The 144,179-nt window shown below is 37.0% G+C and overlaps 2 protein-coding genes across 4 annotated transcripts; one reads left to right on the top strand and one right to left on the bottom strand.

Annotated features, from left to right (window-relative positions):
• Positions 1–25,678: 25,678 nt before the first annotated feature.
• RALGPS2 (Ral GEF with PH domain and SH3 binding motif 2) lies at positions 25,679–138,385 on the bottom strand. 3 transcript variants are annotated; one of them, XM_068985873.1, is made up of 19 exons: positions 138,329–138,385; positions 132,535–132,639; positions 131,228–131,278; positions 114,946–115,029; positions 106,066–106,155; positions 101,487–101,579; positions 96,571–96,697; positions 55,730–55,867; positions 54,437–54,527; positions 49,589–49,656; positions 47,872–48,007; positions 46,938–47,089; positions 43,667–43,721; positions 40,128–40,205; positions 38,517–38,622; positions 37,895–37,987; positions 31,533–31,638; positions 28,471–28,562; positions 25,679–25,708 (listed from the first exon to the last, which is right to left on the bottom strand). In XM_068985873.1, exons 1-19 carry the CDS (start codon positions 138,383–138,385, stop codon positions 25,679–25,681), a joined length of 1,752 nt encoding a protein of 583 aa, XP_068841974.1. The 3 variants fall into 3 exon arrangements, with proteins under 3 accessions (XP_068841974.1, XP_068841976.1, XP_068841975.1); XM_068985875.1 differs by lacking the exon at positions 40,128–40,205; XM_068985874.1 differs by lacking the exon at positions 28,471–28,562 and having other exon boundaries at positions 25,683–25,708.
• Positions 67,753–84,681, top strand: ANGPTL1 (angiopoietin like 1). Its single transcript, XM_068986473.1, has 4 exons — positions 67,753–68,575; positions 81,556–81,749; positions 82,918–83,188; positions 84,494–84,681. The coding sequence occupies exons 1-4, from the start codon at positions 67,753–67,755 to the stop codon at positions 84,679–84,681; spliced, it is 1,476 nt and encodes a 491-aa protein (XP_068842574.1).
• Positions 138,386–144,179: the final 5,794 nt, after the last annotated feature.

The raw sequence follows: 144,179 nt of genomic DNA, 5'->3' as shown, positions 1-144,179 counted from the left end.
TTCCAATGTCTGCTTGAGTAGACAGGGGACCAGAAGCTTTCTCTGGACCAGACTTAATGCAAAGACCAAGTGAGGATGACTCCAAGCGTGCCAGAGACAAGGCCCTCCTAATGTTATTCTCCCAAACCTGGCTTTATTCTCCCAACCCTGGCTTGATGGGCAAAACCATGAGTCATGGTTTTGGTCACTGTGTCCAGTCTTAGGACGTGCCACTGAGTCAGAAGACAGGTTGCTCTGCTCTTTCTCCCACTGACAACCCTCTGGAAAGGAATGCCTGGCAGCCCAGGCCTGGTTAAAGTGGAAGGGGTTAGTGAGTGTGTTATTTCCTCCTGAGGAGAAATCCGCACATACTGAGTCTGCTTTCTCTCCAGAGAAGGTGGATAGTGGTAGACTGCAGACCCTTGAGTAGCTCATCTTAAACTCAGCAGAGCTTCAGTTTCCACTTCGTTTCTCTTGGTTTCCCCTCTCTTCCTTTCTGAAAGCATGATTGGAAAATGGAGGAGGCAGGATTTTTTAAATGAATGATAATCTCCATTTCTCTGTGGGCAATCACCCAGGGCAGACTTGGGAGCCAGGCCAGTGGAGCCACGTGCTGAAGAAATAAGGTGAGGGCGAAAAACCCAGGCAGAGAGTCTGTCTCCTGGGTCTTCAACATGCCAGCCATATGGCCGTGGGCAGCAGCTCTCCCACCAGCCCCCCATTATCACATACCTCAACTATCAGAAAAAAGAGGAAGAATAAAAGGTTCCTCTCTTTCAAACTTGCCTGGAGGATAAATTAGAGTGCAGAGGATGCAGGTGGTACTTCTGAAGACAATTTGAGGTCACAACATCCACCCCCAAACAGATACAGAAATGCTTTGAAAAATCAGAGAGCTGTATAAATGTAAGGGATCGATATTATCCATCCACTCCTTACCTCATACATTGAACACCAGGGACCTGTCGGGCAATGTGAGCGGTGCTGGGGCACAAAGGTGAGAGGTCCTAACCCTCAAGGAGGTCAGAGAGCAGTGTGGGAGACAGACAGATGGACACACACACAAATAACCAACACTAGACTTGAAGACACAGGTATAGGCGGATGTGAAAAAGACTGGGTGTTGAGATCCAGTAAAGCAAAGACTCCTTGCAGAAGGTGGCCCCAGCAGAATGTTGAGGGGTAGGAGTTTACTAGGGGAAAATGGTTAGTGTGGGTGGGAAGGGCCTTCCAAGCACAGGAGTAGAAGCACAGGTGATGTTTGGAGGTCTCCAGTGCACACGGTTGGGGGGAAGGGTGCAGGTCCAGGGGCTCTGAGAGTGGGCAGGTCAGGTCACAGAGGGCCTGGTAAGCCATGTCAGGAACTGCAGCATGCTCTGGAAATAGAGGATGTCACTGAAGGCTTGAAGCAGGTGAGTGCTGGGACCAGGTGTGGGGTATAGGGCAAATGTGGCTGCAGTGTGCCCTGGGGGACTGCCACACTGCAGCCTCCAGGACAGAGCCTGCTGAGAAGCCAGTGCCATCAGCATGGAAGCGAGATCATGGGAGACCCACATCAAGGTAACAGAGGATGGGGGGCCTGTGTGGCCAGAGGCAGAGAAATGTCGGAAGTATGAAGGATGCTGAATGAAGATAAAGTGAGCGGAGCTGGGGAAGATAGGAGGCGGGCAGGAGCACTGAGTAAGGGTGGCGGTGCAGAGCAAGTGCCACTCTCAGAACTGGGGATGCAGGAGGGCATCAGCTTGTGGTGGGAGATGAAGAGTTCTGAGTATCTTGAGCTTCTTTCCTTTTAAGTGAGAAATAGCATTTCCCTTCTTTATACCAGTAATTTGTTTCATTGCATTTTGCTTTCTTGCAATAAAAATTCAGGTCATATAGAAAAATATATAAGTGAATAATATTTCCTCTCGATTCTACCACTCAGAGATAATCAACATATTGGCGAATATTCTTCCAATTTTTTCTGATATCTTTATTGTTATTGTTTAGTCATTTAGTCCTGTCTGACTCTCTGCAACCCCATGGACTGTAGCCTGCCAGGTTCCTCTGTCCATGGGGTTCTCCAGGCAAGAATACTGTAGTGGGTTGTCATTTCCTACTCTAGGAAATCTTCCCGACTCAGGGATTGAACCTGTCTCTTGTGTCTCCTGTATTGGCAGGCAGATTCTTTACCACTGTAATACATGATTATTTTTTAAATTTTGAAATAGAGTATATTAGTTTTTAAAACTTTTGATGCCCAGCTGTACCCTAGATCAATACAATCAGAGTCGCTGTGGGCTGGGGACTAGGCATCAGTGCTTTTTAAGGCTTCCTGATGATTCCAACGAGTAGCCAGTATTGAGAACAAGAGCCCTTAAAGATGAGATAGTACAAGACAGCAGAGCACAGGCAGCTTATTGATTCCATGCTGCTCCTAAAGGCTCCATAAAGAACCCCAAATCTGCGTACTAACAGAGGAGTCAGTGACCATAAGGTATCATAGACTTCTCCCTCATGCAATCAGACAGTCATGATTCAAAGAACTGAGGAAAAGCCTGTATTTTTAGATATCCTGCTCAAACTCAGTGAAGCTTCGCCCTGGTGTGGAGTCACTTCAGTGGTCCGATTAATACATTAACACCTCAAGATGGGGCTTCTAAAGCTGGTCAGTGGCAGTGAGGATGTCATCAATCACAGAGCAACATTAATTTCAGAATCTAATAAGGAAAGGGATTCTAAACTCTTGGAACAGGCCTTCACCCTCTTAGAAAAAGAAAAGAAGGTGAAGAGGGAAAAGAGAGCCTCCGGTTCACATTAGAGTTTCGAGTCCAAGAATTGTAAACATGAATACACTGCCAAATCTCACTCTAAATATATTCCAATGATCTCATGTTTTCATATGCAGTGGAATCAAAAGAGGCATTTTTATTCATCTTGGATGACAGCATCTTGAGCTTTTATGGGAGCGTCCTAGTGGGATTCGTTTAACCAAGAGGGGCCAGTCAATGCTCTAGCCATTTCAAATCACTGCAACCGTCGCGTTAAGTGCCCTGAATGACAATTCTTTATCTTCTTGCAGCTTGGACTCTCAAATGTAACCCCGAATATCAGCAGCAGACCCCCCCACCCCATAGGGGAAGAGTCTCCAATCAGAGATCCTCTGAGGAGAGCCAAGAGCAGTTTTGGAGGGAGCAGCGCATATTTTGAGGTGATTAACATTTCGGTTTTGGCCTCTTCATCTGTGTGAGCTTCATCTGTTACTCGTTTTCTCTTTGGCCAACAAGACCGCATCCAATGTCCTGCAGGAGAAGGGTGGAAATTTTTCTGAAAGCCCTTTTAGGTGAAGCCCAGTGAGAGGGCAAATGAAGCTTCATTCCTTTTATGGCCGTATCTCAACATGAGAGAGAGGGAGAGAGAGGGAATATCATCTCTGTTCCCCTGAGACAGAGCCTGTGTGCTCCTCAGCACTAACTGAAGTGAAGAGAGTCTACTGGCAACACCCTCAGTGACCCCTACCTAGGGTGACAGGACCCTTCAGTACCCCTGAACCCCCTGCCACCCCAGACCCTGCCTTCACCCCCCTGCCCCACCCCACTCTGGAGTCTTCCTTTCTGCCCTGTCAGAGCATAAATCAAGCAGCAGGGTAGCTTGGAAATATGACGAATACCTTGGCTGGCTCCAGCTTGAAAAGACAAGCGGGGAGGAGAGGGAATCTAAAGTAACCAGGCTTGGCTGCAAGTGTGGCCAGAATTCAGTGTTCCCGGAGCTGGCCCCAGTGGCTCGGAGGGCTGGGTGCTGCCAGAGGCGTCTTCCCTGGGGGCAGCCCCAGAGCTCCATGCTTGGAGGAGGAGGAGAGCGCTTTGGTGTCTGTCAAGAACGGTATTCAGGAATCCTGGGACACTCCCTGAGTCCTCACTGTGAGCACTGAGATGAGGCGGACGGGTGGGGAGAGCTTTTCGCCTCTGGGAGGGCCCTTGTCATGGCCCCAGGTTCGGATGTTGCTGTTTCCACAGGGAGCTTGCTCACAGTTGCTGTGTGATGCTCGTGTGTGTGGGTGTGCACGTCAGGGGCCGGTGAGGCGAGAGAGCCCATCGAGCCCTTCTGAGGACCTAGGTTGACGGTGCCTCCAGCCCTCAGGTGTGTGGGTTTGTCTCTGTTGTTGTGTCTGTTGGGTTGTCTGTGTCTCCCTGTCCCAATTTCCTAGTTTCATCCATTTAACCAGCTCCTCTCACTGGTTCATGACTCTCTGGTCCCTTCAGGTCATTCTCAGTGGGTTGGGACCTTGTTGGGATGACTCTAGCAGAGACTGCCCATAAGTAGAGCCAGGGTCCTCGGTGTCACCCTCCTGCCTGCCGAGCGGATGGTCATCACAGGGCCCCGCAGCGGGCAGCTCCTGAGTGTCCACAGAGTTGTGGCTGCACTTGACAGGGTTCAGGCTTCAAGAGCTTCAGTGAAGAGATTCTTTTTGATTTGGTTTGTTTTGTTCTTGAGACTTGTGATGAGATTCTTCCAGTGGCCAACAGACAAAAGAGATGTCTAGGCCCTTGCCCAGAGTGGCAGGTCCACAGTGACACCTCTCTGAGAAAAGCTGTGGCAGAGATCTGGTCCCAGTCTCTGAGCACATGGGTATCAGAAGGGCTGCTGCCCTCAAACTGGTAATCACGTTAAAATGAGTCACTCCTCTCTAAACCTCAGTACCTAAAAGCACTCCCCCCGCCCAGGCAATGCTTTATTGGGGTTCCTGCTGCAGCAGGGGTGAGGGAGAACAAACAACAGATTCCCTTGCTTGCTTGCTCACTGGGGGTGGGGCGAGCCTGTTCCTTATACGGGGTGAGGATAGGGGTGTGTCCAGGGGTCAGGCTGGAGGGGTGGGGTGGGTTCAGTGTTTTGCCCACTGCTTTGGTGGTGTTGAGTGCAGGGGGCATGCTCAGTTCCCTGCTTTTGAATTCTCGAGGCCACACTACTGGAGTGGGTAACCTTTCCCTTCTCCAGGGGATCTTCCTAACCCAGGGATTGAACCCAGGTCTCCCGCATTGCAGGCTGATTCTTTACCAGTGGAGCCACAAGGGAAGCCCAAGAATACTGGAGTGGGTAGCCTGTCCCTTCTCCAGCGGATCTTCCCAACCCAGGAAATGAACTGGGGTCTCCTGCATTGCAGGCGGATTCTTTACCAACTAAGCTATCAGGAAAGCCCTTGCTCCCAACACCCTGTTCTAAAAGCATCTTTTTAATGCCTTTTTTTGGGTTGTTTTTTAAGGGAAGAAGCCCCATGAGACCCTCCCTGCAAGAAGCTGGAACATTATCACCACCCCTCTCCTCTGTCCCCTCAAAGGCCCCTCCTGACCACAGTGTTAGTCCTCTGAGTTGGCTGGTAGAACAATTAGCTTTCCTCAGGGCATGGGCGGATCACCAAGTCAGGCCTCCAAGCAGGGGTTTCCTGTCACCAAAGCCACACTAATGCAAATCCATTTTTTATTAGGAGAAAATAAAACTCACAAGTGACATCAACTGAAAAATGTTCTTTGAGAGCAAATTATTCCCATTTAAAGCTAAGCACATGACAGCTGGTGACTTTTAATGGAAAGTAAAATTTGTTGGTCTGAATTACTATCAAACCACTTGAGAATTTGTGTTTTTTTCTTTTTGGAGAAAGGCAGTGCTTTGGCATCCAGAAGAGCAGAGGAGGAATGGAAAGGTCTAGTCTTGTCTCCAAGTGTGGCCTTAAAAGACCCTGGACAATCTTCGGCAAAATCATGGTACAACATCTCTAGGTACATTAATTTCCTTTACCTTTTACTTAAAGCTCATTTAAGAAGCTGGTTAGAAACAAACCTCTCTGTTCTAGAATTCATTTGGGCTCTGTACCAAAACAGTTTTATGTGTCCCAAAACCCATCTACCATTTCCCCATTTAATAGAAAATATCTGGTACAAAAGAACCCGGTGGTATTTGCTATGGACTGAATGTATGTGTCCTCCCCAAATTCATAGTTTGAAATCTTACTTACTAATATGATGGTGGTTGGAGGAGCAGCTTTAGGGACATAATTAGGTTTAGATGAGGTCATGAGGGAGGGGCCCTGTGATGGGATTAGTGCCTTTTTAAGAATGGGAAGAGACTAAAGCTCACCCCTCTCTCTCCAAGAAGCCCACTGTCTGCCAGCCAGGAGGAGAGCTCTCACTACAAATAGAATCTGTTGGCACCTTAATCTTGGACTTCTTAGCCTCAAGAACTGTAAGAAATAAATGACTGCTATTTAAGCCAGTCAAGCTGTTAGGAGCTCTGTTACCACAAATTCCAGGGGATCAGGTATCTGTGTACTTGAGCTGCATCAGACATAAAAGAATCATGTGAGATAGCCTCTGTATGACCAAATTTGTTTCAGGACAGTATAAACTCAGTTCCTCTTTCCCTCCAGTCTTCTAGCACTTTCAGATTCTAACACACATTTGCTATCTTTGTGGGCAGTATAGAGAGCACCTCCAGAATTCGGGGACATGGTCAGAAGGGGTCAGGAATTGAAGAAGAATGCTACTAGAACCCTCATAATACACCTGAGATTAACCACTTGCAGATGTGACCTGTCTCAGGTAGGTTTTGCATATGCATTGTTGAGGATTTCATGGTTTGCTACATTAAGGTTCAGTTCAGTTCAGTTCACTTCAGCCGCTCAGTCATGTCCGACTCTTTGTGACTCCATGAATCGCAGCACGCCAGGCCTCCCTGTCCATCACCAACTCCCGGAGTCTACCCAAACCCATGTCCATTGAGTCGGTGATGCCATCCAGCCATCTCATCCTCTGTCATCCCCTTTTCCTCCTGCCCCCAATCCCTCCCAGCATCAGAGTCTTTTCCAATGAGTCAACTCTTTGCATGAGGTGGCCAAAGTACTGGAGTTTCAGCTTTAGCATCATTCTTTCCAAAGAACACTCAGCACTGATCTCCTTTAGAATGGACTGGTTGGATCTCCTTGCAGTCCAAGGGACTCTCAAGAGTCTTCTCCAGCACCATAGTTCAAAAGTATCAATTCTTTGGCACTCAGCTTTCTTCACAGTCCAACTCTCGCATCCATACATGACCACTGGAAAAACCATAGCCTTGACTAGACGGAATATTAAGGTTAGATACTCAAAATTTATTGGAAAACTGAATTATATAAAGAAATGACAAACTAGATTGTAATAAGGTCATGTTATTTGAAGAGAATTAAGTGGGTAGACATGAATAGCCCTGTACTGAGCCTAGAAAAAGGGGGTTAAAGAATAACCACTTTGGTATTTATCCAGGAATGTTGAAAGAATGGTAGAGAGGGCATTCCAAACTTTTCCAGAATCTGAGACACATACTCCTTAACACCTTTTCCCTGATTTCTGCTTAACAAATACTTTTCATAAAGTCTGATGCTGTTAGATGTGTATACATTAGGATTGTTAGGTTTTCTTGGAGTAGTGACCCCTTGTTCATTATATTGTGTCCTTTATCCCTGATAACTTTCTTGCTTTGAAATCTGCTCTGATGAAAATTAATAATTAATGAAAATTAATTAATAATTCCTTTCTTTTGGTTAGTGTTAGAATGGTATAATCTGCTCTGTTCATGTATTTTTAATCTACATGTGTCTTTATACTTAGTGTGTTTCTTGTAGACAACCACTTGTTTGTTTGTCTTTTTATCTACTTTGGCAATCTTTGTCTTTTAATTAGTGCATGTAGACTATTGACATTCAAAGGGATTATTGATATGGTTGGATTAATATCTATTTTATTTGATACTGTTCTCAATTTGTTGCCCATGTTCCTTGAGGTTATTTGTCTTCCACTTTTTCTGCCTTTTGCAATTTCAACTGAGCATTTTATATGATTCCATTTTCTCTTTCTTGGGATATCAGTTATACTTTTCTTTTTTTAGTGGTTGCACTAAAGTCAGAATACACATTTACAACTAATACAAGCTCATTTTCAAATAACACTATACAATTTCTTGGGTCATGTGAATGACTAATAAGGAAATAATCCTAATTCCTCCCTGTCCCTTGTATCACTGATGTCACTCATTTCACATATTATATAAGCATATTACATATATAAGATGTATAGGGCTTCCCTGGTGGCTCAGATGGTAAAGTGTCTGCCTATAATGCGGGAGACCCAGGTTCGATCTCTGTGTTGGGAAGATCCCCTGGAGAAGGAAATGGCAACCCACTCCAGTATTCTTGCTTGGAGAATTCCATGGATTGAGGAGCCTGGTAGGCTACAGTCCATGGGGTTGCAAAGAGTTGGACACGACTGAGCGACTTCACTTCACTTCAAGATGTATATATATGATATATATATGTATATATATGATACATAAGCATTCATAATCAAATGTTGTTCCTATTATTTTGAACAAGCTATTAGATCACTTAAGAAAAATGAAAAGGTTTTATAAAAAGTTTTATCATTATTCCTTCTTTGATGCTATTTCTTTCTTTATGTAAAGCTGAGTTTCTGATCTATGTCAGTTTTCTTCTTCTCAAAGAACTTTTAACTTTTCTTCCAAGGCAGGTCTGCAGGCAACACATTCCCTCATCATTTTTGAAGGGTAGTTCTTCAGAGCACAGAATTCTAGGTTGGTAGTTTTTTCCTCTCAAGACTTTTAATGTTTAACTCCACTCTCTTCTTGCTTGCATGGTGTCTGTGAAGAAGTGAGATTGATTCTTCTCTCTGATCCTCCTTAGGTAAGCTGTTTTTCTTCTCTGTTTCTTTCAGTATTTTTTCTTTACCTTTGCTTTTCAACGATTTGAAAATATATGTTCAGCTGTAGTTTTTCTGAGACATTCATCTTGCTTGGTGTTCTCTGAGCTTCCTGGATCTGTGACTTGATATCTGGCATTTGGGGGAAATTCTGTTATTGTTTCAGAGATATTTTCTGTTCCTTTTTCTTTTCTCCTTCTGGCATTTGTGTAACTCAGTTATACCCTTTACAGCTGTCCAGAGACCTCAGATATTCTGTTCTGGGCTTTTTTTTTCCTTCAGTTTTTGTTCTCTTTGCTTTCCAGTTTTGGAGATTTCTATTGAAGCAGCCTCAAGCTCAAAGATTCTTTTCTCAGCTGTGTCCAGTCTACTAATAAGCCCATCAAAGGCATTCTTCATTTCCGTGTTTTCATTTCTAGAATTTCTTTAGAGTTCTCTCAGGATTCCCATCTCTCTGCTTACATTGTCTATCTGTTCTTGCATGCTATTTTATCCATTAGTGCCCTTATCATATTAATCTCACATACATATACGATTACATGTCCTAAGTCATATATACATATAATGTGTTTTAAATTTCTTGTCTGACACTCAATAAATCGACTGGCTTTATTAGCAAGATATTTGAAAAGATAAGTTCAAACAGAATTTATCTTCCTTGGAATCCAGCTGTAAAAAGCATAATCTAAAATGCTCTGTTGTTTGATTTTTAGTTTCTGTCTGAACTGACTCTCCATGTCAGCCTATTTTCTTTAGTGATGAGCAAGAAATTCCATTTACCATGGCTTTCCATACCCTGTCCTATGGCTTTTGTATTCATTCAACATGTTATTTACTTGTCATGAAATAACATGCTATTTGGGGCTGATTAGAGCCTGCAGTGTTTACATTTATCCCCATTTATATAAATTAGAGGGCTTCCCAGGTAGCTGTGTGGTAAAGAATCCTCCTGCCAATGCAGGACACGCAGGTTCAATCCCTGGGTTGGGAAGATCCCCTGGAGAAGGAAATGACAACCTGCCCCAGTATTCTTGCCTGGGAAATCACATGGACAGAGAAGCCAAGTGGGTTACAGTCCATGGGGTCACAAAGAGTCAGACACGACTTAGTGACTAAGAAACAATATACAGGTTAGAAGTATTATAGCAAATCACCATTATGGAACTATAAACCTCTTAAGCATCCTATAACAAAAAATGCTAAACTTAAAATCATAGTAACAACTGTACCAGGTTTACCAAGAGGCCTGGAGTGACAGCCTGAGGGAGGAGCATGTGCAGGAAAGAAGGGGCTTCAGCCAGACACACAAGAGAGGATTTCTGTTGCAGTGCTAGCTGGATGTGTGTGTGCAAGACCCTTCAACCAAGACTCTATTTCCTCATTTATAACAATGTTAACAATTCCTACCTCATGAGACTGGTGTAAGGATTATATAACATGATGTATGCCAAATGTATGGCACAGGGCCCTGGAGGATGAAATGAGTGAAGTCTTATTGAAGGGCCCATCTAGTATTCTCAGATCCTTCTAGTATTCTCAGGCCTTGACCTCTATGGGTGGGTCTAAAGCATCCCAGATTCCCACCCAGAGCTCCATTACAGTTTAGCTCAGGTACATTCCAGCATAAACACAAAGGGAGAAGAGGAGCCTGTATGGACAATAGTATAAAATAAGGAACAGGACAGGGGACTGTCAAAATGGAACAATTCTGAACTTCTTGTTAGAAAGCTGCTGCTGCTGCTAAGTTGCTTCAGTCGTGTCCGACTCTGTGCGACCCCATAGACAGCAGCCCACCAGGCTCCCCCGTCCCTGGGATTCTCCAGGCAAGAACACTGGAGTGGGTTGCCATTTCCTTCTCCAGTTAGAAAGCTACCTGTGTCCAAATTAACTTACAGGAAACTTGAGAGATATCACAATATACATTTGCTTGATTGCACCTTCAGCTATTTGCCAGTGTCTAATGCTTTTCCAGAGAGAGAGAGAGAGAGAGAGAGAGAGAGAGGGCCTAATAGCCACTTTCCCCAGCAGTAAGTCCTCATAAAGCATGCTCATGGCTCAGGAGGCTCTAGCTCAAGGGAGCAGATTGTCATGCTGGTGGCTCATCACTAGCAGTTATGAGCCTAGTGCCTGGCCTTGTACTTGGCATGCATTACCTCATTCAAACTCATAACAACCCCAGAAAAGACGAACCATTTCCTGCTGATTTTATAGATGAGGAAATAGGCTGGGAAGGTTAAGTACAATTGATAGGAGGAGGTGAGTGAAACTGGCAGTAGAATATGCTGGGAGGGTCTACTCTTTTCTAGGAAGGGTATCGTATTGCCAGTGGGGACCAACATAGCCTGCCACTGAGCAGTCAGTCATCATTCCAGTTAGTACTGGTTACCAGAGAGGAGGGTATCTGGGTGCCTGGGGCAGAGGAGCAGGCTTCCTTCAGTCTCGTCCCTCCCATGCTCCTACTTCGGTCAGACCCTCGTTCTCTCTCCCTTGGAGTGTTAACTACTCCCTGCCTGTTCTCCCAGCTTCCGCCCTCAATTCCTCATCCTGGCAAAGTCCTGACTGTTGGATTCCAACCTGCGTTTTCCACTTTATGCCCTGGTTCTTGTCAGTGTGATCTCTTCCCAGCCTCAACAGTGCACTTCTGAGACAGACTGGGACCTGTGAAGAAAAGGCCAAAACCCACCTGCCACTCTTGAGGTGCAGGGAGCGAAAGCAGGGGCTGAGCATGCACCCTGCACACAGCACCATCGAGCGGATGGGCAGACCACCTAAGCCAGCCCTGAAGCCTGAACCACCGATGGGCCCCTACGCTCACCCCATTTAAGAGACTGGCCCAAAGTGACCCCCCACCCGCCGCCACCCCTCATCAGGGAGCAAGCAAGGGAAACTGTTTCTTGTTCTCACGCCCTCCTGCTGTAATTGAGTCCCAATAAAGCCTAGTCTGAAGTCCTTGTCTGGACACCCCTGAGCAGCTTAACAGTAAGAGACCAAGAACCCAGGTCGGTTAACACGTCCAGTTCTTGCTTTCGATTCTCCTCTGGCCCTAAATCCTATCCACACAAAAACCTCATCTCTTCCACCCAGCCTTTCCAAGCTCTCTCTGAGGCCATATAGCATGGTGCTTTTCCTTCTGATTGGGCAGAACTTTTCTGGTGTAACATGTACACGTGACATTTAAGCAATTCGGGGTTGTTCGTGATAATTGTTTTAGTGTTTTGTATTTGTGGTGAGGTTGTTGAACTCAAGGGACCAGATTCAGCACAGTGCGTGCAAGACCCATAGGGAGGCTCTGGCCTGGCAGAGACATTGGAAAAAAAAAAAGATTACACTTACATGTTGACAGCACATGAATTTCTTTAGCTAGAAACTATCGTAAGCAAGAATAACTAAAACAGGAAGCTGCTGGTTGTTCTTTCTTTGAGTCACATAATAAATCACAACATTATTTGCTGAGCTTTCATGCTGCTAGCTCTGGGCACGGAAATTGCTAGGTTATGGCTCTGAAAGCCAAGGTCTACTGGGTTGAGAATGAGAGCGATCAGAGTCTGAGTCCTGGCTCCGCCCCTTACTGGGTGACTTCACCGAATTCCTTAACCTCTTTGACTCTTCCTGTTGTTATCTGGGAAGAAGTATCCATTCCTCCTAGAGGTTAAGGAATACTGAGAGATTGTGTATAACATGAGTAAGATTATAACCAAGCCATCAGAGATTGTGTGATGAATCAAATTGACAAGTTTCCATGAATACGCTGGGGACCTGGGACTGGGGTCTGTAGGGACACGGTGAGAAGACACAGAGCAGGACTAGAGTAGGCTGGACTGAGGCCAGGTGCTCAGCCACTTGGCCGAGAGTGGCTCTGGGGTCCAGGTGCGGGAACTGGGTGATGGGGAGCTGGTTGCCCCCAGACAGGGAAATGTGCCCCTTCTTCCCAGAGACCGCCCTTGTCTGACCTCAGCCGCAGGGTGAGACTGTACCTGTCTCACGCAGGTGATCACTGATCAGGCCCTCAGTCACTCCTGAGTGGCCTCTCCTCAGCCCTCATGTTCCCAACCGGGCAGCCCTGAGAGACAGCCTCTCATTGGCCAGAATCTGGCAGAGAGTAGGCATTCAGCACATACTGGCTTTTATTGGACATTTCCAAGTACATACTTTCCAAGAATAAAAGAAGAAAAGACTTCTTTCTAGACTGACTTGTTAACTAGCAAATGGACAATTAAGACGATGCAAGAAAGTCATTGGCAAAGGTCCAGGAAGCTGCTTTTCTTGAACTCCTCACAGAGGTACAGTGGGTTACATTTTTGGACAGCCATTACGTAGCTCAGGGCAGATGGAAGAACAACAAGTACAAAAGAGAACTTGATTTGAGCAAGACTTTTGACTTTGTTTAGCCACTGTTTACTGGATACCATAGTAGCGCGCCTTGTCCTGCTGTGGTGTGTGAGGTGCCTTGTTCGTTAGCCAGTAAGGGTGAACGGAAATATTTGAGAGTAAAAGCCTAATCATTTTAAGACACATCAAAACAAAAGCAAGGAGGGAAACAATCTGGCTCTCACAGTTGATGAGAATTCAGCATCTCTGATGAAGCTGGTGCTGTCAGCAGGGGGAGAGCAGGGCCCCGAGGGAGCAGAGGGCCTGTTGCCGACGCTGGACTGACCCCATGAGGAGGCAGCTGCTTGGTCGCTGGCCTCCCTGTTGATTGAAGCAGCAGCAGGGGCCTGTGTCTGGTTTAGCCAAGTAGAGGAACGGAGCGTTCCCTGTTGAGCAGAACAGCGGCTGACCTGGCTCCCAGCAGAGGCGGCTCAGGGCACTCTAGCTGTGGGCAAGGGCAGAGGCTGATGGGGCTCCACCACCCACCAGGGCGCCCAGTGTCAACATCTATATCCTCCCTTTAATAATAATACCACCACATAAGGAAGAGGTGTTTCTCTCCCTTATTTTGAGACCTGGTTGTACTTCTAAAAATTAATAAATTGTGGTGGCACAAGCAGAAACCTTGCAAGAAATCTATTATGTTTTTGCAGCTCCATCATTCCTTATCAGCACACAGAAGTCTTAAAAGTGGCCTGCCTTTTCCCCTCCTTCCTCCTTTTTTGTTTCCATCCCGTCTTTCTTTTCTCTATTCTTTTGTGTCTTCTTTCTTTTCTCCTCTCTTTCCCCTCTTTTCTTCTCTTAAAAATAAAAGATGATCACGATCTGTAAGGAGTTCAAAAGTTGGACTCTGCCAGGGTTGGGTTAATTCAGCAGCACAAGGAAATCACTAAGGATCTAGGTTCTTTCCATCTTTTCCCTCTGTTCTTGGAGACAGCTTTACTTCCAGGCCAGCTTCCTTCCTTGTCATAAAATGGGACCTTCTGTTTTAGGCTGCTAAAGAGATGAGTGGAGAAAATAGGCCAAGACTATGGGGATACTTCCCTGGTGGTCCAGTGGCTAAGAATCCGCCTGCTAATGCAGGGACATGGGTCTGATCCCTGGTCCGGAAAGATTACACATGCTGAGGGGCAACTAAAGCCCCTGAACCACAACTACTGAAACCCGTGCACCCTAGAGCCTAAGCTCTGACAAAAGAGAAGTCACTGCCACTTGATGCCCTCACACAGCAACGAAGAGCAGCCCCTGCTCACTGCAACTAGAGAAAGCCTGCACACAGCACACAGCAACAAAACCCCAGCACATCCAACAAATAAATAAATATTAAAAAAAAAAAAAAAAGACTATCGGGAGTGTAGGGACTATGGCACATTGGAGCAAATGACCTTGCCGAAGGCTTTCAAATACAGAACAATTTTCTTCCTGTTGCTTCAAAATACTTTGTTGTTAGAGGGAGGAAAAGGGTATCCTGGATGTTCTGAAGTAACTGCTTTGTGAGTAAATATATTGTCGCAAGCAGTCAAAACATTGCTATTGCTCCAGTTCTGCAGAGGTCAGCACTGAGCTGCAGGGACAGGAGATGAGCCAGAGATCAAATATGCGTGAAGCGTCCTCAGTCCTTGCCTCTCTGCCACGCCACAGCTGCTGGGAACCCTGTGGCTGCCCAGCTACAAGCTTGGCTTCCTCCCTCTCATCCCAAGCTTCCTCAGAGTTTCGGGGTGCTGTCTTCTCCTTTTGTGCCCTCTTACCACCTGGCACAGATGCTCACACTCTGGACAGCACCCCGTCCACCACATTCATAGCATGAAGTTGCACACTCACAGCCTAGTGTGCATCAAAGACAGATCCTCTCATCTTCCCCTCCTAACCCAGTTTCTCGTTTCCAGTGGTTCTCAACGTATGCCCTGCAAACCAGCAGCATCAGCAGCACCTGGGACCTTGTAAGAAATGTACATTTTTAGGTCCCACCCCAAAACTGCTGAATCAGAAACTCTGGGGGATGGGACCCAGCAATTTAAGTCTTAACCAGCCCTCCAGGAGATTCTTATGCCTTTGGATGTTTGAAAGCCACTGTCCTAAAGCCTCTGCAGTGTTTAGAGACCAACAACCTAAATGTTGGTTTTTAACCCTGGCTACACATTCGTGTCATCTGAGAGGCTTAGTGCCCTCCACCCTGACTGCCCCCATGCATATGGGATTGGTCTGGTGTGTAGCCCAGGCTTTGAAATTTTTAAAAGTTCCTTGGATGATTCTAAACTGCAGCCAAGGTTGAGAATCACTGATCTAAACAAATATGAAGGAAGACAACATACTGTAAATGAGTAGACATCCAAAAGTGAGACAACTGACAAAATATGTAAGGGGGAAAAAAGGTTAATATGAGAGGTTAAACTGTCATTCCAGACCCAAAGAAAGGCAATGCCAAAGAATGCTCAAACTACTGCACAATTGCACTCATCTCACACAGTAGTAAAGTAATGCACAAAATTCAAGCCAGGCTTCAGCAATACATGAACTGTGAACCTCCATATGTTCAAGCTGGTTTTAGAAAAGGCAGAGGAACCAGAGATCAAATTGCCAACATTCGCTGGATCACTGAAAAAGCAAGAGAGTTCCAGAAAAACATCTATTTCTGCTTTATTGACTATGCCAAAGCCTTTGACTGTGTGGATCACAATAAACTGTGGAAAATTCTGAAAGAGATGGGAATACCAGACCACCTGAGCTACCTCTTGAGAAACCTGTATACAGGTCAGGAAGCAACAGTTAGAACTGGACATGGAACAACAGACTGGTTCCAAATAGGAAAAGGAGTACGTCAAGGCTGTATATTGTCACTCTGCTTATTTAACTTACACGCAGAGTACATCATGAGAAATGCTGGGCTGGAGGAAGCACAAGCTGGAATCACAATTGCCGGGAGAAATATCAATAGCCTCAGATATGCAGATGACACCACCCTTTATGACAGAGAGTGAAGAAGAACTAAAGAGCTTCTTGATGAAAGTGAAAGAGCAGAGTAAAAAAGTTGGCTTAAAGCTCAACACTCAGAAAACAAAGATCATGGCACCCGGTCCCATCACTTCATGGGAAATAGATGGGGAAACAGTGGAAACAGTGGCTGACTTTATTTTTTTGGGCTCCAAAATGACTGCAGATGGTGATTGCAGCCATGAAATTAAAAGACGCTTACTCCTTGGAAGGAAAATTTTGACCAACCTAGACAGCATATTAAAAAGCAGAGACATTACTTTGCCAACAAAGGTCCATCTAGTCAAGGCTATGGCTTTTCCATTAGTCATGTATGGATGTGTGAATTGGACTATAAAGAAAGCTGAGTGCCGAAGAACTGATGCTTTTGAACTGTGGTGTTGGAGAAGACTCTTGAGAGTCCCTTGGACTGCAAGGAGATCCAACCAGTTCATCCTAAAGGAGATCAGTCCTGAGTGTTCATTGGAAGGAGTGATGCTGAAGCTGAAACTCCAATACTTTGGCCACTTGATGTGAAGAGCTGACTAATTTGAGAAGATTCTGATGCTGGGAAAGATTGAAGGCAGGAGGAGAAGGGGATGACAGAGGATGAGATGGTTGGATGGCATCACTGACTCAATGGACATGAGTTTGAGTAAATTCCGGGATTTGGTGATGGACAGGGAAGCCTGGTGTGCTGCAGCCCATGGGGTCGCAAAGAGTAGGACATGACTGAGTGATTGAACTGAACTGAGAAGTATAAAAACAGAGATGATCTGTTTTAGACACTATGACAGATAACCCACTCCTACGATTTAAATTAGGCTGAAAAGCTCATTACCTCTTTTGGGAATGAGTATATACTGATGGGTTTCTAACTTCATGTAGAACATGAAAAGCTCTCTTTACTGCTTCAAAACACACAGCTCACTATGTTATAAGACACTTCCATCATTTAATATGTTCTGTCACTGTCCTTTTCCTTTTTCATAGTTTGGATGGCGGGTACTTGAGCTTTAACTGCCAACAGAAAGCGTCAAGTTATCATCAGATGTCTGATGGCCCTCTGTGAGAGTCCCTTTAGAGCAGAAGGCCCTCCTGCTGGAAGTAAGCTCAAAGAACAAAAGGCATCCATGGATGATTTTAACCAAAGAGGAAACAGGAAAACAAGCCTCTTCTTAAAGGAGAAACATGGAACCAGAAATGAGTTTTCCTTTAAGAGTCTGGGAATTTTAATTTAGTAAACTAAGGAATCACAGAAAATTTGTCACCCAAGTTCGTTCATGAATTATCTTGATTTAGAATGAGACATAGAACGTAATTAGTTGTGTCACAGCAAGTTAGGCTAGAATCAAAGGTTTCAATTCAAACTGCATCAGGTCATACTCTCTCAACTTTTTTGTAGGCTGTCTATACCAAAGATCCAGGTAGATATGACCACAACCCAAAGTACAGTCATTTAATCTCTTTCAACATAGAAATCCCAATCCTGTATTTGTGCGGTTAAGATTTGCTAACACATCACCGAGGTTGCACAAGGTCATAAAACATGGCTACTGTAGAACTCAGTGGTCAATAGAGGTTCACTGATTGTACTTATTATTTGTACTTACTGATAATTGCTTAAGAAGTAAGAACTCACGGTGAATCTCCAGGTTTTTCTTCCATGCCTAATGTAAAAGGATTCCGTTTTCATGTTGAAATCTCAGAATAGTTTCTGTCAATAAAAAACAGCAACTTGTCTTTCTTCTGCAACAGCTCAATATAGATGTTAACAGTTTCCAAACCTTAACTGTATGAAAACTTGGTTTTGACAGTTATGCAATAACAAAGCAAATTCAATAACGGTTATTTTCGCTTGAGCCTGGGCTATGGGCAAATCAGACCAAAATGAATTCAAAGTTCAGTGTGCACCAGGCACTGTCCTCATATTCTGATTTAGGCAGTTTGGGGGGTGGTGTTCAGAAGTCATCATTGAACAAGCAACAGGTGGGTGAAATACAGATCTTAATAATCAACAATGATAAAGTAAGTTTCTTTTTTTAGGTGGCTTTCCTTCAGGTTTTTCTCTACTTGCCAGTTTGTCTATAATGAATATACCCGGTTTATTTCTTCATTTAGTTTACTAAAGTTTGTAAGATACTTCTCAGTTCACTATGTCTTAACTAGGCAAATACCTCCTCCTTATTCTCCCCTTCACCTCTAATCCCACTCTCCGTAAATGACTCCAACTCTCCCTAACACTGACAGTTCTTCCTAGTGCTGGCTCTGCTCATGGGGCTTTAGAGACATGAGCTAAGGTGAGCCGCACAACTCTCTGAGGTGGGCTTGTCGCTGGGATCATTTTACAGAAGAGGAAACTGAGGAAGATGGTTAAGTCACTTTCTCAAGATCACACAGCTAGTAAGTGGTCCAGTGCTGGAATTCTGAATTCTTATGCTCTGTATATGTACACAATCTCTTTAATACTGCCCAGATGCTCTTTGGCACTGCCTTACCAGTTTGATAGGTTTAATGAGACAGCTCTTCCATGATTTACTTTGAAATTCTCTACTAACTGAGGTTGAACATCTTTTCATCGATTAGCCACATAGGCCTCCTTCTATAAACTGTTTATCCATACCCTTTAGCACATTTCTCTACTGAATACATTTTCTTAATAATTTGCAAAAAAATCCAATCCATGTATATTCTTGATATGAATCCTTTGTTTTATAAACTCCAAATATTTTCTCACAGTCTATTACCTTATTTGCAGCTAACATGACAATGGAATCATACTGGACAAACTATTAGAATTAGATAAGGGATTTCAATAAGGTTGCTGGATGTTAAGTGTCAACATAAAAATAGCATTCCTACAGATAGATAACTCATAGCAGAAACAAAAACTAGTTTACCTAGGAATAAACTAATAAAAGAGGTATGAAACCAGGAGGGAGAAAACTATGAAACTTTATTGAGGGAAATTAAAAACCCTAAATAAAACAGAGAGACAATTCATATTCATAGATGAGATGAGTAAGCTTTTCAAACTGTTAATTCTCAAATTAATCTACAAATTCAAAGCAAATCCAATAAAAATATTAACAGTGTTTTCACTGAACCTGACGCACTGACTACAGAATTCATAGGGAGGATGAAAAAGTCACAAAGAGCCAAGGCGAATTTGAAGAACAATGCAATTACCTCACCAGACATGAAGACTTACACAGCTACCCAGGAATGAGGACAATGCGGTACTGGCTCAGGGAGCAACCAGTAACGAAACGAGGAGGGAACCCGGAAACTCAGCATGTACACACGGAGAACGAGGTGCTGTGTGACGCAGGGACAGGCTCACCCCAGAAGAGAACGGGCACTCTCTTTTGGTTCCAGCACAGTGTCAGTGAAAAATTTCAAAAGCCATCGAAAAAGTGAGAAAACAGTTGAAAATTGGGTTATGGTTTGCCCAAACACTGGGCATTCAGTCCCATCTGGAAGTTTCCCAAGCTTCTTAGAAGCAAACTCATGGAATTCTAAGAAAGGGCAGAGCAAACACCCCAGCTGATAACTTACAGGAGACTTCAACACATGTATTTCGGTACTTCTTCTAACTTAAGGCTCCCTAGGCTGGATGGCGGATTCTGTTCTCAGAAATGGTGAGAAGTGAAAGTGTCATGGTTTGGAATTTATGAAATACAATATTAGCAAAGAGAGCCTCTATGGAGACTGCTCATATAACATACTTGGGGTGGGGAGATAATGTCGGAAATATTATACCCTTGACCTCTTTTCCCCAAGGCCCCATCTGTCAGCATGCCGCACATCCTTGCTCTGAGATAGAGAAGAGCAACTGAAGTTTACCCAGACAGAAGCTTCCCTGTACCAACAAAATCCTAGTCAGCTATTCTAGAAAGAGTGGGAAAAAAAAAAATTAACTTTAAGCATTTCTTTAAAAGTTAATGATAAAAATGTAACTATAGAAACAAATTATTCCCACACAACCTGTATTTTTAAGTAATTTATTCCAATAGAAATATTTCAGAAAACTGTACTTAAATTCAAGTTAGCTTATGCAAACACACTTAAGATCTCACGCTCACATTTGCATATTAAACAGAAATCAAAAGTGAGAGAGGAACCAAGCTGCACGTCACTCCAGGAGGTCATAGTGCAAACGAGTACTTCATCTTTAGTACCTCAAGTTAACCGGGATGAAGGAGAGTAAAAATGGCTTGTGTTTTCCTGTATATTATCATTATTGGATATTCATCCCCACAGATGCCTTTATCTCCTTTAGATTACACTGTGAATGAGTTCCCCACCCCCTCCCCACACATACATACTTCGGTCAGCTGTAAAACAATGGATCTGTCAATAATCAAGGTGTAGAAACTCTTGAGTCTGGTGACTTATTATCAGCTACTCTGTCAGATTTAGTAAGTCAATAATTATTGGACTATCTTCTATGAATAGTTTTAATAGGTGATATCTTCATGGGAAAACTGATATTTGTTACCTGGTGTCTAAAGCATAGCTAATTCTGAAATTTTCTACTTGTCTATTTAAAAAAAAAAAGCTCAATCCCAAAGCATTCCTTTCATTATGTATTCCTTTAATCCCAGCACCACTTTGCAGTCCAAATGACTATAATCAAACTTTAAATCCTACTAATAACCTTCAAGGACCAGTTAATCCCTTCATTTGGCTTTAAAGACTAAATTTACTTGCCTCCTCTAGAACATACTAGCCCCTTACAAAACGTTTTGACTCAGCTGAACAACAGTATCTCCAGATCTTGCAGTAATCTCAGAGAAGCAAAATGCTTCTGCACTTTGTTTTCACTGAGAAAGCTAGCTTAATCTCTCAACTTCTCTTTAATTTATACCTTGTCGTCGTTTTCACTTTCCTGACAGTATCTTCAAGTAAACACTAACCAGTAGGTGAAGTGACCGCTTGTTGTTCTGAGTCCTGTTTAACTGTAAGAATGTACTGAACTAAATCTCACTTCTGGGCAAAGGAACTCTCATTTCAGGATTTTAGTAGCTTTTATAGAGCCCAAACAAATCTTTCTGGCTGTACTGTATTCTTTTAAGGATTTTCTGAAAGGACTGATAATTAAATCTATGCTCAAAACAACAATTTCAACAACACAAAATAAAAATAAACTCAGCTGGATGGATGTTCTTCAAAGTTGCTCTTAGGCGTGTTCATCTAAAGGCTGATTTGGAGGGTTTATTTTTAATCTTCTACCCTGGAAGGAGAGGAGCTGGGAAGGAACTTGTCTGAAAAGACTCAAAGCCAAGGAGGAATGCTACAATAACCTAGAGCGATCCACACGCATTTTCTTAGACTTGCTGTGAGCAAGAGCAAGCTGGTGGAGAGAGGAATAGCACACACTCCTGAAATAAGAGGAGTAAGAGGACAAATGATTATTGTCACACTCGATGCCCTAAAGTTGGTCTTCAAATTGATAAGGCACTGAGCAAATTTTCCCCGCACTACAACTGGAGATACCAGTGTAATGAAATAGCTTTCAGAAAGCTTAAAAGTTTGCTCACACAGATCTCTTTTGTTAGAATCCTCTAAATAGGGGGAGAAAAAACCAAAACAAGTCACCTTAGACACAAGCCATTTTTAAGGAAGCAAAACCAAAAAAGGTTAACTTCACACAGAAAATTATCATCATCAATGTGTTAAATAACAATGTTTGTTACAAGAAAACAGAATACTACTCTGGCTGTAAAATTATACATTTACTATGCTTGAAAGAAATAATATAAAAGAAGAGAGACAGAAAATAAAAGCAAACCCTAAAAGACCACTGAAGAAGTTAGACAAACCTTACCACTTGCTTTGTATCACCTATTCATGCACCAGCAGTACTATTGTTCCACCAGGACACAATCAAATTCATTTTCATTTTCAAAAAGGGATCCAATTATTTCAAAAGCCTTTGAGGCAGATGATTTTTTAAAAAACTGATATTATCCTCTGTTAACAATACTGGTACCTCTTGTTTGCAAAAAAAGATAATATGGTGGTTTAAAAGAACATTGAAAAGGACCGTGTCTCAGAAAATGGGAAGGAAATCAAGAGTGGATAGTTAATGGGTTAAATCTACTATTATTGATTTTTAAACTAATACCAAGTCTTGCAGTTTTGTTTTTAGCAGTAAAGTCATCTATAACTACAGATTTAACCTAAAAAAAAAAAAAAAAAGACTTCTGCTCAAATCATTTGGCCAAGTGAATTCTAGTAATCCTAAGAGAGCAATAGGCCAGACTGCTCTTGGCGGGCCCTGGTTTCAACTAACATTCAAGGTGTATACACTAGAGACTGTAAACATTTTTCCCTTCTGTAACAGTGCACATTGGGCTCCTTTATAAACCTTCTAGAAGAGGAATAAAGCCACTTACAGAAACTCTGCAGCTACAAACACCCTAAGTTCTTGACATACAGAAAGATACAATACCAAAACAGTCCATACAGAAGGCAGCACAACAGTCATATGGCATTTTCCATACAGGAAAACATTTATCACTGAAGCATATGCCTGGGGAGGAAAAAAAATACTCAGACTCAAATTGTTTGGATCCCTTTTCGTAATGTTTACACAAATAATATTTACACAGTGAAGAAAATGTAATAGGAAGGTGTGTTTGATTGGTTCTTTTTAATTTTTACAGTTTGGAGGTTATGGTAAAAATAATGTCTCTGAAAAAAATAAGCAGAACTCACACATAGAGGGGGCATGAGACCAAAATCAGAGCTCCTCAAGGTCATCATAGTTATTTTTATAGTTGCATTTTAAAAACTGTTAGAGGTTACTTTTGCATGAAAAATAAGCTTCCATGTGCAAACAGTTAAATGAGATGTGCCTCAAATTGTATTTTGGTTGGTATTATACTGCTGTACCAGGCTGGATAATATACCAATCACTATGCTTATCAAAAACTAGCTTAAATTTAAATTATAATGGAATTTCCAATGAGTTTTTCTTGACTCAGAGAGAAAAAAATGGGCTTAATATTGGTGAAAATTTCAAGCTTGTGAGGCGCTAGTTTACAAATTTATTAAGGGTAGGCCTAGTAAGAGGAGAAAAATTTCATTTCTCACTAACACGATGCCTAAATATTTAATATTGTAGTATTTATTTTTGCCTGAATTATTATTAGGTCTCATTTGGTGAATTATAAGATCAAAAATTCACCCACACTATTTTAATTCACTTCTCTCACTGGTCTTCTCTTTGCTTCAAATGCTAAAGTAGCCTTAAAAAGCAATGAGCAAGCTTTTGAATGGACAAATCTGAAGACAAGAAAACAATGGTGACTTCCATGGCATAGTTCAGAGTTTTAGTCAGTCAGAGGCCACAAATCTATGTGTGGTCTATCTAAACACTGTTCTCACTCTGCACAAGCAGCCTTGTGTTTAGCGCTGAAAATATCAAACACGTCTTCCAGTTGAGCTCTCTCTTTGGCAAAACTGTGCTTTCAGGCTCTGACTTCCAGCTGCCCATCTTCGGCAATACGGTTAGCCTACCACTTAATCTACTTTAGCTTATTTATGACAAACAGACAAGGTAATAAAAAATCCACAGGGTTCTCATCCACAATGTGTTTTAAAAAGCACATACACTGTTAAAAACACTTATTTCTGAAGAGAAATAAACAAGTTAAGAAAATTAAAACAAAAGTCAGATGTGCAAGGTCTCAGAGTAATACTGCTATGCTGGTTATGCAGACGGGGTCTTCTCCATGCCCAGCGTGGGCCGTGCTGGGAGGTCTCAGCCACATTCTTGTCCTCGCCAGCTCATGTCATTTTCCACAAAACCAGAAATAATGGTATTTCTAACTGTACTATGTAAGAAAAGTATTTGAACTCTTGATATACTTTTCAAATAGAAAACAAAATTTAAAAATTTAGCAATCTGGGAAAGCTCTTCTACTTTCCAAATGGATATACTTTTAGTTAATTATTCTAACAAGCAATATTTTCTATGTAAGTTTCATGGATTCAAGGATGAAATACTTATGATTAAAAAGGAAAAGGATAAAATTCCCCTAGAATACAATCTGAAAGTTTTTATGTGAGGCCCAAAGTAATAGAAATCTATTAGAAGTTATCAGTCAAAAAGAACTTCTTACTCTGGGCCATAGGCGAAATTCATGCTGCCTCATGAGTTTACAACATCCAACACACAGCTTTGTTCAAGTGCCTTTTTTTTTTTTTGGTTAAAACTCTAAGGCATTTCACCTTCAAACTTTTTTTTTCCCTCCTTTTTTAAAACTCAACATTTATTTTGGAAGTTAAATGTATTATTGCATAAAAGAACTCTCACAAAACTCTCTTGATCAACTCTTAACAAAATATGGTTTCATGGTAAGGACCTATAGTAAATTTTGAGAAAAATGTTTTGTGATAAAGGAAAGTTAAGTAGGAAGGAAAGTTCTGATACTCAAAATTTCCAGCCTCTCAATCTTTCACCTTTTTCCCTTTGAAAATTATTCTGTATCCCTTATAATAAAATACATACATGCATACAAACACATGTAAGTTCTCTTTTAAACAAATGTGATCCTGAATCTCATATTGAACAAAAATAATGAAAATAATAAAAAAATAACTGGCATTGTGCACATTTAACACTATAAAAGAAAATATCCTAATAAAATATTGATACATCACCCTTGATGATAAAAATCACCTGTGAGTGACAGAAGGGATAATCCACTTAAACTTGAAAACCGTAGTTATTGTAAAATCTTCTTAGAAAAGTTTAGGTTGGGATTACAGTTCTCTACTAAGCAGATCTGTGGTCCAACGATGAATTGATATAGAAGGCCAAACTTTAAACCCAGTTAAAAACAACCATGTTTTCTGGAGCCCACTTGAAAAAAGTGTCTGGCATGTGAACACTCAGCCTTTATACCTCCAGCAGGAAATAATGTACCCCATACAGTACCAAATTTCAGAAGTTTAGTGTTAAAAAAAAAAAATCTCCCCTATCCAAAACAAAACAACCCCCCAACCCACCCCAGTCCCAAACAAACCCCAACAACTCACATTATTAACATTTCTAATTCCTACACTCTTGCTGTGAGAAAGCGCTTTGAGGCCGCTGACTCATGGAGGCTTAAGCAAACCTTTTGGCGTGGCGGCTGGTAGAACCCTACTAAGCTGAAACATCTTCACACTTCAGTTCAAAACCAGCTCCTGATGTGACCCATAAGAAATATGTTTTCCCTTTTAAAGTGTATCTAAAAAAAGGCAATTCCCCCCTCCAAAATTAGTACAAAGTTAAAAGAAATGCAAATTGGCTACGATCTATTCCAAGCACAGCACCGCCAGGAGATTCACACGCACTATTTGGTGTTTCGTGGTGGTTTTCCTTTCATTCTATTAAGGCAGTGGTTTCCACAGGTCAGTTCAGAGATAAGAAGCATGGTCCACGGCAGTTTGTTTTACAGCTCTGATGTGTTCCCTGGGAATATCTCACTTCGTTCCCTGAAATTAGTGCTTTTTTGGTTCAGGACTCCAGAGGCTGAGATGGAGCCTCTGGGCTCTGCCTGGCACAGGATTGGTTTGTAGCTGGCACTCTTTCATCAGGTCCTCACTTTCACTTAGGGTAACAGTTCACTTTGTTCTTCATCACGTTTTTACTCAAAAGTCATCAAGTTTGTAGGAACCTAAAAAATATAAGCATTACAAACTGATAGTATTTGAAAGGTGTTCTTCAAAGTACTATTTCTTATCTTCCCTTGTCATTTTAAGTAAGCCCAAAGGAATTTGATAGAAGGTACTGTAATTGTTTACGAATAATGGATAAAATATACTAGAACATTTTTGAGAGAAAAACCACTGAGATAAGTTAATATCCTTTCCAGTAAATTGAAATGTGGATGGTAAAATGGGCAGAGACAATACCTTTCTTGTCTAACACAGGGGAGCTCAGCAGACATTCGCTGAGTGAATAAATGAATGAATGAGGAAAGAGTAAGTATGGCTCTAGTAGGTGTGAGATTCCAGACACACCTGTCATCATTTATTTTCTCATTATATGTATTACAATGAATTTCTATGTGTAAATTTTAAAATCAGCTTAATTTTATAACAGACATTACTAACAATATCTTTGTGAAATCATCATGAAATGAGTAAAAAAGAATAAAACTCATCACTAGATAAATTCTAATCTGACACTTTGTGACTCTGAAAAATCGACAGGTTATATAACAGTTGGATGCTAATAGACTGGATCAAATTCAATTTGATTTCAAGTCTAAAATTCAACAATAATTCTTAGAAATATAAATATATTTTGTTTTTAAAAATTAGTTGATGGGTCATCTAGTTAAGGACTAAAGAGGGTTTTGCCATGTTAAAAAAAATGCTCTTAACTTTTACTACCAGTTTTCCAAAGCTGTGCTGGTAGAGATATTCATGTATCAGTAGTCACTGTTGTGTCCTTTGAAAGAGTTTAACAGTTCTATCTCTCTTTTTTCAGTTGTGGCATGCAGACTCTTAGCTGAGGCATATGGAATCTGGTTCCCTGACTAGGGTTCAAACCCGGGTCCCCTGTACTGGGAGCATGGAGTCTTAACCACTGGCCCACAAGGGAAGTTAAAAAGAGGTTAACAGTTCTTTAACAACCTTTTCCTGAAAACCTAGGACACTAAAAAAAAGATTAATCTCTTACACATGTCAGCTTCTGAATGAAAAATTATTTGATTATATAATCATAAGTGAATTATAAATAAAATACAGTATGAATGGACAAGTACTTAAAGTATAAATTTTTGGGTCTGGTTATAACAAATCCATATTTAAATAATGTAAAATTTTCATTTCCTCCTAAGTTGCCTGACAATGGTTTAAGATGTTGTATTTGAGTTACAGTCTTCTACTGAAAGTTTTCAAATTTCATGGCTTCAATTTATAAATTTGCTACTTCTCTCGTTCCTCTAAGTATAGCAACAAACTGAAAAAACAAAACAAAACCATTTATACACATCTGGTTAACCTTTTCAGCAGGAAGACCCACTAATACAGTAACTGAATCTCTATGCTGGTATGCATACACTCTCTAGATTAATCTTGAAATCTTCAGATTAAAAAAAATGATACAATACTTTAAGGCCACATTTAAAGAAAATGTATGCATGCAACTGAATCCTGAAGAACTTGGTTTAGGCAAAAGAAGGACTGTTTCCTTCATCCTGTCCCAGACACTAATTTGACAAGGGCAAGGATGTAATTTTTGCTCTATTATTTTTAAAACAAAAATTATAAGAGAACAAAGCCCATTCCAACAATATTTAAGAAGAATGCGTCTACAGAATGAAGACAGACTTTGTGTCTTAGGTCCACCATTTAAAAATTTTGTTTGTTTTACTTTTTTTATTTGTTTGACCCTGTCGAGGTCATTTATTAGCATTTTTAAGCCTTAGTTTCTTCCTATACCAAAAAAGTGGTTATAACTTAGGTCCTGATAGCACATGGTAAAAAACACATTTATAAGCTTTATAAACTTCTACAATGTATTGTATAATTCAAAATTAGCTACTGTTAATATTTACCTTATACTTCTGTATTTCAGTACCTACAGGCAATAAACTTTTCAACTAAAATCTGGCCAAAAAGAGTATAGAAACTTTTAACTCCAGTTATATTTACTGCCCTACCAATTCATTGTTCAACTTTAAATCGGCAGCAGGATTTGGGGAAAACACCACTATGGATTCATTCCTCTTTGCAGCCGAGTTAGACCATCATAGACCTCTTTGAGTTAGACCATCTTTGTTTCAGTAAAATAAAAACAAGGAAAAAGTCCAAATTGTTTTGGGTTTCACTGCAAGCATAGGAACCCACATAAAATTGTCAACAGAACAAATAGAGATGCATCAGAATAATTTTTGGCAAGGTACCATCAAATTCTTAACCTCTGAAGCTACGTTTCCTTGCCTCTCATTCCCATTCTTCTGACACAGGCTACATCTCCCTATTTTGAACACCTTAAAGCTTGTTTCACCTTCAGGGTCTTTGCACTTCCCTTCCTTTCACCAGAACTCTGTTCTCCCTTATCTTCACGAGGCCCTTCCTTCCTGTCATTCACATCACTGTCATTTCCTTAGGGACACGTCCGCTGTTCGCTCTTAATTTATTTAAAGTTGACTTTACTCCTATCCCTCCATATCACCTAATTCTATTTTGCTGCCTTCATAGAGTTTTTACTTTTTAAAATGCTGTTATTTGTTCACTTGTTTACTGCCCATCTCCCTCACTAAAGTGTGGACCTCACGTCTTGCTGACTGTGGTCAACAAACAAAGAACATAAACAGTACAGTTTTTCTACTTCATTCCAAAAATTAGTCCACGTTCTTCTCTTTGCAGCTCTTTTAAATACCTTCCCAGTTTATGGACTCTTCTGAGGATGAAGAGAAATGCTTACCTGTTGTTTGTTGCTTTGGCAGGCTGCACTCAAATGCTTAAACCACAGCATTGCATTCATCCTACTGCCTGCTTGAAACTTGTACGAATTTCCTAAAATTATTAAAAACAAGGAGAAAACAACAAAAATGGATGAGAGTTTCAGTTTTGGTCTCAGTTTATTTCTCTATCACCTGATTTTCTAATACAGAGTTCCATATGCTACATTCACAAGCTATAATTTATTCAGAAAGTCATTGCTTTGCTATTCATCAACTGGAAGAGAAGTATTTTGTTTTCTTACATGATCTTTGCTGCTCCTGCTAAGTTGCTTCAGTTGTGCCCGACTCTGTGCGACCCTACAGACGGCAGCCCACCAGGCTCCACCATCCCTGGGATTCTCCAGGCAAGAACACTGGAGTGGGTTGCCATTTCCTTCTCTAATGCATGAAAGTGAAAAGTGGAAGTGAAGTCACTCAGTCGTGTCCAACTCTTAGCAACCCCATGGACTGCAGCCTACCAGGCTCCTCCATCCATGGGATTTTCCAGGCAAGAGTGCTGGAGTGGGTTGCCATTGCCTTCTCCGTACACGATCTTTAAAGTATACCTAAATAAAACAATTGTTTGGCTCCTCTAAATTTGTATGCATGGATGAGAGCACAGAATATCAGTTCTCAGCACTATTTAGATGACTTGAATACTAATAGATGCTAAGACTAAATTTTTATAGGCCAAAATGTTCTAACATGTTTAACACTTAAACATTAGCTATTTAATGTGATTAAGGATTAATCAGCTAACATCAATATAACCTATGCTTTTAGTTTTTACTTGCATTTGTCAAAATTATTAGAGAAGTTCCTAGGTCTAGTAAGGGCTTATGTGAAAAATCTGAGAAAGCACCCTTTTCTCTTTTAGAAAATTAGAAATTCATTTGTTTCATTTGTGGTATATGTATTTAGACCTTGAAAGTGAAAGGGTTAGTCATTCAGTCTCATACGACTCTGCGACCCCAAGGACCGTAGCCTACCAGGCTCCTCTATCCATGGAATTCTCCAGGCAAGAATATTGGAGTGGGTTGTTATTCCCTTTCTCCAGGGGATCTTCCTGATCCAGGGATCAAACCTGGGTCTCCCGCATTGGCAGGCAGATTCTTTACCATCTGAGTTACTAGGAAAAACCATTTAGACCTTACGTTGACTAATCAAAAACTGACACACGATAAGAGTATTTTTTATACATTTATATGTTTTAAGGTAATAAATTGAGAAAAGAAGGGATTCATGTAGTATAGGCTGCCCTAAGTTGGGCTTAGTTCTCCTTCTCAATGACCTGAGTTGTTCTTATTTCCCAGTTCTTACTGACTTCTACTCTTTCCTTTCTAACTGCATCCAATGATTCAAGAGCCTTATCTGATCTATATGTAGGCTTTATTCAGCTCTTTGAGATTTTAACAATCAAAAGACTTACTCATTTTCAGAAGCAAAAGTTCTCTTCACCATACGTTTAATTATTCAAATAACATTTTTTGCCTGTTGAACCCAGATCAAACATGAGATCAACCTAAATAGCAGGAGTATCTGACAAGCTGGCCACAGTGGCCATTTATCTACTCTTCTTCCTGAAAAAGGCTGTCAGTATAGATTTCATAAAAACCTTGTACTCAGAAGTAGTTCTATCATGTACACTAAGGAATCAACGATTCCCTTGGAGAAGGAAACGGCTACCCACTCCACTATTCTTGCTGGAGAATTTCATGGACAGAGGAGCCTGGCAGGCTATAGTCTATGGGGTTGCAGAGTCGGACACGACTGAGTGACTAATATACACAAGGAATCAAAGGAAAACAGAATTTGTTAACTAAATCCTATGAAAATTATATCCTTTTAAAATGTACTTTTATAAATAATGAATGTCTTTGGGGTTGGCAGGGTAGAGGCTGAATTGAGAATGTTGAGTACAAACTCCTTACTCTGTAAATCAGTCTATTTCACCTCAAAATGTGACATCATGCTGTTATTTTTTCTGCATGTTTTCTTAAATTTTTACTCTAAATACCACAATATCCTAAAAGCAGAATATCTGTTGATATACATTCTAAAGAAAAAGAAGTCAAGAATATAACTTTATAGTCAATAAAAGGTAATATAGTATCATTTTAGTAGTGAGTTGCCGAAGTGGAAGGTTCCGGGCAGATGTTATAAAGCAAGAGCTACAATCATGTGAGGATCTGTTCTGATGACCACTGAGGTCCCCACGACACACACAAGCAGGGTAAGGAGACACATGACTTGATTCTGCACGGCCCACCCTCCAACCTCTCTCATCCATTCTAAAAACTCCTGTGGTTAACAGCCAATAATGTTACTCATAAATGACTCTACATATTATACAGCTAAGTCGCTTCAGTCGTGTCCAACTCTGTGCGACCCCACAGATGGCAGCCCACCAGGCTCCTCCATTCCTGGTTATTTCCTTCTCCAGCACATGCATGCATGCTAAGTTGCTTCAGTGGTGTACGACTCTGTGCGACCCTATGGACAGCAGCCCACCAGGCTCCTCTGTCTAGGCAAGAATACTGGAGTGGGTTGCCATTTCCTTCTCTAATACATATTATAATGAAAGCATTATAATTGAAATTATACTTATCTGGAAAGTGGTTTGAGTCAAATAACCAATTAATTTAATTAAAAATAATGGAACACAAACCACTTAAAGGAAAACTTTTGCCACATTCAGAACTTAACAATTTATTCAAGATATAAATGAAGGGGTATTGCATATTGTAAATCTGAGATTTTAAAGTAACAGTGGTTTATAGATTCCCAGATTCCCTCCTTCCTTTCTTGATTATTAGCTCTTCAAGCTTATGCCCCTGTAGCAAAGAAAATAAGCTTATTAAAGAAGCAATTAATAGATACTGATATCTAAAAATATTGGCATAATTAGTATACATCACATGACAGAAATATTTCCCAAGAGGTGAAACAATATAAGCGATGCCCCCAGTTGAGGATTCCAGTTAAACTAAAATTTGGGTTATCTAAAGCTGTATAGTAACCCCTAGTTATTTCAATGATTCACCTTTCTCAGAGTCAGTAAGCAAGAAGAGATCCGGATGTTCTGGGTCATCAGCCATCATCACCATCCATCCTACTACAGACACGTTCTTATTTGATGTTGATTTAAACTGAGAGACAAAAAACATAATAAAAACATAAAATTTATGGCTTATCCTAAGTAAAAACTTAAAGTGTATTTTCAGCTTCTCCTCGGGACAGGATTTCCTGCTGGTTAGCTCTGCTCCTGGCCTCTTACTACTAAATTCCATGTAGGCATACCCTCTTCAGATCATCTCCTACTTTCCAGATCTTTCCCAGCTTCAACTCTTTATCAAAAGCTTAACTGTTGGGCTTCCCTGGTGGCTCAGTGGTAAAGAATCCACCTGTTAAGGCAGGAGACACAGGTTCGATCCCTGATTCAGGAAGATTCCACATGCTGTGGTGCAACTAGGCCCGTGTGCTAGAACTACTGAGCCTGTACTTTGGAGCCCGGGAGCCACAACTCAAATATTATCAACTCAGTTGATGTAAAATAAAAGCATTTGTTAAAATATAATGCATATTTGTGGTAGACTTGGAATGGAATTTATTTTTTTGTTTGGTAGATACTGTTATTGAATTAGGAAATTCCCTTCCAAGGAATTCAACAGTACCTACCAAACAAACAAAGAAATAAATGACACTCCTCCTCCTCCCCCCACTGACTAAAAAAAAAAAAACCTGAACAAAGTATACAGGAAAGAAAAACACAAAATAAAATAAAACCCAACCCAAACTAACATTCTGCAATATACGCTCAAGGGTAAAATACATAAAACATTTCAAAATCAGTTTCAAGACAAGGATGCCTACCATTGTTACTTTCATCCAATACTGAATTGGAAGATCTAGTCAGCATAATAAGATAACAACAACAACAAAAAGAAATAAAAGGTATAAGGATGAGGAAGAAATAAAACTGCCATTACTTGCAGATAGTATTATCCATTCAGAAAATCCACCAAACTAATAAGAAAAATGAGCAAGGATGCTTGGAAAAGATCACTATAAAAGTCATCTGCAATTTTATACACTAGAACTATAAAAGTCACTTCTAAGAAAGGTACCTAGGAATATATGTAACGAAAGACATAGAGGAAAGTATAACAGTCAAAAGACATTCAAGAAGACCTAAATCAAGAGAAAAATACCATGAGATGAAGAAAAAGGTTCAGTGTTGCAAAGATGTCAATTCACCCTTAATTGATCTACAGATTCAGTGTCATTTCAATAAAAAATTGAGTAGGGTTTTATGTGGAACTTGAGAAGCTGATTCTAAAATTTGTGTGTAAGACAAAGGACCAGAAGCAGCCAAGATGCTCCTGAACAATTAGGCAGGACTTGCCTTGCTACACAACAAGACTTACAAATCTATAGTAAAGAGACTGTGAGTTACTAGGACAAGGACAGACTGATGGCAATGGAAGTCTAGAAAGCAATCTGTGAATACTGATGCAAACTCAAACGACAAACATGGGCTCTGCAGACCAGCCAAGTAAGAATGGACTGTTCAACATGCGGTGCCAGGAAAATAACTTCTCCAGGCAGATAAATAAAAATGAATGCCTATTTCATAACACATCTCACATACACCCTCCTCTGACTTCAAGTGGGTCAATGATTTTAAAGCAAACTGTAAAACTTTACTAGTAGAAAATATAGAACGTTTTGATGATCTCACGTTAGAGAAGGATTTTAAAAATATGACCCAGGAAGTATTAAGCATAAAAGATGAATTTTATTACTTTAAAACTAAGAACCATTCACTAAAAGATCACAAAGAGAGTGGAAAAAAAACTAAACAAATTGGAAGAAGATATTAGTAATACATAATTGCTAATAAGTATCCAGAATATATAAGGAAATTTTTGCCAATTAGTAAGAAAAGAAATTACTCAATAAGCAAAATAATTATCCAGGCATTTTACAGAAGAAACACAAATAGCTAGTAAACATGAAAAAAATTATTTCAAACATTAATAATCCAGGGTATATACATTAAAATCACAAGGTATGGACTTCCCTGGCGATCCAGTGGTTAAGATTCTGCATTTGCAATGCAGGGTCAAGGGTCTGATCTCGGCTGGGGAACTAAGATACTTATCATGGCTGACAAGGAAGGAAGAAGATGCTATCTGGGAAGACTTGGATGGTTCTGACAATGCTCTGTCTTCTTATACTGGGTGGAGTTATATATGTGTTTATTTTATTTACTCTTCTTTAAAATATACACATATATAATATATCTTCTTCTGCATGTATATATTTCACAATTTTAAAGAAATGGGAAAAAGAAGAACATATCACATTATTTTTAACAACATGGTTACAGCAAAATTGAAAGCTAAAGGAATCAGGATTCTTTGATATGATGAAGAGGGCTTCCCTGGTGGCTCAGCAGTAAAGAATCCACCTGCCAATGCAGGAGACACAGGTTCAATCCCTGGGTCAGGAAGATCCCTTGAAGAAGGAATGGCAACTGACTCTAGGATTCTTGCTTGGGAAATCCCATAGACAGAGGAGCCTGGAGGGCTACAGTCTATGGGGTTGCAAAAGAGTTGGACACGATATAGCGACAACAATGCTATGAAGAATCAAATTGGCAATACAGCTGATCTGACAGTTTATAGTTTATGTCAAAGTATACAGCATGATTTTCTAATACCTTTTCTTAGACCCAAAAACCTCTGCATCAATTGCTTTTTTCAGTAATAAAAGTAAAAACTCAAGGAATATAAGCCCATTCACAGAGTGCAAATGCCCTCGACCACCAGCTGAACCTCATCCTGCTCCCAGAATTTACCATCCTTTGCAGTGTAGTCCTCTGGACCTCTCTGTCTGCATTACACCAAAGACTTCCTTGTCGTTGTTGGTTTTCATGTACAAATGGGGGTATACTTATACTCTGACATGTGGTTTTTACCCATCATATCTCCTTAATAAAAAGTATTTTCAGTGTTTGCAGACTGCTGATACTATAAATATAACAGGAATATTCTTCTATAGATATCTTTGTGCACTAGCTTAATGATTTTCATAGAACAGATTTTCAGATAAAGAATCACTGGTTATTAAGTTAAATACTGAGTAGGACTGTCCACCACAACAAGTACCAATTTAAATTTCTGCCAACTTTGGTTATAGTCTGTTTCCCTACATCATGGCCAATGCTACATTATCAATCTTTAAAATTTCTGCCTAATGGTAAAAAAAAAAGCATCTTCTTTAATCTGCCTTTTTGATAACTAGTGAGGTTCATCACCTTTTCATGTATATTAACCATTTATATTCACTTTCTATTTATCCCCCTATTTCATCTTTCTACTGTTGTTTTATTCTTACTGAGCTGTGGAGGTCTTTATATATGTTACAGACTTTTTTTTCAGGTGTAGAATTTGTTTTCAACTTACGTAACAGTATTTATTCACTCATTACTATGCAGAGAGGTTCAAAGATATCTGCAAACTTTTAAAAGTTATAATGAATATACTTTCATTAAAAAGTTTTACAGTGAATGCTTTCATTTTAAAACATTAAGAAGTCATACTCCTCTCATCTATTCCCAAGTCTGCTCTTTCCCTCATATGCAAAAAAAAAAAAAAAAAAAATCATACTTTACAAAGCAATAACACAGGTGTAGGCTTCCACATTTCTTCCTCCTGAATTTATTTACATATAGGAACACATATATTTTTATTAGTGACTTTTTTCCTCCTCCAGCTTTTAATTTTGAAAAAGTTCAAACTACGGAGAAGTTGAAAGAATACTACAAGGATTACCCAAATATCTACATTTTGCATTTGCTTGATCTCTTTGAACATTTAAATGTAAGCATCAGACATAATATTGAACCCTAAATATTTCAACCTGTATCTTCTAAGAATATACTGATATTACTATATAATCACAATGATTCACATTTAAGAAATTTAATGGACATAATCATATAAAGTCCATTATTATAATTTCTTTGATTGTCCTAATTATGAACTTCACAGCTTAAAAAAAATTACCTCCAAGATTAGACCAAGGTACATACACTGAATTTAGTTATCAAGACTCTTTTAAAGTTTCTCTTAATCTAGAACATTCCTTGTATCCCTCTGTTCTGCTCCAGCTGTCAAATTTTGGTCTTAAGAATCCAAGCCAGTGGTCTTATGCAATGTTCCATGATGTGGATTTGATTGCTTCCTCATGATTAAATTTTTGACAAGAACACCACACAGGTGATGCTCTGTTTATATATTTTAATCCCACATCTACTGCTTATATATAGCCAATATTTTCTTTCAATTTGCATTTTAACTTTTGTTTGAAAATGATTAAAAACATTTTTCTCCACTGCTTTTAGTTTTGTGCCATTTTTCTATCCTAAAATTGGATAAATATAAACATGAACTTGTCTCCATACTGCTTTGTTATTATAATTCTTTCTTTAATCTTAACAGTTTAAACTAGAAAAGATGAGGAACACAGTCCATTTCCTTGGCACTCAATCTGGCTCCCTCACAGCCCACTAGGCTCTAATATCTAAACATTTCATATGCATTATTTATCACTTCATATAATTATAAACCCAAACTAGCTGTGTAAGTACCAATACCGAACACAAAAAGATACTTAACATATGTATTAGATGACAAATTCAGTTATTGTATCAATTCTCTAGTTTGGTTTCTAATTACAGTTAGGAAAAAACAAAAAAATTTATACATTTTACTTCCTTGTAATAGTCAACTAAGTGAAATCTACCCAAGTCTCTCAAAGTGGCTAAGTGAAGAGTTAACTTTATCTAAAGATGATAATTCAGCTATATTAACCTCTTTTTTCCCCCCTCCTTTGAGTACAGAAATACTAACCAGAGGCAATTACTTTGCAAAACATTCCAGTGAAACTAAACTGTAGCTTGGTCAGGTATGTGGGCATTCTAGTCGATTTGACTAGAATATAAAAAAAAAGTCCTTCACCTTACTGTGAGGACTAGATCTAGACATTTATAATACTGAACAAAAAGGGTGGTGCCTTTTAGGTTCAATCCAGATACAATTAAAAAATGATGCAATGTATCACTTAAGGAAACCTAAGTGGCAAACTCTAAAAAAAGAGCAAGGCAATGATTAACATAAACTCAGGACACTAATAGGGTACGGGTACAGATGATAAAGAAAGGCAGGTGATGCTATCTTATTACAGCACTTCCCACATTTATGTAAACCAAAACTGTATTCTTCTCTATCCCTGGTTTGATTAAAGGGCTAATACTGTGAGAATAAAGAAAAGCTTCTCTGTATAATGATAATGTTTGAAGTTGAACTTATAACTGGCCTCATCCAACCAAACTTCAAACTAGGGATTTTCTCACTAAAAGGAAAAACAAAACAACAATAAAACACCAAATCCTAGCAAATTTAGTCAAAGTATTTGGTGAAGCAATACCTGATATTAAAATGTACACATGCAATATGTATGTATTACTGTTTTTAACAGCCAGCCATTGTCGGAAAAAAAAAAAAACATAAAGTGATAATTGCCAAAAAGAAAAAAAAGGGGCATTTCTGAATTACACAGTATCACTAAGTAATTAATAAACAGTAAAAGAACTTAATTTTTTTTCTCAGTGGCTTATTTACCTTTCCTCAATATAGTAAACCATTTAATTCCCCCTACCCTCAAAATACACAATTTAGAAATAAATTCCTCTCCAAGAGATAATGCAAAACAGAAAATTATTTTCCTTTCAAATAGTGTATCACTGGCATACAAAGACAGAACAGCATGCAAAAGAAGATTTATAGCAAGATTCTACATTTATAGCAAGATTCTATAAGAAAAGAGTTTTTCGAGGCTTCTTTCAAGCACAAGAAGGTGACCATAGTAACCTTAGTAACTATTATTCCTCTTCACTGTTGGAAAAATCACTCAATCAGAGACTGAGGTGGAAAAAACTGCAGATGCTGGCCCTAATTTTTCATACTTTACAAATCAGGAAATGACACTCCAAGGCAACAGTTTTCAACCATTTTTCTGAACAAAAAACCCCAGGTTTGGGAGGGCTTGGACATGAAGATAAGATAATGGCAGGGTGCAGTTTTAACATTTGCAAAGAAAAAACAGTATTCAAAAAAGGAACTTCAGAATATGGAAGTTATTCCAAGACCTTTCTTAGGATCGTATTACTAAACAAAAATAATTCCATTACCATACTCATACAAAGAAAGTCTAAGAACTTCTGGGTAAGAATGTGGGAAAAAAACCCCAAACCCTTGCATCCCATTAGGACTACTTTCCTTACCACCATATAGAGGCCATGAAACTATGTTAATGACTTGGAACAGGAATACTTACATGTTTTCTTTCTGTAGCCTTTAGAGATTTGGCAGCATAGTAGAAAAGCTGCGTCCCACACAAAGCTGCCCAATATTTTGTCCAAGATGCTACCTGGAGAGGACAGACACGTGAATATACTACTCAAATGCTACCGGCTTCTCACTGTTCCTCATTGCTAAAGAGGCACTCCACTTCACTTCCACCGCCTTAGCTTTGAGTTTTATCACTTCTGAAATCTTTATCTGAAATATTCTTAAGTCTACTTGATACATTCTACTTAGGACTGACAAAACAAATTTGGCTGAATTCTGTTTTTTAGAGTTTTCGCTCTCTATTTTCTATTCCTTCTAAAAATACTCTTAACAGGATATACTTTCAAGATTCTCCAAGAACTATATTAGGGAGCAAAGAGAAGTACAGGAGCATCTTGATTTAAATACCTTAAGTGTATAATTTAACCAAAATGTATTAATATGTGGCAGGTATAACACCACTTTAAATAACATTGTGAGGCAAAAGTATATTTCAAATTATTTCAAGTGTATTATATATCTGGTTTTATTTCAATTGTCTTCATTTTTTAGGGTTTTATTCAGTTGCTTATTTTTAGACATGTTTTAAAATATAAAGTAATTCTTACTGTAGGCTTCTTGCCTTCTTTTAACAAAGTTTTTCTCCTGAGAACACCTTGAATAGTAACAGCCCCTGGATATAAATGTACTGCCAAATCCTCTGATTCTGCAGAACTATAAAAGTGAAAAGAAAAGAACATATAAGCACTTGAGTAATTATCAAGTAGGTATTTAAATAAAATGTAATTATTTTCAATTTTAAGACTGCTTATTCAGAATGAGAAGACACTGACAATTATAAAGGTTTACTGATCTGAAATTTACAAGCTGTCACAAAATGAACCAGGCAGTTACTAAAGTCAGCAGATGGTTAAAAAATGCATTTTACTGCATATCTGAACAAGCATAATTCAGAAAGAATACAGTGACTCACTTTAGTAAAGAGTAAATTAGGGATTCAAGACTTTTCTTCTCAACATGCCATACTGCAGCACTGCTGAAACCCTTTTTTCCCCAGAAGAAACTCAAATTCTGGTAGGAAAGGTGAGGATTCTATGTTAAAAGTCTTTTTAAGCATATGAAAAGCAAAATAAAAATATCAGAAAATCAAAAAAGGAAAAACAGCAAAAGAAAATCCATGCTCAATTCTAAAATAGATGAGAGAAGTAAAAAAGGCAATTAATAATATATTAAAAAAATCAAACTTATTGCAATAAAATTTAATGACATTTTAATGTCATCAGTGCATCTAAGTGATTACAGCCTAACAACTCTTCAAGAAAGGAATAACTAAAACTCAAGATTGCTTTTTCTTGTATCTTAAGAAAACCATCACAGAATAATCAAACATTTAAATATTTTTCCCCAAGTCATTTAAGGTCCTATAGTTAAGAACAGAACAATTTTTATGAGTCAATTAAAACATATACACTGATGGGAAAAAAAATCCGTCATTCTCCAGTGATTTGACGTGAGCTGCAGAATTTCTACAACAGTGATGAAAACTGAATGTTCTCAATGACTTAAAAACCTAGAAACCACTAGAAATTTCATGCTGGAGCTGTTTATATCCAAAGAGATTAGACACTATTAAACTGACATAAAAATTAACTTTAAAATGTTTGCTATTGCATTGTCTTATGAGAATTGGTTGATTATTCACTACCATTAACCTCCAGTCCCCAGTCAATCTACCATCTTTATTTTCTTCAGCAGCTAACGTAGTGCAGAAGGAGATCAGGATTAGATAAACAACCAAATGAACATGAGTTAAATACACAAATATCCTGCAGTCAATCTGAAAAATCCTTAAAAAAGACAAACTGAATGTAGTAAATTCTTTGATTGCAGCCTTTGAAAAACAAGTGGGTTTTTGCACTGCTCCTCTAATAATCAGCAATGTTAGAAAGACCTGTGCAGTTAAAAAGCTACTGATTTGGATTATTTAAAGAATGTGATATAAAGACGCAAGTGTTAGCAATTAGCTCTGTGGATCAAAAAGAATACTTCAAATTTATCTCTAGATCAAATCTTGGAAAGAAAGTTTTCATGGGCATTTTATTTAGCTTTGAAACCAATTAGCTGAGAAAGAACAGACGTAATGTGAGACCACACCTATGAAAGCCAGTCACCACCACCAGAGGGGAGTTCTGTGACCCCTGAAGGCAGGGGGATTGTACCTGCTGGCCTTCATGTGGCTTCGATAGCCATTTCGTGCCACTCTTGTCACCGGGCCGAGAGAATGGTATAATCTGTTCCTGTTGGATTCCATTATAAATTGCATATATTACTTTTATTTACATAATCATCATCAATAACCTAGAACAGTATAATAATTTCTTCATGTAATACTGCTTTTATAATAATTTCTTCATGTAATACAGCTTTCATAATAATTTCTTCATATAATACAGCTTTCTAAATCCTACAAAAGGATAGTATATGATTGCTCCTTTTTTTACAAGAAAGCATGCAGCACAGATTTTAAATTATTATTTTCTTCTACCATTGACTATAAATACTTAAGGTTGTTTCTTAGTTTAAACCATGAATTTATATACACATTCATTTTCACAAATTTACTAAAATAATTAAAGAAGTATTTATATCCAAACAAAGCCTGAAATCCTTTTATTTATATTCCAGTTCTTAGATTCCACTTTATATATGATACCTGGATTTAGAGAATAATAATTTATTATATGCCCCTATGAAGATACCTAAAAGCAATGTGATCTAAAAACTTAAAATTAATGATCTAAACACCTTATTTCATTTTCTTTTATATATTAAATCTAAAAAACACTACTAAAATAGATAAACTGAACAAAAATAGAAGCTTTATTTTATTTTCACATCAACTACAAAAAAATACACAATAAAGCCAGTAAATGATTAAAAAAATGGTTATTAGTTAATTTTCATCCAAAATGGCATGTGATACTTAACAAAGGAAATAAACACACACACACAGAAACACTGATACTTCTTTGCCTAGAAAAAGCCAAAAGCAGCACTGTTGATAAATGACATTTAAAACAAAAAGTTTTATTTTAGTAACTTAAGTGGCAAAATATTTGATGTCTCTCTATTTTCAAAGTTCATTATCCACAAGTACAACAGTATTTTAAATCCCAATTCTTTATTCACTTTTTAATATTTCATGTTTGAATCTTGCTGGGCAGCACTGATTTGATTTCAAAGTGTTCAAAAGAGCCACTGATTTAAACTTGGCAAAAGCACAGTAGATATTTTTGGCTGCAAATGTCTGCAAAGCAAAACATTTGTCAAAAGAAAAATACTATTTTGAGATGTGAAGGTTAACACTGAAATACCAACTTCCTTAAGTAACCTGGTGGAATAAGAACAGATTATTTAACACAACACCATTCTGGTTACTTGATTATGTCTCATGCCACATGATAAACAATTTTGTTCATCAATATTTTTTATTTAAATACAATACACTATAATAAGTTTTGATGATACCACGTTCCTACTAGAGGGAGAGAACTAACAAAACAATCTGTACAGACAGCATGTCAGAGGCAACTCTTGCGATCTTCCTGTTTCAGGCAAACCCAAATAAAGAGGCTGAAATAAACACTTGGAAGAGAAATAATATGTAAAAACAAATTGTTAAAAATTTCCCAAAACAGAATAAAACTTAAGAACACTGGTAATTAGAAGTGCTCAAAGGTATTTTGAAATATTGGATATGCAAGTAAAGTCTTAATCACCATGGTGAGAAATCTTCACGAAGCTTCAAGAACAAATGTGTGTCGTCGCTCAGTCGTGCCCGACTCTTTGTGACCCCACGGACTGTAGCTGAGGCTCCTCCGTCCATGGGATTTTCCAGGCAAGAGTACTGGAGTGGGGTGCCATTTCCTTCTCCAGGGACGCAATTTTCCAATAACACCATGAAATTAACCAATTCAAATATGTATAGTTCAATTTCAGATGTATAGTGAGTATAATTGGTTCTATTAAAAAGTGAGTGAGACAGCAAAGGAGACACAGATGTATAGAACAGTCTTTAGGACTCTGTGGGAGAGGGAGAGGGTGAGATGAATTGGGAGAATGGAATTGAAACATGTATAATATCATATATGAAACGAATTGCCAGTCCAGGTTCCATGCAGGAAACAGGATGCTTGGGGCTAGTGGTAGAGGGATGGTACGGAGAGGGAGGAGGGAGGGGGGTTCAGGACAGGGAACACATGTACACCCATGTTGGGTTCATGTTGATGTATGGCAAAACCAATACAATATTGTTAAGTAATTAGCCTACAATTAAAATAAATAAATCTATATTAAAAAAAAAGTGACTGGCAGGGAGTTGGGTAACTAAATATTTTCAACTTCATCAATTTTAATATGACATTCAAAATTCAACCTAATCTGATTGCTCAGAAACTTATTGCTTAGTATATACACAAAAGGGGCAATTATTTTGCTCAAGGTTCAAATATTTTAGTATGACAATGGCAGAACTAAAATGATCAAAGACAGCAAAATTCTAATGGCTATTTATTACATAACAATTATTTGCTCTACTTGCCTACATTTTTAGAAAAATCTTATACTGAAAGATCAACACAACATATTTGCTGCAAGCAGATGACAGATTTTATAGATTAAAGCATCAAGGAAAAGAGAATAGAATATGGCTTACATTATTTAAGCATGTGTCTGTGAGCTTTGTGGAACTTTTTAATTAATGACAATTTAAATTCAAACTTTCATCTACTTATTTAGAGTATAATTTAAAATGTATAAATTAGCAGAGAATGAAATTGATCATTTCACTAAATACCTTAAAATTACTTAAATAAACCAGAATTTAAGGAAAAGATTTTACTTTTGTACATGAAAGTAGGTAAGCTGACTATGGTTGTTATTTTTTAAAGTCATTTTTTCATATATTTTTTAAAATTTATTTTTGGCTCTGCTGGGTCTGTTGCTGGACAGGCTTTTCCTTAGTTGTGGACAGTGGGGGCTACCTCTCCAGTTGCAGCATGCAGGCTTCTCATTGTGGTGAATTCTCCAGCTGTGTAGCACTAGGTTCTAGAGTGTGTGGGCTTCAGTAGTTGCGGCTACCAGACTCCAGAGCACAGGCTCAGTAGTTGTAATGCACAGGCTTAGTTGCTCTGAGGCAAGTGGGATCCTTCCGGATCAGAGATCTAACCTGTGTCTCCTGCATTGGCAGGCAGATTCTTTACCACTGGGCCACCAGGGAAGCCCTGATTATTATTACTTTTAAGTTACAATTTAAAATGTACTAAAAATCAAATATATGTGTCAAGTCACCAAATAAAATGTCTTTACAAGATAATACTGAATTCTAGGCTTAAGTATTAACTTTTAATTTCTGCCACCAGCAGGAAGCCTAAATAGTCCTTTTATATGTAATAAATATTCTGTCTTAAAATTCATATTATCATATACTTTGTTGTTGTTGTTTAGTCCCCAAATCGTGTCCGACTCTTTTGAGAGCCCATTGACTGTAACCCGGCAGGCTCCTCTTTCCGTGGGATTTCCCAGGCAAGGATACTGGAGTAGGTTGCCATTTCCCTCTCCAGGGGATTTTCCCAACCAAGGGACTGAACCCACATCTCCTGCATTGGCAGGCGGATTCTTTACCACTGAGCCACTTGGGAAACATCATATACTTAAACAAAATAAACTCAAAACAGTTTAAATGGACAATTTTTCTTACCTTTCAAAAGCAGGCCATGAGGTCTCTTCACTTAGTTCAGAGCCATCACTGCTACCTAAAATCAAAAGTTATCTTATTTTTTAAACATCATAATTATAGTTTAGATTTTACTTTTAAAAAATAAATACTCTAGCTGTGCTTATTCACATTATTTATTGGTGAACATTCACATATCAATTCTTCATTCTAATATAATTGTGTTTGATTTATTTTGCAATATATTAGAACAGAGTTGACAAATATACAGAAAGAAACAAAACAGCATAAAATATTTTTATATGTATACTTATGCTTAAGTTTATTACATTAGTAAACACTTTTTCTATCATTGGAGAATAAGTACATATAAGTACACATATAAGTACACAATTTTTTCTTATAAGGTTTATCATAATTTAAGACCAATATAATTACAAATTTCTTAAAGGTTCATGGTATACTTCCTTTTGCATTTTTTTTTTAAACCCATTACTATCCTAAGGATAAAAAGCTCAATGAAATTCAACTTTTGTCTTTAGAGGCAAGGCAGAAGAGGATGGAATCCTTAAGAAAAAAAAAAAAGGTACCATAACAATGTAAAAACTTTCTCTTAGAGACCCAGAATATCAGTTAAAATAGAAGGTTTTAAATTAGCTTAACTGGAGGGGAAAGAACTTGGAGAGTCCAAAACAGCTTAGGTTGTTCTAAAATTTATTTTAAAGATAATTAATCAATAATTAATTTGTCCCTTGTGTATCACATTGAGTCATCTATCAGACTTTCACAACCAGGGTTCTTTGAGAGGCTCAAACTCGAATACTATAAGGAACCCATTATGTGTGATGGATTTAACACCTCTTCCATGCATGTAGAATGGTACAAGTTATGTCCCATCCTTGGAAGTACTAACAGTTACTGAAATAATTTTCTGGTTGTGTGGCTCAGATAAGAAACTGGAGGTAACCTGCTGTTGGTAGTGGAGGGTTGTATGTTATTTTTGATGTGTAGAATATTATGTGATAAAGACTGAAAATTTAAGCATAATTAGTAGGACTTATTTGTAGAACACAAAAGTTTCTTCCAGAAGCACAGACCTTGAGTAGATATGCCTCCTTCAGTTGGTCAAGATTATTCTGGGATTCTGGGTTACCCAGGACATATATGCCATGTTAGAAAATGTTAGAGGCCACAGTCCCAAGCACTGGTTAATTTCTCCAGGGTACTTTCTCAGAGCCTCCAAGGCATAAATTAATATTGTATATAAAAGTTACAGCTAAGGAAAATATTTTTTGTTATTATTAATTGTGTGTGTATATTAATAACTACCAGCTGTGGTTATAAACATTCTTTTTAGAATGTTAAAGTTTTAAAGGAAACACCCTGGAAAGTAATGCTTATGTCTAATGTTCTTAATTTATAAACAAGGATACAACAGTCCTTACTGTTTACCTACTTAGCCTTGGAATAATTAAACAATAAATACAAAGGCAAAAATTGAATTAGCCCCTTCTTGTTCTAAAAGACAGTTCTCTAAAATAAGACATTAACTGCAATGGAATGAAATAATTAGATAACTATCTTGTGGTAACCAAAAGAACATCTGTGGAAAGTAAAAGTCACAAATAGAGAATCATCATCATTATAATACTTATGATAAGTATTACAGAAAAGGCAAATACTTTATACTAAATTGAGAGCTATAATTTTTAAAATTACTTTTTTTTAACTTAAAATAACATGCTAGATTCCAGAACTGTAACACATTTTTAACTAGAAAAAGCTTCTTCCTCTCTCTTTTGCAAAATTATTCTGTGTACTATTTTTCAGATTGAGGTTAATATTTGCATATAGGCAATTTACAATATTAATGAAGAGAGATTTCAGGTGACCAACTTGTCTTTTGTTCTGTAAATTTTGTCATCATTTGCATTTATAAAAAGGGAAATACTGGACTAAAACTGCTGAATGGAGCTTTCCAGTTCTAAAGCAATTTCAGGGTTCAAAACTCTCAAGGGTTAAAAGAAGTCAGTATGTTCAAGAAAATGAACTACTACATTTCTTTCTACTGATTGTTCATCAATATTGAGATGATCATATTAAGAGTAATAGACAGCCCTTGAGCAACCTTGGCAGTTAATCAGAGAAGATATTTTCCATCTTTATTTCTTTTTAAAATAAAATAGCATTGTATAGAGATTTCCTAACTATCCAAAGAAATTATGCTCAGCTAGAAGGTTCAGAAAATAAATAACAGTTTAGGAAGTAAAAACAAACACATTCTTCTTAACTTCACGTCCTTTTCCAGTCCTGATTTTCTTCATAATAGCCATCTCTATTTTCTTACCTCTCATTCTCCAATCTACTCCAGCCAGGGCTTTGCCCACAGTATTCTATAAAGCAAATCTAGTCAAGGTCACCAAGTGACTTTTATCTTGCCAAATTCAGTGATCAGCTCCTGTTCTCCTCTTATTTTCTCTTTTGTGTACTTGATATGGATACGTTCAGCACATCCCTCCCTTCCGAGACCCTCCTCTCCTGGGCTTTTGTGATACCACACTGCTTTTCTCCCTACTTCAGTGGTCCCTCATTTGTAGTTTCCTTTGATGGCCAGCCATTTTAAAAAAATGACACCTCCAAATGTTAGCATGTCTACTCTTATTTATTTATATCCTCTCCCTCGGTGACCTTATCTGGTCTCACGGCTTGAAATACTACAAATATGCTAATTCTTATACCTGTATCTATAGATGTGTCTTTACCTCCTTAAGCTTCAGATTCATACATTCGATTACCTACCTGACAACTCAATATGATCCAAACACGTCCAAAATGGAATTCTTAATTCCCCAAACCTAGTCACCCTTTACAAATACCTCAATACCTACAAATGGCTGCTCTTATAATGTTCTCTGCCTAGGTAACAGCACCACCATATATCTAACTAGCTGCTTAATCTAAAAAATACCTGAGAATCATAACTCATCTGCTCCTTTCTTCATTACTGCATTCCAACTACATGCAGTAACCAATTCAACCAGTGCCTGTTCTCTTCCCCACCATTCCTTGAATGCCTCCCCTTTTGAAGTCAAAAACATCAAGTACTTTTCAAACCATCATGAATTACTAATTTTAGCAGCTACTAGTAATATGATATTATATCCACACTTTGCTACTTAGCTTTTATCAATTATTTTTTCTACTTGTAGTAGGGTTAATTATGCTTTTCCAGCTGAGTTTTGTTAGAAGTCTTATTTTACATAAGTTGGAACTCTCTCAGAGAATTATTTCTCACCTATTGATATTCCACTAGAAAGAGTAGAGCTTTCAGCTTGGCCTCGAGATGGTGCATGGGGCTCCATGACGCTATCATCTAATAGATGTCTTGGCCCTGCATTTGGGAACGTTGCACTCTTAAACTCTGCTGTGTTCATTTTATGAATGAAACTGGAAACAAAGAGAAATATTTTTCATATCTTTCATTACTGTTACTAATTCAGGATATAAAAGATACTCTTACATAAAGATTCAGGATATAAAAGATGTACCTGCTATCCTGAACTTACTTCTGAACTCTCACACTAATGAACACACAGATTTTACCATGAAAGCCTCAAGCTAACAGTTTAGGGAAAAATTTTTTAGAAAACCAGGCCATATCTACCTATATAACAGAAAATACTTTATCTTGATGCTTGGGTTCATTAAAAATTATTTTCATGTTCACTTTTGGAAAATGTCTATTAAATTTTCACATAAATCATGACAAAAGAGAACCTTGGGGTCCATTTTGAGGAAACAATCTTGTAAAGCTAAACAAAAAGACAGTTTCCCTTTCTTTGTATTTTGTTATAAGAAGAACAGTTTTTATATGCTTTATTTATGGTGACTTGTTTTGGTTAAGACAAGCAATGCCTCATGATATAAGTTATAATTTAAAATGGAAACAGTGTTTGCTTTCCTGATTTTATCTATGATGATGACCTGTAATGTTCATTTTTATTTCCCAAAATGTGAAAGCACTACTGGAAAAAGCTCATTTCCAAATTAAGGTAAGGAAGAAATAAATGCCTTTATGCAAACAAGATATTTTACTAAATCAGAAAAAGACTGCTTTACATAAATAAAACTATGCAAGGACACTATTTTCTGTCCAACTAGTAAAATAAGTAGGAAATAAATCCAACTAAATACATAAAGATTTGAAAGATAAAATTAAAAGTGCTGACTTGTAACCCAAGCTATGGCACTTCCTATGTCCATGTTGAATCAGGTTCCGAGGGGATGGTGGCGTCTGTGGTAGCAAGGCTCCTTCAGCTGCCATGCTTTTTCTTCCACTTTGTGGAGATGCTCCTACTTCAGGACCTTAAGGGTTAAATTAAAAAAGAGAAAGACAGAGACACAAAGAGAAACAGACAGAAATTGTTAAATGGTTTAGAAAGATTGCTTTATTTGCAATCGTTTGATATGAAATAAAAATTGTGGTTTAATTTAAGGTACTATGAATTCTATTTAATTGACTGAACATAAGAAATACTCAGTTTCTGAGTCATAAAACACAAAACCTCAAAAGAAACAATATCTATTAATTTCTATCTCTTTTACTTGCCCTAAGTAGCCAGTATAAATAGCCTGTTTATAGAGGAAACAGTGTGATTAGAAGAGATGGTGTAAGGGTCTCATATCACACATGAAACCTAGACTAAACCCTCAGGTCTTCTGAATCCTAGTTCAGTGTTCATTTAATTTTACACATGACTTCTTCACTCTTAGTTTCAGCTTCTTCATACATACAGAATGTGTAGAGTAGGTCAAGGATTCAAGTTACAATTTAAATCTATATCGACTGCTCAAGTTTCTGGAAATTAAAAAAAATGGAACTTGAGAGTACACAGATTTGCAAAATAACACTGAAAAAATTTTTTATTGGTGTACAGTTGCTTTACAAGCAAAATATCACTTTAAGAATTAAAAGAAAAGCAAATTTAAATAAATATAGCGTGAATGATTTCCTCTGCTTGGACCACTCTCCCCTGTAGATACTGTCATGGTTTTGCTCCCTCATTCCCTTCATACCTTATTAGATGGGTCTCCAATTATTTTTAGGATATACAATAATACAAAGCTTAGTGCCAACGTCTGTATTTGGAATATTAAATGAGGTACTGTCTATGATTTCTTTAAAAAATTCTCTTCAATTTTATGTTTTTAGATTATTTATATACATATAAATCCCAATTGGAATGCAACAGATAAATTAAGAGACTATGATTGTTCTTTTCAAATTGAATCGCCAGTCTATGTCCGACGCAGGATACAGCATGCTTGGGGCTGGTGCACGGTGATGACCCAGAGAGACGTTATGGGGAGGGAGGTGGGTGGGGGGTTCATGTTTGGGAATGCATGTACACCCGTGGTGGATTCATGTCAATGTATGGCAAAACCAATACAGTATTGTAAATTAAAATAAAGGAAAAAAAAAAAAAAGAGACTATGATTATTCTTTTCAGTACTTGGTCCAGCATTAGAGTGAAATTAAAAAAAAAAAGGCCACTAAAATTGACTCCTATAATTATTCAAATTAGTAAATTTTTCACTTAGACCACAGAAATTTCTAACATAATTAACCTTCATTGCCTCTTACAGTATGCTTAATGAAAAGAGTTGATAATTCATAAACACTTACTTATTATTTTCTGTTGGCTATATCTCTTACTCTTGATTACTTGCCATATTTATTTGCATATTACTGACAAACTACACATGACAACTTTTTAATGAAAAAAACAGAAAAACCAAACAGAAAAAGATATATTTTAATACCAAAAATAAAACTGTGCAGGCAGAATAAAATGTACTAAGCATTTATTCACTTTGGAGTATATCCCTTCTTTCTTATTAGGTTATCTGGTTTATTACTCAGTAACAAGGGAAAGCTGCACTAACCTACTAAATCCTCCCTGGAAGCAGCAGAACGTGGTGTGCTTGTCCCTGGTTCTATCTTTAATGAAAGCCTGAATTTCAAAAAGGAAAAAAGCACATAAAATGATTAATATTTGACCAAATAACATTAAAATCATGTATTTTTCTACCAAAAGCCTAAAAACATTTTTTATAAAATAATCTCAACTATATATGTTTCTTCAAGGGTGATCTTAGTTAAGTCCCCTTTCTCTTTCATACAAAGCTGATCTTACAGTGATTCCAGGAAATATTAAGAGAGGGAAAAACATCAAAACCTCATATTCAAAAACAGAGATGGCTCTCCCAAGAATCTCGATACTGCCGAACAATTCAACACATTTCAAGCTATTTGGTGAGTTAACCTGAGGTTATACTGATACAAGGCAAGTAAGTTCAGTAACTTTCCGACATTGCATTAAATTATGCAAATTCTTTCTAGGATCCTTATTGGATGGGCTAATGGTCTCTGTAGCACTGAAAATTAAAACAAAAGAAAACAAAACCTTGTTTAAAACTAACCATTCAAAAAACCAACCAACTCAAATTATCAAAAGAAAGATCTATCTATACAAATAAAAAGGCTGTTTATGAAATCCCTGATAAATCCCTTTTCTAAGTCAGAGTTTATTAGTTGGAAATTAAGGTGGTTCAGTGGTAAAGAATCTGCCTGCCAATGCAGGAGACACAACAGACCTGGGTTCAATCCCAGGATCAGGAAGATCCTTTGGAGAAGGAAATGGCAACCCACTCCAGTATTCTTGCCTGGAAAATTCCATGGACAGAGAAGCCTGGCAGGCTACAGTCTATGGGTTCACAAAGAGTCAGATACGACTGAGCACACATGCACATAAGTTCCATTTAGGAAAATGTACCAATTTTGAGTTCTGCAGCAAACAAAGGTTATAATTCCTATCAGTGGAAATGGTTTCAGGAAATAGGATACTAAAGCAGTTGTAGAAAATATTTTGGTGTAGTCCAGGAAATACACTTTGATGTACTCTGTATTATCATTAAGCATTTGTCTGGAAATTAATAAAGACTTTTTATTTTTCAGCATCCTACCAACTGGAAATTTTTATGAAACTGCACAATACAAATGATATTATAATGATAAATCTATTATAGGTGCTTAACTTTTTATCAATGTCTTTGATATCCTAAAGAAGAAATCACACATAATTGTACTTTAATTACTTAACCAGGTAAAGTACATGTATTGAACAGATGCATGATTAACCAGAACTCTCTGCTCTTTTTCTTGTTACAGGGTAGCTGACTCTAATTATGTGAGCTTCAGACTATGCTATATTCCTTCGCTGAACTCTTGTTTTGTGTCAGGCACCGTTTTCTCAGCACTGGAATATAATGGAGACTAAAGCAGACAGGGTGTCCAGTCTAGAAGGTGGAAGACAAAGAAGTAAGCAAATTAAGTAAAGTTTCCTAACACAGAACCAAAATAGAAAGGAACAGAAAGGAGGCTATGGGAGAATCACATTGCTATTAATAATGGCTGATAACCGACAGCAATATAAAAAGTAGAAGCATCTTAAACTGCAGTTTGTCTTAAACTGCACTTAAAATGCAGTCAGTGTCAGTTGCCTATATCATCATCAAAACACTATATATAACAGTGATGCTGATTCACTAAGAAAAGATATTATGCTGCTGCTAAGTTGATTCAGTTGTGTCCGACTCTGTGCGACCCCAAAGACGGCAGCCCACCAGGCTCCTCTGTCCTTGGGATTCTCCAGGCAAGAATACTGGAGTGGGTTGCCATTTCCTTCTCCAAAAGATATTATGCTCAGTATTAAAATGAAATAACTTCGAAAGATTTTCACCCTGATTAAACACATGCATGTAACTTGTAATATTGATACTGGCTGCCTATGCAGATGAAGCTGCCAAAAACAGAGGCTTATGGATAAATGAAAAGTCATTTTTATTTAAATCTTTCATCATAAAATCCATTTTTCCCAACTTATGACCTTAATAGCTCTTATGTTAAAATGCTCTGATTTTCAACACATTTAATCAGTAGGTTCATGCAACACAACTCCATCTTTAGGAAAACACTCTCTTCTTCAGCTTCCCATGAGATTCTCCAATACCACCAAGTGACTTGCAGTACCCCAAGCAAACACAGCTTCCCACCCTATTCCACTGATGGTTCCATCCCTGAAACATCTTTCTTAACTCTTCATGTGGAGCAACTCACCTGCTAAGATGCAGACTAAGGTAAGATGGTCACCTGAAGCTGCTCATGTTTATTTTCTCTTCACTTTTCCCAGTTAAAGCTGAGTTAGGTCTCCCCTCATTTATGTTCCCATAGCATCCTCGGCACATCTCTAGTACAGAACTCTTTGAACTATTTTGTAATTATTTATTTTGTAATCCCAGCAGCTAGCATTTACCTATAGCAAAAGCTGAATAAATATTTGTTTACGAATACAATGGGACTTCCCTGTAGCTCAGATGGTAAAGAATCTGCCTGCAATGCAGGAGACCTGGGTTCTATCCCTCGGTCAGGAAGATCCCTTGGAGATGGAAATGGCAATCCACTTCAGTATTCTTGCCTGGAGAATTCTATGGACAGAAGAACCTGACGGGCTACAGACCATGGGGTTGCATAAGTTGGACACGACTAAGTTACTAACACACAATGAGTATAATGGGAAGGCTGCTCGAGTTCTAGTTACTCATGAAAACAAATATCAGTATAACAGCATCCCCTTTCCTACCAAAACGAAGCTCTCATGCCAGGATACAGACAGCTAAAACTACTTAACAGCTTAGTTAACTCTATCCTTTCAGCATTAAAATTCACCATACTCTGTATTTATGCAACAATTTCTTAGACTTCACTTCTACTGAAAGGGCTTTCCTGATAGCTCAGTTGGGAAAGAATCTGCCTGCAACACAGGAGACCCTGGTTCAATCCCTGTGTCGGGAATATCCACTGGAGAAGGGATAGTCTACCCACTCCAATATGCTTGGGCTTCCCTGTTGGATCAGCTGGTAAAGAATCCACTTGCAATGCAGAAGACCCTGGGTTCGATCCCTGGGTTGGGAAGATTCCCCTGGAGAAGGGAAGAGCTACCCACTTCAGTATTCTGGCCTGGAGAATTTCATGGATTGTATAGTCCATGGGGTCGCAGAGAGTCAGACTCAACTGAGGGACTTTCACTTTCTACTGAAGAGTTACACTTTAACTTTTAAAAAATACATTAAGTTTCTTGAGACAGACACAGAAATTTTAATAATGACTTACTCATGTTTTGAGTTTTAAGATAATCTTCTGTACCCAACTGGACAAAATAGGAGTGTTTTATGCTATGTCAGTAGAGAGATGAAAGAAGTAAGTGATAAATATGACAGAGACCATCACGCTCAAGAAGCTTACAATCTAGGGCATCAGATCTGTGAAACAGTGCCAAGATTATTAAAAAGCTGATGTACTGACCTCATACATTTTCAAATGAATTACCCTGTAAAATCTTTCTGTAAAACAAAAATTGATACAAAAGGACAAAGTGGTATTATTACCACTTTGGTGGAGAAGATAGCAATAAAGGTGTTTTCAAATATAAATAAAGCTTTAGATACATTTTAAATATATGTACAGAGCTTCTTAATATATTTGATATTTGAAGAAAAATTATTTCCAGTTGTTTTCTGGAATTTCTAGCCTTTTATTATGGGTACCAATTCTGTTCTCCAGAATTCCTTAAAAGATGTTGAAACTTATGGAACAAAGAAGCTGATAATTACTATCACACAGCATAAGAAATTTTTTGTATATAATGCATTAATATTAAAAAATAACCTTATCTTTCACTTTAATAAAAATTTAAAGTATAACCTTTTACTGGAAAAAATACTTGTGGCAGATACAAAGTTAAATCTGAAAGCTTAGAAACAGCAAAAAAAATTTTTTTAAATGAATGAACCTGCAAGGAAAATGAAAAGCCTCAAGAGAAATCGCCTCTTTATCCTTCTATCTTTTGGGAAAAAAACCCAAAAAAACAAAAAAAAACCTGGTAGTCATGGTGCAGAGCACACTACTGGAAAATAAATGCAAACGTGTGTGTGCTCAGTCACGTCTGCCTCTGTGACTCCATGGACTGTAGCCCACCAAGCTCCTCTGTCTAAGGAAACTTCCAGGCAAAAATACTAGAGTGGGTTGCATTTCCTACTCCAGAAAAATAAAAAGGGTTAATAATGAAAAAATCCCTTTTCCGTTGGGCAGGACTGAGAATGGTTAAGCAAAAAGACATGGATATCAGCTGTATTAAAAGTAAGTTTTGAAAACTTTTAACGAAGGACTTGCTTGAATAGGGGAAAGGACAAGTGTGGTGTTCTATTGGACAAATATTAATTCAGAGTCCAGAAGGTTCAATATTCTTTCAGTACACAAAAATAACTGAAAACAAATTCAAAATTGTGTTAAAAATTTCCTTAAAGAGGAGCAATTTTTCTATTCATGGACTGTTTCATTGATTTTTCAGTCTATTAAAAGATACATTTCCATAAAGATTCAATGCTTCAATGGAGAAAGGAAGAAATGTAAAACTAGAACTATCAAACATCAGCTCTCAACAAGCTGAGAAACAGACAATGCTTTTTAATAGAAGAAGAGAAGACGTACTTGTATACTGGCTCCGTCGCATCAAGTGATTGATTTAAAAAATTCACGGGAACAGGTAACTTTACCACTGTGAATGCACAACTGCTTTGCATGATAAGACGCGGTATTTAGATGTTTGAATACAGAGATGAAAGGGTAGCGGACAGGACACAGTTATACAAACCACTTCTGAAGATCCAACCTACTTGTAATTATCATCTTCCACAAACTTTTGCAGTTCTTCTATATACTGAACAGAGTTCAGGTATTTTTGGACGTGAGGCAACATGGGGATATCTAGGCAAAACATGATAAATAATTATCTGATAAAGTACACCTCAGGCAAAATTTTTAAAGTTAAGCTGAGAAAAATATATTTAAAGGTAAATTAAGGCCACATGAGTTTGGGTGAACTCCGGGAGTTGGTGATGGACAGGGAGGCCTGCCGTGCTGCAATTCATAGGGTCGCAGAGAGTCAGACACAACTGAGCAACTGAACTGAACTGAACTGAACTGAACTGAAGGCCACATGGCACCAAAATTTAAATTAACTCCAGAAGGACATGACTGAGGTAAATGTTATTTAATGTAAAACTGAAGTTAATTTAGAAAACTGCAGTTGCAGGCTGTTTGTATAGATTAAAACACCTCCATTTAGAAAGTCCCACATATTTGAGAAATTTCATTAAAAAAGTCAGAGCCACCATTGTAATTTATAGTCAAACCTCATCTAAGTGCAAGATATAAGGTAGTTTAGGGTTTTTTTTTTTTTTTTTAAAGAAGCCTGGCTCACATTTGTAGTTTTCTCTCCTACTTAGAAATTTCAAATAAGATTGATTTAACATTACAATTTGATGTTATGTTAAAAAAATTGAGAAAAGGATAAAAAAAAAAAGAGATTAAAGTTAAATAACAACAAGCTGTAAACTGTTTTTAAACAGCATTACAATTACATAGCTGTAAAAACCTCTCTTTATTTTCTATCAAGCCGAAAGCACTTAAATGCTTTAAAACAATAAATTTTTAAAAAAAATAATCATTTGGGCTTGCATAATTTCTTTTCACATATGTGTTTCCATAAAATACATCTTGGACAAAAACTGGTTATCTACTCAACATACAACTCAAGAAAGCTTCTCAACTCTTACTACAACAGTCTCAGTTCACTCCTTAACTGAAAAATAAAAGAAATATTTACATAATAGATCAGGGAGATCAAATGAGAGGAAAAGAATAGAAAATAATTGTGAAAACTACATTAGCAAAGTTGCTACAAATTACAGAAGAGCAAAAGATAAAACTTAGCATTTTAAGTATGAAATACTTGAACTCCTTAAAAGCAAGATCTTAAACAGGATGCTAAACATTGAACAGTGACATAATCATTATTTTCCTTTACATTAGGATGATGTACCCTGCCCTGTGAAAAGTGGCCATCAACCTGTGTAAATGAATCAAACCTTTATAAATGAATTACAGCATTACTTCCAGAAACTCACCATATTCACAGGACTGCTGTAAATCAGAAATTATTCTAAGGATGTTATTCATCAAGTTTGATCTTTGCTCATTTTCTAGAATGCTGCCAGTTGATGGATATGCTGAATCAATGTATGTTAAATCAGACAGATAGATACCTGAAACAAAATTAAGATAAATGAATGTTTTCCTACTTGTTTGGATGAGTATAGTTTGTTTATAGCTATATTTCAATATATGCCATATTTAAAATATATTCATTATTAACACTATGTTAAAACATGACCAATAAGGCCTAGATTTCTGTGGAGTCCAGGTCAGACATGTAACTTAAAGCTGAAGTTAGAAACTCCAGTACCTACCTACCCATGGGTCTTAATGGAAAGAAGATGAGCTCCTGAACTGATTCTGCCTCTGTATAAAATAAAGATAATTATTCTAATTTCCAAACCTCGGTTTTTATGTTTATACACTAGTACCTTTTTTTCAAGTTGTGGTATAACCTGAAGAAGTTTTAAGTTTAGCCAGTCTAACCACTTCCCTTCCACTTCCATGGGGCAGTTAACTTAATATTAGTTCTAGACATGCTTGGCTTGAGTGGGTAACTTGTCACATGAGCCTTACTTTTTTTTCCTTTTAAATATTTATTTGGCTGCACTGGGTCTGGGTTGTGGCACACAGGCTCTTCGCTGAGGTGTGTAGACTCCAGAGCGCTTGGGCCCAGCTGTCCCCATAACACATGAGATCCCAGCTCCTCAACCAGGGATCAAACCTGTGCTCTCCTCCCTCGGCACCTTAGAAGATAGTTTCTTAACCTTGGGAGGACCGGGAAGTCTTGATTCTTAATTACTTTGAAAACTGTCTCATTCTAGTAGAAACGTATTGTTTTTATTAAAGGTTAACAGTTGGATTTTTGAAATAGTTCTACTAACTACACATTGAAGTTAACCTTGCTCTTTTTTCTGTACCAACAAAAATAATACATCCTCTCAAATGATTCAGTTGTCCTAGTTCTGGATATTCAAAGTCACATACACAGAAAATACTTCCTGAGAGTTTACTATGCATGTGTAAAGCGTAAAAGGCACCATGTTCCTACTTTCAAATCGTTACTCCCTGTTCATGAATTCTCAGAATAAGTGCAACCAAAATGATGTACCTATTGCCTTCCAAATAAGCCCTATGTTTTTTCTCATGCTGGTTCTTCCAGCTTAAATGATACCTGAACTCAACTCTGCCCATCTAAATCATTATCTTATATTCAGGTCCGTGTCAATGGTTCTTTAGTTTTCTCACATATTCCAAGAAAGGAATTTAGAAACTGTCTAGTCCAAACCCTCTTTTCATAGGCAAACACTCTAAGGTCCACTAATAGGAAGTGCCTAACACCACATGAATTGTTAGTGACAGGGCTGGATCTCAGAGGATACACTTGTACTCCAAGGTTTTTTTTTAATTACACTGTTTTTACAAACTCATACAGTATCTGTATCATTCACTTGAGAATTTTTAAGACTTTCTAATCTCTTTATTGAAAATCTTTTGTATTTTATATTTAATCTGTTTAAGATAATAAACTCATTCAGGTGGTTACTCTATCTTGCACTTTAAAAAATGGAAATCCTGACCAGTATTTGCAGACAATTGGTCTTTAACACAATGTAAAACAGTTGGCAATGGTAATGCTTTTACTCATTCCAGTATCATTCCTTTTCCATTCAGTAAATCTTAACAGTATTCTTTAAGCCATCTATCATAAATACTTCTTTTTCTTTAGAGACTCTCAACTTTATTTTTTATGACTTCAAATAAATCTGTAGCCTAGCTCCCTTTCTTTCCCTCCTATCTCAAAGGAAGAAGAATCCCCTTTTTTTCTTCCAAATCTAAACTGCGATTTTGAACGTAATCTCCACTGCCTCCTTTTAACATATCCACTGCTGCCTCCACCATCACTCACACTCCATGGCTCTTTTCCAAGAGCCAGTGTGCACATTTAAATCTCCTCTATTTAAAAACACAAGCAAAGCAACCCTTCCTTTAAATCTGATGCCGTCCTCAAGACAGGACTCTTGCCGTCTTCAACAAACACCTTGAAAGAGAAACAGGACTGGTACAATTAACTTTTTTTATCCTTCACTCTATTTTTATGTAATATTTGATACATATAAAAGTTTACTTGTGTCAGGAAAACCTGTGATAGACTTTGCAATAGGCAAAAAGATTACTAGGTATATCCTGTTTCCAGTGCATCCTCTTGGCCTGAACTATTTTATAAGTTGTTGAAAACTGGTAATAATACAAATTCTTGTCCATAAAAATGCCAATGAATTATATCCAGTGGGATGTAACTGATTATTGCCCTGTGGATGTTGACCAATTTTGCAACTATCTGTAAATTCATTCCAGCATTCCCAACGGCCTGCATGTATGTGCAGTACTCTGACTTCTTCCTTGAAGTTATTGTAAATATCTTCCTGATTCCCTATATATTTAATGATTTCAACAAAACCTTTGACATATATTTATATTTTATTTGTGTGAGAAAGATAACTGTATCTTTTAAAAAAATAACAGTTTAACATATCATACTGGTTATCAAATAATGTAATAAATACTCATCAACATAAGAGCTACAATATCAGTACCGTTGCCTCATCTTTCGGAGAAGGCAATGGCACCCCACTCCAGTACTCTTGCCTGGAAAATCCCATGGACGGAGGAGCCTGGTGGGCTGCAGTCCATGGGGTCGCTGGGAGTCGGACACGACTGAGCAACTTCATTTTCACTTTTCACTTTCATGCATTGGAGAAGGAAATGGCAACCCACTTCAGTGTTCTTGCCTGGAGAATCCCAAGGACGGGAGAGCCTGTTGGGCTGCCGTCTATGGGGTCGCACAGAATCGGACACGACTGAAGCAACTTAGGAGCAGTAGCAGCAGCAGCAGCAGCAGCCTCATCTTTATGTTCTTTCCCTGTGTCATCTCTCTGCCTCCTGTCTAGAGGGAACTACCATTTCTAATTTTAAGATTATTCCCCTTGTTCTTTCTGAGGCACATGTCTGTATTCCTGCACATTTTATTTTACTTTTGCTTATTTTTGAGCTTAAAAAAAATCATACTTTTATATGTGTGATTAAATGATAATATTGGTAAAGTTAGAATGGGTACACAATAAGTGATTTATAAGTGGTTGTTAAATATGGTCTGTGATTGCTTTGTCTCACTGTTTTGTTTCTAAGACTTATTCATCTTGTTAAGTACAGCCGTAGTTCCTTAAGAGAATAAACTATATGTAACTATATCACAATTTACCTATTCATTTTGTTTGATACGAGTTTTGAGTTACTTGCCCCCTTCCTCCTTGTTGCTATAGACATTCTTGTACATGTCTCCTGGTGCACACGTACAAGAATTTCTCTAGAAGAGATATAAACACATATATGCATACATGCAGGCATATATAATGTTCACCTTTACAAGACAGTGCCACATTGGTTTTTAAAGCTATATCAACTGATACACCCACTGACAGTACATAGGTTTCTACCGATCCACACGTGCTAACATGTGAAACTCACATCTGTCTCACTGCTGAAACTGATTCTGGCAAAGGCACACATGACCTTCTCATACTAATTCTGTGGACATCACTCTTGGCCTCCTCTCCACTGCTCGGTCTTTCTGCAGTATCTGTATTACTGACTCCCTTCGTTTCTCAGTCTTTACTGGCTTGAACTTGCCTCACTTCCATCCTCCCTTGATTCTTCTATTTCCTCAGGTCCCTTGGAATTGGTGTTCCCCATGGTTCTGTCATTAATCTTCTCACTCTACATGTACTTCTGAATTATCTTATTTCTGAGGCCTCGACCATCACCTGATTGCTGATGACTCTCCAAATTTCTCTACAGAACACAGCTCCTGACTTTCATTTTCAATTTAACATGCCAAACTAACCATAATTTGTCCCTAGACACCTGCCATTCCACTTTCCAAACCTGGTCAGTGATATGAATTACTAACTAGTGAAGAAGAACTAAAGAGCCTCTTAATGAAAGTGAAAGAGGAGAGTGAAAAAGTTGGCTTAAAGCTCAACATTCAGAAAACTAAGATCATGGTTTCTGGTCCCATCACTTCATGGGAAATAGATAGGGAAACAATGGAAACAGTGACAGACTTTATTTTTGGGGGCTCCAAAATCACTGCAGATGGTGGTTGCAGCCATGAAATTAAAAGATGCTTGCTCCTTGGAAGAAAAGTTATGGCCAACCTAGACAGCATATTAAAAAGCAGAGACATTACTTTGTTAACAAAGGTCTGTCTAGTCAGAGCTATGGTTTCTCCAGTAGTCAGGTATGGATGTGAGAGTTGGACTATATAAAGAAAGCTGAGCACTGAAGAACTGATGCTTTTGAACTGTGGTGTTGGAGAAGACTCTTGAGAGTCCCTTGGACTGCAAGGAGATCCAACCAGTCCATCTTAAAGGAAATCAGTCCTGAATATTCATTGGAAGGACTGATGCTGAAGCTGAAACTCCAATACTTTGGCCACCTGATGGGAAGAACTGACTCACTGGAAAGGACCCTGTTGCTAGGAAAGATTGAAGGCGAGAGGAGAAGGGGACGACAGAGGATGAGATGGTTGAATGGCATCACTGACTCAATGGGCATGAGTTTGAGCAGGGTCTGGGAGTTGGTGATGAACAGGGAGGCCTGGCATGCTGCAGTCTATGGGATCACAAAGAGTTGGACACAACTGAGCAACTGAACTGAACTGAATTAGAAACCCCTACACTGCTTAAACAAAAAAGCTCTGAAGGATTTTACTATCTCATATTTCTCCAGGTTAAGCTATTAGTGAATACAATGTGATCACTGAATGATCAAGTAATATATTACATAGTATAAATGAGAGGCTAGAAGCTGTCCCAATCTTTTTAAAATCAGGAAATAACACAGGAAGTATCTATATGACTTTTTCCTTAAAAAATGGGGAGATCTGGCAACAGTGAGATACAGCTGGGAAGAGTACAGATAGTAATCATTACAGATGTCAGTCTGTCATAACCTATTTTCCTCTGCTCTCTTACTTCTCGTCCACTTCACCTATATACATTACCTGCTTCATTCTTGTTGTGAGCATCTGCAGGCCTTTGAGTAGACCCCTGCTATACCTATGTATGTCATAGGAATTTAAAGAAATAATTAATTCTGTGAAAGAAGTAGAAACTAAGCTGACTTCAAATAAAGGATGTTGATCAACAAACAGAGGTGACGGTAGCGCCTGAGAAAGAGAAAAGTAGCACAAAGTTAGGCAGCAACAGGGGGAAAGCACCTGGTATTGGTAAGAGCCCACCTGCCAATGCAGGAGACGTTAGAGACGCAGGTTCAACCCCTGGGTCGGGAAGATCCCCTGAGGAGGGCGTGGCAACCCACTCCAGTACTCTTGCCTGGAAAACCCCACAGAACAGAGGGGCCCAGCGGGTTACAGTCCACAGGGTCGCAAAGAGAACAAAATGACTGTAGGGACTTATACACACACACACGCACACACACAACACGTACAGAAAGTAGAAGCCCGCAAGTTTTATCTAGAAGCAGCAACCAACAGTTATATAATCCAATCAGAGAGAGTGTGGCCAAATGCTCTGGAATGAGAGTCAAATCCCAGGGCTACAGCTTAGTACTGAAGTCCTAAGATGTCTAAATCTGTGTCTCCTCAGCCACTGAGTCAATCAACATTCTTGATTTAAAGAAATAAAAAGGCATAGTTGGTACCTGATAATTACTAATTCTCTAAACAGCACCCTAATTTCATAGCAGAAGAACTGGGTCAGAGGATAGTAAAGGTGACTTGTCTAAGTTCCCACAGCCAACGAGGGGCTCAGAACTCTCTCTTTCCCCTATGACTCAGGCCAGGGTTATGTTTGCTTTTAAATCACAGCATAAACTAATAAGAATAACTGTATTCAGACAAGAGGGGTCATGTTGCAGACTAGGAGGAAGTGACATTATATAACATCAGAATTTAGTTATATAACATTAGAATTTAAGAAATATTAAATTTCTGAGAGAATTTCATACCTAGCTTTTCAATTATTTTTAATAATTATATATCATGAGCAGTTTTATCTTAGAAATACACACCAGGTTTTTCTTACAACTTCAAAACCTTCTAAAGTGGCAAATTTAGTAAAATGTTTAAAAATTCTTCCAGGCTGTAAAGAGTACTCTATTAATTAGGATTAGGAGGCTAATGAGGCTGCCACCTCTTTAGAACAGAGTCTCACTCCTAAGCTTTGTAATAAAACAACAAACTCATCAGCCTGCAACTACTTCTCAGTGAAGCTGAGTACTGTTTTTTCAGTATCCAGCCTGGAAGATCTCTGGGCAGCGGGCTCGTGTTTGTTTTATAACTGCCCGCTGAACCACGATAGTCTGCTTCCAGATGCTGCCCTTCCTTCAAGCTGCACACAGTCTCTCCTTGTTCGCAAGCATTCAACCTCCTGCTGATGCCACTACCCCCACTCCTATTTAAGGCTACAGAGAGGAAATCCTAAGGAGACTTTTCCCCCTAGCCTCCAGCAAATGTTTGGTGACGTAATATGTGGGCTGAACTTGAGTCTCCTGAGAAAGAGAGGGAATCACTATTCAAGGGTACTGTATATACAATCTGGGTCAGCTGCAGCTGGTTTCACTGCATTTCTCCATGTGGCAGACAGAGCAAAGCCACAATGCTTTCTCTGCTGGATTAAAGACAGCCCGCAGACCAGGAACTTCCACTCTACTACTTAAAATTACATAGGTGGCTTGTCAAATTCAATTGATTAGTGCTGTAAGAAGAAAGAAGCTCCTTATTACAGCTTGGATTCAACGGTCCAAAACAAAAATGCAGTTGCCATTAAAGTCACAGACGAACAAACGTCTACACTGATTTTTAAAAGCAAGAGTAAGAGCAGCAAGTTTCTGGGCTTGCTTTATCAACAGATGCAAAAAGGTATTTTAACATTTCTTTTATTTTAAAATTTTATGTATGCTGAAATGTATAATTGTTTTATATTTGTAGTAGAAATTTCAAAATCTCTTATTAATCAAAGACTTTTGGAACATACTACAATTTGCCTTGTCTGGAAAAGGTTTTGTTTTGCAACTTTAGATAAAACTGGTCATTATATACTTTGTGATGATTAATGAATTATTTGAGGTTCAATTTAATGATATTTAGTGTGTATGTTTATAGACTGATGTATATACATTATGGATTTCAAAAAACAAGTGCTTTAGTGACATTAGAAATTTTAACAATTAACATTAAATGTATATGATTTATTGCATAATGATGAAAACAAAGGGATACAAACTAAATAGTTGTAAACATGATTAGTTTGTCTTTACAGCTACAGTGTGTATGCTAATGATTTATATGTACTGTTAAAATATCTTAAAGTAAAGCTACAAACACAATTAAGAAGATATCAAATTAACTGCAAGGCTTTGCAATGATACCCCAATCACAGCATAACCAAATATAACCTAGTATTTAGTAATCCTAAATGTAAGAGTTTTAAAATAAGTCTATGGTATTTCTTGCTAAAACTCAAACTTTTAAGTAGTTTCTAAGTTTACATGTATCAGTACTTTAACTTGGGTAACAAAAATTAAAACTGCTACAACCGGAATTATGTGACAAACCAAAGCGATGGATACATTAAGAAGTCCTAAAACCTTACAGATTATAGTTAAGAAGAAATAAAATGTTACAGAAGTATTGCATAAGTGGTCAAGATTAACAATAGAAAGTAAGAACCCAGAAGATACAATTACTTAAATACACAATTAAAAGACCAAAAGTATATAATATTTTTAGACAAATACAATTTTGATCAACGAACACAACTTTTTAAATATTCGATCTAGGAGCTTTGTTTAACTGTATTACTAGACTAACAATAAAATTACTAGTTACCAACAATGAGCTTTAAAACCAAAGACACTTAAGTTTGTTATGATTTGGGGGTTCTCTGTCCTTTTAAAAAATCAAAGAAATTCAAGGTAAGAATCTTCAACAAGCAAAAAAAATGGTAAAGCTAAGTAAGATTTCTTCAACTTTACTTTCATGTCCTTTTCTTAAAGATTCAAAACTCTAAATACTGGGACAATCTCTGTTAAACACATTGTATAAGAAATTCTGATAAAACTTCCAAGAAATACTGGATCAGAAATATGTCATCTCTTTCTTTTCTGTTGGTGCCGCTATGGAAAGTACAGGACTTCAATTAAACCTTGGTTCTTACGGAAGCCTTAAGCAAGCATTTCATCTGAAACCCAGATAACTATTTATCCCTTTCTTAAACTTTTCCAGGGAATGAAATCGTTCTTGTGTCTCTTCCCAGAACATAATTCACAATCTAGAAGTTCTTTATCTAAGGCATCTTCGGTGCTTCATAAATTTAATTTCATTGCCTCATGCTGTTTTCGGTACATGACACTGCCAGTTAAACGCCTCTATGCGTTTACCATCTGAAAGGAAGTCAAATCTTGACTTTCATTTCTTCTCCCCACTAACTGGCAATGTAGCAACTATGAAGAGAAATAGTACCAATAAAATTAACTCAAAGCATGGAAGGCTCCCCCTCGCCCCCGCCCCACCTAAAAACAACCAGGCAGACACAGATTTAAACTTAAGTATACTGTAACTAATTTACAACATTCTCGTGGGGCCTAGGAAAAATTTAACATATACAGAAAGGTTTTATGAGGTAACACAGATTTATGGATCTTTCACTTTTAAAACTGAACATATGTGGGAAAATATTAAATGAGAGAATGTTTTCATAAAAGGTAACAGTAAATGTATTCTAAAAACTCATTCTTTACTCATGACGTAGCTAGTCTACTACTTAAGAAATGTGGTTCCTTATTCAGCTTTAGGTGACAATGAAATCATGACTTTTGTAAAGGATAAGGAAATTGTATTTATTTTTTTAAAAAATAAACTTTTTGTTAATCCTAGGTCAGATTCTCTTATCGTAGATGGTGATTCACCTTATGATTTAATTGTACAGGAACCCATAAAGAGCCAAGGCAGAATACAGCAAAAGGAAGCTATGGCTATTTTAATTTAGATTTGTACTTTCACATTTTTGTTCTTCCATAACAACACCGATACAAAGTTCCAACAGAGTTGGATTATATGCTTCTCAGTTCTACACAAATCTGTGTCTGGTAGGAATGTAAGATCTTCAGTCAGAACACTGCTCAGAAAAGTCTACATGTTTTGAAGTTTCACGGTACTTTCTGAATTTTCCTTGTTTTGGTAACTTATTTCGTAGGAGATTACTTAGATAAAATAATTTTCTATGATCTAAGAGTTTCCATTCCATTATTAAAGTGAAAGAAATGAGTGCATCTGAACAAGGGCTGCATTAACTACAGGAGAAATGCTGTATGTTTACCCAGGAGGCTGATGGCTTCTATTTTACTGTCTGCAGTTTTAAAAATAAACCATATCTAAATCCTATGAATCTGCAAGTATAGTAAGAAACATTTTACTGGTTTTTGGTACAGGTAACTCCAATGTAGTAACTAAAGTCCTTTTTAAATAAAATAAATGACACTTGGTCTAAATTTTCAACTGATGTCAGAAGGCAAAGGATGAAAACAAAAAATGAAAAGTACTCATTCAAGTGTGCTTCCGGCTATCTGTCAGCAAACAGAAGGCCTCCGACACAGATATGAAATATTATTATGCTCATCCCTCCTATCTTACGTTAATAAAGGAAAAAGAATTCCCTGCACTCCATCCATTCTTTGCTTTATTTTCATTATCACTTCAGCTTGCAAACCTTACTCATTTGAAAACACTGAAGTAGACATGGTTTTAGAAAGTAGCAGTCATCTTTATGAGGGAAGCCTGTTATAAAGGGGAAGCCCATCTTTATGACTCTAGTTGAAGAGTCCATATTTTATTGATACAACCTTTAATTTTAGGAGGATTCATAGTCAAGTCAGACATGTTACTATCAACTGATAGAATACATATGGAGGGAAAGGAATGGTAGCAGAAAAGCTTGGAATATAAAAATGATCCACAAGTACTCGTGCATAATTAAGTAAGGGGTCAATGTAAAGAGATACAAACCAGGAAGAGACTGTGAAAGACAAGGAACACAAAGTTAAGATTCCTCTGCAGTTATGACACGACTAGGATAAAAGTCACAGGTCTAGAGAGTTAAGAGTAGAAGATCTGAATCCCATCTGAGTGTTTCAGCTTCTCCAGGCTTATTCTCTGCAAAATGGTGTATGTTTACATCCCAGTGCTGCTGTGAATGCAAACAGTTAATATGAGTTAACACTACATAAATATAAGGGATTGTTGTAGTGTTGGTGATAGAAAAAAGGAGAGAATATGTTGCCATATGATACAGTTGTTAATGAAAAACATGAACCCTGGAGTCTTCTGCCTGGGTTCAAATTCTGGCTCCATGTCTTAGAAAGCAGTGTGACTCTGGGTGAGGTATTGATACTTAACATCTGGATGCCAGGTCTTTTCATTTGAAAATGAGGATAGTAATAATCTACGTCAGAGGGCTGCGGTAAAATGATTTAATGCATGTAAAAGGCTTAAACAATGCCTGGCACACCCAATAAAAATGACCCACTGTTACTGCTGCATTGCTATTTATTAGTAGCATCATAAACGATTTGGGACCTGGCTTCCCAAATCAAAAAACAACTGGGTGGAAAATGGGATACTAAAGTTCTTGGTGTATCCACTGCCATCCTTCAATACTAGCACACAGGAAGTTTACAAGAGAGGAAGGTGGGCTATACTGCAGCATGGTGGGCTATACTAACGACAGGATGATACATCCTACCCATTCTGACAGCCACTACTCTGCAGGGAGGTAATGAAACAGAAAGGAAGCAGTTTTGCTTCCTGGAACTAGTTTTATTGTTTTCTAGAGTGTTTCTATCAATTATACCATAAAAAAATAAGCATTTATCTTTCACAGCAGAAGTGAAACATTCCAAGCACACATTTTAGCCTATGTGCCACTGCTAGAAACACTGACTAAAGAACCAGGGAACCTGGATTCTAAACCTGGTTCTAATATAACCTACTTGTGTGGCCTTGGCCTTCAACATGTCCATGGGAGAGAAGTCTTAGATAATATGAGATGGTTGTTAAGGCACTTTTCACTGATCAGATTCAACTACAGTTGAGTTTCTTTCCTTGGTAATCGTTATAAAAAGTTGTTAACATTTTACAAAAATGCAGTTCAGTAGAACTTCTGTTAGAAGAATGAACCTGCTGAATCATATATAAACTTAGAGCATATCTAGGATTATGATTTAGGAAACATGATTATCCACAGTAATGACTGTGAGCATGCTATCATTCTTAAACTTGTCACCAATACCAAAAGGACATACTATGAAAATAAGCAAAAACCACCATGCTAAAACTTTCTGGATTTACATTTTGTCTAAAAATGTTTCTTTAATTTGACAGATAAAGATACTTACTAGAGAAGGTCAAATTAATTCAAAACATACAATATAAAGAAAAAACACTGACCGGCAACTTTCACAATAGTTAGAGAAGAATGTTGTAATTAATTTTACAGGCATTATATACCATTTTCCGAGCCTTAAGACAACAAGTAAGCTTTTTAAAGGTAAGAGAAGTGTCTTACTAGGGTCTCAAAAGCCCCAAGAGCATCTAACCATATGCCTCAACACAGGGGCACCAAGACCTGCTCACTGAGCTGGGGAACAAAAAGCATTACCATAAGATGGTAGTTGGAAAGCTCTTCTCTGAAACCTAATTTTTAAACAAATAGGAAGGCACTTAATATTGAATTTAAGAAATTAATAACTTTAATTCTGGCCCCATTTATTAATACCAATAGATATTCAGTTTTCCCCTTAGATACATTTTTAGATTATTGACTTAAAAAGTAGATTAATATTAACTATTTTCTACTTCTTCCCTTCATTGGTTTGCTTTTTCTTTTTTAAAGAGAGCATACAACCTCATTTCAAAATGAAGGCTTTTATCTGGACCCTAAGTGTGCTATTCTTCCTACTAATGGGCATTGGACATTGCAGAGGAGGACAGTTCAAAATTAAAAAAATAACCCAGAGGAGATACCCTCGCGCCACAGATGGTAAAGAGGAAGCAAAGAAATGTTCATACACATTTCTGGTACCTGAACAAAAAATAACAGGGCCAATATGTGTCAATACCAAAGGGCAAGATGCAGGTACCATTAAAGACATGATCACCAGGATGGATCTTGAGAACCTAAAGGATGTGCTCTCCAAGCAGAAGCGGGAGATAGACGTCCTGCAGTTGGTGGTGGATGTGGATGGAAACATTGTCAATGAGGTAAAGCTGCTGAGGAAAGAAAGCCGTAACATGAACTCCCGTGTTACTCAGCTCTATATGCAACTACTGCATGAGATTATACGAAAGAGGGATAATTCACTTGAACTTTCCCAGTTGGAAAATAAAATCCTCAATGTCACCACAGAAATGTTGAAGATGGCAACAAGGTACAGGGAACTGGAGGTGAAATATGCTTCCTTGACTGATCTGGTCAATAACCAGTCTGTGATGATCACTTTGTTGGAAGAACAGTGCTTGAGGATATTTTCTCGACAGGACCCCCATGTGTCTCCTCCTCTCGTCCAGGTCGTGCCACAGCACATTCCTCACAGTCATCAGTACACTCCTGGTCTGCTGGGAGGCAATGAGATACAGAGGGATCCAGGCTATCCCAGAGATTTAATGCCGCCACCTGATCTGTTAACTTCTCCCACGAAAAGCCCTCTCAAGATACCACCGGTAACTTTCATCAATGAAGGTGAGTTACCTCTTACTGCTAAAAATGGAGGTACAAGGTCAATATGTTTTATGGTTTGTGACATAATGCTCGTAATACATGCCTATCCTTCATTTTGGTGATGTAATTTTACATGAATATTAAATTTTCTGATTTTGTTTTCTATTAACCTGAAATTGTTCTTAAATATATCTCTCAGTCTAACAGTTTCTAGAAACAGTATACTTTGTAGAAAAAGTAGTCATTCATCCAAATTCTTATAATCTAAATTATTTGCACTGAGACAGGAATGAATCCACAATCCACTCCTAACCTCTCTGCCATCCTATCGGTCTCCAGCTAGGTCCTCACATTTGCTAAACATCCCTTTCATTTACCTCTTGCTGTTCTTCCCATTATTATCTTCCTCAGAAGGAACGTGTAACAATAAGTTCTCACTCTCCTAAAGCCACCCTGGTGGCTCAGAGGTAAAGAACCCACCTGTCAATGCAGGAGAAGTGGTTCAATCTTTGGATCAGGAAGATCTTCTGGAGAAGGGAATGACAACCCACTCTAGTATTCTTGCCTGGGAAATTCCACGGACAGAGAAGCCTGGCAGGCTACCGTCTGCGGGATCGCCAAGTGTTAGACATGACTTAGCGACTAAACAACAACAGTAGCTCCTGAAGCTTAGAATTAACCGCCTCCTATCTCCACTCTCAGCACATGCACCACCTACTGCTGCTGTGCTGAGATTAAGTCTGTTTAGTCCCAGGTTCCTTGTGCTTTCCTATCTTGAAAACATTTGCATAAAACCCAGGCCTCTTGCTCTCAGGCTCAAGAAGAAAAGGTACGCTGTGCTTAGTCACTCAGCTTAGTCCAATTCTTTCTGACCCCATGGACTGTAGCCCACCAGGCTTCTCTGTCCATGAGGGTTCTCCAGGGAAGAATATTGGAGTAGGTTGCTCTGCCCTCCTCCAGGGGATCTTCCCAACCCAGGGATCGAACCCAGGTTTCCTACACTGCAGCAGGATTCTTCACTATCTGAGCCACCAGGGAAGCCCAAGAAAAGGTATCCACCTCACCTGTTTTTCAAAGCTAAAATACCCTGCAACCATGTAAATATAAATTAGTCTTTAGTCCACAAAAATCCTGAGAATTGATCCTTGTATCTCTACCTCTAATTCCATCCCTTCCTCCTTTCATTCATTATCAGTCATTGATCAAGGTGTCTGCCACAAAAAGATGAATAAGTCATCTTTGTTCCAGTCTAGTAAGCTCACTGTTAACTTTCTGAATACATTTATTTTACACATATATCCAATTTCTCATAAGCTATACTCTCCTGAATTTTTTACAAATTGTTTTGTTTTCTTAAAGGGAAAGACCCAAAGGCCCAAAAGTTAAAAAAAAAAGAAAGAAAGAAAGAAAAGAAATTAATTGTAGTTTATTCACTTACTGAAAAGGGAGGACAAAAGACTGCATGTAGACTAAAAATAAATTTTTAAAAAGCACAGGAAAAAGAAAAGACGGAAAGTATGTACATTGCGAAATGCTCGTGACTTTCTGTAGCAGGGGACATCACTGACCATTCACACATCTCTGCTTTCTTGGTTATCCAGATCATAATACTCTAACTCTTCCTACTTCTCTAGGTCCTTCTCTGGCATCTTCTTCCTTCTCCTATGACTTAAAAGGCTTTCTTGAAGACGTTCTCTTTTATTAGTGGTCTCACACTCCTTCAAGGCCACAAGCTTCACCACTGCTCAGATAACTCCTGCATGGAGCTCCCCCTCCTGATTCTAACCAAAGCTGGTGTTTGCACCTGGATATTCAATCATTACCTCACATGCTGCTGCTTCCTCTAATGAAATGCCTTCTTTCAGCTTATCTGTCAACGTGGCAGATCTCAAGGCTTAGCTAAAATAGTGTCTTAAGTGTTATACCTATTCAGATTCAAACAAATGTATCTAGAAGGCTCCCTCCCCAAACTGCTGATAATGCCTTGAACATGTTTTTTTCAGTTATATTACACCAAAGTTATTTGTCTGCATGTCTGTCTCCCTGTTAGACTGAACATTTCCAGAAGAAAGTGAATTGTCTTTTCATTTTTCTATCTCAAATATCTAGCCAGGATTAGGTGTGGCATGTTGTATTCCGCATACTGTAAGCACTACAATACATACTTGAGGAATGAATATGTAAATTAGTAACTAAATCCTAAAACAATCTTTTTTCCCCCAAACTAGCATTCTCCTTTCAGAAATAAGTCAATTATTATTGTAAAAACAATAATCACTGAAGAAAATCTAGAAAATACTAACAAACTTTTAAAAATGCCTGTGGAATATCCAAATACTCAGAAGTAAACTACCGTAATACTAGTTTACTTCTAAGGAACTACTTTATAGTTACTAGTAGTAATAGGAGTTTACTTCTGAAAACACTTTGGTAATAACCTTCAGGTCTTTCTCCCCAGCCCCCCCATAAACATGGCAACCAATATTCTTTTAACTTTAAAAATTAACTTTGTTCTTTTTCCCCCTCTAGAATTATACTCTTCAGTTCAGTTCAGTTCAGTCGCTCAGTTGTGCCTGACTCTTTGCCACCCAATGAACTGCAGCACACCAGGCCACCCTGTCCATCACCGACTCCCAGGTTTACCCAAACTCATGTCCATCGAGTAGGTGATGCCATCCAGCCATCTAATCTCTGTCATCCCCTACTCCTCCTGCCCCCAATCCCTCCCAGCATCAGGGTCTTTTCCAATGAGTCAACTCTTCGCATAAGGTGGCCAAGTATTGGAGTTTCGGCTTCAGCATCAGTCCTTCCAAAGAACACCCAGGACTGATCTCCTTTAGGATGGACTAGTTGGATCTCTTTGCAGTGGAACAGACTCTCAAGAGTCTTCTCCAACACCACAGTTCAAAAGCATCAATTCTTCGGCGCTCAGCTTTCTTCACAATCCAACTTTCACATCCATACATGACCACTAGAAAAACCATAGCCTAGACGGACCTTTGTTGGCAAAGTAATGTCTCTGCTTTTCAATATGCTATCTAGGTTGGTCATAACTTTTCTTCCAAGGAGTAAGCGTCTTTTAATTTCATGGCTGCAGTCACTAGTGATTTTGGAGCCCAGAAAAATAAAGTCTGACACTGTTTCTACTGTTTTCCCATCTATTTCCCATGAAGTGATGGGACCAGATGCCATGATCTTCGTTTTCTGAATGTTGAGGCTTTAAGCCAACTTTTTCCCTCTCCTCTTTCACTTTCATCAAGAGGCTTTCCAGTTCCTCTTCACTTTCTGCCATAAGGGTGGTGTCATCTGCATATCTGAGGTTATTGAGATTTCTCCCGGTAACCTTGATTTCAGCTTGTGCTTCTTCCAGTCCAGCGTTTCTCATGATGTACTCTGCATAGAAGTTAAATAAGCAGGGTGACAATATACAGCCTTGACGTACTCCTTTTCCTATTTGGCACCAGTCTGTTGTTCCATGTCCAGTTCTAACTGTTGCTTCCTGACCTGCATATAGGTTTCTCCAGAGGCAGGTCAGGTGGTCTGGCATTCCCACCTCTTTCAGAAGTTTCCACAGTTTATTGTGATCTACCCAGTCAAAGGCTTTGGCATAGTCAATAAAGCAGAAATAGATGTTTTTCTGGAACTCTCTTGCTTTTTCCATGATCCAGCGGATGTTGGCAATTTGATCTCTGGTTCCTCTGCCGTTTGTAAAATCAGCTTCAACACCTGGAAGTTCACGGTTCATGTATTGCTGAAGCCTGGCTTGGAGAATTTTGAGCATTACTTTACTAGTGTGTGAGATTACAGCAATTGTATGGTAGTTTGAGCATCCTTTGGCATTGCCTTTCTTTGGGATTGGAATGTAAACTGACCTTTTCCAGTCCTGTGGCCACTGCTGAGTTTTCCAAATTTGCTGGCATACTGAGTGCAGCACTTTCACAGCATCATCTTTCAGGATTTGAAATAGCTCAACTGGAATTCCATCACATCCACTAGCTTTGTTCGTAGTGATGCTTTCTAAGGCCCACTTGACTTCCCATTGCAGGATGTCTGGCTCTAGGTGAGTGATCACACCATCGTGATTATCTGGGTCGTGAAGATCTTTTTTGTACAGCTCTTCTGTGTATTCTTGCCACCTCTTCTTAATATCTTCTGCTTCTGTTAGGTCCATACCATTTTTGTCCTTAAATTATACTCTTAGGACATAAGTTTCTGTAAATGAAACTGATAGGTAAATGGATTCTGACTTCTCTGTTTTGGCATATTTACTGCCCGTTTCAGAATCTGTCTCGCTCGTCCCTGACTCCTCCCTCCTCTCCCGCGCAGGGAGTCAACTGAGCTCTATCTGTGCTGCGTTCAGTCTTTCACGGATGTGTCCCTCACATCTGTTCAGAACCAGAGCTTAACTTAGATCCACATTATCTGTGAAAGCAGAGAGTGGACAGAAACGTCCCGGATTACCAGCTGGGTAACCTTAGCCAGGTGGAAGGGGTTGCTCTGTGTCTGTTTCCTCATCTGTAAAGTGGGGATAGTAACAGTATTTACCACACGTGAGGAGTCGTTAGAATAGTGAACCTAGCACTCAAACATCAGTCTTCCTGAGAATTATATAACGGCTTGCAAACTGATCTCTTTAACTCCATTTTCTCTTTCCACCAAAATATATTCTACACTGCCAACAGATATGCCTCAAATTTCCATCCTGATCACATCACACACTGGCCCAGCAGGTCCTTACTACAAACAGAGAACATCCAGTTTGCTTAGCCTGGGGAAGATTAATATCCTCCTCAAAAGAATCAACCCCACTTCTTTAGCTTTCCTTCTATTGATTTCTTTCACAAAAACCATCTGCTTCAATAAAATAAATCAACTCATTGTCTTCTAAATATTTTCCATGCATTCTCCCTATTCAAATTGTAAGGCTCAGACTACAATATTATACAATACAATAGCGAGTCCTCCTTGAAGCCTCTTTGACTTCCCCAGGTTTGAAGTGATTGTTCCTATACGAATGTCTACACTCTGTAACAAAGACACGATATTTCTTATGTTCACTGCTGAATTATCAGGTATCTTCACATGTACACACAGTACTTATGTATGCACACCTAAATAAAATGTCTTCAGTCTATAGTATAAGCTCCTTCATGGTAGATGGATATTGTGTCCTTTGCAGATGCTAAATAAATGCTGATTAACTTGATATTATATTTTTATAGAGCTTCTTAAAACTGTCATTCAAAAGACCTTCATGAAAGTACTTTAACACATTCTATTCTACTGCAGTCATTCATTTTATGTTGTTGTAACTGTCAAAAACAAGAGGCTAGTCAACCAGTAAATTGGGCAAATGATGATCATTATTAAGATCTCCTTGCCCTCTGACTTCCAAGGGAATGATGTGTATATGAAAAAACGGATGTCTTGTCTAAGCCTTTAATGTATATAATCAGTAGTTTTTACATATAATTTATAAATAAATATAACTGAAGTGTGTGAAATTTTTTTTGTAACTGATGGGATGTACAGTCACATAAATATGGGGATGACTGCCATGGCATATCTTAATTTGATGGTTATCGCCAGCTCTAGAAGAAATGATAATTCACATATTCATACAATGACACACTAAGCATGCCTATGGGAAATGAGACATATCAGTTCTAGGTTTTACTAGACATTGAGCTGTAGTGCCAAAAAATCCAGTATTAGAGAGTTAAATCTCATGCTAAGGATTTAGCATATCAAAGGTCCCATTAAACAGACTTGCTTTAAAAGAAATAATGGTGTATATATCCCAAATAAACCAATCCTTAATGTAAAAATGAAGCATGGGCATAACTTCTTCTGTTATTCATTATGTATTTATTGTTCTAAGCAAACATTAACTTTTTATTTTTTTCTGTAAATGTTGGTCTCTGAAACTCAAGAACATTAGTTAGCTACAAGGGAAACTGCACAGAATTAAGGAAACTTGTTTTCTTTGTTATTGACCCTGGGTAAGTCACTTTGCCTGTCTGTTTTTCTCATTTGTACAACAAGTACTGGTGGGACTGGAGGACTCTAATATCTCTTTTTAGTTCTAGTATTCTGTGATTCTTATCAAATATAAACTACTACAAGCAACAACTGACTTGCTATTTTTTCTTTATATATAATGTGCTAAAATCTTTGTTCATATTATTCCTATGTCAGACTGGAAAATATGTCAGCTGTTTGGGTACTTGAACAAAAAGGGCAAACATGGATGTCTATTGCTGAACTCACATATGCTCCTGGCACCAAGAATTTCATATTATTGCCCTCTACATGTAGGTACATGGTCATTCTAAAGCCTTTAAATGAATAACATGTATGTATATTTAAAAAGTGTCCTAGCCAATCACAGGAAGTCAAATACTATACAATTATTCTACATATATATGAGGTATCTACAGTAAATTCATAGAGACAGAGAGTAGAAGGTTGGCTGCCAGGGGCTGGAGGAGGGGACGATGCAGAGTTGTTATTTAATGGGTACAGAGTTTTAGTTTTCCAAGAGGAAAAGAGCTATGGACATTAACTGTACAGTAATGAAAATGTACTAATGCCACTGAACTGTATACTTAAAGATGGTTAAGCTGGTACATTTTATGTTATATATATCTTACCAGCATTTTAAAAAAGGTGTCTTAATGACAGGCAATTTTATATTTTCATTTAAGATGGTTATAGGAAAAGTGTACCTCAAGAGAATAAACTTACTATGAGCTTATGGAAAATAACAGAATATTTTTGTTCATTTATAATAAATAATCCCCAGAAAAATTACTTTCTCTCTACCTGAAAAACAAAATGTTTGGGAATGTAACTATATACTTGGCAGACTGCTATCAAAAAATTCTTAACTGGTAATGTTGTTCATTGGCTACATTCTGGGTTAGTCTTTAATGAAACACTTTCCTTTTACAGATGGCGTATTTATAAGTTCATTCCTTGTAGGTAAATGAAGTTGAGAAAGTTCCTTCATAGTATGTTAGAGAATAGACCTGCATACCAGGAAATCTGGATCCTGGTGAGGCTCTTCTGAGCCTCAGTTGCTTCTTTTGTAAGAGCCTGTTGTGATGATTAAATGAAGTGATACAAATGAAAATAAGCGTTGTGTATGCTCTAACCATCCTTGTCGTATTTTTTTGGAGTGTACTTTCCAATATATACCTTGCCATGTATGGGAATATAGAAGGCAATCTTATAAAGTTACATTTGAAAAGCAGTCATTAGAAACTAAAAACATGCTTTTTAGTGAGTAATAAGCTAATTTTCAATTTAATTATTTATAATGCTTCCCATTAATAAATTTTACAAATGCAGTTGGTTTCAGTGGAATACTTATATCAACATTTAAACCAACAAAAACTAAATTAACGAGGATGACTGGTTGAGCAAAGGGGCTGAAGTATGCTTCTATTAACCAGTTATGAAAAATAATTGGTATATTCTTAAGAGCTCAGGTTGCTAACTGCATTTTAAGCTTATAGATTAATAAACAAAGCAATTCATATTTTTACAAGAAAGAATCTATTATCACTTTAGAAGGCATTTGCCTCAAATTTCCCATTCCAGAAATGCTAAATATATTTATCTTATACTTAACCCAATTAAATAATTTACCCCTCGGAAGATTTTACTTGCTGACCAATTATCTGAAATTTCTAAGTTGGTTATCCCTTTCATCCTACTTCTCCTATCACAAAGAACATAGTGTTGGGACAAAGTAAGGAAATTAATGAGAAATTCAACAACAAAAAGAAAAGGATTTTCCTCTCAACTTAAGTAATTAAACAATTTCTTTATAGAAAGAGGACAGGTATATTAAATAAAGATGGTTTCCAGTAAAGGGGTTATTCAAAGTATGAAATCTTTCTGTCTTTTTCAATACAATGTTCTGTTCAAAACATGGGTTCTTCTTAAAAAAATACATGTTGTGAAATATGTGGCATGACTGGTCAGCATTTTTCTATGATGAATCAGACCTATTAACTGGACTTGGTTAGTCTTATACAGATTTTAATCACCAAATAAACTGAGGAAGAAAGAGACTGGCCCATCAATTTCAAAGTACAAAATTCCACTTTCACGCTCTGAGAAGAATCCAATTGCGTCATAGAAAACAACTATTTCAAGATTACTCAGTGCAAGTCACTGACGTAGAAAACGAACTTATGGTTAGCAGGAGGGAAAAGTGGGGGAGAGGGGTAAATTGGGAGATGGGGACTGACATATACACACTACTATATATAAAATAGATAACTAATAAGACTCTACTGTATGGCAACAGGAACTCTACTCAGTACTCTGTAATGACCTATATGGGAAAATAATCTAAAAAAAAAAGAATGGACACATGTATATGTATAACTGATTCACTTTGCTGTATGCCTGACACTAACACAACACTGCAAATCAGCTATACTCCAATAAAAATTTTTAAGAAGTTCTAAGCAAAAGGTTGTAATAAAATTCCTATTTTGAAAGAAAGGTACTCCTAGTCTATACCTGTAAATGACTAATAACAAATTCCTGAATCATATCATAGATAAACAACTTACTTAATTTCTGATATACACAAATCAGCAAGTTAAACTGGGAAACTGGCCTCTCAAAAATAAAGCTGGTACTTCTTTACTAGTCATTTAAGAATGCCTGGGAAGCACTTTTTATGGTAAAGAGAAAGCAGTAAAACATTTAATATAAGAATGATCTATAAACTAATCCTATAGCAGAAAATAAATAAGATATGCAAGTAATAATGAGAAGATATTTCTGCCAAGATCAATAGTATACACTGGGCTAAGACAGGTTAATGGTTTATTTATAAAAATAAATATAAACAAACACTAAATTCTGATACTTATTAGCTTTACTGAGCAGGAAAAAAATAGCTGCAAATACTGCTAATTTTATCCACATGTCTCAGAAAAAAATTTCTACCACATTTTCCTAAGCCTTTATATCAACCAAGTCTAATAGGCATCCAAATTGCAAACATGAAGCTCACTATAAAAAAGTGGGTTGAAAATTAAAATTGAAGATAATTTTAAATTTGCATAAACTGAAATCTTATCAAATCAAAGCTGGATCTAGAAAACCCAGGAAAACTCCCTAATTTGCTTAAATATCTGAGGGCCTATTAAAAAGCAGAAGAGAGACAAATGGCATTCGACAAATATTCTGTCAAGACTCAAAACAATGCTTATAAACGTTTTATAGCAATTCAAATAATCTAATGAAAGTCCAACTTGTGAATATATATAGTAAAATATAAAATGTAAACTGTCAAAATTATACTCAAATGAGTACAGAGCAAACATTTACAAAGATGACATTCACAGAAGAAGCACACTTATGAAAATGAGAGAAATGTTTGTATGTATTGCAACAAACACCTCATGTGTGCATTAACTATAATACTGATATAAGTTTTAAAAGCAGTGCTCCTCAGATATTCTTGACTGTTCTGAAAGTGACAACTTAGAAAAAATCTGGTTAAACAACTATGTAAACAACTATGACAACTGCATTCTCAGACTGAAGAAATCAATTTCAACCCTGCAGCAGAACTCAAGAGTTCTAAGAGCCACCCTCCACCACAGACATCTCATGCTGAACTTCTAACTCCCCTGGTTCATCAAGCTCTCTTCTCTCCGTGCCTCGGCAGATGGAGCCAACACCACGGTTCCCCCCAAGTCTGGGTTAGCCAGTTCTTAGCCAGGTTTCCTGTGTGCCCTGCGGCCTATCGGAGGACTCATCAAGCTGTAGTGGAGTCTCTCGCCCCACTTCCCCCTGGACTCTAGTGGCTGTTTCTCTATCCTTGGAGCCTAACACAGTCTCCAGCCTATTGCAGATGCATTAAAGACAGAGCCAAGGAAACCACTGCGGCTGCCAGGAATCGTTTAATTCAACAAATATTTGAGCACTGAAGTGAGTTAAACTAGATACACAGTTAAACTGGATATAAAAACTACAGTTCTCACCCACAAGTAAACAAATAAAACACGTTACCATGCATTACACAAAATAATCTAAGACTGGATCTGGAAGTCATACTTCATTTAAACTTCTCTACCCTTCTCTGACTTGACTACAGTGCATGCTTCTGTAAGGTGAAGTAGCTCATACATGACTGGTTAAAAAAAAATGGTGAATAACATCAGTAAAACAAAGTGGTCAAATTGGTTCACATGGGATTTTATCCAAGGATAGTAATGTTCTGTGCCCCAAGTAACTGCAGATGAACACAAAGTATGCTAACAGCTAATATTAGCTGTTATTTTTAGTGCATGATTTTGCAGAACATAAGGTTTTTCAGGAATACATTATTTTTCTACAATAGAAATGACTGTACATTCAACTCTGAATAGCCACATTAAATCTGTTAATAAAACAAACATTTATTACACAAGCTACTTAAATTATTAAATAAGTTAGTACTATGTGTAAAGGTCAGCAACAAAGAAGAAAAGGGAACTAAGTTACTGATGATGACTATTTTATTAAGCACTGTGTTAAAGGCTATGAATACTTTGTAATTTAAATTCAATAACTGAGAAGGTAGATAGGTAAAAATAATTCACATTGCATTTAAATGGAATGTGATCTCATTTACGGCTAGTGTGAAAAGGAAAAATATCATTTTTAGAAGAGCCCTCCCTAGCTTAAGAAACCATTTATGAGCTTTCACAATCTAACCAATATCCTCATGACTATAAAAGCATAAATTCTTAACAAAATTTTAACAAATCAAGCTATATATAAAAATGATAATATAGCATGACCAAGTTGAGGTTATCCCAGGAATGAAAGGTTGGTTTAACACTAAAAATACAATCAACAGAATTTATCATATTAACGAATAAAAAAAGAAAAACTGTATCATCATGTCAGTAGATAAATAAAAAGCCTTGACAAAATTCTAAATCCATTCATGGTAACAGCTCTCAACAAACTAGAAATAGAAGGAACAAGAATTTTTAAAGTCGTTATTACAGCTTAAAGGAAACTATGTCCATAATAAATGCAAGACTGGAATCTCAGAAGAGAAATAAAAACGATAAAAAATAATCTAATTGAAGCTCTAGAACTAAGAAATTTAATACTTAAAATAAACATAACCCAAGAAAGGCAGCATTACGTATTTCCAGTTTCTATAAATTTTTAGTAGCAATCAGTAGTGCTTATAGTCATTATAATTTTTAAAAACCCGAAACAGAGAAATATCAATGAAACACAATAAAAATATGGACTACAGAAATTGATCATCTTTTCTTTTTGTGTGTGGTTTTCAATTTCCCTGTATCTAAAATGTGAAAGCAACTTTGATTCATTTGCTTAACAAAAAATAGACAGTCTACTTAAATGTTCAAACACTGATGACATGAAGTCAGAAGAAAAACAAAAACAGTCTCCATCCTTAAGGAATAATCTGGAGGGAAGAGTTTAGTTTCTAAGAAACCCTTCTAATGATGTAGCTGTGTAACTATTTATTTAATGAGATTAATTCTACCCCAATAAGGCCCCATAAGGGACCTTTTACATACTTGGCATCGTAGAGAAAACACATTCCTCAAAATCTCAACAATCCAATTATCATTACAGTACAGATTTTCTTGTATGAATTTTACTTGACTAAACTCTCACACAATTTCTAAAAATTCTACATGTCAGAACTTAAAAATTTTTAGTAAAATATAAAGTTTGACAACTGAAATTTCTATATTCATTTGGTTGTTCTTTAGGGTAACTTAGGGTTGATCTTCAGTGTAATTCTTATTCCTGAATCACTTAATATTTTGACATGCTTATTAAAAAATTCAAAGCATCAAAACACTGGAGAAGGGTGAAACTGAAGAATGCTCAGTAAACTAAATGCTATCTTTCTTTAGATCAGAAATATGGAAATCACAAGTTCAAGAGTCAGATACTCTACAAACGATTTTACAAAGTGTTCTGTCATTTTAAAATATATGAAGAACTTATCAGTGGATTAAAAAATAGGGAGTGAATTCATACAACTATGAGATAACATGGGAACAATTGTAGCATAACAGTTCAGAGCATGGGTTCTGGGATTAGAAAAAAGTGGGCTTAAGTCTAGGGTTTAAAGACTAGTCAGTTAACTGTTTCATCTACAGAACATCTGTAAACTATCAGAAGGTTACTGTGTAGATTAAATAAGAAAATTACTGTTAGTCATATAAATTGATACAACACTTTAGAAAGGCATGTTGCCAACATTCCTGAAATGTATTCTTATGAACTGTTGTATGAGGGAAAAATTTAAAAGATTCCGAAAGCTTGGGAGACTGGTTTATTTCAGGGCTTCTCAGTCTTTCATATGTGAATGTATACTGTGTTTCTGAAAGGGTAATATAATACCTAGCAGTTCTAAAACTTACTTGACCGTGGTATGCCATTTTCACTGAGTATCTCAGATCAATCCTGCAACATTTTCATATGTATGAAAAAAATGAAGTCAAAAAGAAGACACTACGTACAGTGTTACTTATAACAGCAAAAATCAGATGAAACCTCAGTGTCTAATGGCAGAGGTAAGCATGATATATAACATCAAAGATTGTGTCTTACAGTTACTATAAGTGCTAGAATGGAGACTGTAGTCCCATGGAAAAGTTTGTTGAAACAAAAAGAATCCAATTTTCTATGAGTGTTAGAACTATAACAATACAAAAAATATATGTATTTGGACAAAGACTTGCAAGAACAGTGGAAAATCAAGTTAATGTTCCAGATAGTGGGACTGGGGGAGGGTAATTCTTTTATTTAGATTCCTTTTTTTTTTTTATTTAGTTTCTTTAGCTTTTAGAGGTTTGTGTACACAATACATTAAAAACGGTTATCTGTAAAGAAAGATACAACAGTAAGACTCTTGACTAAAAACTACTTTAATATGGCTCTTTTCCTATTAAGTTTCCTGGCAATCAAAGCAATTTTAATTACAGGACCATACAAAGATTGTCAGCATGCAAAAGACGCTGGACATTCAGTCAGTGGGATTTATCTGATCAAACCTGAAAACAGCAATGGACCAATGCAACTATGGTGTGAGAACAGTTTGGATCCTGGGGGTTGGACTGTTATTCAGAAAAGAACAGATGGCTCTGTCAACTTCTTCAGAAACTGGGAAAATTATAAGGTAAATCAGTGATTCAGCCCTGGGGGAGAGGTACAACAAAGCAGCTCTTGCAAAAATAGTCATTCTATGCAATAAATAAGATACACAGCTAAAAAATCACTCTTCGCATGCTTTTCATTATCTGCATTTGTTCAAAAGACAACCCTCATCTTTGGTTTCAAGTCAAAATTAAAATGCAAAAAGGAAACTAAAGATGTACTTTAAAATGTTCCCTTTCAGTCTGGATGATTTACACATATATTTAATTCTTTGCAAAGACTGATCCTAATTTCATTTTCTAGGAAGACAACTGCTTTTTTGTTCATGACCACATCTGCACCCATTATCAAGTGTATTTAATCGGAGGTAAACAATCTTAGAAAAAAGGTCATGTTTTGGAAGTCCTATACTCTGTATTATTGCTTATAATAATGAGACATTCATGTATCCATGTGAGAAGTTATATAAATTTCTAAACAAGTAACAAGTGAAAGAACACAACCTCTTTGAACATACATTTAGCATTAAGATCAGATTTATCAAACTTATATTCTGCTGCATACTTGCGATGGCAAATATTTATGGAAATAGGATAGTTAATTTGTTATTTTCTTCAAACATTAACCTACAATTTTTCAAAAGGACTTTGAAGATTACTACTTCATCATCTTACATTTACTAATTTTATTTTTAATAGAGCTAAAGAAGATAATTTTTTCTAAAACAGATACTACCATTTTTACTGTCATAAAAAATGTTAGATGTATTACTTATTTGACTATGGTGGAGACAATACCTATATTACTTTTAGAACAAAAATTTGTTTCTTTGTATGAGTATGAAAGAAATCAGGAACCCTTTTTGAGGATCTGGGTAGTGTACTAGTTAATGTTTTTAGTTTCTATGAATAATTTCAATTCTGCTTTTATCTTATTTGTAGACTTTGGAGTTAGTTGTGCAAATAAATGCTGACAAATTGAGAGAAAGCAAAACAAAACAAAGTGATTACGTGGGACTTCAGTAGAACAGGTGATCTACAAAAATGGAAGATTACATTACCACTTAAATGGTCAATATCTTTATCACTTAAATGGTCAATATCTTTAAGCTATCAGGTGTTTAAAACATCTAGAAAATGCTTACTATCTCTACATTTATTCATGTATGCATGTTCTTTGTTTAATAACAGAAAGGATTTGGAAACATTGATGGAGAATATTGGCTTGGACTGGAAAATATCTATTTGCTTAGCAATCAAGATAATTATAAGTTATTGATTGAATTAGAAGACTGGAGTGACAAAAAAGTCTATGCAGAATATAGTAGTTTCCGCCTGGAACCGGAAAGTGAATTCTATAGACTGCGTCTGGGGACTTACCAGGGGAATGCTGGGGATTCCATGATGTGGCATAATGGTAAACAGTTCACCACTCTGGACAGAGATAAAGATACGTATGCAGGTGAGTGAGAAAAAACTGATGCATGTTCTTTGCAGGATCACCACTTTCTATGCACTAAATAGAACCCTGTTATAAAGTATATGCCACTGAAGTCTTTTCAGAAAAGTTGTTTTGGATTCAAAGGAAATACAACCTGCTAAAAGGAACAGCTTTTTAGGAGCTCTTCTCTAAGGCAATTGCAAAGTGTGAACTCTGTGAACATGGGCCTGCTGTTCTAACCTGATGGGGTGGGATGGGAAACAAAACATAGTCGTCTGGAAACAAACTTGCAACTGCCTAAAACTGCTAACAAATCTCCCTGGACACCTACCATGCCGTAGGCACTGTTGTAGGCTCTGAGGAACATGGCAGTGAACAAAGTTCCTGCCCTTTGGGAACTTACTTTCCGGAAGGAAACAAAATGATTTATCAGGTGGTGACAGTGCTTCAGGAAAAGTAAAACTGAACAAGGGAACAGGGATGGTGCCATTTCACGTGGATTGGACAAAAAAGGTGACATTTGAACAAGGTCCTGAAGGGAGCGAAGGAAGCGAGACATTTGGGTACATGGGGTGAAGGCACTTTTTGGTAAAGACGACTAGCAAGACGACTGCAGCAGGGGATACAGGAACGGCAGAAAAGCTTTATTCAAAATATTCTCTTTAGAAAGACTCAATTAGGTCATCCACATAATGTAATTTTTAATTTAATTTTCACATGCTTTTTGCCTTTTTAGCCTAGGTTTCTGGCTCTGACAAAGAGATATCTCCTGAAAATTGATTTATTTTTACATTGAGCTGTATGGCAAGCAGCACACAGGTCTCTATTTCACTCTGGCAAAAGAGGAAAAAGGAAGACAGATTTGACCATAATATATGCCTTATTTACAGAAACTCATTTGATTTGTTAATAGTACTATTTTATATATAGATTTTTTTTTGCTATTTTGAAAATCAATTTTACCCAACTTTACTCTCTTTACCAACTCTGTATCTTTTCCCCTCCCAATCTCTCCCACCTCTCTCTTACATATAAACACTACTTGCATTTTATTTACCCTGCCTCCCAGAAAAGAAAATCACTCACAACAACAAAAAAAGCATGCACTAATAATAAGCAAAGAGCAAAATAAAAAAGGCAATTCAAGTGATCTTTCAAGTAGTTGATACTCAAGCAACAGTAACAAATGAAAAAACAACACTGTGGAGATAAAGATTAACTGAAAAACTCAAACTGTTCTCAAAGTAGAGTAAGTTTTTGATGGTTTACAGAGTACCACACTTAGAAGAAGCTTTTACTCTGATGTCTATATTTTTTTCCTCAAAGGGAACTGCGCCCACTTCCATAAAGGAGGATGGTGGTACAATGCCTGTGCACACTCTAATCTCAATGGAGTCTGGTACAGAGGAGGCCACTACAGAAGCAAGTACCAAGATGGGATATTTTGGGCCGAATACCGAGGCGGCTCATACTCCTTGAGAGCAGTTCAGATGCTGATCAAGCCTATTGACTGAAGAGACGCAGTCTCCGATTTAAATGACACAGAACTCTAATTTTCAGTTCTTAAAAATGTAAATGTTACATGTATATTATTTTGCACAATTCATTTCTACAGGTATAGTTTTTTAAGTGAATTTTTACTGTAACTATAAAAGGGGATTTATGAATATAGTTTCATCTTCTCTCAATATACTGTAGAAGATTATCTGTATCTATAATCCAAGTTATTTTAAAAATATTATTGACTGAATACAGGCAAAGTTTGTTTTCTAAAATGTAAATTATTTGTCACAACGTAAAACAAATTTTAGCTTTATTTTAAATCAAAATTCAGTACATGTCAAGATCTTTAACAATTTATTTAAAGCCTTTATGAGAATGCTGTAACTTTCAATGGAAAAATAATTTTAAGATTTCAGCAACATCATACATTTTATTTATAAAATATATAGACAGGAAATTAGAAAAAACTCTAGTTTTGCCAACAATTTACATTGAATAAAAGTTATTTCAAATTGAGTTTATGCCTTTCACATGAAATGATTAAATTTGAATTCTTGACAATATACTTTATGTCTATTTCAAAAATGAAGAAATCCACAAGATACATATTTTTAAAAACAAAAATAATGTATACAGTATTTAAATGGCCAATTTATAGAAACAGAAATAGACAAATGAATTTTTCAATGTTACTTTCATATGATTTCATATGAATACCAAAATTTCCTAAAATCTACTTTATGTTTTTATATCAGTAAAACATTGATATTACAAATGTGCAAAATATTTGGTGAGTCAATGGTTTTACAGAACTGAATTACAACTCTAAGCTTATTAATACTTTTCCCTCCCTAATTTACTGATCTTAACTATTTAGAAAAAGTTTATCTGCTGGTCAAGTCAGAAAGTTTGGACAGCTTTACAAGCATTACTGCATACTGATGGGACTAAAACAACTTCAACGAGCTGTTAGATATTTTTCCAATACTGAGATTCAACAGTTTCAGAATGGAATCCACAGGGGTTTCACTAGTCCAAATGGCTAATTCCAGTGTGTGTGTCTTTAGCTCATCTTTGCAACTAACAACTTTACTACCAATCTTCCAGAATAATTATCTTCTAAAAATATGTTCTGCTTAGAGCAGATCTTCCCTTAACTCCTTTGTGAACTAAAAATTTTAGAGGAATCTCTTGAGACTTTTGCTCAACCAGTCAGAACTGAAGACAATTATCTGCACAACTTTAATCCATCAATATCAAGTGCAACGTTTCTGCTCTGCCACATCTCAAAACTTCTGGTGAAAGAAGGTAAGAGAACATCAAACCAACAGCAATGTTATTTTCTGCTTTATCTATGGTCATTTTGGAGTGGCTTTCAAGTCCCTCTCTACCACCCCTAGAACCATAAAAATTCACTATAAAATTTCTGGGAGAAATTAAGCATCTAATTGTTTTATCAAATCTTAATTGAATTAAACTTTACTAGGGCATTCCATTTATTTGCAGAACTACAGCATTTCACTCACATATCCAAAACCCTATTAAAGACAAGTCTCAGAGAATTTTCATAGAAGTGGAATATTATTAACACCAGAATCATGTGAAAGTCAACATACAAACTGGAAAACTGCTGAATGCTAACAGCACCTTGCCCATAGAGTCCACTGTACCCTCCTTTATAGAGAGGTGATACAGCTCTGCTCTAAAGTTCCTGGAAAGCTTAAGAATAACTTAGGCAACTGAGTTCCTCGAGATCAAGGAGTAGGAAGCAACATTATATGATGACTAAGCATAGGTCCTAAAGGCAGAACTGCTTGGATTTGTGGCCCAAATCTACTATGTACATGTGTTAGACTTAGATATTTCTGACGACAGTTTATATATTCCTGCCTCAGTTTTCATATCTATAAAATGGAGATAACAACAGTACCTAGCTCATGCAGTTCCTGTGAAAATCAAATGAGGTAATACATGTGGTAAAGCATTTAGAATAACGCTTGATACTAGTAAGGACTCAGCAGACTTCAACTACCAGATTATTTTTGCTCATCTATATACTTTCTGCATTACTTATCATGTGGTGCCTTGCATAGAGTGAGTAACAAACGTGCTAAAAGAAACAATATCCAAATTTTCCAGCACAAAATTACACTAATCTGTGATCTTCATGTGCAAACTTAATAGAGCTATGTCACCTGTTAATGGCAGGTAGTAAAGACCATTGGCCATAAGAAAAATTAAGTTAAGAACAGCCATAGGAAAAAAAGAAAAAAAAAAAAAAAAGGACTCCTCTGGTGGTCCAGTGGTTAGGCCTCTACGCTTCCAATGCAGGGGGCTAGGGTTCAGTCCCTTGCTGGGAAATTATGATCCAACATGCTGTGTGGCACAGCCAAAAAGATTTAAAAAGGAATCGCCACACTAAGAGATTTCAGCCTAATGAGAATCTTGTGAGCGATTAGGTAAGTCATATGTATGGTAGGCAAGGTCTGATAGCTAGCTACTTTATAGGTTACTGGGGAATAAGATGCAGTGGCCTTACCTTCAGTTAAGACTGAGCTATAAACTTGGAGCTGGTTTATAGAAGGATTACTTATGTTTAGTTATTTTTAATAAATGAAATGAAGCTTATCCTAAAAATGACTTAGACTCTGTCCTCCACTCAATGGGACATCGTCAATGTCGAGGAAACTTGGCATCTCTAAAATTAAGTAGATATGAACTAATAAACTCATCCTCAGGCTCCAAGCCTGCGTGAGTGTAAAGATCAGATTTTCAGTTTAATGATCACTTGACTCTTATGAGTCAAGGAGTGCTAATTCTTTTGGCATTATATTTGTTAGGACTCCTACTGGTAATCATATAAGAAAACTGTAAAAGCTTCTACAACTATGAAAATGTTTCAAATTACCTGTAAATCTGTACTAATGTGATATGATTTTTATATACTTGAATTAATCAATAGTAAGTTAAAGATGACTATATCCTAACGATTTTTTAATTCTTTTTAGTGTCTGAGAAAATAAGTAAGAAAAGAATGATTCTACTTAATGATGTCATGACCCCTCCTTAAAGAAGCCACCTAAAAATAAGCTCAGTTTTCAATTTTGTCAGTGGGGTCAATAGTTATTACATTGTAATTCTATAGATAATTACAGGAAAGACTGAAAAATGAACTCAAAATGAAAACTAAAGACAGATTTCCAAAATATTAATATAATTCCATAATGCTTTCTTGGAGCTATAAATGAAATGGTTATAATGCATATCTTAAGAGCAAGTCAATTTAACCTCCCTTGTTCAGGTTTCTTCACTTATATGAATAATAATATCACTTATAAACTGTTGTAACAAATTAGAAAATTTATGTAAAGTATACAATGTTGGGCATATGGGATTAAGTTGCAAATAAATGTTACTTAAGATTTTTATTATTATCCTTCTATTAAGGTTTGCTAAAAAATGTACAAAACACATTACTGAAACAGCAAGTTGGAAACACTGCTGGCAAAGCTGTGGAACTGGGGGAATCTGATTCTGTTTATGATTAAAATGCAGATCTATATAACTTCTACACATAATATAAATATATTTTAAAGATATAGGCTCTTCAAAAAAAAAAAACACCCATAACAATGAAAATGGGAAAGCAATCAATATAACCCCATACCCAGCCCTTTTATATCACAAGTCTTTGAATGGTCTAAAGTAAACTTCAGAAAATACACTATTAAAGAAAGTTAGAAGAATTTTCAATATATAAAAAAGAATGAGAGTAAAAAAGGATATAAATGAGGTAATGGAAAATGGAAATGTAATTCTGGCTAAAGAAAAAGCTAGGGCTAGCTGCCATTTGGTCAGAGCTCATTTCAGACCTCATTCTCAGGATTCAGAAGAAAATGACTAAACATGCTTTATTGCTGTTTTAGAATTCACTATGTAATCCTAATGAGAAGAATAAGGTAAAGTAATCCATGTTGTGTATTACCTACAAATCAAAGAAAGGAAAATGGAATAAAACTCTTAAAATATTAAAAGCCAATGACATTTTTTGACCATCAGGCATTTTTGAGATCAGTGCCAGAGACTTTTATACATTTAACCAAGTAAAATTCTACCAAAGGGGCAGGGAAAACACTCTCATAAAACTTTGGACTTTGTCAAAATATCTTCGTAGAAATGTGAATAAAAAGCTACTGTTTTTGAAAATATTTGTATATAGATTAGCAAAAATTTCTAAAACTAATATAAAATTAAAGAACTATATTCTTCTAAGGGATCAAGATAGGTTGAAAATTCCAGAAACATTAAAGAAGATCAGATAACATCTGAAGGTCCTTGCAAGTTTAGGCATGCTTCACACATTGCTGGGATGAGGGCACTGCTATCAAGGCCTGTAATGTTGTGCACCTCTTTCACAGCTTAGGAGATAGGAGAGGTTGTTCACAAGGTAATGACATCAACACAGTCGTTGGTATTAAAGAGATGATAAGTTCCACAAAGGAAGGTTCAAAGTCCACTTTGATCTCTGCTCTACATCTATCACCAAGAACAGCGCTAAGCAAACACTGGATGGCCAGTGGAACACTGGGAGTAGGTAGGCAGTTGTACACAAAAAATGACACACAAATAAAATTGCCGGAACAACGGGAAGAGCCAGAAAGAGATAATTTAATTAATGAAGTCAACCAGTTAAGTATTAAATATTAAGTGGCCCCTTTTATTTGAGATGCTAAATATAGAGCGCTGGGCCATGACAAACTAAGGGTTTATTACACACTGCTGAGGGTGAGAGATTAATGAAAACAAAATAGTGCTTGTCAGAGGATAGGGGATGGAAAGGGCACAATTTATATTCTTTATTACAGATGGATATAAGGAAAGCTTTTCTATTCTTACAAAAGGAGAAGAAAAAAAAAAGCTCACCAGGCTCCTCTATCTATGGCCTTTTCCAGTCAAGAATGCTAGAGCAGGTTGGTATTCCTTTCTCCGGGGAATCTTCCCAAACCAGGGATCAAACCCTGGTCTCCTGCATTGCAGGCAGATTCTTTACCATCTTGAGACACCAGAGAAGCCCAACATAAAGACAGCTTTTCTCTTCTCAAAAAAAGGGGGGAAAAAAAAGCGGAGCGGGGGGGAGAGGGGGGCTATCTTGAAAATCTAACATACAAAATTGCAAATTAAGTTGGGGGTGTCTCAATGAGACAGAGTCAGGCCATCTTACTTCTCTGTAACATTCTGCTTCTACTTGACAGGAAGCAGTGTACAGAACTGCAACAACTTACTTATTTCCATAGTTTTAAAAACATATGTTTTCCTTCCCAGAAAACATCCTAAGCTGGTGAGCTACTGCATCTTCCCAAAATTACATAAATAAAGTAGAAATGAGGCTAGAAAATACACATGAAAGAATATTTATCATGTTTCATACAACAACTAAATTATTTTTGCACAATGCTCTTTCCCCCTCTCTCCAGCAAAGCAAAACTTCCCATGCCAAATTCTCCAATAAGCCCCTTAAGATTATTCTCCAATGACAAGAACAAATGAGTGCTGTTAATGATTTTCAGATTTAAAGCAATAATTCTCATATAAAACAATTTTTTCCTTGAAATTTGCCAAACTATTTCTCTCCAGAAAAACTGCATCCTTAGCCTAAGAACTTTTCACTATATTGTCCAGGCTGACTAATTTTTACCTTGAATGCAAACCAACAGAAGAGACAACTTTTCAACAGATGATGAGTTGAAAGCCAAGAAAACATTTTCTACTTTTTATAATTTAATCCACATTGAATTATAAATAAATCTGGCAGTATCAAAGTAAGAGTTTTGTCAGTATTTAAGTCTCCATTTTCTGTTTTAAATTTCATAGAGAATGATGGTTGGTTCCGTTCATAATTCATAACACTAAAAACACCGCTAGTTTGGATAATGCCTCTTATGTTAAGAATAGGTGATTAACATTTAGCTTTTCTCTGTACAGTACAGATTCTTTTGGTTGACACATCTGTTCCAAAAGAACCTTCGCAGACATTAAAGGATGAGAGGTGGTTGTTTAGTCACTGAGTTCTGTCTGACTCTTTGTGACCCCATGGACTGTAGCCATCCAGGCTCCTCTATCCCTGGGATTTCCCAGGCAGGAATACTGACATACACTGCCATTTCCTTCTCCAGGGGATCTTCCCGACCCAGGGATCCAACCCCGGTCGTCCGCTTGGCAAGGCGGATTCTTTACCATGGAGCCATCTGGATAAAGGATAGCATTATGCAAATTATGTACATTTGAGCAGGGATAGTTAACTAGAAGCTCCTAATATGCACAATGAGTACTGAAGCTCCTAATATGCACAATGAGTATTATCTCTCAAATGTCTTCAGGACAAGTAATCTCCTATCAAATGTACAGCACCTTGTAAATGTTGTCATTTTTGGCATCTATCTGCACTAGGCCTAGTTTAATATGAGTGGGGAAAAAGTTCTGAAGAAAAGTTAAATTTAAAAATCATGATCCTAATTCATTTTAAATAAGGACAAAATATGAAAAATGTAAACATTAACAGGATATAAACTATTGTAAAATCTTAATTCTTCAACATACTTTAGTATTGAAGATTAGGAATGAGAAAATGAACCAGCTGTCTATGATATAAATAAATCAAGCAGTCAAAAAGTTGTATAAAGTTGAAATGCTTCACATTTTCTTAGGAAAAGCATGTTTGTTTTGATAGATGGGATGAATACATTTAATCTCAAAGTGTGCTATAAAATAAAATTGTCACTACATTAAAAAGGTGATTTTCATGCTGGAAAGGAGCTAAACTGCATCATAAGAACTTGTCTGACAAATATTTCACTGTTTCATTTTCCTGTCCCAAGTCTACCAAATGTTTGTGCCAAATGTTCTGCAATCATCTCACAATCTCAGATGCTTCTTTACAGACTGATATAGGGATGAATAATTATATGGAGAATCCAATGTATAAAATTACGTAGATGTTAAAGTGTATGTTTCATGTACAGAATACCTAATATTCTTGGCAAGAATACACAGAATACTTCTGTACAGAATACAGAATATTCCTGGCAAGAATACACAGAAGAACTATGCAAAAAAGATCTTCATGATTCAGACAACCATGATGGTGTGATCACTCACCTAGAGCCAGACATTCTGGAATCCAAAGTCAAGTGGGCCTAGGAAGCATCACTACAAACAAAGCTAGTGGAGGCGATGGAATTCCAGTTGAGCTATTTCAAATCCAAAAGATGATGTTGTGAAAGTGCTGTACTCAACATGCCAGCAAATTTGGAAAACTCAGCAGTGGCCAAGGGACTGGCAAAGGTCAGTTTTAATTCCAATCCCAAAGAAAGGCAATGCCAAAGAACGCTCAAACTACCACACAATTGCACTCATCTCATAACGCTAGCAAAGCAATGCTCAAAATTCTCCAAGCCAGGCTTCAACAGTCTGTGAACTGTTAAATTCCAGATGTTCAAGCTGGAATTAGAAAAGGCAGAGGAACCAGAGATCAAATTGCCAACATCCACTGGATCATCAAAAAAGCAAAAGAGTTCCAGAAAACCATCTACTTCTCTTTTGTTGATTACACCAAAGCCTTTGACTGTGTGGATCACAACAAACTGTGGAAAATTCTTCAAGAGATGGGAATACCAGACCACCTGACCTGCCTTCCGAGAAATCTGTATGCAGGTCAGGAAGCAACAGTTAGAACTGGACATGGAATAAGGGACTGGTTCCAAATCAGGAAAGGAGTATGTCAAGGCTGTATATTGTCACCCTGCTTACTTAACTTCTATGCAGAGTACATCATGAGAAACGCTGGGCTGGATGAAGCACAAGCTGGAATCAAGACTGCTGGGAGAAAAATCAATAACCTCAGATATGCAGATGACACCACACTTACAGTAGAAAGCAAATAAGAACTTAAGGAGCCTCTTGATGAAATTGGAAGAGGAGAGTGAAAAACTTGGTTTAAAACTCAACATTCAGAAAACTAAGATCATGGCATCCAGTTCCGTCACTTTGTGGAAAATAGATGGGGAAACAATGGAAACAGTGACAGACTTTATTTTTTTGGGCTCCCAAATCACTGCAGATGGGGACTGCAGCCATGAAATTAAGATGCTTGCTCCTTGGAAGAAAAGCTATGACAAACATAAACAGCATATTAAAAAGCAGAGACATTACTTTTCTGACAAAGGTCCATCTAGTCAAAGCTCTGGTTTTTCCAGTAGGCATGTATGGATGTGAGAGCTGGACCATAAAGAAGGCTGAATGTCAAAGAATTGATGCTTTTGAACTGTGGTGTTGGAGAAGACTCTGGAGAGAGTCCTTGAACTGCAACGAGATCCAACCAGTCCATCCTAAAGGAAATCAGTCCTGAATATTCACTGGAAGGACTGAAGCTGAAACTGAAACTCCAATACTTTGGCCACCTGATGCAAAGAGCTGACTCTCTGGAAAAGACCCTGATGCTGGGAAATATTGAAGGCAGGAGGAGAAGCGGATGACAGAGGATGAGATGGTTGAATGGCATCACCAACTCCATGGACCTGAGTTTGAGCAAGCTTTGAGAGTTGGTGATGGACAGGGAAGCCTGATGTGCGGCAGTCCATGGAGTTGCAGAGTCAGACATGACTGAGCAACTGAATTGAACTGAACTGAAAGTGTATGTTTTCTATTTTTAGCATAAGTTTTTGCCATTCCCCTTCACCCTTTGGCTTCTAATGGAGTTTTCCCAGTGGTTCAGATGGTAAACAATCTGCCTGCAATGCAGGAGACCCAGGTTCAATCCCCGGGTCCAGAAGATCTCCTTGAGGAGGGCATGGCAGCCTACTCCAGTATTCTTGCCTGGAGAATTCCACAGAGAGAGGAGCCTGGTGGGCTACAGTCCATATAGTTGTGAAGAGTCAGACATGACTAAGCAACTAACACTTTCACTTTGGCTTCTAATTCTTGATAACCCTCACAAACAGGCATCTTGCTTAACAGAGGGTCGCAGAGTTGGACATGACTGAGCAACTGAACTGAACTAACAGAGGGTATGAGAAGGAGAGGAGGAGGAGAAATCCAGTAAAGCCAAAAAACAAAGAACAGAAAACCTGCCAAGTGTTGAGGGTGGTGGAGCAGTGTAGATGATGCAACACTGTGATCACTAGTTCACTAAGCCAGGAGATAGATGGAGATAAGGTGTAGAAAAAGGGGGAAAATGATTAATATACTTCTGAACACGTTAAATTAAGAGTTACCAATAGATATCTCATTCAATCAGTATTTGAGTACCTAAAATGTTACTAAGCCACAGGAATTACAAAGCCAATTGAATATATAGGTCCAACCTAAGATTTGGCAGTCATCAGGTGATATATGGGAAAAAGCTGAATGAGACCACTTTAAGTGTGTGTATGGAATAAAAGGAAAGGACTGAGACCTTTAGAAGAACAGATTTAAGAGAAAGGCAGAGAAAGCGGAGTCAAAAAAACAAAAGCCATAAATTAAAAGGTAAATCAAGAGAGACTGGTGCTACTACTGGTGGAGAATTTCAGTAAGGAAGATTCTGGGTCATGAGAATATATAAAGTGAAAAAAACTGAAAAGAGGAGTTAATGCAGACCAAGTTGAAGACACAGGAAAGATTATGGTTCTATTATTTTCTCCAAACTAACTTCTATACTTCAGTGTTTTCTTCATTTGCTTTAAACCACAGGAAAAAAAAATACTCCATTTCAGGTATCAGAGTTGGGAGAAAACAGGTATATTTTCTAAAGGAAAACTTTTCCAGATTCCACTATTTCAACGATTTCCCACCACACCCTCATAGGTATATAACAGTGTGCTTAAGTGCACATGCACAGACAACTTCAAACCCTCTATTGAAGTTTCTACTGTGGATAAATGTAAAACAAAGACCCCTGAACTAGACAACACAGCAAAAGGATTTATGCTATTTTGTTCTTTTTAATAGAAAATAATCTTAATTCTCCTTTTCTAAAAAACAAATTATGAAATTTGAGAAAAATATTTATTTCAATGAGAAAAAACACAATTGTGGAATCAGTAAATTTTAGAATAAGAGTTTAGCAGCTATAATTGGAAAGATGTTAGGTCAGAACCTCAGAACTGTCATTAACTAGGTTTTAAGATTCTGAATCAGCTCTTCTACCTTTCTGGACTTTGGTTTTCTCAAGTGTAGTATAAGTGATTTATATAGAAGAGATCACTGTGGTCCCATTCAGCCTTAAGAAAAACATGTGTGCTACTTCTAGGTAAAGAAAACAAGGCTTAAAGAAGACAATTCAATGACTTAAAAAATGAATATCATAGAACCATTTTGGAATTTACAGTTCCCAATTCTCAATCTGCAATTTGCGAGACCTGGGTTCAATCCCTAGGTCGGGAAGATCCCCTGGAGAAGGGAACAGCGACCCACTCCAGTATCCTTGCTTGGAGAACTCCACAAACAGAGCCTGGCAGGCTGTAGTTCATGGGGTCACAAAGAGTTGGACACAACTGAGCGACATGAATTCAAAAAATTCTGTCTAATGTTCTTTATGCTATGAAAAGTTTATGTTTTTATGGAGTATGAAGACATTGATGACTTTTAAAAGTCCTCTATTCTTCCTTTCCCCACTTTCAAGAATGTCAAAGCCAAGGTAATGGCAGAAAGTAGAGTGTATGCAGAATGCCTTTCCTAATATCAGCTTAGAGCCTCTCTGACTGAATTATGTTTATTATGGCCCTGAACTATTTATCAAAGAAACAGATAAACAGTATGTGGTCACTGTAAAATGCATAGGAGTATTCTGCCTTCAACATAGGATGTACAACATTTCCTATTCCCACTGGAATTTGAGAATGTCCCACAATGATATGATGAGTTAAGATCTCTGACAAATTAAGGTGATGGTCTAGAGCAGCTGAACGACAGTGTATCAGCTGTCTTTGCCCCTACTTTGAGTTCTGGTACTATACTGGTACTTTTTGTTCAGTGGTACTACAAAGACTTCAGAGATGACACTGTAGAGTCTCCTAAGCAAGTAACAGGTTTTTCCATGATTTTCAGAAACAGTTATGGTGAAATCCAGTATGAGTAGTTACATAAAAGACAGAGTGGAAACAGGGGGTAAAAACAAATATTATCTTTTGATTACTCTCTACACAGGATCAAGTCAATTTACTTTGATGTATATACTAGGTATACATTAATATAATGCATATCCTAGGTATACATATTTTTGTATTTAAATTCATGTATACATTAAAAAGGTATAGTTTCAGTCATTTTTTTAATTCAAACACCTAATAAAAAATTACTATTCATATTTTGGTGAACATCTTGTGTTATTGGTTCAATACTTCTTGGAATTCATCAACACTGTAAAATATACAATAAAGAGATACCCACTATGTGTAATAATATGTAAAATACAGATTTGTCTCAGTACTGAGCTAAATTTGCACAGCTAAACAGCTAATTTCTTCCAGAAAAACAATAACAGCTTCATTGAGACTGTTTTTCATAATTCTGCCAACAATATAAGAACTCATGATGTTGACAATAAATTCATTATATCTTTCAATCAATTTCTTAAGTTAATGTTAAACATTTTCACAGCATTAAACTTCACTGCAAACTACTAGTTCACTCTTTCAAAGCATTACTACAATAGCAAAAATGTATGGCTTTACCATATGGTTCATTCCTAAGAAAAAATGAAAATACATTCCAGGCAGTAAGGTAACACATTCCTCTAGACAATTTTTTCAACTTAAGAATCCTTTAATTTCTTTAAAGGAGACACAGACTTTTAAAATACATTGTATTTTTTATAAACTATTGATTAAAGTAGAGCAACAACTAGGCATAGTGACATAACTCACCTAAATAGGGAATGCAGGGTGTCATCTTTAAGCTGCTTATATAGTCTCTGAGTCTTTTGTAATTATCTTCTTTACTCATTACATATTCTAGTTTTTCAAAGGTAGTTTTGTCTTTTCGACTTAATAACTAAAAGACAAACAGAAAAGCCCAAGTTATTTCTGTATCCAATTTTATTAAAGACTTAAAAGTTACAATTACTATAAATTTGAATTTTAATTTCAAAGTTTTATTTTCTTTAATTATATTTTGGTAGTATATAAATAAAACAAAACCAGACATGTATATTAATAAACCCAAATTCATTATTTATAAAATACAATATACTTTGTATGTACCTAAAATAATTAATTTACTAAGTAGTACATTATAATACATTATTTCTCATCTTTACTATTTTAAATGGTTAAACAATTTTTATTAGTCATTTTCCTAATTTAAAATAATTATATATTCATATTCACCTCAAAGGCCCAAATATTTTCATGACTTGTCCCCTGCCCCCTCAAAGATAGTTAATTCTTACATAAGCATTCAGAAATAAATACTGAATTTCATAATTTAAGTAATAATTTTTCTTGATGACTCTAACCATACCCAGTCCTGCCAGTACTATAAAACTACAATTTACATGTTTGGATTTCTGACATTTTTTTCCTTGATCCCTTTAACCAATGCTGTATTACATACAGTTGAACAATCAACTGCAGCTGTTTGAGGAGGCTTGAGGAGTAGATTTGTAATGCATGCCCTTTGAGAAAAATGGAGATAACAAGGGGAATGAAAGGACAGCAAGGGCAGTCATCCGAAATAATATTAACTAAAAGATTCAGAAAATACATGTTTTTAAGTGTTTCAAAGACTCTGGAAAAAAATATGTGAAGTTACTATTTCATTATGTTATAAATGAGATTTCACTTTATGTCATAAAATATTTGTTATTTTATAGCAGGCAAAACACTTCCACCTATAAAATTCTCATCTAATTCTCCTACGAGGTTAAGAGAAAAGTCAAGAGGACTAATTTAAAGATGAGGCGACTGAGACCCCAAGGAGAGGCAGAACACACCATCACTCGTCAGTCATCACTCACAAAGACTAGGTCCTGCTTTTCAGGGTCTCAGTCTGGTCCTGGAGACAGCCTATTCTAACATCTAATCCACTACTCTTTTTAATATTATAAGTAATATAGTTGGGATTGATGCTGTAATCTATTTTTCACAGGCTCCAAGATAACAGATTATCTTTAGATAATCTCTAAAAAAAAAAACCAAACAAAAACAAAGAAACTGTCCTGAATGTTTTAGACAGGTTTTCCTGCAAACTGGTTTCACGACTATTTGTGGCCCAGTTTCAACACACTTGATTAGCACTTTAAAGATTAGGTGCAACCCTCCACTTCGATCTATAAATCCAAACATTCTTTTCTCTCACACATAACAAAGTATTTGAATATGCAAAATATTGCATGACACAGCAAGGATAACAAGAAATCTTTTTTTTTTTTCCCCAAAGTCAATCATTCCAGAACTCTGGTACAGTATCTGGAGAAACAAATTACTAGGAACTCATAGCTGATTTTGACATATCTGAAACACAAAACTAAAGAAGCATGGAGGCTGATATGTATAAAAATAACACAATAATCAGAATAATAATAATAATAATCTGATATGTATAATAATAACACTATAATCAGAATAATCACAGTAACAAATCAATAATCAGAATGAAAGGATTCAATTTGGGGTGGGATAGCAGAGACTTGTTTTTAGAGGATTATTTTAAAAAGCTGTGGTAAAATATAAATAATATTTACCGTTTTAACCAGTATTAAGTGTAGAGTTTAGTGGCATTAAGTACACTTACATTATCCATCAATTATTGCAGTTATCCACGGCTAGAACTCTTTCCATCTTCCCTAACTGAAATTCTGTAACCATTAAACAGAACTCCTCATTTCTTGCTCCTCTCAGCCCTGGGAACCACCTTCTACTCTGTCTCAATGAATCTGACTACTCTTGGCACCTCATATAAATGGAATCATTCTGGAGACACATCATTACTGTGTCTAGCTTATTTCACTGAGCATATCATCACCAAGGTTTATCCAAGGTGCAGCACGTGTCAGAATTTCAGTCCTTTTTAAGGATGCATAACAGTTCACTGTATGTTTACACCACATTTCGTACATTCATCCATCTGTTCGTGGACATTTGGATTGTTCATACCTATTGGTTATTGTTAATCATGATGCTTTTTTATACACTGGTATAAAAATGCCTGTTTGAGTCCCAATCTTTGATTCTTTTGGGTATATACCCTGAAGTGGAGTTGATGGATAAGTGGTAACTCAATGTAACTCTAATTTTTTGAGGGTATATCCTATTATTTCTAATCTTTTTTCACTATGCTAAAATTTTTATGTTGAGTAGAAACAGTGAAAATGGGCATACTTTTTCCTGATGTTAAAGAGAATGTTTCTAATACTTCCCCCATTTGCGATGCTGTTTTTTGGTACATTCCCTGTATTTGAGGGCACCAGGATTTTCCACCATACCACCCTTTCACTGTTCATTATTTCTTTCCTTTTACTTGGGTTAGATTCCTCATCTATCACAACTTTTATATTTACCTACTTTATCTCTTATACTATTCTTGACCCCTCTATGGTACAAACAAGTCTAGAAAAATTCCAACTGGTTAAATACAATGAATCCTCAGCACTTCTTCACAGTAATGCTGAACACTAAGTTTCACTCTAAGCTTATGACCAAAAATCTCAAGTGGACCTGCCTAAGACCTACACGTTTCCCTAATTAATTCACTCTGACAGTTCCCTTGATGACTTTCATCCTTTCCTCTCTCTTCAAACCTCCAGTACCTCTCCCACTGTCAATTAATGACCTTGCTTCTTATGTCTTATGAAACACAATTTTGCAGAATTATTCTGCAGAATCCCACCACCAAATCTACCAATATACCTGTGTCTGTAACCAATCACACTCCCTTCTCTCCTGTTAAAACGGAGACACTGTTCCTGCCCCACTGGAGTACTGGACCTTATCTCCTCTGGGCTAATCTAGGGTATCACAGGCTTGACTTCTTACCACCTCCTCATTTCACTAGATCACTGTACTGCCACTCAAGCATACTGTTATGGATCTCATCTTTAAAATCAAAGCAAAACACCACAAATCTTTAATCTCACATTTCTTCTAGTTACCTCTGGCCCTCACCCCAGTACTTCACAACAAAATTCCTCAAAGGCATTCTCTATTCTTACTGTCCCATTTTTTCCTCCACTATTCTCTCAAATCCAATCATTCCAACATCTTTGATAAGGTCATCAATACTTTCCAACTGCCAGGTTCCAACTGCAATTGGGTCCAATCACTTATGAGAAATTCTTACCACATATCACAGAAAAGCATGAGGGAGTATTTTACATCTCATTTACTCTGTTTTATTTTTCTACAGAGCATTCATCATTATTTATGATATATCATTTATTTACAGTTTATCTTTTCCCAGTAGAATGTTAGCTCTATAAGAACAGGACTTCGTCTATATCATCCACTATGCATGTCAAACAATTAGTACCTAGCAAAACTGTAGAATATTTTCAAGTTTTATATGAACACCAAAAATTTTATTCAGATTAATAATGGAGCTGTTACTAAATTTAAACAAAACTATTTTCGACGCAAGACATGAGAGAGAGACAATGAAAATAACTTCAAGGAAACAAAAATTAACTTGAGGGAAATGTATCTCATTTCTAAACCACAATATAAACCAGAGTACAATTTCTTTTCCCTAAAACTTCAAAGATGGAATTCATGACTGTATATTTATAATCACTTCCATTCCCTCATTAAATTAAAATTTTAATAAAAGAGAATTAGGTCATCGTTATTAAAAATTTTTAGAGTAGGAAACTGTTCACTCAGGTGTTTCTAAACTACAAATGAAATATAAAGAAGATCATAAGCTCTTCCATACTAATGTTTTTCCAGTATGAGAAACATCTGTCTCTTCAGACACTATGAAAAGTGAGAACAGCAGGCTAATTAAACACAAAGTTATATTTTAGTAAGTAAAAAACTGTTTTAAAGTTAGTCAAGTCTTTACTCCAGGAGAGTAAGAACACACTAACCCTCTGTACAAAATGTATTAAACAAAATCATTCCTCTTTAACATTAAAGAACAGTATTAATATGAACAGATTTAACTGAATCTGAAGCTTCAGTTTTATAAAATCTAAATGAAAAATACCCAGCAAGCTTGAGGCCAGTATCACATTGATCAACTATAAAAATACACAAATTTGCAAAAGTAGAACCTCATACTCTGACCCTGTTAAATAGAACCACGTAAGATTAGCATAATATCACAATGTGCACAGAAACAGTGCCTACTTTCCTGTTAGCTAACAGATTTTCCTTTATTCCTAAGGAAAAAAACCCAAGAGTTTACTGAGTAAAAAATATTGTAATGGAAATGTGTATCAGTAAAATTTGGGGGCAACTTACAATTTATACCTTCCTCAAATTTTCCAAAAGCATAATCTTTACATGATTAATGCAATTTATTTTCATATTTATAGTTTCCCATCAGTAAACTTGAAATGTTATATTGTCAAAGATGTTTAAAGAAGTTCTACAAAAATGATTTCCTAAAGAGCAGAAACCAAGCACCAACTGGTTTTTAGCTCAAAATACCTAACAAGCCTCATGAAATACTTATTTAAGGGGAGAGGAAAAAATGTAAGTTTCAAAGAACAGAGTACAAACTAATTAAAAAATCCTTATCTGTTATCATAATATTAACCTTACTAAGAACTACAAAAGGAACTAAAACATCTTCACTTCCAACAAGAAGTCTAACCTATCATTAACTAAAGAAGATTACTCACCGCCCATGTTTTAGTCAATCTGAAAATTGGGGCACTCTGTAAGCCAGAAACCACCGCCATAAGTGCATGAAGGTTATTCAGCTCATACAATTTCTGGAAGATTTGAGAAAAAGGGGGAGGAGGGACGAAAAATAAATAGCATGAATGACAAGACAACTTGAACACAAATACAGTTTAGGCAACTGGTGGTTCTTATAGCATACTTATTACCCTCATTGTAGAGATTTGTTTTGGGGGTATCCACTGTGTTTACAGTAAGCTGATTTTTGGCCCACACAGAACTCCCTCCAAGCTCTGGGAATACATCTACCTCCAGTTGTCTAATACATTAAGAAAACCAAAATTATGGCTCAGTATCAAAGTTATCTGGTATGCATCCTTGTTTCTGGTAGGCAGTTTCCTTTCTTATACTGAACTATTACTAGTTCTGCCTTATGATCCAAGTTCAAAGAAAGGCCCATGCCCAGGATCCTAATTTGTGTCCTACTCAGGGCCCCTAATGGAAGAAGGAAATGGCAACCCACTCCAGTATTCTTGCCTGGAGAATCCTGTGCACAGAGGAGCCTGGAGGGCTGCTGTACATAGGGTCGCACAGAGTCGGACATGACTGAAGCGACTTAGCATGCATGCGTGCATTGGTGAAGGAAATGGCAACCCACTCCAGTATTCTTGTCTGGAGAATCATGTGGACAGAGAAGCCTGGAGGGCTGCTGTCCTTAGGGTCGCACAGAGTCGGACACGACTGAAGTGACTTAGCAGCAGCAGCAGAAGGACCCCTAACATTCCAGGGCTAGGGTTCAAGCTTGCTTTTCACAGCCCTCCTCAATTTCTGGCTTCCTCCCACCTGAATCCACATTCCTTTGTTCCTTGTTCATGCTGGGACATCTACCTGCTTCCCAATACTAGACATTGCTTTTTATAGCCTCCATGCAGAAGAATCCCATATGATGCTGTGCATGCATGCTAATGCTAGGTTCCGTCACTTTACCAAGAAATCTACTTTTGTCAAATTATTGCTAATTGCTCAGATTTCTTCAAACTATCAGATGCTTACACCTCAAAGGTAAAACTGTCCTTAATCATCAAGAAACATCAAGACAAAAATTTCATGTTATGAATATGAGAACCAAGGAATGGCGAGGGGTTCTATTCCTTTGATGAACTCTAACTAATACCACCTTAACTCAGGTCTGAAAGAACTCCCATAAAATTTCAAGAAATATGAACTCAAGTTTAAAAAAATAAAAAAGGGAAAGGGAAAAACACAAGGACTCTTTCCGCCATCTTTCCGTGCCACCATAATGGGGCGCTTGAATGTCTTGGCTGAAGCTCTCAAGAGTTCTCAACAATGCCGAAAAGAGAGGCAAAAGCCAAGTGCTTATTAGGCCATGCTCCAAAGTCATCATCGAGTTTCTACTGTGATGATGAAGCATGGTTACATTAGTGCATTTGAAATCACTGATGATCACAGGGCTGAAAAAATTGTTGTGAACCTCACAGGCAGGCTCAGTAAGTGTGGAGGGATCAGCCCCAGATTTGATGTGTGATTCAAGATCTATTACTAGAAAAATGGCAGAAAAACCTGCTCCCAATCCCATCAGTTTGGTTTTATTGCACTGACAACCTCAGCTGTCATCATGGGCCAGGAAGAAGCAAAACAAAAACACATAGGAGAGAAAATCCTTGGATTCTTTTTCTGTTTCTAGGGATGTAGATTCATACAAACAAAATGCCTCAGAGGAAAAATAAGAAAAAGAAAAGGAAACAAGAATTCACAAATGGAGAACAACATCAGGTACTGGCTGTGAATGAAATGAAAAGGAAGGCATTATCCAGAAAGCAACACAAAAGCTAAGGAATCTTTTTAAAAATGTGAAATAAAGGTTAAAAAGACATGAAAGGTAGAGGGAAAAAGGCTAATATTTATCTAAATGGAGCTACAGAAGGACATGCTAAATAATGGGGTAGAAACAATACGAGAGGTGAAAGTGAAAGTTGGTCAGTCGTGTCCGACTCTTTGCGACTCCATGGACTATTCTCCAGGCCAGAATACTGGAGTGGGTAGCCTTTCCCTTCTCCAGGGGATCTTCCCAACTTAGGGATCAAACCCAGGTCTCCCACCTTGCAGGCGGATTCTTTACCAGCAGGGCCACAAGGGAAGCCCAAGAATGCTGGAGTGGGTAGCCTATGAGAGGTAACGGTGGATTATTTTTCCAAATTACCGAAAGACACTAATTCCCAGGGTGAGGAAGCTCAAGAAATCCCAAGCAGAGTAAATAAAAAAATGAACCATGAATTTGGAATCACATTTTTAAAGAACACGGGTGACAGGAAGACGCTTCCAGACAAAACGAAGAGAGCTTCTTTAAAAAAGATTTTAAAATGATGCCAGAATGATTATTCATATGGAAAAATATGAACTGGAATCCATAATTACATGTATTATATCTAAAATTTAAGAATAAACTACCAAAATCAAAGCTATAGAAGCTTTAAAGAGTAATGTGTGAGAAAATCTTTGACATTTTCAGAGTTTAGAGTAAGATTTAAATGAGATAGTCTTTTAGGCACAAGACAATAAATAAGACATATATTTGACTATTAAAGATAAGAGCATCAGTATCAAAAGACAACAGGAAAAGAGTTGTAAGATAGGTCACAAGTAGGAAGACGTATGAAAAGAATATAGCAAAAAACTTTAGCATCTGGGATTATATTTTTTAAACTGTAAAAATCAAAGACCAACACTAGAACAGAATACTGTTCAAAGAAAGATCTTGAGCAGACATTTCAGGAGAGAAAAACGTAAATAGCCAAAACACAAAAAATGTTCATTCTCATCAGATTCAATGAAAGCTATTGGTCTCATTGTCATTTCTTTGAAGGCAATTTGTCTTTTCTCTCTATATTTCTAGTGTTTTAACCAAAAGACTCTGATGCTGGGAGGGATTGGGGGCAGGAGGAGAAGGGGACGACCGAGGATGAGATGGCTGGATGGCATCACGGGCTCGATGGATGTGAGTCTGAGTGAACTCCGGGAGATGGTGATGGACAAGGAGGCCTGGCGTGCTGCGATTCATGGGGTCGCAAAGAGTCGGACACAACTGAGCGACTGAACTGAACTGAACTGAACTGAACTGTTGAGCACCAAGAGATTCACACAAGAATGCTGTATAAGTAGTCGTATTGATAACAGCAAAAATCTAGAAACTCCTTCCTAAGTCTCTAGGCTGTCTACTGGTCCTACGGACTTCAAATTTGCCAGCCTCTCCTCAACTCAATCACATGAGAATAAACCATTTTATACATTTTATACATATACCTGTGTGTGAGTTTTCTGACTACAGAACCTCACTGGAACATCTACTAAAAGAAGAGAAAGACTTGCCTGTTTTATAGGAAACAAAATAGAAGGCAGAGTCCCTAGAGGGACTGAAGAGACAGTAATGGACAAAAAAATTATGCATTTAGACCTTGGGGTGAAAGCAAGCACTATCAGAAGTAACTCAAAGTATGAGTCTGAACTGGAATTAAATGATTATTTGATGAGAATAATGACAGGTTTAATGGATTTGGTGGTTTTGAGTGGAACATACATTAAAAAAAAAAAAGAAACTAACAAAAACACCAGAAAACAATAATGAAAATTCAGGATCTATGGAGAAAAGACATGGATTCTACTAGCTAAAATCCAATCTTTAACATATCACAAAGAATGTTTTCAAAAATTTTATGACACTTCTGGAAAAATAACAACTTTTAAGAAGGCTAGCTCTGCCACCTAGTGCCACAGAATGTTAGAATACAATTGCTCCCAGGTGCTCAAGGAAACTACGGAAGAGTTATGACTTACAGTGATTACAATAATTTACAATTGTAAAAATGGTATCCTCAATTTACTTCATCTTCCTTCATTCACAGGTGAGATAAGTTATGTATTCATTATAAGAATAATGAACGTGGCTACCATTATACCTCTTTTCAGTCAGCTTGACATAAATCTGGAGCTGTTACAAATTTTAGTAAAATCCTGCAGCCTCCTGTGGAATGTCCTATCCGTCTTCCTCTCTAAATTTTACGTCTTTGAAATCCATGTTCTATTTCTGCTGCTGCATCTATAATCTATGTTACTCAGTGTATGTGGTTAGCACCCTCATTTATACTGTTCTTTTAAAAATTAAGTCTTATTCTCCACATGGTTGGCAGAATAATCTATTTCAAAGGCAAAGAACTGATATGTATTTCCCTACTTAATCCTGTAAGGCTTTTTCAGTCACCTGCAGAATATACCAAACTATTTTATAAATATTAAACTTCATCATAATCTGACCTCTGCCCAAATACAATTCAGCCTCTCTGAGAAAGAGAGGAAAACTATAAAAGAAAAGGGAGGAAGATAAGAGGAATAGAAGAAAAGGCAAAGGAAACAGATATGCAATTTAAAAAATTAACTTACATTAATCAGTAGGCCTTATTTTCCAGCGTCAATAAATAGTGACTATAGTGACACAGGCAAATATTTACTCACAAGCATTCGTAAACGGCTGAATTAAAAAGCAGAAGCACAAGTTTATCTTACCTTAGCAGTTTTAATATAGTGGCTCAAAACTTCTGCTCTAATTTTTAATGTTTGAGCATGAAGAATCTCTCTAACAACCCAAAAGCTTACCTGCAAATAAAAAATAAAAATTGGTGAATGGTAAGATTCTTTACTTACAGGATCAAAGAATGACAAGAGCTACTTGATGAACTACTGAGAACTGTGTAAAAATACTTTCTCTTGCCCCTGACTCACCACCAGGACATAACTCTTCAAAGTTGCACATACTTCATACACATATATAGACAGACAGATATAGACATGTGTATTTGTTGTGTGTGTGAGTCCTTGTCACTAAGTCATGTCCAGCTCTCTGTGACTGTAGCCCACCAGGCTCCTTTGTCCATAGGATTTCCCAGTCAAGACTACTGGCGTGGGTTGCCACTTCCTTTTCCAGGGGATCTTGCCAATGGATCGAACCCACGTCTCCTGCATTGGCAGGCAGATTCTTCACCGCTGAGCCATCAGGGAAACATATATACACGTTTGCACAGACACATAAAAACATCATAATGATTTTTCATCTATAAAAGTGAATGTAAAATTGGAAGGAAAAGAGAAAACAATAAAACCAGAATGATGCAACAAGAACAGTATACAAGTGTTTCTTTGCTGTATTTTATAACACTCTGGCAGAATTAGATACGCTCTAAGATCAGACTCTGTAAAACATGCTACTTATAGTATGTTTTTCTGTGTCTGTGTAATTCCATGCTGCCATTTATTTACATGGAGTAGAATCCTAAATGTAAAGAATCTCAAGTATGGTTTTCCTGATATGAATAGGATAAAATATAAAACTACTTAAAGAAAAATATATCTAAGTCATTCTATAATCAAGATTGTATTTTAAAAAATTATGTAATGCTTTCTAATTCAATGAAACCATCTTCAAGATTTCTTTTAAAAAACAATAAACATCATTCATCAAAAGGCAAGATGGGTCTGTAACATTACTAAAATGTTCTGGTGAAAATAGTGTGCTTATCATATGACACAGAGTAATATGTATGTAATATACATTTTTTATATAACATATTTCAATTCACGTACTATGAAAGCAAAATCAAAGCACTATCAGTTGGTTCAAAATTACACAAATCTAAAAGTAGGATGTAGTTAGAAATCTCAGTGCAAAAATAAAGCCACTGCCATCTTTCTTCTGAGAAATATTTCAGAATTATTTGCAACTTTCATCTATAAACACTGTCAAAATTTGTATATTTAAAGTGTATATGTAAATGTGAAATGAATATATTTTACAAAGACATCTTTATATTTGTTACTATATTTGAGATGCTTTTGAACTGTGGTGTTGGAGAAGACTCTTGAGGGTCCCTTGGACTGCAAGGAGATCCAACCAGTCCATTCTGAAGGAGATCAACCCTGGGATTTCTTTGGAAGGAATGATGCTGAAGCTGAAACTCCAGTACTTTGGCCACCTCATGCGAAGAGTTGATTCATTGGAAAAAGACCCTGATGCTGGGAGGGATTGGGGGCAGGAAGAGAAGGGGATGACCGAGGATGAGATGGCGGGATGGCATCACGGACTCGATGGATGTGAGTGTGAGTGAACTCCAGGAGATGGTGATGGACAGGGAGGCCTGGCGTGCTGCAATTCATGGGGTCGCAAAGAGTCGGACATGACTGAGCGACTGAACTGAACTGAACTGAATGACAATAATTATCCCTGATTCTAATAAATTTTACATTTTAGAAGTATAAAATGTATCTAAAGTTAAGGTTATTTTAACAACAACCTTGTGCTGTCCTGTGCTTAGGTGCTCAGTTTCCAACTCTTTGCAACCCCATGGACTGCAGCCTGCCAGCCTCCTCTGTGCATGGGGATTCTTCAGGTAAGTATACTTGAATGGGTTGCCACACCCTCCTCCAGGGGATCTTCCCAACTGAGGGATTGAATCCAGGTCTCCCTGGGCATTGCAGGTGGATTCTTTACCGACCAAGCCACCAGGGAAGCCCAACAACAACCTTATTAGAAAATATTAATTATGATTCAATCTAAACTCCACGATCACTGACTTAATACATTTAATGTCAAATTTTAAGACAAATACTATGGTAATTTAAAAACATGGCCACAAACTCTTTATCACTCCTCACACTGAAAGTTGGGGGTATACGTCACCTCTCATCGAACCTAGATAAGCTCATGACTGCTTCAAGGAATAGAAAATTAACTGATACTGACTTCCATGACAAGGTCATAAAAGAACATGCAGCCCATGCCTTGATTGTTGGAACATTCTCTATGGGATTCCTAAACTACCACATAAGAAGTTCAGCTACCCTGAGACCACCACGACAGAAAGGCTAAGTGTAGGTGCTTCCCAATTGACAGTCCCATCTAAAGCCAATCACACCTGATAATACTGCCCCAGAATGATCAACAGCAAGACACAGTTTAATGAAATTACTGGACTTAAAAAAGAAAAATCTTTAGGCTAAGAAAAGAGAAAGTGATTTTTAAGGAAAAGAAAATTTAATTATCATCAGACTTTTCAATAGCAACACTTTGCCAGAAAAAAATGGAGTACCACATCAAATATTATCAAGGAAAGAAAATTTCATACAAAGGACAGGCAAACTTATCAACACGTAAGAACTCAAAAATTATTGTTCCAATGGGCCCTTCCTGAGTAAATGCCTGGAGAGCAGGCTTCAGAAAATCAAATGACTAGAGAAACACCAACATTAGAAAGACAGTGACCATTAAATACACACGTTCACAGAAATAAGAATGATAAGGGTTAAAAGAAGGAGAGTACATTATGTAACGCCTATATGCCCAGACACTATATACTGTTTACTATAAAAGAAATACAACATTTGCAAAAATATGTACATAACTGTTTAAAGGAGTATTATTGGCATTAGTATTGCTATTCTGAGACTGTTATTTGTTTATGTAGGTTAAGGCAAATGAGTAACTTGTAGGATACTGTATCATGCCCCAAATTCATGGAAAACCAGGTTGCAGGTGTGGAAGAAAGGATATACAGACATAATATGGAAGAGATTAAGTAAAACTCTGGTCTTGAATTTGAATTAGAAGTATTAGTATGAATTTATGAGATATTTTATCTTCAAGTAGTTGGTATATATATGTGTGTGTGTATGACATATAGATATCTTAGCTATATCTGCTAAAAAAGCCTAGAAATTATGGTCACTCTAATAGCAATGAGCATTTTTAGCACCTCGGTCCATTTCCTGCTATAAGAAACCAACATTTGTTAGAGAAATGCTGATTCCAGGCAGAGAGCTGGTAATGGACAAAATGAACATGCAACGTCTTTGCAAACAAAAGCAAAGAAACTGCTCAAGATTACAAGGGTCATGAAAGAAAGGGTCATGAGAAAGGTCATGAAAGCCAATCTGAAGAGACTCCTGTTGGCCAATGACAGGATAATATGTAGAGTTTCAATAATGATAATAATGGCAATGGGAATACTGATTCACATCATATATGTTTACGTTTATGAGTTTAAAATAAAATTAAAAACTACTCTGTCATTGTTAAAGGATGACAGAACACCAATTCATTATCTTCAAAACTGCAAAATAAAGAGAAAAAAATCAAATATTTACCTTTCCTTACCTGTATGAAATGGAATCTCTAGATATGCAAGTACTAGATGAGGGAAAAATGTCTCTTTATAAAATTATCCCCACTAAAAATATTTCTTTATATCTAATATCTAATGTATCTACTAGGAGAAGGCAATGGTACCCCACTCTAGTACTCTTGCCTGGAAAGTCCCATGGATGGAGGAGCCTGGTGGTCTGCAGTCCATGGGGTCGCTAAGAGTCGGGCACGACTGAGCGACTTCACTTTCACTTTTTACTTTCATGCACTGGAGAAGGAAATGGCAACCCACTCCAGTGTTCTTGCCTGGAGAATCCCAGGGATGGGGTAGCCTGGTGGGCTGCTGTCTATGGGGTCACACAGAGTCGGACACAACTGAAGTGACTTAGCAGCAGCAACGTATCTACTAATATCACAGAAAAGATCTGATGAAGAAACCCCATAAAACCCTGACTCTTGCCAAAGGCACTGAACCCAACTCAACCTTTGGAATTAGCAGCTAATTTCCAGAGAACATAGAACATATTATACTACACAAAATGCAATCTAGACTATGGGAGACTACGGGAGACTCTAGAGGTTCTTCCACAGGTAACAGTATGGAAGAGAAAAGGATAAAGGGAGAAACTGCAAATTAAAAAGTCACAAACATTTAACAAATTAAAAAAACTTGCCAGGCTAAGTTAGGGATCCATATTTATGTGATAAAAACTATAAAAATAAATACATGACAATGAGTGCTATAAAAGTCAGGACAGTACTTATTGTTGGAGGACCAAAGGGTGCAAACTGGGATGAAGGCACATGGAGGGGTTTCTAGGGTAGTTCCTAAACTTCCACTAAACCATATGTTTGTTTTGTGGGTTCTTTTGTACCCATGCTTTATTTTACAATAAACAGTTTAAAGTAAAAAATAAGAGAATAATACACATGACCAGAGAAATCTGAAAATGATAGAACATCTGAAAATGAAAAAAGTAAAATTAAAATTAGGAAAAATTGACTGAAAAAGTCCATGAAGAGAATGATCTCTGTTTTCCTTATTCACTAATATATCCCCCACATCAAGACCAATATTCAGGACATAGTAGGAGCTTAGTAAATATTTAAATGAATGAAAATAAAAGTTGAGTCATTTTACATCAATTAGATGTCAAAGTTTAATGACACTAAGTGCTGAATAGGATACACAGTGATGAAAGCTCAAAGCAGACTGGTATAGTCATTTTAAAAAATATATACTGTCTTATGTAGTTAAACATGGATATACTCTCTCTGATACAAATTTTGTATTTAGGAATACATTTTTCAAACAAATCACAGTGTTTTGTTTTCCCCTTATTTTATGGTAATCAATTTATTAAGTTTAAGCAGCAATTTTTTTTAAGACCAAAGTACATATTGTCTAATACAGGTAAGTATTATTTCAGAAGACTTTAGTTTGTATATTCAGCTACAATGTAAAAATATTTTATCTTATTGTGGGTCATAGCAAAAAATGTTTGAAAGTCACCAATTAGAGAAACTAATTCAAGTGGGCACCCAAACTCTTAGAATATTGATAGCAAATTCTTCACAACAGCAAAAAATTAGGAGACACATTAGTCCACCCTCAAAATTAGTCTACACTCAAAAGAATGATGAATTCTTTCTGATACATTCATGCAATGAAATGCTAGAAGACAGCACTGAAAATCAATGAATAAGCACTCTATACATTATCATGGATACAGCAGAGAAATACAAGTGAAAAAAGCCAACCACGCAAGTCTATATATAGTCTGATGATATCTTTTACAAAGATGAAAAGCAAGATATACAATATGTTGTTTAGGGGCACAACTTTTTCTGGTAAATCTACTTGTATTGGAATTATAACAAGAGTTTTTGAAATCAAATTAAGAAAAAACAAAAGAGAAACTATTTTTTTCAGATAATAGTTACCCTTTAAGTGAGGACAGAGCAGAGAACATATAAAATGCTTTAATAGTTTTGGTAATATTCTTAGTTTAAGTGGTGAATTCACAGTTGTTTTATTATAATACTCCCTAATATACATTAGATTAACCATATGAACCTGACAGTTCATAGGCCAGAAACGGCAGTTTCATAAGATTCAAACAAACATTTAACGTGTTTTAGGAATGAATCAAGTATTTTATTAAAAAGTAAATCTTAGAAAACTTTTATTCAGAGGTTATTTCTAACTGTAGCTGCTTTATTCAAGCTTTTATAATCATATAAAAGTGTTATGAAAACCTTTTATTTACAGCCAAACATATGTTAAGCTTGAAAGATAATTTCCTAACTTTTTATCATGAAAATCTTCAAACGTATACTGAACTGAACATAATAATAATGAACTCCCCAGTACACATCAACCAGCTTCAACAACCAAGTTATGGCCAAGTTTTCTCACTTCTACTCTCATCCCACTCTCAAATGCTCCATTAATACTGTGAAGCAAATCATAGACAATATATGATAGCATCTATCAACATTTTCAGAAAGGAGTCTTTCTACAAACATTACCTAAAATTATTATCATGCCTAAAAACATCAATTTCTAATTAGTCAAATTTCCAATCATCTAAAGGTAACGTTTTTAAAAAACTTAGATAACCTTTCCCCCAATTAAAAAAAAAAATCAGAAAGCCACTGGCCAGAAGGCATAAGAAAAGTAACCAAAGAAATAGCCAAAATAGAATGAATATTAAAATTGTGATGAGTCAAGTCACAGGAGACTATACAGATACTTAAAATGTTTTCAAAGTGATTTTATCAATATCATACAGTAACATTTCATGATATGTTAAGACAACAGGACTATAAATTATATGTACAACATGATTTCTATTAGATTAAGAAGAAAATAAAGAATGGAAAAATATATACTAAAATATTAATAACAGTCATCTCTGGGTTATTCTGCACCTACCCCCCAGCTTTTTATACATTTCTACCATTTTTTCAGTTTTTTGGCAATGTGTGCTACTGTTTTGATAATCAATTAAAAAAGCATAGTTTTAAAAATTTGTGGGAGAGTTCCATTTCTGGTAATGTGGAGAAGCGGGTATCTCTGGAGATGCTCCTCTGATTATAATTACAAATTATAAAAACAATATTTAAAAGCACAAGGGAGGAACAAAAAGAAGGCATAAACTGGAGAACAGATCTTTGAAAGAAGAAAGATGCACTGGATGAGATTTGCACTTATAAAGCTAAGTGTCTGAGGACATTCAGAGTTACAATGTGGTGCACCGAGAATTTTAGAGAAGGCCACAGTCCTGATGGCTTCAAAAGTCAGAGAACAACTGGCTAGACAATAAGGGGGGGAATTCTAGAGGGGTAAGAAAAGTGCTCCAAATCTATATAAAACTTCATCCAAATCTCCAGTTGACCTCGGAACTGTGCATATGCTGGGGAAACTTTAAGAAGCCCAAATAAAGACAAAATCTGGAAAGAACCAATCTATTCTCCAATAAGAAAGCGAATTTAGAGTGTGAGCCCAGTCGAGTTAACTCAGTCAGTCAGTTTAGCCACTCAGTCATGTCCAACTCTTTGCGACCCCATGGACTGCACATGCCAGCCCTTTCTGTCCATCGACAGATCCTGAAGTTTTAATGCTTTTTTTCTTAATAGTCAATCTTTTCTTTTTCTTTGTGTGTCTGGTAATTTTTTCAATTGTATAGTCATCATTATGGATAATATGTTATAGAGATTGTAGATTTTGTTGTCTTCTTTCAAATAGTAATGATTTTATTTTAGGAACTACCTGCTAAAATTGTCAGATGGGGCAAAAAAAAAAAAAAAAAAAGGACTCAACTATATGCTATCTACAAGAAACTCATTTCAAGAATAAAAGTCTCTTTGCAACTTCTTTTGTAATTTGCTACTTCAGATTTCCCATCACACTTCTAAGAGAAAGTTAATAGAGTAACGGAATAACTAAGTAATGAATTTTATTATAGATCAACTGTAATCTTGATTAATGTAAGAGCTTTTGGTACACTGTGACATATTTGACCCTAAGAATCTTTTGACTTACTTAAGAATAATATTAGTGCTTAAAAATCTGAAGTCAAATTAGTGGGTATTGCAACAATGTTTTTGTTGGCAAAGAAAAAAGTTTACCATGATGATAAATCCTGACCACTCCAGAAAAAATTTAAAACAACTGCCATATAGTTTAAATAAGCAATTCAGTGTAAGACATGTTTGCTGTAGGTTCCTTACTAATGGTTTAATTTAACTGAAAAAAAAAAATACTAACTCATTTTCATTTTGGGTAATGCAGTGAGCCAAGTAACTTGAGATATACTATTTGCTATAAACCCCTAGAAATGCTGAGTTAAAGACAACCATTTTTTAAAAAGTAGGCTTCCCTGGTAGCTCAGCTGGTAAACAATGGGCCTGCAATGCAGGAGACCCCAGTTCAATTCTTGGATTGGAAAGACCCCCTGGAGAAGGAATAGGCTACCCACTCCAGTAATTTTGAGCTTCCCTGTGGCTCAGACGGTAAAGATTATAGCTGTAATGTGGAAGACCTGGATTCAGTCCCTAGGTTGGGGAGATCCCCTGGAGGAGGGCATGGCAACCCATTCTGGTATTCTTGCCCGGAGAATCTCCATGGACAGAGGAGCCTTCTGGGCTACAGTTCATGGGGTGGCAAAGAGTCAGACACAACTGACTGACTAAGCACTACACATGACTAACTTGAAAAGAAAAGATTTCACTTGAGGCCAAAAATAAAGGAAATAAAGGCAAAAAAGGAAAGGGTACGACAGCTGCCTCAAGAGCATAGGGATGTGGGATTTAATATACCTTATAATAACACAAATAAAAAGCTGAAGATGACTTAAGAAACTGAAAAAAAAAAGGCGGGGGGGGAATGACATTAGTGTAAAAAAAAGTACATAGATTTGAAGCAGATTTAACACATCTGAAGAGAATTATTTTATTGAACTGAAATATAAATCTGAGTAAATAACACAGAATGGAGCACAAAGAGATAGATATAAAATATGACAGGTTAAGACACAAGTGGGAAAGAACATAAAGTTCCAGTAAATTTCCAATAGGAATTACAGAAGGAAAAAGAAAAAAAAGATTATATGGAAAGACACTGAAGAGATATTGGTTGAAAATGCTCTAGAACTGATGTAAAAACTTAAATTATTTCTTAATGAAAAATTACATACTGAGGAATTGAATTTCAGAAACTAAACATCAAAATTTTATAAGCAACTCACATGATTAAATCTTCTTGTGAAGGCAACTGCATTTGGTGCAGAACTGTATTTTTCTTTTTTATTCCATCCACAACTTGAAAGCTCCTGAAAAATCAAATATAAATTCATGAAAAAGGCCAGTTTTCTTGTTACATTAATGGTTTAAAAGCATTAAAGACAGTCTGTGTACTTTCCCAGAACTGTTTTATTTAATAGGAACATATTTAATAGTATAACCATTCAGGTAAATCACAAAAGCAAATTTTACAAGAAGTGGGCACAATTACTTATCCATATGAACATAGATAATTATAACTATACTCCATATGCAGAATTATATGTTCTTCTTTGAAGAGATTTGAATCCCAAGAAGAAAATCTACAAATAATGAAAGATGAGCATCCCACAACGTAAAGTGAAGCCTACTCGTTGCCAAGTCCCAGTCAATCATTCAGAGCTTCCAATCAATTTTCTAGCAACCTCAATCTTTTGAGCTGAAAGCCAACAACCCCAGGCATTTGAAGAAACCCCTAAAAGGGGCTGTTTGATTCTCCAAAGATCTATCAATAGAATTCAAAGAGCTCAAGAAAGAACTTAGATGTAAAAAAAAAAAAAGAAAATTAAAATTTTGTTTTACACTAACCTCCAACTGAAATGACATTGCTTTTAATTACATATGTAGGCTACTGACTGTAGAAGAATTGGCAATATATGTGACTTATCACTAATAAAAACATAGATATTTTCATATCACATTACAGTTGGTACAATATCTCAAAAACATCATTTACACTCATCACTGCTTTGAAGTTATAATCTCAGCACCTCTAGATACTTAATATGTTAACAAAGAGGCACATATATAGCCAGAGGACAGTTTTCAAAAAAATATTTTGATAGGTATATGTTATGAGAACTGATATTCTTGAATTTTAAGTAAGGGTTCAGCTCCAGAAGCTTCAGTTTTCCAAAGGGGTTCAAGCGTCAAAACAGGTTAGAAACCCTGCTGTAATACAACCACCATGGCCAGAAAGAAACATAATCCATAAGAAAGAAGAATTCCGAGGACACTGAGTTAGGGTGGAGAACAAAAGAAAACTGAGAAAAGGGTAAAACCACGTAATTATTCCTTCCAGATAGATATGCTCCCGTTAAATAGAAAAAACAAAGGGGTACAAACAAGAAAGATTCAGATAACCAAATAAAACTCTTGGACATGAAAAATATAATAAAAGAACTGTTAAAATTCAGGAAAGATAAAGGTGATAATATCTTTTAAACAATAAGCTAAATATGGGGGCAAAAATAGTATGTTAATTAGAAGAGTCCACTAGAGTCAACTTCTGGATAATAAAAATAATTTTAAGAGAATACAGAGAGAATAGAAGAAAGTAACTTATTGAAAAAAAATGCTAATTTAAGAAAATGTCTCCTGAATCTAAAGGACAAGAAAAGACCTGTCTAACGTCCATTATAAAAGATTAAAAAAGAAAAAAAAAAACAAAACTCAAACCAAGGCCTAGCACCAAAAACCTGTAGCAGACTGGAGACAAAAGAAATCATAAAATCTGTCAACTCAAAAACAAAACAAAAACAGATAACATACAGAAAAAAGGGATCAGAGGGTATCAGGTATTTCAACAGCAGCTCTAAAAGATAGAAGACAACTGAAACAAAGCCTTCAAAATCCTAGAATTCTATATTCAACAAAAGTATCAATTAAGTATGAAAGTACATCACAGACATTTTCAGAAAGTCTCAGAGAATCTTCCTTTTATGTACCTATTCTCACAGAGCTTGCAGAATATGTCTTCCATCAAAACAAACTAGCAAAGTCAGAAAAAGGGAGAGAAGATCCAGGAAACCACGGAACCAAGACCGAAAGAAAATACTGGAAATTCCCAGATTAAGAGTAAAGGGAGGTTCTGAGACAAAGCTAAGAGCAGACCATAAGAACGATAGTCCAGATGGTAAACAGCAAGGATGGAAACTCCAAGAGAGACGTCTCTGAAAGGTGAAACACTATCTGGAGTGTTTGAACACAGAGAAAACACACTCACTGCATTCACTTCTGGCAGAAAAATCAGCGACAAGTCATAGAGAGAGCTAAAGGGATTCCCAGGTGGCTCAGTGGTAAAGAACACTCCTGCCAATGCAGGAGATGAAGGAGACATGGGTTCGAACCCTGGGTTGGGAAGATCCCCTGGAGGAAATGGCAACCCACTCCAGTATTCTTGCCAGGAAAATCCCAAGGACAGAGGAGCCTGGCAGGCTACAATCATGGAATTTCAAAGAGCTGGATACTACTGAGCTTGCACCCAAAAACAGAGAAAGTTAAAGTAAGTTATTTAGCTGAAAGAAAACAAAATTTAAGTAAGTAATCACGGATCAACTGTTCTTCAGCTTTCTCTACACTTGTAAAGAACAGCTGAGCCGTGATTACTTATTCATGTCAAAATTGTGACATAACTATAAAGAAAAGAGGAGGAAATAAATTGTGCAAATGTGAGAGGAAGAGAAAATAAGAGTGAAATCATCTTCCATAGTAGAGAGTCAATAAATCATATCCAAAATTAAAAACTCATAAGCAATAGGCATTTAGATATATTATCTTTCAAACATATATAAAGTCTTCCAAATAAGAAAAGTTAAGAGACCTGGATGTGTGTAGGGCTCAAAGGGTTGGAAGGGTGGGAACAACAGGATATTGTTATATTTTGCTCTCTTGTGGAAATATTTAGCTTGTTAAGCATGATATATGCATATCTTCAATATAATTTTAAAATTAAATAAAAACAATAAAGAATGAACTGACTTAGGAAAGACTGAGGAAGTTATGATGGTATTATAACACTTTAAAAGGCAATGTTCCCTGGAATAGGGTAGTATCAATGGATACTGAAAATATCACTTGGTCAAAAACTGGATCCACACAGTGTAAGTTAAGAATGAGGTATCCAGAAGTACTAAAACTCCCAAGTTTCTGGCTTGAGCAATTGAGATGGGGAATACTGAAGAAAGAGACAACAACTGTCACTTTAACACAGTAGGTAAACAGTAAATTTTCTAAAGATATAAAGCACTTTTTTAAACCTAGAATTTTCAAATTTCAAATCTGAAATTACTGAAGGAAAAGAAAATGACAGAAGCAACTTTACAGTAAAAAGGAATTTAAGTACTTTGTACTCAGCCTAGATATATACTCATTCACATAATCCTCTTGTATAGACACAAAGTATTTAGTCGTAGATATTACACTAACATAAATATGACACATGATAACTATATTAAAAACATCAAACTGCTAGAAAACATGTTTGTTCTTCCTAAACATCACAGTATATTTATACAACTATATAAAGATGTCAAGGTTTAGGACAAAATTTCTGGGATTAAATCCATCAACTCTAAATTTGTTTTTAACCAATTAACAAAATTTCCAAATTTATATTAATGCTATAATCAAACTATCTCTATGAAATTGCTATTCAACTTATCTAGCCATTTGACAAGCCATTTTCCTGTCATAAGTAAGGCTACATTATAAATAAAGAATATCCTTGCACCTTTTCTGACATTTCTGATCATTTCCTAAATATACAGTCCTAGAAGTGAAATCACTAGGTCAAAGAGTAGGAACCCTTTCTTTCAAGGTCTTGATATCTGTCAAACTGCCCTTCTGAAATACTGACTCATTTGTAAGAGCACTGCCGTCAGTTTCACAAGCGTCTTATCAACACTAGGTGTACTTAATTCTCTTTCTATATATCATACCTTAACTTCCCCATCTGTAAGAGTAATTACAGTTGTTAAATACGTTTGTGAAACAGAAAATCGGGGGGGTGGAGAGGGGCAGCAGGGAGGGGCCGTACGCCACCCAGAACCCACCACCTGAATAAACCTTTGTAAACATCTTCCCTATCTCCTTCATGTGCACACAGAACTATTGACAGTAGCCAGTACCTCTGCCCTTTTCTGTGTGATGTGATCTAATCTTCTGACTCTGTGCTTAAAAAGTTCTTTCTTCCTTAGAACATAGGTCTTAACAGCTGCAATAAAAATAAAAGCTAACCCGAAGGTAGAGATCACTATGTGACAGGCACTATTCTAAGTGCCTTATACATATCAACTCATTTGATTCTATCTTTATCATTACAATTTATTATGACAAGGAACACAAAGGTAGCAGTGGATTATCGCCTTATTTTTTACATTGAAATTTCAAAAATTCTTTTCTGATTCCCCAAAATAAGGGAAGCTAAGAGGTTTTGAAAAATCCATCCAATTTTTGGTGAGTTGCAACATCACTAACTTAGTGAAAAAATGCTTTTCCTCTTTAAGAAAACTCTGTTCGAAGCAGGCCTGAAAGAAGGCAGGGGTTGAATGAAACTCCAGTCAAATTACTTGGGAGCAGATGCGTTAAAATTCCATTGGAGCTCTCCATCTTATACATAAAAAACATGAAGAAATAAGGAGGTTCTGTAAGTTTTAAGACAGTACTTTCTGCTTCAGAAAACATTTCCCCTTCGAAACGATGTTACGTTACTAGCTCATCTAATACAACATCAAACAAGGGTAGAGAAGGATAGACAAGGGTAGAGAAGGATAGACAAGGGTAGAGAACAACATGGCGGCTGCCAGGAATTACGGATGGAGGGGAGTGGGGGGGTGACCATAAACCGGAAGCACGGGTGACAGAGCTTCGTGCTGATGGAATAGCTGTGTATCTCGATGGAGGCAGCAGTTAGGCAAATCTGCACAGATGATGAAACACCACAGGACTGTACAGACATGTACTGTATAAACATCTATTTCCTGGTTTCAAAACTGTGAATCTATCTTTGGGGACTTCCCTGGTGGTCCAGCGGTTAAGACTGTGTTCCCAGTGCAGGGGGCCCTGGATTCCATCCCTAGCTAGGGAATGAGATCCCGCATGCCTCAACTAAAACATGGTGCAGCTAAATAAACTTTTTAAAAAAGGAAAAGAAAAACAGTTTCCTATCTTAAAATTATCCTTGTAGTATTTTTTTGTACCTTCCTGTGAATCTCTAATTACCTCAAAATAAAAAGTTTATAAAACAACAACAAGAAAAACCCATATAATGGATTATGAAGTAGACACTGGGACTCATTCAGTACTTTCCTCTTAAGCCCTGACATGCATTTACAGTTAGCTGACCTTAAAGAAATCTGTCTCGCCCCATCTCTACCTCAACAGCCATTAAATATCTCTATGGAAAAAAACCTGCTTTTCCCTTTGTCTCTGTCTCTTTCTGTCTCAGACCTTAGAATCTTTCTCCAAGTGAGACTATACCATCTGAGAAATAAATTCTCCTACCAGCACCATACTGTATTGACAGGTTATCTGCCAGGTCTCAAGTTACTCTATACTAAACCACTTTCCATGAACACCAAAAAGTTAAAGTAAACTTAGTGACTCAAAAGATGTTTTTTCAGGGTTTGACTCATGAATAGGACTGATTCAAGTTGAGTACACTATGTAAATAAGCCTCCATTTCAGCAAAGGCTAAAGGAAATAGAGCAGCCTCAATGCTTAAAATCTGCTCAAATGGATTCAACTTGCAATTTTTAAAACAGGCAGTGAAGAGAAAGCTTCTAGCAGTTAACTCACATATACAAAGGCAATTTCTTAATGGTCACTAAAAGTGTATCAGAGAGAATATTCGTGGGTTCATTTTTAGCCATTAAACAGATTATTTTGAAAGCATGTGGGAAGGCAAACACCACAACTGATGACCACCTACCCTATGAAAGAATTACTGAATTTCACGGGAGTCACAGCTTCTCTTATGTCTTGTAGGTTTGTTCTGTAAAGTCAAATTCTTGGTCTAAATTTCATCTTGTAGGTTCCAACACTCTTAAAAGGACTGCTCTAAGGGTGATGTTGTAGGGATACCTATAGATAGAAGAAGAGAAAAGGCCAATATAGACCAGCTGTAGACAAAGACTGAGGGAAAGAAAGAAAAAGCGATGGAATTTGTAAAAGACTGCAAGGGTAGGGGTCCTCACAATGAGAAAATCACTACTGCTGAGGTAGGTATTCCTAGGCTCAAAACCTGGAAGATCTGGAGGGAACTGGTATATCCAGTATATCCATTCAGCCTATATGGCTGTTTAGAAAGAAGTCGCAGCCTGAAATGAAGCACTCACTGCGACTCCTATGCTTCTAATCCACAGAATAAGCTCTGAAACTATATAATTCTAATGTATTATGTTAAATCAAAAATATCACGTCACTTTTCTAACGTACTCACATCCTCTACTTCCCCAACCTCCCTACTTCCAGTACCTTAATGCTGCCCCTTACAGTGAAGTCAGAGATTAAGGCAGGAACTATCTTCTGCTACCACTGATGGTGTGATATACCTACTCTCCTCGTCAACAGCTTTCTTCTTCACCTTCCCTAGTTCCCTAAGTCTGACCTTACTATATATTCAGAAAATTTTCAGTGAGAAACAGCAATAAGAACTGACAAAGCAGCTAACTTTACGAGAGTCCAACGAAATATGAGAAGAAAAGTCATGTCTTCTTTGCTTTCTTCAAACCTCCTCCTGTATTTATGGATTTTTATATTTTAAGCCTAATGAAAATGATACTTTTCATTAAACAAGGACAGAATTATGATATTCCTGATGTTGGAATTTTGGATGTTGCCAAGATGATAGTCTCTTTGCATACGAAAGAAATTTTGCATAGAGAAAGCTCTTTACATATATCACCAGAAAGATCACAATTCCAAGTTCTTCAGAAATGTTTTAATAAGATTCAGAATGACCTATATGTACTTTCCCTCATTTAACCAGAATTCTTCCTCAATCTCTAGCGTATCCCAGTTATACAGGAAGGTTTTATCTATCCTTTGTATCTACTGTTTATTGATATAAATCTAAATGACTTATTATACTGTGTTTGTGTATATTATATTGTTTTTATTGATATAATCTAAATGACTTATTATATTGACCTACGTCCTATCACTCCATGGCAAATAAATGGGGCTTACTTTTTTGGGCTCCAAAATCACTGCAGATGGTAACTGCAGCCATGAAATTAAAAGACTCTTACTTCTTGGAAGAAAGTTATGACCAACCTAGATAGCATATTAAAAAGCAGAGACATTACTTTGTCAACAAAGGTGTGTTTAGTCAAGGCTATGGCTTTTCCAGTAGTCATGTATGGATGTGAGAGTTGGACTATAAAGAAAGCTGAGCTCCGAAGAATTGATGCTTTTGAACTGTGGTGTTGGAGAAGACTCTTGAGAGTCCCTTGGACTGCAAGGAGATCCAACCAGTCCATCCTAAAGGAGATCAGTCCTGGGTGTTCACTGGAGGGACTGATGTTGAAGCTGAAACTCCAATACTTTGGCCACCTCATGTGATGAGCTGACTCACTTGAAAAGACCTGCTGCTGGGAAAGATTGAGGGCAGGAAGAGAAGGGGACGATAGAGGGTGAGATGGTGGGATGGCATCACCAACTCAATGGACATGGGTTTGGGTGGACTCTGGGAGTTGGTGACGGACAGGGAGGCCTGGTGTGCTGTGGTTCATGGGGTCGCAAAGAGTTGGACACGACTGAGCAACTGAACTGAACAGAATAAACAATAAAGCATAGAACTTTCTTCTTTGAATGTAATACACGTCAGAGGACTTTCAGTCAGATCATGTTACTTCATAAACATTTGGGAACCTCTAAGAGAAATAAACATCATCCAATGTAATGACTACAGTACAGATTTCAAGCACAGCTGCTAATGGAGAGAAAACCTGATTGCAAGAGAGTGTTCTGTCATAACTCATTCTGTGCTGAGTAACGTAATACTCATTTTGAGGAGAAATCCCATCAGTGTAGTGAATATGGCAACGTATTTCTTCAGAAGAAATACAAGTTTTATAGAGCATCCGAGAATTCATAATAGGAAAAAAACACAAAAATCCTATTAATAAACATGGAAAATTCCTCAGAATACAGTCATTGCTTCCTCAGTATTAGAGAACTCACACCGGAGAGAAGCCCTGTAAATGTGTAACAGTCTTCTAAAGGAAAAAAAAAGAAAAACAAACCATTCATGATCAGAAGAGAAACCATACTGGGGCAACCTGTGTATATAAGAAATGTGCAAAAACTTTAAAAAGAGTTAATGGCACCCCATTCCAGTACTCTTGCCTGGAAAATCCCATAGATGGAGGAGCCTGGTGGGCTGCAGTCCATGGGGTCGCTAAGAATCGGGCACGACTGAGCGACTTCACTTTCACTTTTCCCTTTCATGCACTGGAGAAAGAAATGGCAACCCACTCCAGTGTTCTTGCCTGGAGAATCCCAGGGACAGGGGAGCGTGGTGGGCTGCCGTCTGTGGGGTCGCACAGAGTCGGACACGACTGAAGTGACTTAGCAGCAGCAGAGCCTCAACTAAATACCAGAAAATTCATTCTAGAAATTAATGAGTGTTTACCTTATGGTAAACTTTTGCCCTTACTGAACGCTGAAGAATTCATACTAAGGAAGAAAATGTTGTGGATTATGGGCAGAGAGGAAAAAAACACTTCTGCTTCCATAGAACAACTGTTACTTGATAAAAATTACATTCTTGGACTGGGTAACAGACTTTTGTGAAAATAACTAAACATGGTAAACAATGGGAGATGATATGCTTGCAGGCTGTACAGTGTAAAGCCTTGGAATGGTCACTCAAATTCAAATATCAAATAAGTATCATTCAATCACTATAGACACCCCAGCAGACAAGTTTCTCTCTTGGTGGAATTTATGTTCCATTGAGACCCTTCCCCCGCCCCCGCCACCCCAGTCTCTAAAAACTTGACTTCTGACCACCCCCAACACTTATCATCTCAAGACTTCTGCAGTTTTGGTCAAAATCCTATTTATTACTGATTGAAGCTACACTTAACTGAAGCTCTCACTCTGAAGTCACCACCCAAACTTATTCTACTTTCAGGAATCCTCAAAGACCTAAAGAGTATTTTAAAGGTCAAGTAGTCTAAAATCCCTTGTTTCACTTATCTAAAAATTTTTTTTTAACAAAGCCTAATGACATGAAATAGGTTATATTAGTGGCACACTCTATAAATGTCAAAACTGAAACAAAACTGCAAGTCTTCTGGCTCATGGCTTTTATGTTTTGCTACAATTTTTTGGAATTCAAAGGGCTTAAAAATAAATTTTAAAATAAGTGAAATTAAGTAATTGAGAATTTTCTGAACACCCACAGAAAGAGCTGCGAATGTTGGACCGATTAAAAAAAGAGAAAGCAAAATACGTAACAATTTACCTCTCAAAGTGAAAGTCATTCAGTTGTGTTCGACTCTTTGCGACCCCATGGACTGTCCATGGAATTCTCCAGGACAGAATACTGGAGTGGGTATCCTTTCCAGGGGATCTTCCTAACCCAGGGATCGAACTGGAGTCTCCTGCATTACAGGTGGATTCTTTACCAACTGAGCTATCAGGGAAGCCCATTTACCCCCCAACTGGCCTAATTTAAAGAATAACGAGAACAAAAAGACAGTGAGCAACTCTGATAGTTAAGAATTGTAAGGATGTATTAACAGAACTACCAGCTTTTTCCCTTCCTTATCATCAGTGTAACTGCAGTGTCAGCAACCATATATCACTGTGTCTCCCTCCCATGCCTATCACTAAGGAATGGCTACTTATAAGGAGGAAGGGGAGAAGAATGAAAAGCCGGGTTTTGTGTGAGAGTAATCACCATTCACAGAAGCTTCCAAATTTGGCCTTGCTGCTTGGGCCAGGGGGCAAATGAAGATTCTTAGGATTTCTGTAGTACAAGCTATAGGAACATCAGGGCAAGGGATTTCTGTAGCACTAGCTACAGGGACGGAGAAGGCAATGGCACCTCACTCCAGTACTCTTGCCTGGAAAATCCCATGGATGGAGGAGCCTGGTGGGCTGCAGTCCATGGGGTCGCTAAGAGTCGGACATGACGGAGCGACTTCACTTTCACTTTTCACTTTCATGCACTGGAGAAGGACATGGCAACCCACTCCAGTGTTCTTGCCTGGAGAATCCCAGGGACAGGAGAGCCTGGTGGGCTGGGACACGACTGAAGCGACTTGGCGGCAGCAGCTACAGGGATGTCAGGGCAGTGTCCACATAAAGGAGGATCCATCAGTAAATACAGGTAACAGACTGAGATGAAACCTGTCTCAGGTCCAACAAACAGGCGCTAGGGAACGTTCATACTCTCTGAGCCAATGAGCTGCAGCCCTGTAAAAATACTGCGCTCGTTTAAAAAATTTCCTTCAGCATTGACAGGGAAGCACAGGGAAGCAGAAGGGGAGAAAAGTTATTTGGGAAATAAAATCAACTGGAGATACTAAAGAACAGAGGAAAGAGGACAGAGGGAGAAAAGAATGACTCGCAGGTTTCTGACTGGTACTAAAAATGGATAGACAGATGGTGCAAACCTCAGACAGACAACTTTAACACCAGAGTGAACATTTTTTCTGTGTAATTTTATTAAGTAGTTTGGAAAATTACTGAACTTTCCTTTACCATTAAATTCTTTTCATTGGTAAACATGTTTTTCTCCCATTATTCTCTATTATAAAACAAAAAAAAACAAAGTGGCAAAATCTGTTTGTTTGTCTTCCTTCACTTTCAAGCCATTTCAAGTGTGACACAAGTTGGAGAAAAACCAGACTGAGCATTAAGTCTGACTCAGATCTGCTTACTTAAAGACCAGATTTCTTCAGCCAGTGTTTTACTGATGGCTAAAGATAGTCTCTATATAATAAAAAATAATTTTTGACATCTCAAACATCAGGCCAATAGTTTTCATAGGGAAACAAAAGGCTTGGAGTTTTTCTTTCTTTTCCTGAGCAATTCTGAGGTAGACAGTGCAGCAGACAGGCAGATAAACAGCTTTATTCTGAGAAAACAACTGGACTTTCTTTCTACAAGTTAAGAACAAGTTTAGGGACAAAAGTTTAAATAAATTCTGCATGATAAAAAAAGACTTGGGACTATAGAATTCCACAAACTGGTAAGAATGGCAATGATCTACTTAGGGAACAGAATTAATGTGAAATATGTAAGTTGCAAGTAACTCAGAAATTGCCTCATCTGCAGAAAACTGAGACCTGTGTGGTTCAATCACCAATTTGCAAATCTAATCACTAAACCACATAGCTGGATTCGGAATCTATATTCTTCAAAACTCAAATTTAGAACATTTTATTTCAGAAAATGTGAATAAATCATTACCTGAAATAGTTACATGTGGATATATACACAGAATACTGAGTTTAGACTAAAACAGTTTTAGTGTAACTAACGATTTTTAAATAGTTTCATTTTATATATATATACATATATATAGTTTTTAAAGGCATATATAAAATTATAGATACTTGAACATTGGTATAATGGACAGAAACATGAAGATAAATTTATTTGTTCAGTGATAATCACTGTTTTTTCATATCTGAAGTTAAATCTGGATTTAACAAAAATAATTCACTTGGTAGTCAAGTTAATATTCTGACTACATAGTAAGAAAGACTTCATTTTATGCTAATAAATGAGACTAATACATTAGACTGGACAACATCATGACTTAAAAAAATCTTTTGTCAAAGTTATCAATAGAAAGAGTTTTACATAATAAACAAATAATATCTGTACAAACAATATGGAAAACAATTTGGCAGAATTTAATAAACTTAAGGATGTTAATGTGCTACAACTTAAGGTGTTAATGTGCACCAGAGTATAAACATGGATGCTGGTCAACAATGTTGGACATAAGTAGACAAAAAAGAAAATCACAGGGTACCATACGTAAAAAACCTGAAACCTGCAAAAGCAAATATTGTTAAGGGAGAACATACACATAGAAAATCGATAACTAAATGCACAGGAACAATACAGATCAATGATCAATACTGGATAGTGGGTCCTCTGGTGGGAGGAGGGAAGACAGGCGAATATGGAAGGACGCAGAGTGGCTTCAACTGTACTGGGCTAGGTAGGTACACAGAATTTCATCTTGTTACACTTTACATCTTATTACATGTCTTAAATATCCCAGGATAAATCAGAAGACATTTTTCTGCCAGGTGACAAAGTCCTATTGATGCTGCCAGAGTTACTGTAATCTTGAAGATTATATGAGATGGATACATGACAAGAATATTTTCGTGCTACACTGCTTCTTCCAAGAGTTACTGCTTCAATTTTGGAAAAACAAACGAACAACATTCTCTCACTGGACAAACACTTACTAAACACTGTTCATTTTCTCATTCTGAATATTGAGTTCCCACTACATGCCAGATAAAATAGTAAAAGTATCTGTCCTAAGGGTCCTCATGTAGCTTAAAACCTAGTGGAAGTAGCAAGCAATAAACATATAAGCCCAGGATTAACATCACTTTACACCGGATCACTCCTTCCTTCTTAAAAATACGTCCTTCACTTGGTTCACTGAATTTCACACTAACCTAGTTTTCCTCCTAAATCACAGGGTGCTGCATCTCAATTTCTTTTGCCAGCTCCTCCTCAACACTAAATAGGTTCCTTCTTTTCTCCAAGTATATTCACCCTTGGTAATTTCACCCACGCTTTAAATATCTCTACACTGACAACTCCCAAATTTACATTTCCAGCTTAAACTGGTGGGGGGGGTGGTGGTGGAATATATATAGAGAGATATAGATATATAGATATATAAAATACAGTATATATTACCTAACTCAACATTCTCTTTGGCTGTCCAACACACATGTAAAACTAAACATGTCCAAAGCCAAACTCAAGCTCTTCCTTCAAAATCTGCTCCTCTGGCCTTTCTCCACAGACTACACTGCATATTCTGTTCTCTATAAATGGCAGTCCCAGGAGCTATGAACACAATACTAACCATTTTCCATCTCAAAGGCTATGGAGGAAATCAGGTGTCAGGTCAAAAATCTTGCCATCATCCTTGACTCCTCTTTAGCATACAGTGCCTGACAACTTCTCACCACCGCCTCCCTTCACACCCTGACCCAAGTCACCTTCCTCGCTCACCTGGTCCCCTCGATTCAGTCCTTGGTACCTGCTCCTCCCCACCCCCATGCTTGCCTCCCCACATACCCTGGTCAGTAGTCAGGAAGAGCTACTTAAAACCCAAATCAGAAAACGTCACTCATTTGCTCAAAACCCCTCCATAGCTGCTGATCTTTTTCAGAGTAATGGTTCTCCAGGTCCCGTGCCATCTGGCCCTCTCACCTTCTACTAGACTCCCACACTTACTCACTGAGCTCACTGGCCTTTGCCCTGGGCTTCACACCTCACTCCAGTAATCTTTTCCCTTATGTGAGCATAATAAATAGTTTACAGTGGGCAGATGCATAATAAATGTTAGTCTAATTCTTTTTAAAAAATGTCTTCCTTGATTTTTTCTTGTCTCTAAGATACAACACACAGTCACATTATAAAGTCACAAAATAAAGGTATAAGGAAAAGTATTCAGGGCCATTGTAGACTTGTATATACTACACCAAATACTCTATATTTTGTTCCCAAAAGAACTAAGAAAGAAACTTACGGCACTATATATCGGCGCTGTTCTGTCTGCCTGGAACACTCTCCCCGCTAAACAGATGAATGGCTTGCTCTCTCATCTCGTTCAGGTCTGTCTCAGATGCACCTTTGCAGTGAAGCCTTTCTGATCACCCTATGCTAAATCACAGCTCTCACGGCCCTCACGCCCTGTCCTCTTCTGGCTGGCTGATACTTTCCATGACATACTACTAGCTCACTTTACTCAAATGTAAGATGCACAAGGGCAGGAGTTTTGGTCTCTTCATTGCTATAAACCAGCATCTGACATAGAACAGACACTCAGTAAATACTTATTGAACCACAATCCATAAATGTAAAACTGCAACTGACAAGTCCAGTGAAGTAGTAGGAAGTGCTGGGAGAGCCTGTATGAAGAGAAAAAAGTTCATCCGAGAAAGTCAAACTTGACTTGAGAAGTGAAGGATGATTAGGAGTTAACTAGGATGCACACAGGCTCAGTGGTGAGAGGGGCTAAAAGGCCACTGTAGCTAGACCAGAAAGAGGTAGAAAAGGTGGAAGATGAGGTTGGAGTAGGTAGGAAGAGGCAAAACTTAGAAGAGATTTGTAGACAATATTGGGACAATGTGTCTTTATCTTCAGAGCGACAGGAAGCCACTGAAGCATTCTAAGCAGAAGAATCATGAAAGCAGATTTACATGTTGAAAGATGACCTTGGCTACTGGGTACAGAAAGTTTAGAAGGGTCAGGATGGATGTGGACAGATCAGGTAAGAGGGCAATGCAACAATTCAGATGAGTTACCATGGTGTATTTGATTAGGGTATTCAGAGTAGAGAGAGAATGGATAAATAAGAGATTTAGGCTAAAAAAAAAAAAAATCAACAGGATCAGTGTTAAATCAGATCAGGAAGTGGGGTCAAGGGAATTTTTAAGGTTCACTTCTAGGAAGTTCACAAAAAATCCCCATTGACTTGAAGGTTATGTCCATAAGCGGTCACTGCTAGATCGTCAGTGTTCGACTCCTTGCCACAAATGGCTATGGAGCACCTGCAATGTGGCAAGATGTGCTGTAATTGTACAATATACACTGAGTCTCAGAGTCTTAGCACAGAAAAAAGAGAGTAAAAATCTCAATAATTTTTATACTGATTACAGGTTGAAGTGATAATATTTTGGATGCTGCAGTTAAATACAATTATTAAAATTAATTTTACTTGTTTCTTTCTATTTTGTAGAAAATGTGAAGTTATATAAATGGTTCACATATTTCTTACTGGATGGCACTAATCTCGTCTGAAACTTCTATAAATATAGAAATTACAGTTTATTCAAAAGGAAAAGAAATATGTCTAAAGAGAAGAGGTAGCGCTAGTGGTAAAGAACCCACCTGCCAATGCAGGAGACATAAAAGATGTGGGTTCGATCCCTGGGTTGGGAAGATTCCCTGACGGAGGGCATGGCAACCCACTCCAGTATCCTTGCCTGGAGAATCCCATGGACAGAGGAGCCTGGCGGGCAACTGTCCATAGGGTTACAAATAGTTACACATGACTAAAGTGACTGAGCATGCACAAAAAGAGAAGATGACTGAGCTTTAGGACAAACTGTTGCACTTTTTATGAAGAATTTAGTTTGCTTTGTTCAAGGATGTGAGGAAATGAATATTTCAGTTACTATTATTTAAACACAAAAGCCATTTTTCTCTTTGTGTCTTCTTTATAGACTAGATTGTTTTGCTTCCTCTGTTGCTAAACTAATGGTTTCAGAGTGCCCTCCATCCACGGTACAGGGAGAAAGGGAAAAATAAAATAAAATTGTAGATATAACAAAGACTCAGAGATCATTTAGGCCCATGCTTTCATTCTGTAAGTGACAAACTTGAGATATTCAGACATTAAGCGACTTGAAAAACCCAGGAGTGTCTATGTCACTGAAGATACAGATGTTTTCTCTAACAGCTATGTTATAGTTGACCTGAAAATACTATAACAAATTCACTGTATTTTGTTCTGAAAGAACTAAAAATATATGTCTTAAGGTACTGAATATATCAGTATTATCTATGACTTAGTTTGGGGATACAAAGTCATATGTATATTCTTACCTGATAAGAGTGGAAAAAGCATGAATTTTTAGAGTCTGAAAACCAGTTCTAATACTAAGCTGTAGTCAGGAACAACTGTCATGCTGTTTTCTCATCAGTAAAATAGACGCTACCATATTCAGGTTGTGATAACGATAGGAACATACATACACACACAGTGTAATAAACAGCTTACAGTGGGTAGATGCATAATAGTCTCCTTCTTCTTAATAAAACAAAAAATGCCTTGCTTCTCTCTCTTCTTGCTAAAGTGTCAACACACAGTCATATTATAAAGTTATAAAATTAATGTACAAGGGAAATGATTACTGAAGTGAGCTGTGAAACCCAGTAGCTTACTCCCATTATCCCATTAAAAAGATTCAAAGCCTCAGGTAGATCATCCAACCTGCCCAAGCTACGCCCCCTTCAGTAAAGTGATGAAGCCAAATAAACCAAAATGACTCAGTCTCATCTATGACTCAACAGTGTATAGCTATGAATGCCACGAGTTTCCAAAGCCTGAATAACGCCAAAAGCGTTAAACATTTAAAAATTAAAATGAAGTGTAATTTTTCATTTCTAAAACTTCTCAATTTGAGATACAATTCACCATTTTGCATATTTTAAAGGGAAGTTCTTATAACTACTCACATCCGGTTGAATGGCTTTAAATACTGGAACATCCATTAGTGTTATCTGACCCTGAAATAAAAAGTAAAAAATTTTTAGAATTTCTTCTTTGGAATGCCATAATATGACATATATCCAAAATTAAAATTATTAGTCTGTACTCAAATCTTTACTAGAAAAAAGTCCCAATTTTATAAGGGCTTTAAAAAATGAAAATTTAGCCCTTACACCATAAAATAAAATTATTTCTATTTATCTCATGCCTTTTTATATGTTCCTGTGAGACAAGTGAGGTCAAGTTATAAAATAAACAAATAATTTTAAAAGCTTGAACATGGTCATACATTGTGTGTGTTAGCTATTCAGCAGTGTCTGACTCTTTTCGACCCTAAGGACTGTAGCCCAACAGGCTCCTCTATTCATGGGATTTCCCAGGCAAGAATACTGGAGTGGGTTGCCATTCCCTTCTCCATGGGATCTTCCCGACCCAGGGACTGAACATGAGTCTCCTGTATTGCAGGCAGATTCTTTACCACCTGAGCCACCAAGGAAGCCAAATACATACACTAAATCAAAATAAAAAACAAAAATTGGATCTACTGGTTTATAAAGCAGTGGTGTTGCTGTGACTATTAAAACATATCTACTCAAACAGTAATATAAAATGTGATAATCATACAAGGGTATTTTTTCCCAATTTATAAAAAGTAACTGACTCTACACTAGTGGCAACTCAAGTCTTCACATGATTATGGACCTATCTCTCTTGTGACTACAGATATAAAACAAAATCTAGCAATATACTAAAGTTTATTCCTGGAATGTAAGAGTAGTTCAATATCAGGAAATCAGTATATTCTGCTAACAAGCTAAAGGAAAAAGATAACATAAATAAATGAACACTTGTCAGTTAAGAATTAAGTTTCTAAGTATCCTTCATGACAATGCAATAATGCCTTCAACTTTAATTTTTTAATTTACGTAAAAGTACTTCTTTCCTACCTATGTCAGTAAAGTACATTTAGCTTGAGGAGGAGGTGTAGGTAGAGACGAAAGCAATTATCATAAAGGTAAATACTTACTATTACTTCTCAAGTTGATAGTGTAACCTAGAAAGCTTCTCTAAAAGTATCGGTGGATTTTTTTTTCCACCTTCCCCATTTCATTCCTCTGCCTGCTCCATTGTTGTGCTACTCTCCCGACTGATTCCCAGATCCAGTTTTGCTTTTTTTTTTTAAACATCTCTGTTGGGCCTACAAATTCTAATTGAATAATACCCATATGCAAATTATGTGCAAAAACTGGAGAAGGAGAGGTGGAAGACTTACCGCATATTCTTCTGGTGTAACCTTAAGGACATCAAATACCACAGCATCAAAACTTTTCTTCAACTCAGAACCTTTGTCACTTAATGATTCAGAACTGCTACTTTTCTGTTAAATTAAAAAAAAAAATGAAGCCACTAAAAAACTGTCTTGCAGTCAATATCATGGAAACTAGACTGGCTTTAAAACTGAGGAAGCTAAGAATACTGAGTTAACAAATTCTAGAAAAGTTAGTCGAACAGACTGCTTAGTTGGAAGAGCACTAAAAAAGGGTTGGGCAATGTAAAATTTAACCTTAGTCAGTCAATTCAGTCTCTCAGTTCTGTCCTGCTCTTTGCGACCCCATGGACTGCAGCACGCCAGGCTTCCCTGTCCATCATCAACTCCCAGAGCTTGCTCAAACTCATGTGCATTGAGTTGGTGACGCCATCCAACCACCTCATCCTGTGTTGTTCCCTTCTCCTCCTGCCTTCAATCTTTCCCAGCATCAGGGTCTTTTCAAATGAGTCAGTTCCTAAATTTAACCTCAACTTTAGATTTTTACATTTGCGAGTAAGTCATTTTCCTATATGTCAGTTTCCTCACCTGAACGTCCTATCATTTCCAATAGAAATGAAAGATTTTAACAAGTTCAATGATTTTCAAATGAGATTTTTAAAAAAGGCGGGGGGAGAGGATACACTCATCTATAATTTTTAAAACTAATGTTTATTAAGAAAAAGATAAATTATTTTCCTAACAGGAGAACATTTACAATTCCATTAACTAAATAACCCAGTCCTATCTGTCAAGTGAATGCCTGTCTGTGGTAGTACAATTGCTACTGCCCTTCCTATTACAGTACAAATTTAAGTGTTTTCTGCTTTAAGGTTACTGCTTAATTTTAATTTGTTGTTGCCATATGTAGAACAAAAGGTGGCTTTTGGCTCTGAAGACCTTATTTCTGTTAAATTTCCACTTCATCTGTACTACAAAATAAATATGCATTTTGCAAATCATTGAAATCAAAGAAAAAGCACTGTAAGAACATTCAGATCACGTTCTGTTAAATGGTGGTAGAATATCAGGTTACAGTCAATGGCACAAAAAATTAACCAAAGTTTCAATTACAGAGGTATAATATGTATGTCAAGCTAATAGCTATTATACATCAGTTTTGAGCACTTGTCATTATGTTTCATTTTTACTTTTTCCTTCCCTTTCAGTTCAGTTCAGTGTAGTTCAGTTGCTCAGTCCTGTCAGACTCTGCTACCCTTTTAGTAGCAACTAAATATCGAAATCACTACAAAGGAAGGGATCTCTCGTTAATTTTGGGAAATTCTGCACCATTATTACTTAAAATATTTCTTCTGCTCCTTCCTCTTTCTCCTCTTCTGATGTTCCATTATGTATACACTATACCTTTTGTCACTGGCCCCACCATTCTTGAATATTGAGTTCCGTTTTCCTCATTCGATTTTTCTCATTGCACTTCAGCTTGGGAAGAGTCTACTGAAATGTCTTCAGGTTCACTGATTCTTTCCTTAGGTGTCTGCTGGTCATCAGTCTACTGGTGAGTCAATCAAAGTCATCTTCATTTCTGGTACGTTTTTGATTTCCAGCATTTCCTTTTGATTCTTAAGAGTTTCAATATTCCTGCTTATACTACCCATCTATTCCTGCATGTTGTCCATTTTTTCCATTAGAGCTCTTAACATTACTAATCATAGTTATTTTAATTCCCAGCCTGTTAATTCCAAAATCTCCTGCCATATTTGGAGTTTCTTACTGCATTGTTTGCTTTGCCTCTTCAATCTAAGTTTTTCTGGTTACCTTTCAGCATGTCTTAAAATTTGCTGAAAGTCAGATGTGACTTAGTGGGTAACAGAAACTGAGGTAAACAGGCCTTTAGTGTAAGAGTTTATGTTTATCTAGATAGGAGTTACGTTGTTTACTATTTGTTGTGGCTAGAGGTGTCTTCACTTTCCTGTAGTGTCCTTGTTTTTGTCTCTGGGTTTCCCTAGAAACTCCTTAGATAAGACATGTGCCTTGCAGTTTTTTAGGCTGTGATCCTTTATTATCACACAGGAACCCTGTTGATGTGGTGGTAAGGTATGGGAAGTAGGAAGAGGAGATATGTTCCACCGCCCTATAGTCTGTTACTTTGGTGAGGCTGTGCACTTGGGCTGTGACCTTAGGTGATTCTCAGTACCCCAGACTTCCCTTAGAAAGTAAGACAGGAAGGCTGGAGGGCTCAGAATTGGGTATTTCTCTTTCCCCAGGTAGGTTAGGATCTGGTAAAGTCTCCCCCAAGGACAGGTGGAGAAAAGAACATGCTGGGCATATTTCAGGATGATTACTTCCCCCTAGTATATTTCAAAATAGTTACTTCCCCTCCTCCAGCTGGAAGCATGAGGGATTTTTCCATGATCTTCACTGTGAAAACTTGGTGGAGCTCCTGGAGGTAAAATTCACAAAAGTGGGGTGGGAGGCCTAAAACTAAGCCCCCAGGAGATGTTAACTCTCAAGCTAGTCCACACAGAGCCTCTAGCAGCTTGTCAACTACAGTAAGTGTTCCTGCCCTTTCTCGACTCCAGTGATTTCTGCTCTTGGTAAACGGTGATTCTATTTGCTTCTCTCTCCAGTTTTCAGGGCACCACTTGTCGATTTGCTCTGCGACATCAGTTCTCCAACAGAGCAGGTTTTCAGATTGTTCAGCTTTTTTCAAGCTGTGAGGACAAGAGTCATAAATTCCAAGCTCTTTATGTGTCTGAGCAGAAACCCAAAGTCTCATAAACGGATTTCATATATTTATCTTATTCCATGTGTTTGCTCTCTGTAACTATGACTAGCTTACAATATGTCAACAATGTTATTTTATATTCCAAGACTAACACAGAAATTTATTCATGTCAATAATTCAAATAGACATCAGTTAAACAGTATATATACTAATCCAGTAACTACCAAATAATAAATATATTCTGTCAGGTAAAGACATTCATTTTAAACATAACTTGGCAATTTTCTCCAAGTTTCTAACTCATTCAAAAGAAATGAGCAGATCATAATGGCAATCTTGCTGCTGTTAAGTCACTTCAGTCGTGTCCGACCCCACAGACAGCAGCCCAAAAGGCTCCCCCGTCCCTGGGATTCTCCAGGGAAGAACATTGGAGTGGGTTGCCATTTCCCTCTCCAATGCATGAAAGTGAAAAGAGAAAGTGAAGTCGCTCAGTCATGTCCGACCCTCAGCGACCCCATGGACTGCAGCCCACCAGGCTCCTCCATCCATAGGATTTTCCAGGCAAGAGTACTGGAGTGGGGTGCCATTATCTTAATGCTTATCTTATCAACACGAATAATCATTTTCCTCCTTTCCTTCTTACAAACCATTAGCAGGGGCTTAAAAAATTATGAGTGATGTGTTTCTACCTGCTTCCCCACTGGCGACAAACTGGCTGGTATTGATAAGAAGCTAAGCAGTACTGAGACATAATGTACACTAAGTTCACAGTAGTCATTCTTTATCCACTGAAAGACTAAAAAACTACTGACACTTCTAAATGTATGAAAAAAGTTCACCACCCCTCTACTGATACCAGACTCTTAAGCACAGGATAGGTCTAAAAGGTAAAGATAGAAGGGTAAGGGTACCGCATTTTTGAGAAGCTTGCATTTTGATATGTTAATACATCTTTATTTTAAGAGAAGGTAGAAAAATATGTATTTTAAATTTTATTTTCTTGACATAGCAGGAAGATAATTTAAAAGGCAGACTTTCTACCCTTACTTCTCACATACTGAATTATACTACTCTGAGGTCTCATGGAATTCATCTACTTTTAGAAAAGGCAACATAATTTTTTATACAAGTGAAATGATCTGCTTTATTTTAACAAACAATTCTGTACTGTTTCCTATCATATTATCTCATATATTTCAGGACATAAAGTCATAAATATACCATCATATACCCACATACATTTAACAAAGTTAAGAAATATGATTATAAAGATAACAAGTAAATATACATGCAATATAGACATATTTACAAATATATTTAATCCATGCCTCAAGGAGAAATAAAAGCTGTATACAAATTTATGAAAAAAAATGATTAAAAAAAATTTTTTTTAAGTAATAGCTTCAGAAAGAAGAAAGCTCCTGTTTAGGGAATCAGGAGAAAACTTTCATAAAGGTATAGCATTTAAAATAGAAAAAGCTGAGGGTTTAAACATCAGCAAGATGTAGTATTCTTTCATTAGAATATAAATTTCAAGTAGAGAATCAGTGGTAGTTAAATCCATTAGAAAGAAAATTTAAGCCCATTTTGAGAAAAGTCCTAAATGCAGGGCTGAATGTCATGGGTATTTAGTTAGTAGGTAACGAGGAACCACAGACAGTTTGGGAATACAATAAAGTATAACAACTGTATTTTAAGAATATTAAAATTGAGTTATAGTCAAATGGACCAAAAACAGCAGAGAACAGAAGTGCAAGATCAAAATAAAAGGCCTCTCAATATTTTAGACAAGAAATAATAACTGACCAAAACAAGATGCTTCTAGTAGCAACAAGGAGAACAGGACTGGTTCTCAGAGATAAGCTGTGGTGGCCAGGCTCTAAGCCAGCTGCCAGGCATTCTCTGTCTCTTGGTGGTCACTGGCCTGTGTGATCCTCTCTACTAGAGTGTGGGCAGGACCCAAGATGTTACTCGATGATTACATTACAGAGGATTCCAGCTTACGTTCTGCTCGTGGACTCTCCCTGTTGTGATGTGAAAATGGTTGTGCTGAGCAAAGGAGAAGCAGGTTAATGCAAAATCTATAGAACTGAACTTAGATGCTAAGGAAATAGTGATGTTACTGATGGAAGTTACTGATGGAAGTCAGAGAAGGGGAGTGAGCTACTTTTTTTTTACAAGTAGTAGAGCAGAAGAGAAACAAGTAAACTGATTTTATTCATATTATAAGTAAAATGCCTGGTCCATCATAAATGCTTAATAAAATCTGTAACAGAAGCCAGAGCTAGAATTAAAAATATGGAAATAATCTACATAGGAAAAATAATTGAAACTGCTGACTGAGAATATTCTAACAACAGCAAGGCCTACGTAAATTGGCTTGGCAAAACGAAGCTGAAATTACCAGGGAACTCTGAAGTCAAGGTGTAAAAGCATCAAACATTTTTTTCTCATCCTCTATGGTAAGGATGAAATAAAGGGGAAATACAGAAGCTAGATGCTGAAAGTATTAAGGAAAGCAGGCAAGTACCCTAGATCTATAGACAAAGCAAAAAAAAGGGTGGGGGTGCGGCAAAAATAAAATCATAATCCATTAACCAGAGATGAGCATCTAGTTCAGTCTTCATCTCCATCTCCAACAGTCTGAGCTACAGCACCAGAAGAGCCCTTTCAGCACTGCAGCCTAACGGTTCTCCAGGCTCCTTCAGCAGGCTTGGAACCAAGGGATCTGAGTGTCAACATGGCCATTCTTTGCCCCACTTGTTCTACTGCCCTCAAGGTTCATATAATGTGAAAATGCCTTAAGAAGAAATCCAATGCATCCTTCAAAACTAAAACTAAAAAAGAGTTTTAAGTAATCATTATCTGTCAATTATATTAAGTAGGTAGGGATTAACTCCTAAAATGTATAATGAATACATGGATGGTACAATTAAAATAGCTTTTTAAAAAACTGAAAAGCCTATAACCCTTTTCTCAAGCTATGATTTAAAATCTGTAACCAACCATAATGCTTAAAAAAAAATTAGAATGCCAGGTAAGAAATTTTACAACTAAACTTCTTAAATGTCTTACCTCAGAAGCAGTTGCAGCAATATTAACATTGCTTGCCTGCCCGTTCATTAGGTCCATGCTTCCCACAACATCAGTCCCTGACGCTATTTAGTAGCAACAGAAGGCTGACTGCTTCACGTCCAAGGCCACAAATACATTATTATTCCTGCAAAAAAAATAAACAGAAAACTTTAACTGTGCATCTTATTGGAAGTTTAAGAAAACAAATCCATACCTCTCATCATGCCCCCAAATAAAATACTTCCAGTTTACCAAATTCTGTTTTTCATTTCAGGTAAATCAGTAAATCCAGTCTGAGGACAATCCTATTATGCTACTTTCAACACATATGTTCAATACATACATGCTACTGTTATGTTCTTTATTTGCAAAACAAACATATAACTTTTCATTTATTGTTAGAAAAAAATTTTAAGTGTTTGCTTTAAGAAAATAAAAAGTGTAAAAAAAATCTTGCAAAGTAACACATGGCCTAACAAAATAATGTCTTAGAGATCTAAATGACATCCCTAAATCAACCATACTGAGTAAGTTTAGCATTGCTGAAAGTCTACAGTTACAAAGTTTGTAAGTTGATAGTTGACAAAGACATCACAAATAATTAAAAACACATTATTATTTATAAAGATATCACATGTTATAAAAATAACACAATATATGATATATATATTTATTTGTATAGGGCTTTAAAGCTTATTGAATAGCCTCAATCCATTATCTCACTGATCTTCACAATGACGATAAGGCTAATTAAGGAGGATTTCATTATACTCATAACACAGACACTGTCTCTGAGGACACAGGCTGGTAAATGAGGAGTCAAGAATAAACTTCAAGCCATCTGAAATTCTTGTCAAATATTTTTTCCACATTACCATATTTTTTCTACTTTACTGAAACTCAAAATGTTTACTTGTGATTCTAATCCCTTGCCACAAAGAAACTGCCTCCTAGATGGGTATATTGGTAACTATCTATCTCGGAGGCAATTTCTTCCTCTAAATAGAGTAAGGCCCCTTTCAAACTTTAAATTTCTATGATATTTTCCAGAAGAGAAATGATAAGTGTCTATCAATTAGGTATTTAAAACTGTATCTATTTTTACTGAAGTATAATTGACTTACATTATTAGTTTCAGCTATACAACATAGGGATTTGATATTTTTACACATTACAATGACCATCACAATAAGGCTCGTAACCATCTGTCACCACACAGAGTTATTAACAATATTACTGACTACATTCCCTATGCTGTACATTATAAAATTATACCCACTTAACCGGAGCTTGAAATACTAATTTGCCTGAAATGCTAAGTTTCCTCTCTCTGGAAAAGCAATGTATGGCAGTGATTTAGAAGCACAAACTACAGGACAAAACTGCCCAAGTTTAAACCCAGTGACCTGTTTACCTTTTCTGTGCCCAATCTCCTTACCTATAAAACAGAGATAGAAGTACCTACTTCACAGAGTGGTGATGAGAGATTAATACATGCAAAGCACCTAAAACAGTGCTGACACACATGAAGAGTGCTGTTATAATAATGCATGTTCTGCCTACTCGCTACTGAATCCACACGAAGCTTAAATTCAAGAGAATCTTCTAATTAAAAAAAAAAAAAATCTTAGGAATACTCCTCCGACAAAACACTTGTTGGTGGGCATCAGCAATATCCTGATGGCAGAAACAATGAATGAGAATGCCTAAACTATGTTTCCCAGATGTAGCAAAAACACGCTGCTGGTTTTCAAATGCTTAAAAATTTTTACTAATGGTGGCAGACTTCAGTCACATCCTAAATTTATCTTCATTTCTTCAGATATATCCTAACTTCCTGCTATGCACAAAACACTGTGATAGAATTTTTTTAATTACAAATATATTAGGAACAATGATTTTAAAAATAATCATTTGGAAAACCAATGTGAAAAGGAATAGAGCACATAAATACTTTAATGTACTCCAATCTACAGTATTTCATTTTATAAACTTTGTTTATTCTTAAGAATCTTACTAAGAATCATTTATATTTATGCTACTATGCAAAATGAACTTGATAATTCAAATTCTTTCTGAAGGCAATATTCAGTTTACAATGAAATGTTTTCAAACAATTTTAACTTCATTCCACATTCTGCACCTGATTAATTTAGATACGAATTCATAGATCAAGAGTGCCCCCTAGTGCTAAGAAAAATTCATCAAATCGTTAAAAGAAATGTATCCTTAGTCTAATTTACATATCAAATAAATAAATTTTATGGTTAATATTCAGAGAAGGAAATGGCAACCCACTCCAGTACTCTTGCCTAGAGAATCCTGTAGACAGAGGAGCCTGGTAGGCTGCTATCTATGGGGTCGCACAGAGTCGGACATGTCTGAAGCAACTTAGCAGCAGCAGCAGCATGGTTAATATTTACTAAAAAGCAGGTAATATACCAGGAGTAAACGCTAATACATTTGTGAACTATTGAGAGTAAAGAATCACTCTCTCTGCCTGCATTTAATTAAAAAGTAATTCAAATATCCTAATGAAAGCTGTAATATTCAAAACCATTATGTGAAATGAAAGGCAGCAAAGCATACCTTAATGAAAGTCTTATTCTAATAATCACATACAAATGTACTACACATCAACAGTATTTAACAGCGTTCAAGTACAACAAAGCCTCATACAATACCATAAAAACACTGCAAGTCCCAAGAAACAGGCATGGGTTAATTTTCACAACATGTGCCTCAATACATTTCTGTGCTTTGCACACAAAAATGTTCAAATTGGATAAGACAAATACATGCTTTAATATTATTTACTTTTCCCAGTACTATGTATAAACAGCACAATCATTCACAGTAAACACCAACATCACAGAAGCACTTTTCTTAGTTAAATTATTTCCTACTATTCTCTTCTGAAACTTCTAAAAACTGTCCTTTAGAAGGGTTTAAATCTCCAGACAGGCATAGTGCTTCAATATAATCGCCCAAACATCAATACTGCTTCTTTCCAAGCAATATAATCCTCAAATACAAAACCTGAAATATGCAGATTTAGCTCCTTGCTTGAGGTCACAAAGAAAGAAAGAAAAAAAAGAAAGTGGAGGCGCTCAGTCGTGTCCGACTCTGCGACTCCAGGGACTATACAGTCCATGGAATTCTCCAGGCCACAATACTGGAGTGGGTAGCTGTTCCCTTCTCCAGGGGATCTTCCCACCCAGAGATCGAACCCAGGTCTCCCACATTGAAGGTGGTTTCTTACCTAGCTGAGCCACTAGGGAAGCCCAAACCAGATTATTAAATAAGAGGCAAAATCATTCAGTCTCCTAACTCGTCACCTTCTCAATAGTATCTCCATCAAGAAGCCCAATACTTTTCATTTTATTTTTTTAGGAAAGAAAATTGTTTTATTCAAAACAAAATACCAAGAGGGTAAAGTTAAAGTGACAACTTCTCACTAATTAATCTCCTATCATAATACCAGTTATGTATTGTTTTCTAAAATAATTTATGCTATCATCACTAGGAATATTATGTTAAAAACACTTAGTAATTTTACAAACTATACTTCAGAAGAGTTAAGCAACTATAAGGAAAATAGTGAAATGTAATTCATTAGTGCAATTTCTTTGGAAACATTCAGATAATACAGAATTGATACGCTTATACATGCTGGCTTAAATGCTCAGTTACAAAAATTAATCTCACTAAAACTGTGAGGAAGAAAAAACTACATAGATTAAAAGTTATTCAAACAAACACTATTTACAACAGTGAAAACCAAAAGTGACCTTAATGCCTTTGTACATAATCACATTAAAAAATTCAAATAGACAATTATAAGGAAAAATATGAAAATAGAAATGACAACTTCAACCACAGAACCTAAATCTTATTATGATCATATAAATTTCATAAGAAAAAAAAGCAATATGGTGAAATTAAAACACCATAATAGAAACTCAATATTTATAAGCCATCATAGCATTTGCTTTCCTTTAAAATTTATTTTATTTTATTTTATTTATTTTTTTTTTAATTTTTAAAGCCTATTTTCTTTTTTTTTTTTTACTTTATTTATTTTTTTTTATTAAATTTTAAAATCTTTAATTCTTACATGTGTTCCCAAACATGAAACCCCCTCCCACCTCCCTCCCCATAACATCTCTGTGGGTGATCCCCATGCACCAGCCCCAATCATGCTGTATCCTGCGTCAGACATAGACTGGCGATTCAATTCTTACATGATAGTATACATGATAGAATGCCATTCTTAAAATAAATATTAAAGACACATTTTATATGACAATGAGGAGGGCATGCATGACAACCCACTCCAGTACTCTTGCCTGGAAAATCCCATGGACAGAGGAGCCTGGTGGGCTACAGTCCATGGGGTTGCAAAGAGTTGGACACAACCGAGCGACACACACTTTATTTTTACATAGAAGGCAAAAGGTTTGAATGGCCTGTATATCACAGCACTTTCAGCATGTATGACAGCTAAACTTTCAGTGCCTTCTTTTTATTTAAGAAAATTAGAGATTAGTCCCAAATCCCCCAATACTTTGTTTCAATAATTATAGCCATCAAAAAACACTGATGAGTAACAAAAAAAGACAATTTTGTCTTCGACATGACTGATACTGAGCTATTTTGAGAGAAGTTTAGTAAAGAATGTGGTTGCCTCTTAAAATCATTTCTACTAGAGCACAAAACAAGATTATCTTTGGGTATTTGTTTATAACAAGTTCAAGTTATTACAAAAGAAATAAAAAGAAAGAGGGTATGATATACATCCATCCAGGGTTATATGAGCTCCCCAATGCCTCCCACAAAGAGGTCATTAGTCTCCTTCCTTTATGCTTCCACTGCTCTTTTGTCAAAATTCTATTGCTCCATTTTCTCACTGATTGATGTATCTCTCCATAATGAACTTTGAGCTTCTTGATGTCAAGGACCCATATTGAAAACAAAACACAACAGAAAAACCATGATTTTTCATCTTTGCACTCAGGCACATAAACACAATACTGACCTTAATTGCCTAACTTAAGCACCTATCTGTGAAACATGAATGAATGATTGAACAAAGCAGTTGTTTTCATGACAACATTAAATAAATGTCCAATTAACAATAAACATACCGGCATAATGGCAATCAAATAATCAGTGCACACAATAATATACACATTTAAATGAATACAGGACTTCCCTGATGGTTAAGTGGTTAAGAATCTGCCTGCCAGAGCAGGGGACATGGGTTCGATCCCCAGTCTCGGAAGATTCCACATGGTGTGGGGCAACTAAGCCTGTGCGCCATAACAAGAGAAGCCACCGCAACGAGAAGCCCATGCATCCACAGCTAGAGCAGCCCCCACTCCCCACAACTCGAGAAGGGCCTAAGTACAGCAACGATGAGCTGGCACAGCTGTGGGTTTTTAAAAAAAAACACCACATTTCTATTTCTAGCAACATGGCTAAAAACCGACAACAAGGGATATTTAGAGATGGGGGCTTGGACTCTGACACCAGTTGAACAGAAAAAGCAACCAAGAGATGAGGACTGAGACACACACACTATCCTCTCTACCCCATCCACACACAATTTTAACTAGAATAAAACCAGAGAGACTGATAGTCTACCCAATCAGTGATAAGATGGTTTATTAAAAAATTCTGGTACAGAAAGAGAAGTACCTGCATGTCTTTGCCATGGTGGCTGGAGGAGGGTGCCTACGAAATGAAATGAAAATCTGTTATCCTAGGCATGCTCCAGCATAAACACAGCAATGGAATTTATACTACTAGCAAGGTCCAAGACCTTCAAGACGAGATATTCACATAAAAT

This window comes from Capricornis sumatraensis, chromosome 14 (genome assembly GCF_032405125.1).
Source record: "Capricornis sumatraensis isolate serow.1 chromosome 14, serow.2, whole genome shotgun sequence".
NCBI lineage: Eukaryota > Metazoa > Chordata > Mammalia > Artiodactyla > Bovidae > Capricornis > Capricornis sumatraensis.
Note: the sequence above shows the minus strand (reverse complement) of the source record. Positions and strands in the feature narration are given on the sequence as shown.

What these genes read in the sequence shown, in the direction of transcription:
- ANGPTL1 (XM_068986473.1), top strand. Translation starts at nt 67,753, where the DNA reads ATGAAGGCTTTTATCTGGACCCTAAGTGTGCTATTCTTCCTACTAATG. An exon ending in GAAACTGGGAAAATTATAAG is followed by an intron (nt 81,750 to 82,917) that starts GTAAATCAGTGA and finishes GTTTAATAACAG; the next exon opens with AAAGGATTTGGAAACATTGA. An exon ending in AGATAAAGATACGTATGCAG is followed by an intron (nt 83,189 to 84,493) that starts GTGAGTGAGAAA and finishes TTTTCCTCAAAG; the next exon opens with GGAACTGCGCCCACTTCCAT.
- RALGPS2 (XM_068985873.1), bottom strand. Translation starts at nt 138,385, where the DNA reads ATGGACCTAATGAACGGGCAGGCAAGCAATGTTAATATTGCTGCAACT. An exon ending in ACTATATTAAAACTGCTAAG is followed by an intron (nt 101,580 to 106,065) that starts GTAAGATAAACT and finishes CAAATCTTCCAG; the next exon opens with AAATTGTATGAGCTGAATAA. An exon ending in TTCCAGGGAGGATTTAGTAG is followed by an intron (nt 48,008 to 49,588) that starts GTTAGTGCAGCT and finishes TTAACCCTTAAG; the next exon opens with GTCCTGAAGTAGGAGCATCT.